Source organism: Microchirus variegatus (genome assembly GCF_963457635.1).
Source record: "Microchirus variegatus genome assembly, chromosome: 21".
Classification (NCBI taxonomy): Eukaryota; Metazoa; Chordata; class Actinopteri; order Pleuronectiformes; family Soleidae; genus Microchirus; species Microchirus variegatus.
In genome coordinates this window covers 4,866,993-5,011,171 of record NC_139822.1, presented here as the reverse complement: position 1 = coordinate 5,011,171, position 144,179 = coordinate 4,866,993, and the positions used below count along the sequence as shown (strand labels likewise).

The 144,179-nt window shown below is 41.1% G+C and overlaps 3 protein-coding genes across 5 annotated transcripts; 1 reads left to right on the top strand and 2 right to left on the bottom strand.

Annotated features, from left to right (window-relative positions):
* Positions 1–24,442: 24,442 nt before the first annotated feature.
* gabrg1 (gamma-aminobutyric acid type A receptor subunit gamma1) lies at positions 24,443–55,063 on the bottom strand (the record flags this gene model as incomplete). Its single annotated transcript, XM_083907794.1, has 10 exons — positions 24,443–24,718; positions 24,803–25,014; positions 26,167–26,319; positions 26,728–26,865; positions 38,487–38,569; positions 38,861–39,081; positions 42,664–42,731; positions 46,777–46,937; positions 54,238–54,364; positions 55,060–55,063. The coding sequence occupies 10 exons, from the start codon at positions 55,061–55,063 to the stop codon at positions 24,443–24,445; spliced, it is 1,443 nt and encodes a 480-aa protein (XP_083763920.1).
* Positions 55,064–57,893: 2,830 nt separating this feature from the next.
* On the bottom strand, positions 57,894–65,013 carry commd8 (COMM domain containing 8). 3 transcript variants are annotated; one of them, XM_083907855.1, is made up of 5 exons: positions 64,951–65,013; positions 62,606–62,761; positions 60,767–60,919; positions 60,410–60,565; positions 57,894–60,096 (listed from the first exon to the last, which is right to left on the bottom strand). In XM_083907855.1, exons 1-5 carry the CDS (start codon positions 64,993–64,995, stop codon positions 60,037–60,039), a joined length of 570 nt encoding a protein of 189 aa, XP_083763981.1. In that variant the 5' UTR covers positions 64,996–65,013; the 3' UTR covers positions 57,894–60,036. The 3 variants fall into 3 exon arrangements, with proteins under 3 accessions (XP_083763981.1, XP_083763982.1, XP_083763983.1); XM_083907856.1 differs by having other exon boundaries at positions 57,894–60,072; XM_083907857.1 differs by having other exon boundaries at positions 57,894–58,824.
* A 19,837-nt stretch (positions 65,014–84,850) lies between these two features.
* atp10d (ATPase phospholipid transporting 10D) lies at positions 84,851–135,034 on the top strand (the record flags this gene model as incomplete). Its single annotated transcript, XM_083907793.1, has 21 exons — positions 84,851–85,098; positions 93,259–93,463; positions 94,607–94,692; positions 100,347–100,453; positions 103,756–103,887; positions 104,102–104,214; positions 105,740–105,992; positions 106,962–107,146; positions 107,319–107,510; positions 117,541–118,207; positions 118,311–118,417; positions 118,863–118,989; positions 120,550–120,734; positions 122,203–122,494; positions 123,433–123,509; positions 125,650–125,775; positions 126,773–126,973; positions 127,826–127,906; positions 128,071–128,175; positions 129,404–129,591; positions 130,836–135,034. Coding segments are annotated over 21 exons (3,870 nt in total), but the record flags the coding sequence as incomplete, so codon positions are not given.
* Between the last annotated feature and the right edge of the window lie 9,145 nt (positions 135,035–144,179).

Here is a 144,179-nt window from a genome sequence, read left to right as displayed (position 1 = left end):
AAGCAAGAATTTGCCGTGCTCACTCCATATCAGTTAACGTTACGTTAATTTTTGGCATCAGGTAACAAGCTAACATGAATGAAGTAATTATTACTATGCATAACAATGTTAAAAAACAATGTTTGAGAGCAACAGCGTAATTAAACTAAAGTCCAACTAAATTAACACACATTTAGATTTTAATAACCTTGCACGTCATTGGATATTTAAAAAGTGGCTTGCTGTTTTATCTCATTTTAAAAAGACAGAGTTTTGGCTGGTTTATACAAATAAAGGCATTGTTTTTAAAAGTTAGTTGGGACAAAACACAAAGGCAAATGAACCAGTTGGACTTTAATGTAGCATATAAATTCTGTATACCAATCATGACCGTGATGTGACATGGTCTGACAATGCCAGACCCTGTATATAAATGTGCTGTGTTGAAATGGGGTTCTTTACTGTGAACACAAGCTGAGGTATTGCATATTGCATCATTCAAACACTTGCAGTCATATTCATGGCCTGTTAACGTGAAGTCTTCAGAAAGCTCTGACTCCAGGATTTAATGTACAGGATGTGAGTTCCATTTGAACACAGCAGCAGAGACAGTGAGTAACATGCCAGTCAGTAGTGGCAAAAAGAAGTAGAATGCATCAGTGGAAGGTCACTCTGGATTTACTTCCAAAAAAAGCTGTCTGGTTAAACATACTTGGAACAAGCAGTGAGATAAGACCACTGGCATTTTCAAGATAGAGAACCTTTCAAAAGCCCAAAATGACTCAGAGTTAGCTCTTCCCCTTGTAGTAATTTGTAGTATTATGTTGCGTTATGAGTGACCAGCTTGAATAGGCATGATAGGTTAGGTCTTGTTTCCATGACAACCATTGCTGTTCAAGTATTGCATATTGGACCTTTAAACTTCACCATTTGACACATTTTTATTTTTTATTGAGATGTTCATTTTTGCATAGATTGATATGGTTTTCCAGACATTTCCTGTATAAAACTATGATCAAATGAAACATCAGTCAATGGGGAACATGGCTTTATTAATAGCTGTCAGTGAATATATATATTTTTTTAAATATATAGTTTTATAGGTTGTCTTTGGTGTTAGTAAACCATTCTTGTCTGCAGTTATATCATTGGCCCATTTTAGTGTTTCCTTCTCTTCTCAGTATCTGTGTTGTATGATATGATAAACTGTAGATGCTAATGATTTATAGAATTTTTTTTAAATCTATATACTAAAAAGTAAGCAATGATAGATATGAAATATACTTTTATTCAATACATTTTATGATATATATATATATATATATATAATGTTCGTTTGCTAAAGCACAAATACCCACTGTATGATGTCATAGACTGTATGAAATGCACTCAACAAAAAATATAAACGCACAAAGAAAAGTTAGTTATTGTTAATAACTACAACTTAATAAAAAAATCTTAATAACTACAACTTTAAATAACAATACAGTGGCTTTGATTTGCGAGCGTTAGGTTAAATTTCAAAACAAATGTCCTGTAGTAAGAAGAACACAATGGGGTTCAATGATCCAAATTCACAAACTTCAATAATGTGTGTGTCCACCTTTAGCCTCACGCAGAGCGGTACACCGGTGACGCATGGACATCACCAGGTTGTCGATCATGGCCTGGAGGATGTTGTCCCATTCCTCCTGCAGAGCTTCTTGAAGTTGGCGGCCGTTCTGGGGAACTGGAACCCGGTTCGCTGTCGTTCCAGTCTGTCTGAAACGAGTCCACAGGCAGCTGACAGTGGAATGATGCATATTCAGTTGTGTTGCCACAGCTGTAACGCTCAACCCAGCACTCAGCATGCCAATGGCACGCTCCCTCATGATTTGTGACATCTGTGGCATATTGACGTGACAAAAGTCCACATTTTGGTGTGCCCTTTTATTGACCAGACCATCAGGAGTGTCTGTGTACTGGTCACACATATTGACCACCACTCTACTGCCATGCTTCATGACTCTCTTGAGTTGAAATACTCAATCTGAGATTGTAGTCAATAGGAGTGGCCAAGTGACACTGGACCACTGGGTTTGAGCAAAACAAATCATTCCATAAACAAATGCATGACATTCTATTTTTGTTCACCATTTCAAGTTTGTGCGTTTATATTTTTGTTGAGTATACTTCATTACTTCAATGGAATTATATTCCCTGTAGTGCACAGAGGAGGCAATAAGTATAATGTATGTATTAATTAATTAACTAATTACCTCAGTTAATTCTGTGTTCCAGTTACACCGGAACTCGTGAGTCGGAACTTGAGTTCACCGTTTTCAAGATGAGTTGCAAACGTACTGTAACAGTGCTATGTATACTATGGAAGCCCATTTCCGCCAGTGTAAAAAAAAAAACGATCCCTCTATCTGAAAATAATGAGATAGTTTCTCAGAATAATGAGATAGTATCTCAATATATTGACTTAGTATCTCAAAATAACGAGATACTATCTCAAAATAATGACAGTATCTCAATATATTGATTTAGTACCTCGAAAATAATGAGATAGTATCTCAAAATATTGACTTGCACCCTAGCATCACAAAGTCCTACATACTAGCTAGCTGTTGCTAACCAGGCAAGCCGAACGTAGATGTAGATAAGGGTATTGTATATTAGTATACAAGTACAAGTAGTAAGTATGCATTCTCAACAGGTAGATAGCCTACAATTAATTACGTTATACATACGAATACTGTATGGAATTTGTTTGGTGAAGCCGTTTATATATTTATGTCGGACCGATGCTATGTTAGCATTAAGCTATCTGACGTGTGTCTGCATGTTGTCGTTTTGCGGCAATGAATGAAAGAAACACAGTGAACAGCCGTACTGTGTGCATACTGTGCTCTGACACTCTTGTTATTTATTATTCCTATTTAGCCGTGATTCCTTCTCTCGCGACCGGAGTTTGCAAGTACGAGTGCCTGTCTGACTCATAAAGCTTTTACTGAAAACAAACGATATGCTGCATCTACTTACTACTGTTTACAACTTTTTACAGCTGTTTTCCAGCATATTATGTTTTGAATGGTCCATTATTATTATTATTATTGTTATTATAATTATTATTATTATAAGAGTCGGACTGTGTCAACAACAAACTACATATCTAAACCCCATCAATGTTAGATTAATAGACTCAAAACGTCAGCCTAAATGTTAACTTGCTAGAATTAAGTGGCGAGCGATATAAAAATAAAATGTGCATTGAAAAGATGTTATACCAGTGCACTTAGCACTACACAACAGGTGTGCTTGTCTTCCTTTACTACTGCGCAGTGCTCACTTGAGCAGATAACTCCATCTTGTGACTACTCCATTTTGAAGGTTCTTAATAATATGGATATATAATTTCAATGATTAAAGTACAAAGTAAAAATAAATAGATGTGTTATGTGAATATAGGTGATAGTAAATATGATGAAGCAAAATTTGAATTCTACCAAGGGAGAAAATGTGTTAATTTTTCATTGATAGCTCAATAGAAAAGAACTATTTCTATCAAAGCATTTTTAGCCCAATGTATACTTCTGCGTAAAGTGCTCTATGTAGGTTACGGAGACCCCTCTACGTCTCCGGATGCACAAAATATTTTTTAGGTGTCTGTCACTTCGTGAAGGGACAACAGAGACGGCAAGGGCTGCAATTGGTCCTCAGGACAGGCCGAGATAACGCTGCTCTGTGCCAGCCACTGTGTGCACCGACAACGTTGCTACCAAACTATAAATAGTTCATAGCACTAAGCAAGTGCTTAGCAAATTAAGTATTTTCTTTGTTAATAGAGATATAAAAATTATGAAAACCATTGGATTATCTTAGTTTAGGCCCATATCATGGATTACTGACGTCACTGTTGCGTAACATTTATTTTCATTTTACGATCTTTTGTAAATAGCCAGCCAGCGCGCCATTGCCAGATTGTCTAGCTTCAAAACTAGTAGTCCAGCATTATTTTCTATCTGCCTGATTATTGCCTGAAACCTGCCTTCAACCTGAGACCTTCCCGTTTGCCTGCTCCTTGCCTGATTTGTTTGCCACGCTGACAGTCTTCCTGGTTTTTGATCCCTCCCTGCCTGCTCCCTGCCTGATTTGTTTGCCACGTGGACTGACTTCCTGGTTTGAAACCTTGTTTAATAAACTCGACGCATTACATCTGACGTGCTCTGTCTCCTTCGTTTCTGTCATGCTATTGGGATTCACGCCTGCCAGTTTTGTTAAAGCCTGACAGTTTCTTTGTGTGTATGAAGCTGTAATTTAAAAAAAGGATGAAAAATGTTTTAAAATCGAAGCTCTAAGGCTTTCATAGAAATGCCTCTATTTCATACTAACTCTATGCGTTTCAAAGCTGCCATTCAAACTCCATAACTCGAAATATATGTATACAGGAATTCCAAGATATTGCTGCTCCTGTTGTGTATTTTCTGATTGCAAATCACCTTTTCAAAGAGTAAGAGTCATTAACATGCAACACATAAGGATGGAATCCATGTCATTTATGCACCATAGTAAAGGACAACATTTTTATAAAATCTGTCCAGAAATGAAATATGCTGCTGGTAAAATCATTGTTCATTAAAATTCACCATTTTACAATTTTTCAAATTCTTTCCATGCAGTAAAATCTGAGCAGAGCCTCACCTCACTTGCAAGAAAACTGCGAGATTGTTGCCTCGAAAAATGAATCCTTGTGAACAAATGAGCCATAGAGTGATAAAATCCCCTAGAACCAACTGTTGATCTTTTAAATCCATTTGCACACCAAAGAAAATATGAATAAGCAGCACAAACTGTTAAAAGATTCAGAGGTGAAGTGACATGTACCCTCACTATTCACATCAACGTGTCAAGGACCAGAACAATAAAAAAAAATGCTTGATGGAGTGAAAAGAAATACCTGAGTCCAGAAACACTGAAGAAAATAGGAGACCTTGGTTGGTTCAGGACCACTTCAGGATGGAATTTCACATTTCACATACAGTCCGTAATTTTAGTTTTTTAATTTTAACAATGACACAATTATAATGTGATTCGATGGTTAGATGTCTAACTCTGGTTACCTGACTAGAAGCAAAACGAAACAGCCAAAAAAATCAAGCTGCAAAATCTCTCGGCTGATTTTCCTGCTTCCATACAGGTTTACAAGGAAAAATCCCAGGAATTTTTCCCAGGAAAACAAATGTGTTTGGTGTGCAAAGTAATTTTTGAAATTCATTAGAGCTATTGGACTCTTCAAGAAAATCAGGCAAGGGAACATAACACTCCACTTGATATTTCAGCTACAAATTCGAATAAACCTTATTTTTTGCATCGCAAAATGATAACTAGGAGGTTAGCAAAGAGAAGCATTTGCAATATCTCATCTGCATAGCCTGGAGTTTGACTTGTGCAAACAATTCTTGGTTCAGAACTGCTATGGTTATAGTTGCTTAACCTGAATCCACATTCAAAGCACAATCTGTTTGTCACAAAGCAATCTGTTGTCACATAGATTTTGCTTTGTGACAAACAGCTTGTGAACCAAGTGCAGCTATATTTATTAGTTACTGGTTGGTCCAGCTTCATTGCTCACTTTCTGCCCTGCATTGTCTATTGGTTCCTCCTAGGGATGGGAATTGAGAAGATTTTAAGATTCCGATTCCATTTTCGGTTCTCAAAGAATCAAATGATTCTTTATCGATTCTCTTATCGATTCTCATTTGGAAAAAAGGACAACAAACAGGTTGTTTAGCATCTACTTTGTTTTATATCTTATCTTTGAACAAAAGATACAAGTGTAGAAGTAACATAACCTAACAAACCCAACAGTGAGGTCTATAGCCTAGGTCTCCTCAATGGGGTGCCAGGGGGTCCCCAGAAAAAAAAAATATATATAAACTAATAATAATAATAATAAATATTCTTCTGTAGAAATTAAAATACTTAAACATTATTCTGTCTCCAGCTGTGGAGAACACCCTCTCAGATGGGGTGGAGGACGCCTGCATACACACAGACTCTGTCTCCCGTCATGGTCATCTAAATGTAATGAAAGAGCAGGTATTCACTTAATGTTAACAGTTAGTAATAGCAGGTTTTACAATAAGGCAAATGGCACTAACATAATAGGTAGTGTTACCCCGGATTTCCACTGGGCGCGTTACAGCGAGGTGCCTTGGGAGCCAGCGGTATTCACGGAAGATCGCGAGATAATCTCGAACAGACGCGAGTTCGCGCGATAGACTGTGTGTATAAAGGAAACGACGACAACAACAACACAGCTTCTTTCATTCTCCGATGTGGAAGAACTGTTGATCTGGTCTCCACTTCAACAATCAGTCTCTCATCATACATTATGACTCTCAGAGACGCTCTGATTAATTGACTGTTGACCTGGTAGCACCGGTCACAATGTAATGTTGATGTGAAGTTGTGATAGGCTATATGATCTGCGTATTGTGTTTTACTTTGAAAGGGGGGCGGAAATATTTTACTTTGAGTCTATGTTGCACTTCCTGTCTGGTGCGATCTGCTCTGTTGAAATTTACGTGGTTCAGCAGCGGCAACGGCAAAAATAGAACTGCTATCTATCGATAGCGCTGCCGTCCACTTCTGGGACGCTACTGAGACGTTCCGCAGCGCGTCTGGTGGAAATGCTCTCATTGATTAGAATGGAAGCGATTTTGCAACGGCTACCGCGCCGCTGACGTGCCACGGCTGTAACGCGTCCAGTGGTAATCCAGGGTTAGTTTGTTGGTTACCTGCAGTATTATCAGGAGAGGACGCGCTAACGTTGCCGCTGCTGATGGGTCTGATGGGAGCAGATCAAAAATGCGACATTCAAGTCAAGTCAAGTTATCGCATGCTGTTGTGACGGTTTCCGTGTGAGAATTTGTGGGGAGTGCTTGGGGGTGCCAGTCAGATTTCTCTCCTGACACATAATATTTTTTGTTTTTTGTTTTTAAAACACCCACATTTAGTGAACCCACATCAAAAAAACCTTCTCCGGGAGGAGATCGACCCGGAAGTGAATCCAGGAACAGCGCAGACACACAGAGAGAGGAGTGGAGTGGAGTAGAGTGCCTTTGGAGTCCGGTTCAACAGAGGAGCGGGAGGGCGAGTGGTGGTAACGAGCAGGACGCTTTACTACTAGCGAGGACTATGCGGCTCACTGTCATTAGCACGAGCATGAGAGCTCCGACACTGTTGTTGTGCACTGCGAACACGGAGGGAAAGGAGTGGAGTGGCGTCGCTCAGCGGTCCAGTAAAAAGAGAGGAGCTAGAGGGTGGGTCGAGACGAACAATACGTTTTTTTTTTTTTACTGGCGAGGGCTATGCGGCTCACAGCAGTTATCAGAAGCATGAGCGCTCCGACGCTGCCGTTGCACATTCTCCTCTCCGAATGCCAGGTGAGGCAGATATATTTGTAGTAGACGCCATTGACACCAGGGCACACCAACAAATCAGCGCCGGACAGCGCGCCGCGAGGGCGGCTATAAGGTCGTGGACTGGCTGGCTGTCACACTGTGTGCAAATTATTTTGCATATTGGTACTGTTTCCTCCCTTTTATGAAATATGCACTTTACAAGTATTGCAAGTTACCCTGTTGTCATCATTTCTCGTAAAATGTATTCAAACTTTCGTGCTGCTTAGGCGCCATGTTTCCTGCTGGCTGCACTGGTAAATGACATTGCCACGCAAGCTACGCAACATGCATGGCGCCGTCATTCGCGCCGACTGGAATCGATAAGGGAATCATTTGCAAAAATGGCAAATGATCAAGCTGACAATCTGTATGTTTAGCACAGAGTTTTTCTGAATTAACTGTTTAAAGCTCTGCTCGTGACCACTATTTTGCTTTCACTGTTTACCTGATCGACCGCTGCCCCGCATGGAGCGTGATCGCAGGGGGAGAATAGAAGATTGTGTTCGATCTGCAAAACTACAGGTCCACTGGACTCCCTCCTGGTTTTGGTGGTTTCCTGCTCAGTTCTGAATATCTTTTCCTTGAAGCAAACAGCGGACACGGGCCTTAGCACGGCTGTACATCACAAACTCGACCCCCTGGTGGGTCAAGATTTTCCTTTGTCCTCAACATGTGGTACCTAAAGTAGTGTATTCTCTGTCTACATAGAAATGTAACGTTTTGAGATTTTCGCACTCTGGGAGGCATTTGTGACAACGGCCAAAACCTGGCATATACCGTATGTGTGCTCCCTCATACCAGTGTTGTTTTTGACAACCATCTTAAATGGGATGTGGGACATATCCTACCTGAATTGTACTAGCTCCTACTTCAAAACGTTCCAGCAATTGAAGTCGAATGTTAGAAAACGATGTTTGGACGACCGCGGCGCTTCAGATTTATGTTTGAAGAGGCATTTTGACTGTCAGCAATTCAGTCTACTTACATACACAAGCAAGCCATATATGTAATGTTATTAGTTTTAGTCACTTTTATATGTGGTAGAATTAGTCCAGTTTTAGTCGACGTAAACTCAAAAGGGTTTTAGTCTAATTTTAGTCGAAAAAAGAAGTATAGTCTTTTAAAAAATTTATTAAGTATATATAAGTATAAGTATTGGAGATTGTTGTTGGGCAGTGTCACATATAAGTTGTGAAAATAGCAGCAGATCTATAAGTTCAACACACTGCAACACATTGTGAGCTTGCAGATTGGCTATTATAACACACAAAGAGATGACCTCACGTCACTGAATGTAAACATTAACATGCTGCTAAAGAAACACACACATAATGAATTGACGTTAGCGTAACAAAGGCTAACTTTAGACACTACTACTAACTACTGTGTCAGGTTTAGTCCTGCTTTCTTTCTGCCGCTAATTATTCATCTGTTTGTTGTTTGCTAACACGTTAGCATAAAGATCGCTAGCTTAAAATGCTAACGAGTCCACTTACCGAGCAGAAGTGTCTGTGTCTGTCTCTGTCTTTGTTAAAAAGTACAGCCACTTTTCAGTCCTTCTGTGGGTTTCTTAATCCATCTTCATTCAACGGTGAACACACGCATGCATGCACACACACACACACACTGTAGAAACAGCAGCGGGGTACGTTCATATTAAGTAGCCATGTGCTTTCTCCGTGACTGTCAGGTGATTGGCCGAAAAAACAACAAAAGCTCTGGAATGTGAGATCACCACACCCTAACTAGGAAAAATTTACACGCACAATAAGCAGAAATGTCATGCGATTTAAACGTCTGACAGACCACCCACTAACATTTTCGTCCATTTTTCTCTTGTCAACGAAAACTCACACAAGTCTCGTCATGTTTTAGTCATCAAAGAGCCACGTTTATCTCGTCACCGTCTCGTTAGCGTCATGAAAAAAAGTGGCGTCAACGAAAAGATTTCGTCATTGTTGACGAAAACAACACTGCCTCATACAACCCCACTTCACAAATCCCAAACCATACCTTCAACTCGAAATAAGTTTTACAATACATGACTCGTGCAAAAATATGAGTTAAATGTTAAAAATTACTGATTAGTAGTGCAATTAGGAAGTGCAATGTCAGTGTTAATGTTTTCTGCAATTTCAGTTGCACTTGTTTTAATAAATAAATAAAGATTTTAAAATCATACATGATCTGTGTAAATATAGTGTCCCTCTGTGGTTAAAAGGACTTTTAAACTCAAACTGCAGGACTTGGGACTTGACTTGAGACTTGCAGTTTGAGTTTAAAAATCAGTCATACGGCCTATTTAAATAAAAAAGCCTTGCTTACTCATCTATCTTAATATTGCTACTGCCACAGGGAAAGTTTTGTCACCACCAGACCACCTTTTTACATCATAGTAACAGGCTCAAAAGTTTAAAATGTCATTCATTGTCTTACTTGGGCTCTCTTGTATCGGGTTTGCTGCATTGTCCTCCCTGTTTGATGCTGCTTGGCCAATCCAGGTAGCAAGAGTGGAGCCCTCAGTGCCAAGTCTGAATGTATTTCCATTAGGGCTGTCAAAATTAACGCAGGATGATTAATTTGTGGAATTAACGCGTTAATTTTTTTAACGCATTAACGCACTTTCTCACTTTCATCGCGCTACGGGTAGACGTTTAGTTTATGAACAGGCAAGGCGGCGGGCAACTGCTTGGGGCCCCGAGCCGATAGGGGGGCTCCCGACACTCGGAGCCTAAATGCATCAGTGAGCAGCCGCATCCCTGTCTCCCTTAAACAACAAGGGTTGATTTGCAATGACATCTCAGTAGGAAACCTCCCTAAAGAGGCCCCACGTCTCCTCACATTAACCTGTGTGAAGCTGAAGGAAAATGAAGAGGAGTTATCAATCAGGAAGTTAGAAGAGGAAGAAAAAAAGAGGATGAAGAAAAAAGAAAGAAAGACACACAGTTTTAAGGGGCGCTGCTGGCGCAGATAATGCTATAATCATAACATTAACAGTCACTGTCTAACTAACGGGGACACAGACAGCAGCTAACATTAGCGTCAGAATGCTAGCTGACGCTAACGCTAACAAGGAGAAGCAGTGCTTCAAAGTGCTGATGAGGAATTTCCTGCTGTGGGTTTAGTAAGAAAACTATTAAACTTTATATACTATTAACTTTTTATACTTTATATTTTGTTTATAATGTGAGTTATTTACAGTGCAATGTATAGTTTTTTTAAAAAGTTATTAACAGCTATTCTATTTATTTATATTGTCTTATAATGTGTTTTTTTTTACAATGTAATGTTTATTTTATTTTTTTTTAAGTTTGTATAGTTTTTTACAAGTTATTTACAGTATTTTATTGTTCTTTACATTTATATTTTCACATACTTAATTTATCTCTCCGTTCCTACAACAATATAAAGATAAAATTAGAATTGTTTTGGCATATTTACGAATGGTTAATCGTGATTAATCCACAGCTACCCTGTGATTAATCTGATTAAAAATGTTAATCTTTTGACAGCCCTAATTTCCATTTGTTGTAATGAATGGTCTAATTCTGATGGGTCTACCTGAAAAATTATTTCAGCCAAACAAATATAATATTGATGGGTTACCTGCAGTCATAGTCTTTAATGTCAGTATTCCTGTTTTGAATGAATGAAGTACATTGGGCTGTATTGTAATGTTACAGTTGCAAACATTGAAAGTGCATTAGCAGGGATTAGATAGGTAGATGGACAGATGGTGCTATGTACTGGAGTATGTTTACTTGGAATTGGGATCATAAATGTATGTGCACAATTGCTTTGTTTCCTGCTCTGAAGAAAAAATCTCAAGAAGCACAAAAATTTAGGAATGCCACCTTGTTGGACAACAAAGTCCTAAGTGTCAATTGCCTGCTTCCTATATAGAGTATGAATTGATTGATCGCCAGGCAGCATGTCCACTTGGGCCCCATAAGGATTACTGTACATCTGAGCTGACAATATGGATCCTTTGCCCACTTCAAAGCCATGTCCATTTAGTACAATTTCCAGGCTACCTGGGTACTAAATGGGAACTAAGTGGGCATTGGCTTGAAGTGGGAAACTTATCCAGGTCCCATGTGGTTTCAGTAGCACATGCTTCCCATGTGGCCAAACACAAGTGGATGGGGCCACCATGGAAATCACAGACAAACTGTCACACAGCGGCGTCTTTGTTTGTTAAGTTTAGGTTTTTTGATTTTATAACATCACTTCCTGTTTTATTTTGGAAAGGGTTTCCGCTGTTTGTGCTCACTGTTTCTGTCTTCACTGCATCTCTGTTGATTCGTTATCACTTGCACCTAGTGTTCATTACCACTGGCCCTTTAAAGTGTTCACCTCTTCTCTCATCTCATCTGTTGTCAGTGCGTCGTTCATGTTTCCTCAGAGTCTTCCTAATTGATCTGCTCCCAGGGGCACCTATTCCTAAGGGACACATGTATTCCTTGAAACAGACTGAGACAAGAGCTATGGAAGAATATATGGACCAGTCATTGAAGTCTTAAGTCATTAGTCGTAATGATGGCGGCGCGTGAGGTCGCAGTGGCCCCTTCAGGGATCAGCGAGTATGGAAGTTTTGTCGTGCCCAGACGTTCAGCTGGCAAAAGTTACAACCGAGAGACTTGAATAAACATCAAGGAAAAGAACGCTGCAAGAATTGAGGCATTTGGTTGCGATTTTGACACATTGCGCCAGCACTGAATATTATCGGAGACTACGCCAGCAGCCACCCGAGAGAGGAGGAAGCGTAAGCGGTGCGAGCGTAAACAAAAGAGGGGTAAGCGAGCCGGAATCCATGCTAGGCTAAAAGCTAACCCCTTCAGACCAGCAGTACCGTCGCTCCTTCTCTCCAATGTCCGCTCCCTCGACAACAAGTTGGATGAGCTACGTCTACTGAGAGAAACCAACAGAGAGTGGAGAGACTGCTGTGTGTTTGCTTTCACGGAGACATGGCTACAGAACACCCCAGCTACGGCCATTCAGCTGGAGGGGATGACATTGTTCTGGGCCGACAGAGAGGCAGCGAGCTCCTCGTAAGAGTCGAGGGGGGCTTATGCATCTACATCAACAAAGACTGGTGTGTTAATGCCACGTTAGCCACAAAACACTGCTCTCCGCTGGCGGAGTTCCTCATTGTGAAATGTCGGCCATTCTACCTGCCGAGGGAATTCACTAACGTGATCATAGCAGTTGTTTACATAGCTCCGGGCGCAAATGCTAAAGCTAACGCTAATGAGGCACTCTCGGAGCTACACGACGCCATCAGTGAGCTTTTGACCAAACACCCAGACAGCTTTGTTGTGTTCGCAGGGGATTTTATTCACACAAGTTTAAAGAAGGTGCTCCCAAAGTTTAAGCAAATTGTGGACTTTAAAACCAGAGGAGAGAACATTCTGGACTTGGTGTATACAAATACCCCAGACGCATACAAGGCCACACCACGCTCTCACCTCGGCCGTTCTGACCACCTTTCTGTGATGCTGGTGCCCACCTACAAACCCCTACTGAAGCGCAGCAGACCAGTGAAAATACAAACCAGGAATTGGCCAGAGGGTGCAGTTTCGGCACTTAAGGACTGCTTTGCACGTACGCACTGGGGGGTCTTCGGACAGGAGCCTCCCAGGGAGTCCAGATTGACATTCATGAGTATGCTGAGGCGGTAACCGGCTACTTTGCTAAGTGCACAGAGGATGTTACTGTACCGAAGACCTTCACTGCACGTGGCAACCACAAACCATGGATGACTTCAGAGGTGCGCTCGCTACTGACAGCCCGTGATGCAGCCTTCAGGACGGGGGACAAGACTGCTCTCCGTTCAGCTTGGTCTGCGCTCTCCAAAGGGATCAAGGCAGCGAAACGTACCTACGATGAAGAAATCCAGGGTCACCTCTGTGACACAGAGAACACCAGTCGGATGTGACAGGGGCTCCAAGCGCTGACGGATTACAAGTCCAAGCAGGCGGTCGACGACGACGACGCTTCTCTTCCAGACAGGCTCAACAACTTCTTTGCACATTTCGAAGCACCACACTCTACAACCAGAGGGAAGCACGGCCCTTCTCCAACCGCTGCGGGGCCAGCGCTCATCATCAGCACAGCAGACACACAGGAAACCCTCATGAGGGTCAACCCACGGAAAGCGGCAGGCCCAGATAACATCCCGGGACGTGTGCTCAGAGACTGCGCTAAAGAGCTGGCAGAGGTACTGACTGACATTTTCAACATCTCCCTCAGCCAGGCCATCGTCCCCAGGTGCTTCAAAACATCCACCATTGTACCTGTTGCGAAGAAAACAGTTGTATCCTGTCTGTCGCACTGACATCTACTGTGATGAAGTGCTTTGAACGGCTCGTCAAATCACACATCACAGCCAGCCTCCCTGCAACACTTGATCCATACCAGTTTGCCTTTCATCCAAACCGCTCTACAGAGGATGCAATCTCCACCACCTTGCACTCCTTAACACCGCCACATGTATCTGGATCCTGGACTTTCTGACTGAGAGACCACAGACGGTCCGTGTTGGAAAAAATATCTCCAGTTCCATCACACTGAGCACTGGATCCCCCAAGGATGTGTGCTCAGCCAACTGCTGTTCACACTGCTGACACATGACTGTGCACCCAGACACGAGGGGAACCAGATCATCAAGTTTGCGGACGACACCACCGTGTAAAAGAAACGTTTAGTGTGCACACAAGATCATTTCGCGTGCGCACGAGATACTTTCGCGTGCTCACGTGATACTTTTGCGTGTGCACAAAATCATTTTGCATGCTCACAAGATACTTTTGTGTGCGCACGAGATCGTTTCGCGTGCTCACCAGATACTGTAAGAGGCTAAGCTAACTAACTGTGTGTGTGTGTGTGTGTGATCTCAGTGAGTGAAACAGGAAGTGTGTGTGCCATGTTGTTGTTTATGTTGGAGAGGCGCAGCGAGAGACTGTCACGCTTCATACTGTTGCTTGGTTATGTTCTCCCCCTTTACGAGAGAGTCTCAATGTACCCAGAGAGGCTGTGCATCACCCTGCAATACTGAAATAAAGTGCTGTGTTCAACGCAGACGGAGTCCCGCAGTTGTTGTGTTGTTGCCGAACGAGCTAACCCAAGACAAGGAGTTAGCGGTCCCTTTACTACGGTTTGGGGAACTGCCGGATTTGCGTTGTTAACAATACTTCCTCGTGCTCATCAGAAAGTAATTGCATGTGGGCATGAGATCGTCCACTGCAGTCATTTCAGTTTGTGTTTCTGTAGCTACAGGAGTTAGTTTGGTTATATTTTAACCTGGGACTCTACTTGCTCTCTACATTACAGTCAGGTTGTGTCTGAAAGACATTTAAAACTTATTTTGAAGTCCTGTAGTCGCAAGGGATACTTTGGATCGTGTTGTTAATTTTATTCATGAACAGTTGGCCAACTCTACTGCTGTCAAACATCTGGCCAACTCTACTGCGGTTACGCCAGCCGCTCCAACATTTCAAGTGCGCCTTTTCTGCCACCACTATGGCAAATACTTTGAGGCAACTGGGAAAGTGAGCGCGTTAGCTAGCTTACTGCAGGGTGTAGAAACTTCCAGTTTTCAAAATAAAACCGTGCGCACACGAAACGATCTTGTGAGCATGCAAAATGTTTCTTTTTTTTTTTTTCTCCATGTCCCTTTAGGAGCTCCATAGAAATGCCTATCACTTGGTTCGTATACGCGAGGGGGATGAATGGAAGACTGGTTGCAACACTCCATTGGGGCCTGTTTCACAAAGCAGGTTCAACAAACTCTGAGTCTTACCCTGAACTCTGAGTTAATCTACTCTGAGATAGGAAACTCTGAATTTTCGGTTTCAGAACAGCTGATTTGAGTTAGTTTGTTCAATTCAGGGTAGTTTCACCTCGAGTTAAGTGCATGCACCACAAGTCTAAAAAGACAGCTTCAATGGAGTCGAGTTGGAGTTGGAAATATTAATGTGCTGAGAATGTTTTTGGAAGGAAGTGTAATACCACTGCAGCAGCAAAAGAGAGGGAGAACATTGTTGCTCGGGTCAATGCGTAAGTTTATTAATATTACTTGAGTGGTAGACTATTAATTTATTTAATTTAGGTGTAATCCAGCAGGGGAGAAGCGCACTTGGCAGCAGTTTAAGATCAAATAAAAAAACATTGTTCAAACAGGTAAGACCTCAGTATAATCTCATGAGGGTACCTCATTTTGATCATGTTTTACATTGTAAAGTAAATATGAAGTGGCTCTTTGACTGTACAGTTGTTTTATCCCCATCTACTTCTACATCAACTCAACTCATCTATATCACGTTCAAGTGCTCTGCATCTCCGACATTGTATAAAAAAAAACTCCCATTTGCAAAAAAACGCAGCGCAACACACAATTTCTGCTGTGATGTGAGAGCATGACTTTAGTTGGTAATGTTCGAAATGTAAGGACGGATTAGGTTGTGAATGCAAATGATGGACTGTGACGTGAAACAATACCGCTCAAAAAGATAAGTGTCTGGAAATCTATTCGCGGTCTGATAATTATCTCCCGACGAATATTTAATTCTCTGCGCAGTAATTCTCAACTCAACTCAACTCAACTTTATTTATAGAGTGCTTTAGGCAGCTATAGCTGGTACAAAGTGCTTAACAGTACAATAAATAAAACATGGCACATAAAACATAGGAGACAAAATAAAAACAATAAAACAAAAAAAATATATATATACTGTATATAAACAATAAAACAATAACAATGTTTAAACAATAAAAAACTATAAAACTATAAAAAAAAATAACAATGTTTAAACAAATAAAAAACAATACAACTATAAAACAATAAAAATGTTTAAACAATGAAAATAATAAAACACTAAAACAAGAGCAGAGTCTCATGCTGAGCTGAACGCAGAAGAATAAAAATGTGTTTTAAGATGAGTTTTAAAAATGGACAGTGAGGGGGCCTGTCTAATATGGAGCGGGAGGGCGTTCAAAAGTTTGGGACCGGCAATGGAGAAAGCTCTTTCCCCTCTGAGCTTCCGTTTAGACCTCGGTACCTCCAGGAGCAGCTGGTCAGCTGACCTGAGGCACCGAGCAGGAGTGTAAGGATGGAGAAGCTCAGAGAGGTAAGGCGGGGCAAGACTATTTAAAGATTTAAAAACAAAATGGACTCTAAAATGCACAGGCAGCCAGTGAAGGGAGGCCAAAATGGGAGTAATGTGCTCCCTCTTACATGCTCCAGTTAAGAGGCGAGCAGCAGCGTTCTGGACTAACTGGAGACGTGAGAGGGAGGACTGGCTGACTCCAAGATAAAGAGCGTTACAGTAATCCAGCCGAGATGTAACAAAGGCATGGATTACTGTTTCAAAGTGTTTTTGAGACAGAAATGGCCTCACCTTTGCCAGCTGCCTGAGGTGGAAGAAGCTGGACTTTACTGTTGCCCCAATTTGCCGGTCCAATTTAAAATCACTGTCCATAATAAAACCTAAGTATGTGACTAAAGGCTTCACATACGGTGCCAAAGGGCCCAAATCAGCAGGGGGTTCACTAGAGCCGCTAGGACCAAACCTTATAACTTCCGTCTTCTTTTCATTAAAATTTAAAAAGTTCAGTGACATCCATGCTTTTATGTCATCAAGACATAATAGAAGTGGTTGCAGACAGTCATTTTTCTTTCTCAGTGGGACATAAATCTGACTGTCGTCTGCATAAAAATGAAATGAGATGCCATGTTTTCTTAGGATGGAACCCAGGGGAAGCAGATACAAGGAGAAGAGCAGGGGCCCTAAAATTGAGCCCTGTGGAACCCCATATGATAGCGGAGCAGATTGGGACTCAGAGCCACCGAGGCGTACACACATAGATCTTCCCTCAAGATACCATCTAAGCCAATTTAGGGCGCTATCACTAATGCACACTAGGTGCTGCAAGCGTGCCACTAAAATATTGTGGTCCACAGTATCAAATGTTGCAGTTAGGTCAAGCAGGACAAGGATCACAGAGTCTCCAGAATCAACCGTCAGGAGGATGTCATTGAACACTCTTATTAAAGCAGACTCTGTACTATGCCTTGTTTTAAAGCCAGACTGGAAAATCTCCAGGATATCATGCTCATCTAGGAACGACTGCAACTGAGCGTGGACAACTTTTTCCAGGATCTTTGAAATAAAAGGCAGCTTGGAGATAGGTCTATAATTGACTAGCATAACACGATCAAGGCCAGGTTTCTTAAGCAGGCGTTGTACCACAGCATGTTTAAAAATTTGGGGGACAACACCAGAAGACAGACTGCTGTTAATAATGGCCAGGACTGACTGCCCTATACAAGGAAATACCTCTTTAAAAAAGTGAGGCGGGACAGTGTCACAGGGAGAGCCTGATGGCTTCATCTGGGCAACCACTTTTTCTAAGGCAATCAGAGACACGGGCTCAAACGAATCAAGCACAGCTGATCAAAGCACACTGTCAGAGGGGTCAGATGCAGGTGTGGTGATGAGAGCCCTTGTGGTAGCAACCTTATCAATGAAGAACTGCAGGAAGCTATTGCACATTTCAGGGGATTCCTCTGTGCACACAGGCTGAGGTGAGCCAAGAACAGACTCTATGGTTTTAAATAACACACGTGGGTTGTGTGAGTTTGATTCAATAATATTTGACAGGTGCTCTCTTCTGGACTCTTTGACAGTGCTCTGGTAGCAGCGCTAGCTGTCTTTTAGGATTTGGCGAGAAACCTGCAGCTTGTCCTTTTTCCAACTGCGTTCAGCTTTGCGGCAATCCTGTCTGGCTGCGCGAGTTCTCGCATTGAACCAGGGCTCAGGTTTAGCTATGGGCTGCACAGTTTTAAATGGAGCCACAGAGTCCAGTATGGTTTGGCAGGAGGCGTGAAACCAAGAACTGAGCACCTCCGTGTTTGGTAATAATTCAGAGGGGACACAGAGCTGGTTAAAGGCAGCAGAAAACTGACCGGCAGTGACAGAGTTAAATATCCTACGACAGCGAGCAGGAGCGGCAGATTTAACTGTAGCACAGGAGACAGCAGCTTCAAACAGTACCGGCAAATGATCGGAAAACACATCATCACATATTTCCACGTTTGACACAGACAGACCATGACAGAGGACGAGGTCTAGTGTGTGTCCACGTTCATGAGTGGGACCAGACACACACTGCTCTAAGTTAAAAGAGTCAATAAGGCTTAAAAAGTCCTTCACCAACTGTTTATCAGGACAGCACACATGAATGTTAAAATCTCCTACAAGGAGAACCGATCATACTCAGAGAAAATCAGAGAAGTCATTTAGGAAGTCTTTGTTGTATTTGGGCGGTCGGTAGATGACGGCACCAAGTCGGAGCGACCCACCTCAAACACATTTGCTTCAAAGCTGGAAAAGGAGGACGAGACAGCACGCTGCCTACAATTAAAGTCATTTTTATAAACAGTCGCCGTTCCTCCTCCACGAACCGATGACCGCGGGGAGTTGAAAAAAGAACAACCAGCCAGTACAAGTTCGATCAGAGGGCTGCACTCACCGGCACCGATCCACGTCTCTGTCACAAAGAGGAAATCCAGGCCACGGAAGTTGAAGAAATCCCTCAGGATGAACGTTTTGTTCACCAGTGATCTGGCGTTCACCAGGCCAAACCTGGCAGGAGCCAGGGGCACCGGTTCGGCTGATCGCAGAGAGGGTGGCAACAACTTCAGGAGCCGGAGGTTCACGCCGCGATGTGAAAGTCGCGGAGGGCAGGTGCGGCGGGGCCGGAGTCTCTCAAACGAGCCGATGACAGGAATAAGGCAGGCATCAATGGGATCCAGGAAACGCCAAGGCACGGCGAACGGATGAGTTAATCCATGGGGGGAACGTTTCCGCCGAGGAGGTGGAGCAGAGGCCCGGCACAGGTATGTCGGGATCCCCGCTAGTAGCGGAGGCACAGTTTTCTGCCCATTATGCTTGAATGCACATACTTCTCTGACATTTCGTCGAAGACTCAAAAGAGCCTGACGATCATACACCAGCAGAGACTCGATCTGGTTAGTGCCAATGGCTATAAACAACACAAACATCAACCATAATAGGAGCAAGAGGCGGCCAGCAAAACACAACGGCGCCATCTTGGATCAAAAGCTATGCTGCACCTTCATCAGGATCCCTGTCAAAAGGACATGGTAGTGAATACAGTCTCCACCTAATATAACTTCTAATGTAGACGGCAAAACAGACTTCAAAACCTGGCTGACTGAATGAATGAGGAAATCAAATACTGTTTGTGTCTGAAAGAGGGCGGAGACAGAGAGAAACTCAAGGTTTGTTGAGAAAAACCTGGTCCCGACCAGGTTAGTTTCATAGAGCATGTTACAATGGTAACTGACCGAGAGCTTAAGTTACCTCTCTCTGTGAAACAGTCTAGAGTTACTCCTCTTTCTCTGGTTTGACTTACCTCCCTTTGTGAAACGGAAAACTGAGTTTCCCTCATTTCAGGGTTAACAGACTCAGAGTTTTCACTAAACCTGCTTTGTGAAACGGACCCCAGGTCATTTTGAGTACCTGGTAATGCCTTTTGCGTTAGCTGATGCTCCGGCTGTCTTTCAAGGAATGCTTAATGATGTATTACGGGATTTCCTGAACTGTTTTGTGTATTGTGTTTTGTTTAACATTTAGATTTTTTCCACGGATTTAGAAACTCAAACAACATGTCCAACATCCAATCCAACATGTCAGCAAGGTCCTCGAACGTTTACTCATGCATCATCCCCAGGATTAAAAGAAATCGACCCCGAAAATTGTTGCAATCGTTTCATTGATGTTCCAAACTGATCTGGGACAGACTCTAAGCGGGTAAAGACAGATGCGTGCTGGCCGCAGTTTTTGCGTGGGTCATCAAAACATCGTTTCCGTGGTTACCGGGGGAAATGGGAGGAAAACATAGGGCGTCTTTAGGGCGTCCTGCGCTTGACGCCTGCGCTTGGCTCCTGTCTTCGCCACATTACAGCAGTCCCACAGACAGTCTTATCCTCGAACTTCCCACTCACAGACCATTGATTCTGTTGAACACCGTGGTTATATCCTGTTTGCAGCGAGTGTTGACTGATATCTTCTCCCTGGCACCTGCGGGTGGAGAGACTGCAGCTCTACAGGTGAGGCGGGCCAGCGCAGCCGCTGATGATGCACAGACGCACGTTTAAGTGAAAACAGAATCACATATAGGCTGCTATAGTAAGTTGACAACAGCTGAGATTGTGATATAGATGTGTGTGTGTGTGTGTGTGTGTGTGTAACTACTGTTTTGAATCAGCAGCTGCTACACTTGCGCCGCTCTTCCTTATCGTCGCTGAGCGCCGCACTTACATTATACTTTGATATCAAGTGGGGGGCCAAAAAATATCGCAGGGCCGCATTTGGCCCGCTTGTCTGAGACTACTGATGTAATACATTATAATTTTCTCAGTAAGTAAAGTGAAACTGTACTGTAAAAGAAAGCCATGCATTTTTTTCTGTTTCTAATTTAAAAAAAAAAATCATTTAGCCTTTAAAAAAAACATTTAAAACACAGTTAAAACACTGATGGATCAAACAGCAGGAGCGGGAAAAAAAACGTCACAGCGCACTCATTCAAAAGCGGCACCGGAGCATCAGCGTGATTATGTAAACAAAACACACTTGTCGACTGAACAGCGGAGAATCCACAGATTCCAACGGTACCATTTTTATCACTCTACGACCAAGATTCACGGATCCAGCCCCAAAATGAGCAAAACAACAACTGGCTTTCAAGAAATACAAACAAATATGTTGTCTTACCTTTGCTGTTTATAAAAACAAGTTATTTCCACCGGAACAAAACCACTTCTAATGAAGAACTACACTTTCCAGCATGCTTTGGGAACAAATCCCGGTCTGATTGATCATTACAGAGCGACATTAGATCGTTCTGATTAGAGAAGGGCGAATGTCCGCACAAATGCATCTTATGCATTTATGTCCTTTTGACTCGCTAATGAAGTGATTCACAGGCTTTTGGAGACCGGGATCTGATTCTACCTAATTGACTAAGGTAAGCCAGAGCTATGGTGCTGCGTAACTGAAGACGCTGCAGAGTCACAGAGTTATTACGCACCGCACAGGGAGCATCGATTTACAACGAGTCATCATACTTTTTTTTTTTTTCAATACAAGTTATTTTTAGATCTGTACACAGTGGTATCTACAGTGAAACTTACACCTCTGGTGGAATCTCGCAAGTGTTATCTTCATTTTGATACCAAGATAATCCACATAGAGCTGTAACTGCAGAGATTTACTCTATTTAGTTTGGGCATGTCATTTTCGAGCAGGGACTCCAGAAAGAGGGTCAGGAAAGAAGTGGTTAAACTGAAGATGTAAGCACTAGATAAAAATATACTGAGTTTGTTTTTGTTTCTTCTTTTTAAAGAAATGGCTGAAAAGAAGGGCAACTCTGTGTGGCAGCACTTTACTGAGCCAAAACCAGGCAAGTTTCTATTGTTCTGATTTGTTAAAAAAAATAATTATTTTGGGTTAAATTGAGACTTTTGTAACATCTGTTACCATTGTGTCATTTTCAGTGTTGGGCAAGTTACTCTAAAGTAACTAGTTACTTTTAGAATTTTGAGTAACTACTTTAGTTACTAGAAGTAACTAAAGTAAGTTACTCCACTTACATATTCATCATGTAAGTGGAGAGAACACTAGAAATGATGATAAAGGAAACAAAGAACTGATGGCAGTCAAAGCAGCTGTGGAGGAGTGTTGCAATTGGCTAGAGGGGGCCGGGCTCCCATTCATAGTTTAGACGAAATCACAAACACTGTCCAAAGTAGTAAGACTCCATGGTATACCTAGAGATATTGTGTAAAACCCAGCCTCCTGCAACACTGCCTACCTCTACTACTGGTCTGTCCCCATTCCATTGTGTGCACATGGTTTTCATCCACCTTTCTTTCCCAGTGCAGAAAAGGAGGTTGTGGAGCCCTCTGCACACGTCCTGGTGATGAGATGCCGCAGGGTGTGGGCCATTGCCCGCAAGGTGCTACTCCGCAATGCCACCCGGCTGAAAGCTGCGGTTGATCGCCGGTGGCGCACGGCACCAGGTTTGGCTCTCCACCCAGGACCTCCCACTCCAAGTGGAGTCCAGGAAGCTTGCTCCCAAGTTTGTGGGTTCATTCCTAGTGTCTAAAATTAATAATCAAGTATCTGTGCGTATCCGTCTGTCTAGGTCATTCTGGGTACACCCCACCTTTCACGTAAATTGGCTCAAACCTGTTGTCCAGAGTCCTCTGGTTCCCCCCATCATGCCTCCCCCTCCACCTCGGATTATTACATTAGATTACATTACATGGAATTTAGCAGACGCTTTCATCCAAAGTGACTTACTATTGTGTACAACCAGCCTAGGATGGAGTTGAAGTTGGAGTCTACCATGAGTTCTCTGCACATGGGAGTACCGGTCTTAACTTCTGAGCTACTTCACCCCATTGGTGGTGGCCTGGTGTATACATTCTGAAACTCCTGGCGGTCAGGAAGAGAGAAGGATGTCACCAGTATTTGGTGGACTGGGAGGGCCCTGTAGAAAGTGGGTCGTGGGTCCCTTCCAGTTACATCATCAACAAACAACTGATCGAAGAGTTCGATCTAAGTGGGGGTGTGGTACGGTCACGCAGCGGCGTCTTAGTTAAGTTGGGGTTTTTTAGTTAGGTTTTTGGTTTCGTTACGTCACTTTCTGTTTTATTTTGGTGAGGGGTTTCCGCTGTCTGTGCTCACTGTTTCTGTCTTCAATGTGTCTCTGTTGTTTCAATATCACTTGCACTGGTGGTCATTACCACTGGCCCTTTAAAGTGTTCCCCACGTCTCTTGTCTGTTGTCAGTGCGTCGTTCACGTTTCCTCAGAGTCAAACCCATGCTTATAGTTTTTCGTACCTCATTTTCTCTCGTTTATGAGATTTGCACAGCAAGGCTGTTGTTTGTTTTCTGTTTTTTTAGATATGTAATTGAGCCCGTTTTTTGCTCCCTCCCTGAGTTTTGTTATTCATTTTTGTATGCTACTTTGACCTGCTGATCGACGCGAATAAACTTTTGAAACCTGCTTATGTTCTCATGCATTTGAGTCCAAGAGTGAGAGTCATGTCGTAACACAAACCCGCTTGGCACCTATAAGCAGCTCAAATATAACCCTTTTGGGGCCCATATGGACATGCTGTCTAGGATATATTTTGAAAATACCTCAATTAATTTGTGTACAGGCGTGTTTTATCGTTCATAAAATATTGTCATGTTGAGGGATTTTAAATTTGGTGTTTGATAAAAATGAACAAAAACCTAAAAATGTCTTTCCACAGTGCTGGTAGAAAAAAACAAGGCACTGCCATTATTAGTTTGTTAGCTGTTATTTGTTTTAAGTAATCTTTCTGCCATTAATCTTTGCTGTGAAGCTGTTGAAGTGTCTTGATGTGTGAACACATTAACAAAGCAACGTTCTATTTTTACTATGTTTAAGATGTGCATTGCTTTGCATTGAGGAGTCTGAGTCCACATACACTATATGTTTACAATGGACGTCTGCAGGCCGTAAGTGAACATTGCCCTGTTTGGGCATCGGTTGACCCGATAATGGATGCCTAGGGTTAGGGTTAGTCCTTGTTTATTCAGTAAAGGGGCCCCTATGGGAGACTGAAGGGAGAAGACCTAATATGGGCAGGATGCGAAGTATAGCAGTGTGGTCTTGCTCACAAGGTTTTAGAGCTTTTGGAGATTTTGGCTGAAGCTCTCCCAAGCGAACTGCAGCCCTCGGAATTAACACTTGACTTGATTTTTTGTGGTGAAAAGTCTCAGAGTGTCATAGATTCTCATTCTGCATCATCATCTCATCACCTGTTGTTCTCAAGAAGAAGGAAGCCTGACTAAACAACACTGTCATTTCTGGTACAAGAGCACTCCTGCTTTTGTGAAATGTTTGCACGTGTAAAACTTCAGATACCCTTCTTAAAAGACAACAGTCTTTTATAAATACAGATAACCTATCCAATAAACCAGATTAAAAAGGCCAAATGCAGTAGGGAAAAATATTCTTGAGTAAGAATCAATTTTGGAAACCCGTACGTGCATCCTATTTTCACGCCAGGCACCTGAGCGGCAGTCATCGAAGCAGCAGAAGAAGCTGGCACAGTCTTTTCCATCCAAACACTCATAAGCATAGTCATCTTCATGATATGGCACAATGTTGTTCATCTGCAGCAGGGACGTTCCAGGTTGGATATTCACCATGCTGGATGCTCTCTGCTGTGGAGGAAAACACAATAGTTGGACATTCATTGAGGTAAGAAGAAAACAAGACTTTACAAATAAAGAAAAGACAGGTACCTGTGGTAGCTGTGTGTTATTGTTGGTTTTAGCCTTCTTGGTCTGTCTGTTACTGGTGAAGTAGTGCAGCGTGCCATACTCCATGAGGGCAGCAAAGGTGAAGATGAAGCAAACAGAGACAAACAGGTCCATGGCAGTGACATAAGAAACCTTGGGTAGGGATTTTCTGGAGATAGTACTGAGTGTCGTCATGGTGAGCACTGTGGTGATACCTGAATGGGGTTGTCACAAACAACAAATGAATAAAACTGTTGGTTAAAGCTTTACATTTTATGTATATTCAAAGTGAAAAAAGTAAAAACAAGCCATGCAACCAATGTGTTTTTACGACGTTACTGCATTATTATTTAGTTTTTTGAAATTGAAAAGACAAATATGACATTGTGGCATATGCAAATTTTGAGACCCCTCCCTACTTGTGACATACTTGGCATTAGTAATGGACAGGTTAGGGCTTGATGATTTTGATTAAAGTGTAACTAACTCTGTTGAAGTTTACGTTAATGTGTGAATTTGTTTGCACTAACTTCAGACATCAATCTGTCTCAATGTATGCTTGAAAAAAGGAATTGTATATTCATAAGACATGTACTTGGTTGAAACTGCAGAGGAAACACAGGAGTGCAGACAGATAAACAAGCACTTTTCCTGCAGTTCAGGAGAGACAAAATTAAGTGATAATCTATTAGAAACTGATCATACAACTTGCTTAACTATTTGTTTCAGATGAGCATCTTACCAGGACCATATTGCATAGGCCCATGTTTGCTTGTGTGAGAAATCAGCAGATACTGAAATGGAAAGACTAGAATTGTTGCCTCACAACAAGAAAGTCCCGGTTGAACCAATGGTCTTTATGTGTGGAGTTTGCATTTTACTCCTGGTTACTCCTGGGTACTCCAGGTTCACTGGTTTCCTACCATAGTTTAAAACATGTAGAGGAAGAATTGGACACTCTAAATTGACCATAGGTGTGAATGTAAGAGTGAACGGTGGTTCGTCTCTGTGTATTGCCCTATGTCAGGTGGGATTGGCTCCAGCCTCCAAATAACAGGCTGATAAGCTACAGGCTTGAGTAAAGCACAAAATATTCAACTTGTGCTGCCGGATAAACGTCCGCTGCCTAGCAACAGTAGTAAACAACAATTTTCCGCATATCGCTTACATTGGTCTCAAAATTACTGTCAGCATATGACGTCATGCCCAGCACAACTACGGCAACTATAAACCTAGCTTAACATGACGCAGTCGCTGTTTACAACACACTCTCAAACATTTGTACATTTCTCCCTTTAATTCCCAAGTTAACATAAACCACAGTGTATTCTGATTGTTATTGTGTACAACACTAGAATATATCACACCCAAAGACGTGCGTGCTGGGACAGCATCCTTGTTGATCCAGAAGGAGACCCAGGATAAAACCACGATCATACTGCAGGGGATGTACGTCTGGATGGTGAAGTAGCCCATTCTTCGGCTCAGGTCAAAAAAGATGGTCATGATGACATATTCTCCTGCAAGTTTAATGATAAGTTAGATCTAGATACTTTAAGTATTAGATCAGGTGTTTGAAGTGTGGTTGTCTCAGGTGATTAAGTGTTAGCAATCTAGTTAATAACCTAGTGATAAACAAGTTGTATTATTTATTTATATAATATTTTAACATGAAATTCACATTGCCTTCAGTGTGAACAGTTTGGACCATTTTGATAATGCACTTTTTAGACTTAATGAGGCTATCCAGGTTGAATAAATACATATGGTAGGAGGCAAGTTAAAAAAAAAAAACATTCTGATGATTCTGTGAATTACTGTGACAATAAGTTGAAATTGTATTCTGAAATATGAATTCTTGAAATACCAGTAAAACATACTGTATAAAATGAAATATTTGCAAAGTGTAACAAGACTTTATCCCTCACCTGACTGGGTGTGTGCCACATCTGAGGTGTTCCTCAACCCTACGAAGGCAAACTGGTAGAGTCTCCAGTAGCGCTGGTCTGCTACCTCTACTGCCCGCCTCTGCCACCGGTACAGGATTTCATTTTTGGGATAACCATCTACAGAAACCCCCCGACACAAAAAAATAGATTAACCAGAAGCCTTGGAGAAGTCTGCCATTGACTGCACTGCACACCACAAGGAAACACTGTGCCATAGCAAAGCAAAGGAAGCATTGAAGATGGATCTGACCTTTCCAGTCTCGTGAAATTTCTTCAAATGAGCAATATGTTTTGAAATGTGAATATCAGTCTGTGTACTTCAGAATATAAACTGTAAAAATTTGCTCTAACTGGCAGTTCTGCAGTAGTCTGTGGTCGGAAAGTTGAGCTTTTGGACAACACAGTGTGGAAGTAATTGTTCCACCTGAACTGATTCAGGTGGAATCAGTTCAGGAGTAATTTGAGTTTGATTTTACTCCAATTATTGGTTTTGATATAACAATTTTAATTTCACAATATCTGATTTAATAGTTATATACACCATGCTGCTATACTTTCTTTTTTATTGCAACAATATTAATTAAATAGACATATTTCAGATATAGTAGACTATTTCCTCTTTTTTGTACATATACTGTAAATGGGTGGATGAGGATCCTCTGTGTATACAATTGTGAAAGCAATTGGGTCCATCAGGAATAAGGTTGGAAACCACACATTTTGGCCACATTCAGAGGTGGTCTGGTACAAACCCTAGAAAGGTCCACAGTGAAAGAATGCCCACTTAGCTAATGTAATTTGAAAGAGGATGTACTGACTCGTTTACATTCAAAACTAGCCTCCTGTGAACAGATGCACCAAAAACAATTGAATTACTCATTGAATGAGTACCAAATGGACCTGTAGTTTTCTTGGAGATGTTTCACCTTTCATTAAAGGGGCTTCAGTTCTTTAGAACTCTCTCATCCAAGAGGCTTCTTTAGTTATTCAGAACACTCTTATCCAAGGAAGTTCTTCAGAACTCTCTCAACCAAGGGGCTTCTTCAGTTCTTCTCTCTGAAATGGCTTACAAAAAACTACATGTCCATTTGCGACTTATTCAATGACAGAGACCCAGTCAAATGTTTCTATGGATTTTCAGCCAAGTGACTGTGGGAAGTGCTTTGTTTCCTTCCATTAAAACAGCATTGCATTTGGTATTTGAAAGTAGAAAGGCTGTATGTGTTTGTATACCAAGAGGTGAGATCTCATCACTAAGGCATCATATTGCCATGTGGGAACTGGTAATATGATGCACTTGCTCATGACATGTGCTCATTTGATGACAATTATGGCACTGTTCCACTATACAGTTCTAGCATGGCTCAGCTCAGCTCAACATTTGTTTTGGCTTCTCCATTAGGGTACCTGGTAGGTTTTTAGTACATGCTCTGGCAAGGTTCCAAGCGAACAAAGCCGATACTAAAATGTGATGTAGAGAGACTGCCGGCCACTGATTAATCAGAAAGTGTTGTCCCTGGAAGAGAACATTTGCATAAAATGCAACATTTTTGTGTTTAAAGGGACAATATGTAGTATTTATGGGTTTATATAACCCAAAATCCACTTTTTTATACATATTATGTGCTCCTGCATTGTCTAGTCGCTGTATAATATTCTTTGTTTCATTTTCGTAGTGTTTCAAAAAGTCATTTAAGATAACATGGTCGCGGGCCGCGGTCGCATAGCCACTGTTAGCAGCGAGACGCCATGTTTCTACCGGAGTCTGTAAGGACAAACGCGAGAGAACAAATCAAGCGTCTCTTTACTTGTAACGGAAGTCCCGCCTCCACTCTCTCCGCTTCGTCTGCTACGGCCGCGGTAGCTCGCCCTCTCCCTCGCCTCACGAACCTCATCTGCTGACACGGAGAAAGATAACGAGGACGGCATTTGACCAGCTGCGGATACCGTAGCGCTCAGGAAAGGGAGGGGGTGAGCAGAGCAGCAGGTCTTTGTTGTAAATTTCAGCCTCTCCTCTAGATGGCACTATAAACTACTTATTTCCCCTTTAAGTCAGACATAGTTGTTCCAATTTTAACCAAACTTGGTACACACATTGCTCTCATGATTACAAACAAATTTCTAATGTACTTCCATTAGCTCCACCCACGCAGAAGTTGGCAATTTTGGAAAAACAAAAATGACTAGGATTTACTTTTCAACGAACTAGTCCTAGCACATTTGAGCTAACACCGCCAAACTTTCTACATATGTTCTAGACAAGTTAATGATTAAAAATCTTTAAAAGATTTTCTCTACCTCAAAAGGTGTGGCCTCAGTGGTCCAACAAATTTGACCTTAAATTTCACCTTAAATGTTTGATTGAAGACACACATATTTTTTCCAATTTGAACCAAACTTGGCCCAGTTGTTGCTCTAATGATTCCATATAAATTTCTAATGTACTTCATTTAGCTCTGCCCACCCAGAAGTCGGCCATGTTGGAAAAACTAAAAATTACCAGTCTATGCATTTGAAGTTACTCCTCCTAGCATGTTTGAGCTAGCCCTGCCAGACTTAGCACACATATTCTAGACAAGTTAATGATTTAAATTTTTAAAAATATTTTCTCTAACTCAAAAGGCGTGGCCTTAGTGGTCCAACAAAGTTTACCTTTAAATGCCCTTCAAGCCCAAAGGCTCAACCAAACACGTTCGAATCCCGGTGGGAGCAGCTTTCTGAGTTATCTGTCCAATCAAGTGCAATGTGGGGACCAGGCGTGTTGGAGAATCTTATCTCATTTTGAACAAATATAGGACACACTGATGCGAGCGTGACATTGAATGCAAGTTTTTTCTCTCTCTGTGTCACTGTGATGGACTGAAAAGTCACATTTACCCAAAACTTGACAATTCATGGAATTTGGCAAAAAGAGTGTATGTAGGAAAGTCTACTGTTTTTTGTAGTATTATTTACTAGCCCATTTAAACCTTTGAGTTTCGTTTTAGCTTGTCCTAGAATGCTTACCATACCCACGTTACGTCATATCTTCTTAACAGTGAGGTACGTAAATTCTGAGGTGTGGTGAAACTATGGTGGATACCAGCCTTGTGCGTTCATGCAGAAATGTGGGTTTACCTGCCCCGTTGGACAGTGAAGTCAATGGTCTTCTTTTCTTGCTGTTTGGCTGTTGTATGTTCGCTAGTTTAACAATGTTGATACAGAAATACATGTTTTGTTTTACTCGCGGTTAAATGCCTTCTGGTAGTCTCGAGTACTGCAGTGATTTATTTTGTTTTCCGCTAGATGGCGTGCTGTTAAAGCAAGTTAAGATAAGATACGATAAGATAAGATACACTTTATTGTCCTTGAAAGGAAACTTGTCTTGGACTCCAATGCTGTCATATAAAGCTGCTTTACAGTAGTAACAGTACAGGTATAGACAATACATACATATAGGCCACAGGCCACATATAACATATACACAGTATACAAGAAGCAGTGCGATGCGCACACACACACACACACACACACACACACACACACACCCTCCCTCCCCCACTGTGTAATACCATGGGTCAATAGTACAATTGACCCATGGTAACTATTGTTTGTTTGGTCCTGGGGGCATTTAGGATCTTAATTGAGGTGGGCACAAATGAATTCCTAAAACAGTTCAGCCTACAAGTGGGCACTCTGAAGCATCTACCTGATGGTAGAAGCTGGTATTCTGTGTGCGAAATGTGTGTCTGGTCAGACAAGATTTTCTCAGCTTTTCTGAGCACAGATTACTCGTAGATGGACTGCATGGGGAGCTTTTCGGACCTCCCCATCACCTTCATAGCGGATTGAATCAGGCGCCCAATTTTTGATTTCAGCTGGACAGAAAGATTACCGTACCAAGCAGACAGCAGACATCCCATACCTCAGAATACTCTCTAACACCGCCTGATAAAATAAGAACATAACTCTCTGGTTGACACCAAACACCCTGAGTCTACGCAGGAAGTACAGTCTTTGTTGGAGATGAGCACACAGGTAATCAACATGAACCTGTCAGCTGAAACAGTTATCCAGATGTACACCAAATACCTATAAGAGCTGACGGTTGATTTTTGCCCCATAGATGCACAGTGGAGTATGGTCCCCTATGGCTTTAGGGTCCAGCACCATCTCCTCTGTCTTTTTGGTGTTTATGGTGAAGTGGTTCTCATCACACCACCGAACAAAGCTCTGTACCTCTGTAAAATATGATGAGGGGGCAGTGTGCTGGTGCTGCAGGCTCAGGATGACGGTGTCGTCTGAGAATTGAAAAATAATGTTTTCTGAATGGCTGCGGATGCAGTCATTTGTGTACAGCGTAAAAAGCACTGGTGAACTGACACAGCCATGGGGTGCACCTGTGCTGATGACTTTAGAGTCAGAGAGGGTGTTATTAACTCTGACATTCTGAGTTATCTGAGTTAAAAACGAGTGGAACATTTAAATGGTTCCACTCGTTTTTTAACCAGATGAGTGTAAGCCCCTCCATCATTAAATTTTAATGATGGAGGGGCTTACACTCATCTGGTTAATTTTTTGAATTAATAGATATGGTTGAAGTGAATTAAAAGCGGAACTAAAACCAATGAACAGAAGGGGCGCATAGGCCCCAGGGGCTTCAAGATGCTTAAGGGTAAGGTGGGTGATGCCAGTGATTGCATCATCGGTGCCTCTCCCTTGCCTGTAAGCAAATTGTTGTGGGTCTAATTTAGGGCCTATCTCTGCTTTTAGTTTTGTCACCATGTATTTTTCAAAGCATTTTATGACCATTGGGGTTAATGCCACCGGTCTGTAATCATTATTTTCCATGGGGAAGGATTTTTTTGGTATGGGAATAATGGTAGACTTTTTCCAGATGGCAGGGACTTTATGTAAATCTATAGATGATTGAAAAATGGGTGGGAACTCACCTACACCACGTGAAAGTGTTTGGCATGTTCCCAGCAGCAGCAACACCCCGATAATCAACAGAAATATAAGTCCCTTTGCTCGTCCTTTTGCACGCCATGGTGAGCACAACACACACGGTAATCACACGTAACCAATAAAACGACCGACATACATTAAATAAAAATGAGACAAAAGCAGCAGTGGCAGCACGAGTCCGGGTCGCAACAGAGCAGCGCCACCAGAAGCAAAAAAAAGTCATGTTCCCCTCAGTAACACAAATTCACCACACGAGGCAGCAGTACTGTTAAAGCAAGTTACACTGGTCATCAACCCAGGATGTTTAAGTCTAACTTAATTTGTATATTTTTGGTGATTATTTCAGATTAATAATCATATGCTGTTAGTGTTATACTAATTACTATATAATTCCTTTTCATTTTCATTTACTTTAGGACCACACATACACCTATACATGTCCACTGACCCACCTGTAACTCTCTCTGTGTCCTGCTCTCTGAAGCCAGCACATTCCAGAGTACCCACTCTATCACAGTGTCCCTGAATGAAAATAAAGAGAGATGACCGATGAGTGAGGGAGACGGCGAGGTCAGGGAACTGCTGCGCTCCCCGAGTTGCACGGGGCGAGGGCCCTTTCATGACTGCGAGTCCACGAGCGGTCCTAGTTTGAGCACGACTGCAAGAAAACTATTGAAACTGAAAGAGTTATTATTTTTATTATTATTATTGGTATTATTATTATTATTATTATTATTATTATTATTATTATTATTAATAATAATAATATTATTACATTTCCCATGAGGAAATCGCGTTTTTCAGGGCCTGAACATATCCCAAAACTTGCGGTGCTAGTTATTAGGGTTCGAACATGACTGTGCAAGAACCCTCTTGAAACTGTAGGGATTATTATTATTAGTATTATTATTATTCCGCCTTTCGCATTTTGAGGCCTTTCCCATGCCCAAAACTCATGGATTTTTGCGACTGCATCAATCCTGGGGCCTGTTTCACAAAGCAGGTTTAGTGAAAACTCTGAGTCTGTTAACCCTGAAATGAGGAAAATTCTGAGTAAGTCAAACCAGAGAAAGAGGAGTAACTCTACCCTGTTTCACAGAGAGAGGTAACTTAAGCTCTCGGTCAGTTACCACGGTAACATGCTCTATGAACCTAACCTAATTGTGTGTTGCGCTGCGTTTTTTTTTTTTTTTTTTTACAAATGGGAGTTTTTTATAGCACATCGGCGATGCAGAGCACTTGAACATGATATATCTGAGAAGTCATTTATGTGTGAAAACATCATTATGTTGGGGATAAAACAACTGTACAATCAAACAGCCACTTAATATTTACTTTACAATGTAAAACATGATCAAAACTAGACTACGCTGTCAGGGGCCGACAGCAATGGGGTATATCCGCGAACTTGTCCAATCCTCAACTTTCCAATATACCCAAAGTTTATGCACTCGCACCTGCCACTAACTGTTTTAATTAATTATTCATAAATTCAACAAAAAAACTGTTAAATATTATGATATAATGCTGACTACACTTTATACATGTTCAAAGTATCCATATAAACTCGATATTGAACACAGAATACCTGAACTCATAAATTTCTCTCTAGTTTTTAATGAAACTAGTTAACCTATTATACCTTGTTAAATATTATGAATATTAAAATGCTAACCACACCTGCCATATCTTCAAAGTGTCCAAATGTCATGAAAAAGCATACACTATGTTTATTAAATTTCATGAAAAAGCATACAATATGTTCAAACTTTCCATTCAATGCATTAATAAAGAAATGGAGGCTTAACTATTTTTTATATGATAATTAATAAATGTATATTATAATGTAATAAATATTATGAATAAGTGCTAAATAAACCCATGATATCCTCAATGTGTCCAAATGAGCTCAATAATAAAGAAAAAATGCCTTAACTATTTTTTCTGTGTTCACTAATAAGTTAACCAGTTAACTTATTATGTAACTATTACCAATCATAGCCAAAGTAATAATGATTGTACTTGTAGGTAGTTGTTACAGTCATCATTGTCAAAATTTGAAGGCAATATCTCCATCAGTCTGGAAGATAAAGCCGAAAATGTGTTTTTAGCATAATAAATTAATTAATTTGCTAATTAATAATAAATCTACAAAGATAGGGATAATTTTTCAAAATAGTTTTTATGTCATTAATTAATTATGTGACCCATAAAAAAAATAAGAAAATTTAATCTCAAACGCCTTTCCAGTTATCGCGTTAACGGCTAAAATCTGCGGACACGGACGACGACGCGGACGCACAAGATCGATTCCATAATATCCGCGCGCGTTTCTCGCGGATATAATGAGGTAATCCCATGAGATTATACAGAGGTCTTACCTGTTTTTATGTTTCATCTTAAACTGCTGCCAACTGCGCTTCTCCCCGCGGGATTACACCTAAATGAAATAAATTAATAGTCTACAACTCAAGCAGTTTCCCCCTGTAATATTATTGTGATTGTGCAAAGGACGACATTTAAACTTCCGCATCAGCCGCAGTGTTCTCCCACGCTGTCTCCCTCTCTTTTGCTGCTGCAGTGGTGATTACAATTCCTTCTAGAAACTTGCTCAAACTCACCGTATGAGCGCATTAAGATTTTCAACTCCAGTGGGTGAAAAACGTCGCCCTCCGCTTCCCCGTTGCCATGGTGACTCGTCGAAACGGGGCTCCATTCATGCTGTCTTTTTAGACTTGGTGCACGCGCTTAACTCGAGGTGAAACTACTCTGAGTTGAAGAAACTAACTCCAATCAGCTGTTGTGGAACTGAAAACTCAGAGTTTATTATCTCAGAGTAGATCAACTCAGAGTTCAGGGTTAGACTCAGAGTTTGTTGAACCTGCTTTGTGAAACGGAGCCCTGGTGAAAATTTATGTATATAAAAGGTTCGGTGAAAAAGTGTGGGAGGGGCTAAAGTGTGACGCAAAAAAGTGCTAGTAGGTCATCTCCTGTCGGGTTTAACGTACATGAACGAAACTTGGTCCACATGTTCATTAGGTTGTGCTGTAAATAAAAGTCGGTGACAAGTTTTCTGTGAATCCTACAGGAAGGCCGCCATTTTGGATTGAACTCGAAAACGGAGGCATTTTTGGCGAATTTACACTAGCGCTACAAAATCTATCTAGTCCTACAGTTTTTGAGCGATCACTTTCAAACTTGGTGAGACCACTGTGGACCAGTTGAGGAATGGAATAAGTTGGAAGGTTTTTTTTTAATATCGCATGGCGCAAGAGATAGGGAGCGACAAAGTTGGCGAAAATGTGCTTTTTTCCGCCACAGATAACGAAACTCTTATAACTTTAAGACGGAAGGTCCGATCAGAACGAAACTTGCCATGAGTGATGATAGGTATTTGCTGAGGAAGACTATGAAGAAATGGTCAATTTTAAAAACAGTGCCTCCTGGTGGTGGCAGAAAACATACCAAAAAAAAGTTTCTTTAAGATTTTGGGAATAAGTTTTACAGATTCATCACACTCAAAATTACTGACAGAACTCAAAACACATGGTAGATGATGCATGTACAATATGACGACGAATCGTTAAACTGCGTTGCCATGGCAACGATGGAAAGTCTGATTTTTGCTAAAAAAAGCAAACTGTTATAACTTTGCGAATCCTGGTCCAATCTGAACCAAACTTGCTCAGATTGATGACAGGCCGGCCCTATAGACATCTATATGAAAATATTCAATTTTCAGCGACCCCTCGTAACAGCAGACAGAATTACATTTACAGTTTTTCATTCTGCTCCAACAGGGATTGCTGTATCCACCTGAAACTTAATATGTAAGACCAGAGACCCATCCTGAACATGTCCTGTATCCACCTGAAACTTAATATGTGAGAATTAGTGGGAAGGTTTTTTAAAATATCGCATCGAGCACGAGATACGGGGCGACAAAGTTAGCGAAAATTTAAATTTTTCGCCGCAGACAAAGAAAGTCTTATAACTTTACAATGGAAGGTCCGATCTGAACCAAACGTGCTATGAGTGATTATGGGTAGTTGCTGAAGACGACTATGAAAAAACGGTGAGTTTTTAAAACAACGCCTCCTGTAGGTGACAGAAGACATACAAAAAAATTTTCTTCAAGAATTTAGGAATAACTTTTACAGAGATCATCGTATCACACTAATTAAAAAATGACTGACAACACTCAAAACAAATGGTAGATGATGCATATACAATATGATAACAAATCGTTTAACTGCGTTGCCATGGCAACAAAGCAAATTCTGATTTTTGCGACAAAAATACAAACTGTTACAACTTGCAAATCCTCCTCTGATCTGAACCAAACTTGCCAGGATTGATGACAGGCCAGCCCTGAAGATGTCTATATGAAAATATTCCATTTCGAAAAAACAACACCCCCCTGTTGACAAAATAATTACAATAATTACATTAAAAATTGTTCATGCTGCTTTAACAGGGATTGCTGTATCCACCTCAAACTTACTATGTGAGACCAGAGACCTGTCCTGAACATGTCTGTAAAAGATGACCTCCCAACAGGAAGTGGAACACCCGCAACAGGAAGTAAAGTCTAACATTGTCCGATCTGCACGAAAATTGATATGTGAGACAAGGGAACGTCCCTAAACACGTTTATGGAAACACCTTTGACCCAACAGGAAGTCTGCCATTTTAAACAGGAAGTGCCCTCTAATTTTGCTGGTCATTGATCAATCTGCAAGAAACTTAATAAGTGAGACCAGGGACCTCTCCTGAACATGTCTGCAAAAGATGATCTACGTACAGGAAGAGGAATGGCCAAAACAGGAAGTAAAGTCTAACATTGTCCGATCTGCACGAAAATTGTGAGACAAGGGAACCTACCTGAACATGTTTATGGACACGCCTTTGACCAACAGGAAGTCGGCCATTTCAAACAGAAGCGGAACGCACTAAACAGGAAGTAAAACATTGCTCTGCTTCCACAGCCCAAAATGCGCAGAGACAGTGCTGATAATAACGAGTACATTGACAGTGGATGAACAGGAGACGAGCTCATGGCGCACGTGTCGAGGTGGGCACACAACGACTCGCACGCTTTCAACTTCGAACGCGTTAATACCGCTTGCGTTGCTAGTTGTTATTATTATTATGCAGAATAAATCGCATTTTTGAGGCCTTTCCTTTACATGTTTTTTCGAACTGTTGCCAAAGATGCCTATGAAAAAACGGTTAACTTCAAAAACAGCTCCTCCTGCTGGTGAGAGAATTCCCCCCCCAAAAAATGTATTTACATTCATAATTCCTGATCTGAACCAAACTTCCATGGATTAATGAGAGTCCAGCCCCGACGACGTCTTTATGCAATTTTTCCATGTTCCTCTAACATTGATTGGTGTATCCACCTAAAATGTGATATGTGACACCACAGACCTGCCCTGAACATGTCCCAACAGGAAGTGGAACGCACTAAACAGGAAGTCAAACATTACTCTGCCTCCACAGCCCAACATGCGTAGGGACGGCGCTGATAATAACTAGTACTGTAAATAGTAAATAGATAGTAAGAAAATAGTTTTAAAATATTTCTAAAAAACTGCAGTGGGTTGCTGCAAAGTCTGCGTCTTATCTCGAAATTGTCAGCCAATCACAGTGTGAGGTTGACAGCCAATCACAGCACAATAAATGATCTGCCATCTGCCAATGATCCGTCTCTACTATGCTCCTTCCATTTCTAATATACTTTTTCTCACACATATTCTTCTCTCACAGACATATATTTTATTCACACGTGCATACATTTTCTTCTTATATACACAAATAATTTTAAATATTACTATTACTATTACTAATAATTAATTATTAATTATGACTTCATGTGCATTAGATATAAAAAAAATGAATATGTATGTTAAAATATAGAAATATGAGAGCAAAATAGATTTGTGTGTGTTAGAAATATGAGAGTAAAATGTATAAATGTGTGAGTTAAAATATATGAATATGAAAGGAGAATGTATGTATGTGAGAGTGAAAATATATGACTGTGAAAGGAGAATGTATGCATGTGAGAGTGCCAGAATGAATAATGTCTTATAAGGCCTCTCATAGTTATGTGTGTTGTGCTCTTTTCTTGTTTTGTTTTTTATGCTTTATGAATAGGATTGGATTGGAACTGATTCTAATGATTCAGTACCCCGCAAAGCAGTTATTTCCCATGCACTGACTCATAAGAATCAGTACACCCGAAAAGTGAGTTTGTGTGTTTGTGTCACATACAAAACGACACCACGTGCTATGATGATCCCACCCACATTGAGGAGGTATTACAGTAATGGAAAATGATGTAAACAAACCCAGTAGAGCCGAGCCAAGCAACATCTGCATCGTGGAAAAGCGCCATTAGTGTGACTGTGCTGGTCCTGACATGTGTCCTCAACTCCATGGAATGGTCTTTGCAATTTCCACTCATGTGTGGAAGAATAGGATCATGAGAGTCCAAACCACAATGCGAGAGACAAATGAAAGATGACACAGATAGCATGAATTAGGCTGGGATAGGATGCATAATACGTCTGTCAGAGATAATGGGACTGGGTGACCTGCTCTCTCTGCTGGTGGAGCTGATGATAGATTGCTACAGGCTTATAGAGGGCAGCTTCAAGCAGATGAGTCTTTTTGCAAATAGAAGAAACAAAGTCTTAGCCACGAGGCTAACCCCACATAGAGGCCCCTGTCTGGTTCAAGATGACTGGTTCAAAAATGGAAGGGAAAAATGTTTGACCACCTACAGCTTGAAAACTCCAGGGGGCATGAGTGTTCATCCATTGGGAAGTTATGCAGCTTAAGGTAACACTCCGCATTAATAGTCAACCTGACAAAAAAAGAATTGTGACAGAGAAAAATTAAGTCTCAGCATTGTTTGGTTCCCACCCAAATGTGACTGAACATAGTAAAATCTGTGATAATTCCAACAGATGCACAAAAACACATGACCATCAGACAGTGTTTTGACAAATTGGGGTCTGCTAAATAAAAAACTACATGAAATAAACACAGATGCACACACTAGAGCTGCACAAACAACACATATTTTGAAGAGTTGTTATAGTGTTGAAAAATGTTTGGCACAAAAGTCAGCAAACCGGCTGCATAACCATCCTACCTTAGTGTGTACATGACTCGTCCATTGTTCCACAACCGTAGGAGGCGATTGGGAGTGGTGATCCAGTGGGCATCTGATTTGCGTGAATTCCTGAAGAATGTGTCTGGAATCCAGATTTTGCCTACCATGTTACTGTTGAGCATGAGCAGCTTCATCGAGCCGTTGAACTTCAGTCGGCTGTCATACCATGTCTGGGCAAAGAAGATGTCAATGGTGTATTCCTGTAACAGAGTTACAAAAATCATAGAAACAAGTTACATGGTGCAACTTGAAGACATGCTCCTTTTTGAGCATTCACCAAAAAACCCATAGTGACTGTGCCACTAAATTATCCATCCATCCATTTTCTACTGCTTTATCCTCTACAGGAGGGTGGTGTGGGATGCTGTGCCAAGCTCTTAAATAGGGTTCACCAGTCCATCGCAGGGCCACATACAAACAACCACTGAACTATTCACTCTCACTCTCACACCAATGGTCAATTTAGAGTGTCTTATTAACTTAATCCCCATATTACATGTTCTCTGTCTCTGGCCCAGCCCGTGAGAGCTGACGGGTTGGGATCTGAGCACGGAAGCCATCTTGCGCGTGGTAACAGCAGGCACCGGCGTAACACGTAACACAGCGGCCATTTTGATTTGGTCCGGAAGGGGACAGAGCAACATTCACGCGACAGACCCTCTCCCACTTCATCTTCCCCTCCTTCTTGTTTACTTTTGGTTTTATTTGTTTACTTCCTGTTTCCAATGCCGTCAACAGCTGACAGGGAGGGACACGCCCCTCTTTCTTTTATACACACACACATAGCTAGTCCCCTGCACACACCTTTTAGTTAGTTTAGATAAAGGATTAAACGTTTATTGATGTGTTGTAAACACTATAATACTTTAATAAATGTTTGATCTTGTTAATCTAAAGTATTGTTCTCTGTCTTTTGTGTTTGTATGACTGTGACAAGGGTAATTGCAAGAAGCTAGTGTACGATCTCACACCTTCCCTTCCAAATTTATAGAATTAATATTTTGCCATATTCATTTATAATTTTGTCTGATAAACGAGACTCATCTAAAGGTTGTGAAGTGAAAGGACAATCTGGACCTGTCGTTCTCTGTTAAAGAGGAGTGGTGCCCCGTTTTTAATTTAAGGAAATTAATGAATAATTAATTATTACAAAATTACTAATTATTCATATTAAACATTTCCTCACCAAATGTATGGATAATCCCAAAAGATATGTCAACTTGTTTCTAGCATAATATTCAGATAATACCAATGTGTATTTTTGTAATATGGAACATTACAGTAATCTCATGTTCCAAATTAATATCCAGAAAAGCTAGAAATTAGAATTAAAATCAGCTACCATCAGTGTAATATCTTCATGTATGATTTTTTTGCTGTGACGACAGTGTGTCAATGGGTATGAAAGATGTGCAATAGAAAATTTGTAAGAATAAATTAGAATAGAAATACTTGATTTGTATTTGCAACTATGTTGCTCATAGATGTGCTGTATAAATGTGTGAGTGAATGGGTGTGAATGTGTAAAGCAGCTTTGAGTGGTTATCAAGACTAGGAAAGTGCTATATAAGTACAGACTGTTTGCCATTTGCTTGCTATATTTATTTTAGGACCTGTTATCTGAAATTCCAACAGCATCGTTGTTTCGTATTGTTTGATTAACTGTTAACTATCAACTATTCTTTCGCAGTATAACAATCAACACGAATGAGTAGATTTTACATCCAAAAATAAAGTGATATGATATATATGAATAAAACAACATTAAAACTAAAATCATGGCAAGAAAAAGGGATAAGACACCCAGAACAAATGATCCAAGATGACAAATTCTTACCATTTCAGAATTTAGTGGAACATGGCATCAACAGCAACACGTCTTTTGAATATATACAAATTAAATCTGTACTCCAGGCGAGGTTTAAATCTAGTAAATTAGACCTACCTCCAATGATCAAACAATTTTTAAAACTTATGATTTGGTGTCTAAAATATATACTATTAACAGAAAACGATAGCACAATTTCTCTACCAACCACAAAATGGGAGGCAGACCTATCTATCAGCCCAGACAACATTTTTTGGCTACAAATATCATCTAATACGTTCAAAATTATAAAAAAAAAAATCCAGTATCTGAATACACTACACAGGACAAATGATGTTCAGAATGAGGGTCTCAAAATCAAATACCTGTTCAAACTGCAACGAGAACACAGCAGATAGCTACATGCATGCTATATGGCTATGCACACCTATGTATAACTTCTGGTGTAGGGTATGTGAGGACCTCTCAGCATGTTTTGGTTGCACCATACCACCTTCACCAGCACTATGCATATTGGGGGATTTAAAAGCATCCTAAGCATCGCCGAGAAAACTATCCTCCTGAGTTGGATAAATAAGAAACACTTAAGTTTAAGCCAATTCATAAATCTAACATCAGACCACATCTCCATGGAGAGAATGTCTGCCTCTATAAAAAATCTTGCCCACCTCTATGTCCCTCCAGGATGCATACACCTCCCCACATACATTTAGGGCACTGGGAGGAGGTATGGCGGGCCTGATGGGAGTTGGAACCACCACATGGTGGGGCCACTCTCCACGGCCCCTGACGATCTGCTGCTCTCCCCGCAATTTTATCGCATTATAGACAGCAGGGTTTGGTGGGTGAGGGAGCACGTTGACGTCCACTGTCTGCCAGCAGTGGTGCATCTGTGCCACACTTTCCCCCTCCATTTTAATCCCACACTAGTTTCCAACATACCTCATATCTCATACCCCATATCACACACACACCACCAAGTCATCCCCTGGTGGGCGGGGGTTGGGGGGTTGGCATGAGTACTCTCCCGGTTACCCGACCCCTGCTCACTCCTCGGCCGAGTTGGGGGCTGGCTGTTTGGGTGGGGGCGGCTACGGTGGCTTGGGGGTATCACTGGATGTGGGGGGATCGGGTCGCCTTCGCTCGGCTAGGGGGGACTGGGGGGCATTGCTGCTGTCCATTACGGCGTACCTCCCTGAAGGTGCGGTGGTGGGCGGCTGACTACTTACCCGGTCGGGGGGCCGGCGCTGGGCATAGGCACTCCTGGATGTTTGGTGGGGACCCTGGCGGAGGCGCCACGGGGTCGGCATGGTGGTTCCTCTGACCTCTATTCCTGCCTATGCTTGGGAGCTCTGCCCTGGACTGGCTTGGGGGTCTTCCATCTTCAATTTCGGGGGCCCCCTGGCTCGGGGTCCTACGTGGGCCTCTACCTGCCCCTCCTGGGGATGGGGGGCATGCGGTTGGTCTCTGATGTGTGGCGGGGGTAGTTGTGGCGGGTTCTGGGTGCGGGAGGCCTGGGCCTCTTCGATCTGCCTGGATGTGGGCTGGCTTGGCCTCTGTCTGCAGCTTTGCCGCCGTCTGCCGCCGCGGGCTGACCCTGTGTGGGGGGGCTTCCGGCCCCCACCCCTCCGGCTGGTCTTCTGCAGGGTGGATTTCCCCAAGATAGCACGCATACTGTTGTAAACCTGGATACCCTCTCTTGATATGGTCATTAACAATTACTAGAAACCATACCTATTATACAAATTGATGTCAGTCAAATTGTTTATGTTCTGTTCTGTGAAGAATATTCTGTTTTGTATAACTTTAATTATTTAATGCGACACACCTAGAGACTGTCACTGTTAATATTGTCTGCGCATCTCTCTCTCCTGGTACTGGGCAGGACAGTACCTGGGACATGTAATAAATAAAATAAAAATAAAGTGAAGGAAACCAGATGAGGCAGACTCACCATGTTTATGGGGTCCACCGGTCCAATGCTGTTGACATATACGGCTGTTTCAATCACTGTTGGCCTCACTGAAATATAACAAAAGACAAACATCCCTCACATAGACAGCAACAACTTACAAATCATTGTACATAACGATCCATTCATCAATTATTAATCAACTGCTGAATGAATTAACTATTAACTATTTATACAATCCACCAGTTTTTTATTATAAGTTCTGTAATTTCAACTTCTTAAAGGTACAGTGTGTAAAACTTATTGGTAAAGTTGTTTCAAAAAAAAAAAAAAAAAAAAATGTTTCAAATTGTTATGGAAATGTTCTGCCACTGGTGAAGAATGAAATAGAGAACACGTTTTTATTTTCATTGCAAGGAAATGGTCATTCTTCACAGGAGTGATCCAAGCTGGAGAAAGACCCTGAGCAAAGTGTGCTCCACATTTATACCCTTGCAGCTCCCCTTTTACATTCCTCCAACAGGCAAGAAATCTACCTTTTCAGGGCGTAGCTATTCAACTCCCCTTTTTCATTCCTCCAGTAGACAAAGAGTCTGCCATTGAAGCCGGTGCTTTCACTACGCTTTGTCTACTGGAGATATCGGGGAGCTGACTCCCTGTGGATGTTGTAAGAAGGTGTCAGTTCAGGCTAGACACAATACACAATATACAATACACTATACACAAAGGACCTGGTATTCTGTACTGGGCAGGTATAGGGTGATGGGCAGTTTTAGCTCTGAGTCAATTCAATTCTTTTGCTCCCTTTGTCTCTGTGTTGTATGGTGGTGGAGCTGAAGGATGAATAGGTGGGTTGCCGTCGAGGTTTGGATCCAGCTTCAAAACCGCCAATTGTGAAAACTAAGAAGAAATCTGCAAGTCTGGTGTTCTTTTATTTCCTTCATATTTTAAAATTTTCTAACAGAAAACCTTATTTTTTACTTCTCATTTCTATATTTGTCTTCTAATATAGATATATTTCTTAAACTCAGCTGTCCAAACATTTTAAACTTTTACCCCCATAATTCCTTCTCATAACATTCACAATCCCCTCCGTGAGTCCAACCTCAACGGAAACTCCATTCCAAATTGAGGTTGTGCACAACTATTACAAGACGTCTCTGTAAGGGCCTCTTTGTTTTTAAGGGACAAGAGCCAAAGACCTAGTTTCTGTATTATCGGACAAAATAACAAAAACCTTTATCGCTTTGTCTGTGCTACAAGCGAACAAAAAAGCAAAATCACTTATTTTTAAGTGATTAAAAAAAAACCAGGTTGCGTCAATAAATGCTACAAGCAACAAAAAACCAGTCAAGCTATTTCATTTTAAAATAACAAGACTTGATCTTGTCTATGCTACAAGCGAAGGAAAAAGCAAAATCACTTATTTTAAGGCTTTTAAAGTGATTAAAAAAAAAAAAAAAACAGGCTGCTTCGATTAATGTGCCGGCCCAGATGATCACTCGAGGGATCCCAGCTCCTGACACCAAATTGTTGTGGAAATTTTCTGCTGCTCGTGAAGAATGAAATAGAGAACTTCTGCCGGCTGACAAGTTTTTATTTTCGTTGCAAGGAAAAGGTCAAGGTCGCCTCCTTAGTGTGTTGGAGAATATCTAGCCACAACTATATGATTGTATATTTGTTGGTACTCACAAAGAAATAAATACAAGTAGAAACACACATCTGCTGCACTTGTCAATGCAGTGTCCTGTCACACAACACAGTATCACATGTTATGTTGCATGGATTGGTTGTGGGTCTGTTCTCTCATAACACCAGTAGAAGCTAAAAATCTGAATCTTCCTTATGTCAGGACACAAGTTCTTTTGCACTGATTCTTTATCTCAGGACATTACCCACAGTCTTGGATCCTTGAGTTGACCTGTGTAACTATATGTAAAAATAAAGATTATGTGTGAGAAATAAGGTTGACTTGTGTTGGGACCTAAGCCATGTAGCTGTAATCCATTGTTCTTTGTCTAAGGCCACCTTGCTTGTTCGCTGGCGCAGAGGACCAACAGCTGTCCACTGTGAGCCAACCAATGGCCCGTCTACACTCCTTGACTCCAACGAACTGGACCGGACTCAAGGACAGAACACACACCTTGGTATTGGCTCACAGTAAGAGGCAAAACTGTTCTGCGCAGAGTTAGATTAACATTCTGTGTTTGTTAACTTTTCTCTATGTTTTACGTGTTGGATTGCGCACCCACATGTTCATATTTGTGTTTTCTTTAATTGTGCTGTTTTACTGCTTAAAACATATCTCCGCTACTGCAGCCGCATCTTGCATCGAACACGCTTCTACAGCCATGCCGACATGTGTTCGGTCTGAGATCTGCGGCCTGATGTTAATGTGTTTTTGGCACCATCTTAGGTGGAGGCGTGCATTTACAGTCACTGCTATTGTGCATGCCTCCACTACTTTGGTTTCAGAAAGGGAGTGGCTTAGCTTGGCCACCAACCGCGTCACTCTCTTCTCTTATCTTACAAACACACGCTGGTGTTTATGTTGTATATTGTGTGATTTTAGCTCTAGCGAGTAAGGTTTATTGATTCAAATTACTAAATTCTCATTATGCATTAATGTGATCATCCAATTAACTTTGGATATTTAATTTCAGTGAATCAAATTGTTTATTGATCTTTGTTATTTGATTAATAATTACTCTTTTTCACTTCAAGGGACAGTCTGTATTTTTAGTACATGAATATTGTGACAAACAGGGGTTGAGAGGGTCAGTGCTCAAATTGTCTTTTCCCTGATTTCAGGATGGTTACCCGATCGAAAGTTAAATAATATTTAATAATGTTTTTCCATAATATTTAATTCAAAAAAATATATATATATTCAAACAGGGTCTCTGCAGGTTTCAACAAGTCAAAATTAAGACTTTTTTAAGACCATAATGAATACAATTTAAGACCCATTTCAAATCCATACAGGCACAGTACAAAAGACATGAAGGAAAATTGGAGCCACAAAGCGTTGAACTTGCAATTCGGTTTACTGTGGGCTTTCATTAAGTTTTCTCCGCTGCTATGCTGAGCTGTAACACACCACGACGCGCACACAGCACTCTAGCTAGTGGTGCTCACCGGGCAGCACAGGTGGCCTACTTTAGTTCCATGTTGTAGTTATGTTATCGCATCCTCAAAAATAGAAACATTTCAAAGCGAGACTTTTTTATGCATATTTTAAATAAAGGTAATGTTTATAGTTTTTTAAGACCTTTCAAAATTGTATTTAAAGTGGAATTAGACCGGAAGTTCCTATTATCGCAGTTTTTTTTGGTGTGTATCAGCGTCATTACCTTGTTTATGAAGCCTGAGGGTTTGAAACAAACAGTTCAGCCATTGCTGAGAACGTTGTGTTTTATTGTAATCTCGGGGCTCAACGAGATCACTGAAAATCCCGTTATAGTTACGTAAGCAGCGGTTCTCCTGAACAACCGATCGTCCTGCTCCGGGCGGTAGTCCGGGCACATCCGGTTGCGTACATTGAACCGCAGAAGAAGAATAACGTCCGTTGTGGAGGTGTTTCACGAGCAACAGTGTCATCTGACTCTGGGTCTGACTCCGGTTTAAAGTCATAAAGGGACTGCGGCGGGGAGTCGTGACGAAGCTATTTTTAAACACTGTTAAAACAATGTTTTGATAATGAGTAGCAATGCATCCACCGCTCCAGAGAGGGAGCTGCGCTTCTGAGAGCTGACGTGATAGATTACGTCACTTCCAGATACCTGGCCAATCACAACACAGGTGGGAAGGCTCTACGCTGGCTGGCCAATCACAACACACTCTGTCTTCTCGGGCGAGATTTATGGCTGAAATAGCGCGACTGACAAGCGCTTCGAAAAGGACAGATTTCAATCGGCTCGTTTACATCAACTAGGAGGATTTTGACCATAAAAACAACTTAATATATGTAAGTAGACCTCCATAACTCACATATATGTGCAACAGGACCACTCTATGTGACCTTTAAGACCTTTTAGGAGATTTTAGGAGAATTTAAGACATTTTAAGACCCCGCAGATACCCTGTCAAATTATTTTTTTAAATTTTAACTTATCAATCAAATTATTGCCACCATTGTTGATCCCCGACACTTGCCTCCGATGTCAGGTCGCAGTTTGTTGTCATAGCCCTGCAGCAGTTTATTCAGGATCAAAGTCACATCACTCTCATAAACCTTCGGTGACAGGACCCAGGTCTTATTTATGGGCACATCTTCATAGTCCTCCTCTTCCTGTTTACTGGGCCCAAATGCTGTGCTGTGAAGTAAATAAGAAAAAAAGAGTTACAAACAGAGATGTATAATGTTTGCATAATAATTGTCATATTACTGACAATTATTATATGAAAATCATATAATGAGTGTTAATACAAGTATGGAGTTAGTTTTGGCATCACACAGGTGATACTGAGACTGTAGGACAAAAATAAATATACTATACATAAAAATAATATAACATTAAATCATGAAAAAGAGACAGAGTCGAAGGTTTTTTAAATTGCAATATGTGCACAGAAATCTTCTCTTTGTCCACTTGTCAAAACTTAAAACATATGCTCTGATGAATGGTTTCAGTTGTTTCAGTGGCAACCACCCCCACATTATTCTTCAACTGATGTTTTGATAATGGCTTTCTTGATGACGCTGTTGCTATACAGCACTGGCATAACATCATAGGCCATAGAGCAAATATATTTTGTGCCCCCCACCTTAAACACAAGCGCACGATTGTGCGCACTGCACGCACACACACTTGCGTCAAATATGTGCACACAATTTTGAAGCAAAATTAAAACTTCAGCTACAAGGTATAGGATCCACAAATTATTTTTTGCAACTGTGGTCTTCCTCAAAAGGTTCGCGCGATGATATGATATGTGTGTCTTGCTTCATGTTTTATACAGGAATATATGACAAACGTGCCACAGCACAGGAAGTGGTCTAATCAGGTCAAGACAAAATATATATATTTTTCTGTTTGACTGAGTGAAACTTAAGATCAAGTATATGACAATTTTTTTTTGATAATCATACGCTTACACCTCACAATAAAAGTAGGTAAAATAAGCAAAATATTTAAGTTAATTAGGAATTTGTCACTGCTGAAATTGGACTGTGAGCAGTTTAAGGAAAGTTTAACTTATAACTAACTTACCCCTAACTTTGTCAAATAAAATAAATGTTTTATTGATGTCATATAAAAATACAGTAAGACTTTACAGACGCACTTTAAATATATGTGTAATATACGGCAAGATTTTTACCTTATCAAAAATCCGTCATAATTATTTTACTGTTATATTGACTAGAAACATGATGAATGATCACTCATTCTGACTTTGCTGTCTCTTCAGCCTCTGATCCATGACAGACCTTTGGGTCCAAGTGCGCAACATTCCGCTTTACGGTACACAACATGTAAACAAGGATGCCTTTGGCAGAGTTCGTGCCAGAGCCAATTAAACCCAAATGGATACTTTCAGAAGAATCTAACAAACGACATAGAGAGTCTAATTGAGCACGAGACAAAACAAGTTAACTTTGGAAAGGTTTTCAGTTGATGACGACATGCTCCAAGACAGTCATCGAGTTTGGCTTCTTCCTTATGACTAGCTGGTGTTGCATCAGAACTGATCATAATAATTATGTCTGGTTGATATGGTTTGGTTTCGGCCAGAAAGTTTTGGTAAACACTGATGCCGGCAGACGTAAGTGTCGAAATGCAGACAAGTGTGGCTGCTTCCAACATGGCTCAGAGTGAAAGCACAATATTGTATTTTAGTCTTGTGAGTACTGTAAAATATAATTTTGCTGTTGTTGCTTTTGGTAAAGAATTTGATACTTGAAGTTTAGGTGGTGGGATATTCTGATGGAGACATTTGCTGATATAACACCAGCTTGCTATGTCTTCAGTTGTTGCACTCACTTGAGTTTGGCTGTGTTATCCAGGTTGTTGTTTTTATCATTAATTCCTAATAAATAACTATGTTAGTTGCTGTGTTTTAGTTAGCAAGGGGATGAGATACACATTAAGTAGGTTATAATAGTATAGACTGCACAAAACAAATACTGAATTTCTTCATTAAAAACGTTATTCAAATGTCAGTGAAAAGTACTCCAATAAAAAAATACATATTTCTATTCATGTTACCAAAGTTAGTTCAACAAGAGTTCTGATAGTTATTGTTTCATCATACTGGAACTCACAGTTCCCTGGGTAGAGCGGATTGAGGAAGCCAACAAAAGGAAATGTGCCAAGTATCAGGAACTGGTGGAGGAGTGCAGGGGCAGGGGCTTCGAGGCCATGGAAGTTGGCTGTTTAGGTTGCTCTCTCTGTAAAGTCCTCGGCCAACTGGGTGTGACAGGATCAGCCAAGAAGAGGGCCATTAAATCCCTGAGCGAAACTGAAGAGAAAGCCACGAGGTGGGTGTGGCTGAAAAGGGCAGATATGTGGCTTGCTACTGGGATGCAAGCTAGAACGCCGGGGCGAGGGTGTCTGATGTTGCGAGACAAGAACAGTTTGGCCGAGACAGTTGACAGCTCGGAAAGACAGCCCCCGGGACAGCATGGGTTGGCACCCCATGGCCTGTATCTTTCGTGAGAAAGAACCCGAACAAGCTATGGAAAGCCCTACAGAGAAATACCCCCAGGAGATCCCGAGAGGGGGGAAAGATGAGATCTCCATTCAGACAGACCCAAGGTTAACGACCCCCACAAATGGACTGACTACGAATATTATGACATGCATCTGCAGCAAGACATGCAAAAACCAGCGTGGCCTAAAAATCCACTAGGCCAGAATGAAATGTTTGGAGCGGGAGACCGAGGTGCAACACACAGGTCCTCTTGGACCTGGTGAGACGCAGGAGGAGCCCGGACGGGAGGCAACCCATAGAGTCCAGTCCCTCCACATACCTGAGTCTCCCAATCCTAGCAGAAAAGTTCCACTGCAGCGGATTACATGGCCCCCAGCAAGCAGACGGAGTGAGTGGCTGAATCCAAGCCACAGCCAAAAGAGAGGCTGACAGCACACTGCAAGCAATGACCACCATCATCGTCAGCTATGGCCGGGAAAGATTTTGATGGATTGAGAAGAGTGTCACTGAGCACACCCCCTACACCATGAACCATAGGGCCGCTAAGATACATCAACTGCATTAGGAGCTTCAAACACTCAAAAACATTTAAAGAGAGCTACTGAGGAGGAGAGGCAACCATCAGTAGAGCTGCAGAACATTCAGCGGAAGAAGGTGATAACCCTCCACAGAGCAGAGTGGCATAAGAGGCGTTTGTCTAAAAAGCTGCTCGGGGACAAGTGCAGCAGCCGGCTTGAGTGCTCAAGAGAGGAAATTAATCGCTTCCTCCAGAACACCATGAGCGACCCACTGAGGAGACAAGACCTAGGGCCCAACAAAGTGCTAATCAGCCCTGCCCCACCAGCCCGCTCAGCATCTTCCCCAGGCCCCAGTGGCATACCTTACCTTGTTGCCCATAGCTTGAAAGACCTTGAAAGTGATCTGGCGAAGGGGGAGAGTGGCCGACCAGTGGAGGTGTGCAGACGGAGTTTGGATTCCCAATGTGGCAGAATTAAGATGTCATAATTGATGTCCAGTGTGTACCTTTAATTGCGACACTTACTTGTCGACCAGTCACATCTGATCGTAGTCTATATGGGTGGCTGTCTCTTGACTTCTCCCTGATGCCGAATGCACGCCCTGCTTCCTGTCCGTCCCGCTTCCGCATCGCAGGTATGAGCGGTGTGAAATGTTTGTGTCGGTGCGTGTTCATTCATGCAGTAAATGACAATCGCTATTTTACTCAGGTTGCCTAAATGCAGGTCCCCCACTTCTAGACGTGGATCTTTTACAGATAGTGCTTGGTAGGTCTTTTGTTATCTTTTTGAACGTAATCACATGATGCGCAATTTATGAATGGGTGTTTAATTATAGGGTGCCTCGGATAGTGGCTGCGTGCGCACAGAGGGTTCACTCCCCATGCGCTTCGGTGAATATAATTGCACTGAGATTGGTATGTAGACTTGTGCCTTTTTCACATGTTGTTTAACCATTGAAATTTATATTTTTAACACAGGTCCTTCATGTTGACCAAGGAACAACAGGCCTGGTTTGGCGCTCTGGCAGCTCCAGGCACATTCCCGTTTGCTGCGCTCTTCCTCACGCTGCGCTCTTCCTCACCCTGCACTGTCTTCCACAGTACAGGAACGCTGTTTCTTTGCCTTCAGCCGGAACTGCTTTGCCGGCAGTAGAAACTTTGTCCACAGGAGGCAACCTGTATCGCTCAAAAGCATCAACAATTTTACTGGGTTTAATTCATTAGGTCTTATGCCGTTTGAGTAGATAGAATTTAGCCACATTTACCTTAATTAGTTTGTTTATTTGTTGAATTATTTGAGTAATGACGTGTCTTTTTGTTAATTGTGTTATTTCTCTCATTTCCATGCACCACAATTTTGTTTATTTATTTTATTTTGGGCAATTAATTTAGGTTGGACATTATTTTTGATTGAATATTAACTGGTATTGTTTACTGATTATTTTATTTTTGATATTTTGTTTATTGATTATCTTATTTTTGGTATTTTGTTTATTGATTATCTTATTTTTGGTATTTTGTTTATTTTCCTGGTCGGTGACTAAATCCTATTCCTCCTCGTGTCCTTAGGTGCTGAGAGCCGAAGATGGTTGAGGCTGCTTTTGGGTGGTGGTGTTTCCGTGTGCTGTGTGATCTGCTCCCTCCTTAGCCTTCCTCACCACTGGTAAGCCTCAGCCCTACATTTTCCCCATCCCCTATTTTAGCTTTTATATGTTGTTTTAACCTCCTGTTAAAATGATTATAATAAAGATTATTGTTGGATGGAACCACGTCTCAAGTTCCTTCGTATGATGAACCTGCGTGTCCTTATTGGGGTATTGTGATCTTAGTTCAATTTTTGAATTAAATATTTTCCCTGGATTAACATTTCCAGGGTGGCGTTGTCATACTTTTATATTGAATGATAGAGCAGTGTATTCCTTATTCTTTAAAGACCTTATCACCCTCGTGCTGCCACACCAAGGAGGATGACTCATCAAATTTCGAACAATCTCACTACTGAGTGTGGAAGGGAAGGTGTTTTTCAGCATCGTCTCCCGAAGACTGACTGAGTTTCTCCTCAAGAACAACTACTTTGACACTTAAGTGCAGAAGGGAGGGCTTTCTGGAGCCCCTGACTGTCTAGAGTACACTGGTGTAGTCACACAGCTCTTCAGAGAGGTCCAAGAGAACAGAGGCGACGTAGCTGTGTTGTGGTTGGACCTCACCAACGCTTCCGGGTCCATCCAACACAAACTAGTTGAGCTTGCGCTACACCTCCACCATGTTCTCAGCAAGATCAAGGACCTGATCCTGGATTATTATGGAAATTTCAGGCTCAGGGTCAATTCTGGGTCAGTAACGTCACACTGGCATCACCTTGAGAAGGGAATAATAACAGGTTGTACCATCTCCATTACCCTTTTCGAATTAGCGATGAACATGGTGGTTGAACATAAAGGCTGCTGAGGTAGAATGTAGAGGGCCCCTATCCAGATCACCCCCAGCTGGGTCGCCTGGGCGAGGGTGTCTGATGTTGCGAGACCAGAAACACCCATTAAACCCAGGATAAATCACTGATGATGCATCCATGAGACCTTTTAAGTTTAAGTGTCACAGAGGTGGAGGAGAACATATCCAGAACAGAGGTCCATTGTTGCTGTGAGGCTGCACAGTGGAAAAGGAGTTCCAAGTAGAGGGTGGTCTCTGAAGTGAATGCTACATTTTAGGCTTGACTTCAAACTATTCACATTTTCTATTTTCCATCCATCCATCCATCCATTATCTACCACTTTATCCTCCACCGGAGGGTCGTGGGGGGTGCTGTGCCCATCTCAGCTGACATAGGGCGATAGGCTGGGTACACCCTGGACAGTTCGCCAGTCCTTTTTCTATTTTGTTTGTAAGTATTTATATATTTTATCAATATTGGGTACATTTATTATTATGACTGAATTTAGTTTTGGGTTAGATGTTCTCTTTCTCGAATTTCATACTGTAACTACTGTTGCCAATAAATTATCCTATAACCTGTAGTAATAGTACATGCCTCTAATTTTATTTTAATCATTCTCAGATGAGGAGTTCCTAACTTTTTCGATGGGATAGAAGCAAAGACTCTGAATGTTCTTTCATTTATTTCAGACTGTATACCACTATGTACTAAACTCACTTTCCAAGTACCATTTCCTAGGTGTTTTGGGTGAGTTACAGTGTGTCACTAGCAAAAGAGGGATCATTTATTTTGAACTACTGAATAATTCCACCCATTATACAAACTTGTGTCACTTTAGTGGTTGTTGACTTTATACAGTATACATTTATATTAGAGTTTAGATTCTCTGCCCGAGCCCGACCCGGCCGGCCCTTGATCGAGCATTTGTGTTTTTTCTCCATCATCGTGTTTGCGTGGTATGTTATAGCATGTCGTATTGTGTGAACTAGTAAAAACCTGCAGCCATGAACGCATCATTTAAAAACCAGGAAGTGTATCATCATTAGCAACATATGCGTTCATGGAAGCGGATCTCAGCGGCTCTGTTGTTGTTGTAAATTAGACTGTGGCAGCAGGTACAAGCTCCTGCTGTGGGGAGGACATGGATGACGGGTACATTTACGTCTCACATATTAAAAAAAATGTCGGGTTTAAATGGGGCTCGGGCTCGTAATTACAGTTAATGTGTCGGGTCGGGCTCAGACACAACGGGCTCGGGTCAGGCTTGATTTTTTGGGCCCGATCTAAGCTCTAATTTATATTACATTCATTTAATTTACCATTTAACCCTAACCCTGCAAACTTTTATTTTTCTTTGCCACTTCTGTTCAATGCTAGACTCTATTCATAAAGGCAAATTCTGAATTGATAAGAAATTCACATCCACAGATGTTTTATTTTTTAAAGCTCCAAAATCAACTGTATTAGCTTACACTATAAAATATAATTTATTAAAACATGTAATTTAATGTAGAATTACTGGCTATAATAGTTTTTTTTTTGTACGTTGGTATATAGCTGCTAGTCTACATGCTGATGTGTCCTTGGCCAAAACACGGCAGCGTGTGAATGTGTATGAAATATGAGCAATAGAAAATGCATGTATGAATGTGCAAGTGAATGGGTGTGAATTGGTGAATGGAAAAACTGTAGCGTAAATCAGCTTTGAGTGGTTATCAATATAAGAAAAGTGCTCCAGACCATTTTCTCATGTCTGACCACCTGACACAGAGTTAACACTCCCAACACACATGCCAAATGCACACATGCTGTTCTGTTGGCTCATTTTCATACACAACGAGAAAAGGATCATGGATTAATTCCTGTTCCCCCAAGGCTGCAGCACATACACAGGTAGTAAACAACACGTTTGAATGCAGCAAAGTCAACGTATGTCATCAAAATCTGCAGCCACAAACAACAAACGCCTCCTCTCATCAGCTCATCCTCCCAATCCAGACTACACTCTTACCAAATTCCGAGCAGGGCGAAGAGCAGCCAGGGGCTCATTGCTTTTTTCTCCACAGCTCTGACAAAGAGCCGCTTCATCCTCTGCTCCACAGCTGAAAAGGAGTTGGCAGAGGGAGCCGAGCTTGAAGCTGTATCCGTGGGAGACGCGAGGCAATAGAATGTTTTTTAGTGATGTTGTCTCCTCGTGTCTGTATGCAGCCGGGACGGGTTGGACGCAGCAGTGGAGGTTAGGTGCAGGACATACGTAAATGGTGTGTGTGTGTGTGTGTATGAGAAAGATGAGAGAGAGAAGGGGGAGGAGGATGCTGATGGTGGAGCGCTGACTCAACTCTAGTCCATCTGCAATGCCGCTAACCAGCTTCGCTGACACATGCTGCTGCTCTCACGCAAAACAAACAACCCATGTTTCTCCACAAACACAGATGGATTCTTCTTCTTCTTATTATTATTATTATTATTTATTGATATCTAATATCCACTGTGATGTTGACTAGAAGCAGCCTAACAGGAAGTACTTGTGTAACAGCAACTGCTGTGTCACAGTGACGGATTATTGGTGCAGGACGCACCCCAGCACCTCAACAGTGTATTGCTCAAGGGCACCTTTACAGAGGCACGAAGAGTAGAAAGTGTTAGATTAACTCTCAAACGAACAGTAGTACGGCTTGGTCAAGAAAATCAGGTGTAATCTATCCTGGTCGTGACCGCGGTGAAATCAGTTTCAGGTTGGACATTGAACGGAAATTCGTTCCAGAGCCAACGGCACCCTCCTCCTTCTCTAACCAGAGATAGGTGCACGATCACGGCTTGTTCAAAGTCCGACCCATCGCTCTTGACTTCCGAGGTCTCATTCAGGGACCGTCAACAAATTACAGTTTAAATGACAATATTTTACAATATTTTAACATTTTATTTTAATTTACAATAAAAATGTATTTAAACAATATGGGAGTTACTAAAATAGAATTAAAACAGGTGTGTCGAAGTCTAGTACTATGGTCCTGTACTGATTTGAAGCCTTTAGGTCACATGACCTGGAAGCTATTGAACTAAAATGCTATTATTTACATTAAAACATATATATATATAAATACAGTGAAGTATTTAAATGGAAAAAAGAAAGGTGTGTCTTGATTAGGCAGTCTAGTGCTATGTTGCTGCACTCATTTGGTGTATTTAGGTCACATGGCCTGGAAGCTATTGAGCTAAAATGCCAATATTTACATAACAAAAATATATAAAACATATTGGAGGTATTAAAATGGAATAACAAGAGGTGTGTCTTGACGAGGCAGTCGAGTACTATGTTTTTTTCACTCATTTCAGGTCATTACGTCACATGACCTGGAAGAAAAATTGTTAACTTAACGAAAGCATTAAAATGTGTTAAAAAGAGGTATGTCTCATACAGCAAGTGTAGCTCTAGTGCCCTACACTAATCTTCAGTCAATAAGAAGCTCAGGAGGTAATATTGACTTTAATATTTAATTGAAATTAATTAATAATAAATCATAAAGCACAATACAGTACATTTGAGCATTAAAGCTCAATAGCTTTAAGGTCATGTGACCAAGGGGATCAAAATCAGTGTAGGACAGTATAGCTACACTTTGCTGTATGAGACGCACCTTTTCTTTCCACATTTTAATGCTTTTCATATTTCTTATGAATTTTTAATACACAAAACAGTACATTTAAAGGGACACTGTGTAGTATTTATGGATTTATATTACCCAAAATCCACTTTTGTATACATATTATGTGCTCCTGCATTGTCTAGTCGCTGTATAATATTCTTTGTTTTATTTTCGTAGTGTTTCAAAAAGTCATGTAAAATAACTTGGTCGCGGGCCGCTACTGCATTGCCACGACACCATGTTTCTACGGGAGCCTGTAAGGACAAACCCGAGAGAACAAATCGAGCGTCACTTTACTTGTAGCGGAAGTCCCGCTTCCACTGATGGACCAGGAAGTCTGAGGTATAAACAACGTACGTGGAAAGGTACTGGTCAGCTGGAGAGAGCGCCGAGACGAGGCTGAGAGCTGATCTTTTTACGCGTTTAGAATGGACCACACGTATTTTACAGCGGATAAAGGAACACCAGTACCTGACCGTACGCCCGCAAAGAAAAGGAAAAGCGACGCTGGAAAACGTGACCGCGACAAAAGACGGCAGAAATCACGAGTGAACATCGGTGTTGCTTTCCCGAAGTGGAGAGCACTGATGAGGGACAGAGGGTTACGCACTGATGCCGACCTCGCTTGTTTTCTGCTGGACAGGTCATTTTACATACTTATCTAAACGTTACTTTTTGCGCGATAGCAGTCACTAAACACAGGTTAGTGTGTGTGTGTTGTATTACTGTTCGCCCTCAGTGGCACCGAACGTATCTTGGCTCTGCAAATGTAAGTACGTTCCCTGCTAAGCCCATTTAGAAACGGCTATGTGAAATAACTATCATTACCAGTTATTGCGGTGACAGTTTGTGTGAACATGCACCTAGCTCGCTATTAGCCATTAGAACGCTAACACAGTATGAAAAAAAAAATCTATTAATTTCGCTATCTTACATGTCTTAGATCAGTGCGAATACGATATACAAAAGACACACTTATACAGCTGAATAAATACTAGAACCTCATCTGCTGACACGGAGAAAGACGACGAGGACGTTTGACCTGCTGAGGATACCGTAGCGCTCAAGGAAGGGAGGGGGTGAGCAGAGGAGCAGCTTGTTGTTGTAAATTTCAGCCTCTCCTCTAGATGTCACTATAAATTACTTACTTCACCTTTAAGCATTAAAGCTCAAGTCATGTGACCTAAAGATTCCAAATCACTGCACAAACATAGTACTAGACTGCCTCAAGACACACATCGTTTTATTTCAATTTTTTATATATATTTTTAACGTAAATATTATTAAAGTATTAGTAGAGTATTAAATTGAAATAGGCTGTTCATCGGTTGATCAAAAGTTTAAGACCACATCTCAAAAAAAAAAAAAACTCTAAAATGGAAATAAAATCTTGTTAATCACCTCAAAAATTTGTTTCGGCATGCTTGATGCTAGTGTTTCCAGGATGCTGGGGCGGATGTTGCTCCGAGTGGTGAAGATGGCTTCACGGAGGGCATCCACTGTCTGGAACTGGTGTCCATTTTTGTAAAATTCCCTTGCTATCCAACCCCAAATGTTCTCAAATGGATTTAGATCAGGGGAACACGCAGGATGGTTCAAAAGAATGATGTTACTTCTCTGGAAGAAGTCCTTTGTCAGGCAGGCATTGTAAACTTGTAAATTGTAAAGCTTTGTCCAGTTGAAAAACACAGTCATTATCACACAGATGATGATCATGAGGGATGCCCAATGCAACATCTCCACATAGCCAGCTGCAGTTTGACACCTCTACACAACCTGAAGCTCCGTTGTTCCATTGAAGGAAAAAGCCCCCCAGATCATGATGGCGCCCCCTCGATAGCTTCCAGGCCATGTGACCTAAATACACCAAATAGTGCAGAAACATACTGCCTAGTCAAAACACACCTCTTTTTATTCCAATTAAACACTTTTAACAACAAAAAATTATAATTTTTTTTATAGTTTTTTTTTTAATGTAAATATTAGAATTTTAGTTCAATAGCTTCCAGGTCATGTGACCTGAAGACTTCAAATCACTACAGGACCATAGTACTGGACTGCTTAGTCAAGATGCACCTCTTTTTATTCCATTTTAGTACCTCTCTCATTTTTTGAATCAATTCTCAATGTAAATATTGTCATTTAAACTGTAATTTGTTGACAGTCCCTAAATGAGACCTCGGAATAAGACCTGGAGGACGTTTGATGTGGATCTGTGTTCAGTCACTTCAGTGTTATTGGTGACTTCACTTCACTTTCTAGGATTCGGCCTTAACTCTGTCCGCACCTGCAGGGTCCGAACTGATACTGGTTTTCAACAATAAAATTAATTTCCGATTAATATTGATGCAAACACCAAGCTGGCAGACTGGCAGAATACGTTCGGGGGTCTGACAGCTTTTTTAATAAATACATATTTATAAGCATAAACATAAATGTATGTTCAAAAGGAAAAAAGAGCATGAGAACATCAGCCTAGGATGTGAAGACTGGGAGTGACAGATAACCTATATGAAATCGATGATGTTTAAAATGCGTGGTTTGGGGAAAATGGGCAGAGTTTTCTAGGATTCAACTTTAACTCTGTCGGACACCTGCAGGGTCCGAATTGATACTGGTTTTCAACAATAACGTTATCTTTGTTCTATACAAGCCTTGCGTCAGCAGAGTCTCTTACTGCATCCATCATTTCACCACCTGTTATTTAAAGAAGGAAGGCCGGGTAAACAACATGTGTTTCATGGATTCACTTCAACTTGTTAATGAAACATTTCACTGTAAAAATGTGTCCAGCTGCTGATGTGCACAAATGTCGTTGAAGACTGTCACTGTGTCTTCAACACAAAACACCATGAATAAAAGTCTCTTGTTGACAACATGACATCCAGTGGAGTTCCGAGCCAATGCAGCAGTGGTCCACAACATCTCCATCATTTTAACTGCAGCACCACCTGCAGAAGACAGAAATGCATGGACATCATTGTCATATAATGGTTTGAGAGGTCACATTGACTATGAAGATTAAAATCTATTCTGTTCATCTTTGACAGAATGTTTGTAACACATTTTAAAGGATTTCCATGAGGTACTATAAACATTATCACTTAACAAGAAGAAGAGAAATCTATTAATTTCATCCTTTACTACGAGAATGGAACAAACAGATGGACCTGGCAGAGAGGACAGAGTTAATGATATTGCTTTTCTACCAGCATGATTACATAACGCTAACACTTTAACACTTTCACTATAGTTTTAGTGTCAACGCTGAATTTGAATACATGACTTTTACGTTTTTAAATCAGATAAATCATGAAAGCCAGCTTATTTGGGAACTAGTGCTGGCCAAGTTAACAGCATTAACGTCTTCAACGTGGCGTGACACGCTTCTTTTTCCTTTCAGTCGTCATGTAAACACGTCATGCGTTAAGGGCCCAGCATTATTGGGAACATTATCCAACTCAAAAGGTATGCTTTTAATGTTTCTGCAATTGAACGACTCTCATCTCTTAATTCTTCACAGATTTTAAATGCATATAGGATTGTTTATTATCCTTCCCATTCACAGCTTTCCCAGACAATGGAGATATTAATATTGATTCTGTTTACAAAGCAACCACGTTATAAATGATGCAACATCTCTATTTTTTGATACTGACCCCGCCCCTTGAAGATGTCAACCCTACTACTGCTAGTTGTTTTATTTAAAGCGGAACTAGACCGGAAGTTCCTATTATCGCTGTTTTATTTGGTGTGTATCTGCGTCATTACCTTGTTTATGAAGCCTGACGGTTCGAAACAAACAGTTCAGCCATTGCTGAGAACGTTGTGTTTTATTGTAATCTCGGGGCTCAACGAGATCACTGAAAATCCCGTAATAGTTACGTAAGCAGCTGTTCTCCTGAACAACCGATCGTCCTGCTCCGGGCGGTAGTCCGGGCACATCCGGTTACGTACATTGAACCGCAGAAGAAGAATAACGTCCGTTGTGGAGGTGTTTCACAAGCAACAGTGTCTTCTGACTCTGGGTCTGACTCCGGTTTAAAGTCATAAAAGGGACTGAAGCTATTTTTAACAATGTTTTGATAATGAGCAGTGCATCCGCCGTTCCAGAGGGGGGCGCTGCGCTTCTGAGAACGGATGTGCTGGATAGTACTGGCCAATCACAAGACTCTGTCTTCTGGGGGTGAACGTTCACTCTGAAATCTCGCAGCAGACAAACACTGTCAGCAAAGAGGATTTCAATCGGCTCGTTTACATCAACTAGGATGATTTTGACCATAAAAACAAGTTAATATATGTAAGTAGACCTCCATAACTAACATATATGTGCAACAGGACCACTCTATGTGACCTTTAATGAAATTTTAAATGTCAAATGAAAGTGTTGCTTGGCACTTTCCTGTCATGTTGCCCACATGTAGTATCTTCTTGTATCATGCAATGTGATTGGTATTCTCCATCTCCATATATTGGCTTCAACACATAACAAAATACTTCAGACACCAATTAACTACAATATAAGTTTGTGTCTACCTTATTAGCGGCCTCAAGTGAACTGATGAGTGTGTTTAACTCATCTCTGTTCATTTCCACAGTGACACGCTGGAGGTGTCCATTCTTTCTCACATCCAGATTGAGACCAAGTAGAGGAGTGTGGAGAGACGAGATCTTATCACTGGAAAGAGCCAACTGGAGGAAGCGGACAGGAGAAACAGATAGCAGGGGAAATGCGAGGCGACATTAGGGCATAGCAGGAACAACATGCAGGCATCAACTGTGTTTGCTGACATCATTCAGACTTGTATATAAACTGAGTTCAACATGAATGGTTGTCCAATAGTTTGTCAAGTAAAATTAAACAGAACATTAGCAAATAAAGCATTGATTCACCTTCAGCTGCCAGTCAAAATCCTGCAAAGTGGCACAGGAGATGGAGTTGGTTCTGTCCAGTAGAGCATGATGAATCTCCTCCTCTCTGGCTCTGAGCACACTCAGCAAAGCCTGAGCATGACCACTGTCCACATCTGCAAGCCCAGCCAACACCTGTCCACAGCCAGCAGGAGACTGAAAAATCTGACCTGAGAGCAGTCTCTTAATGGACGTCATTAATTCACGTCTTACTGTTTTTAACAGGTTTGTTCAGAAGGGGTCAACATGGCACTGTTTTGAGGGGCTGTATTGAGATTCTTCTTATTATTATTCTTATTATTGTTATTGTTATTGTTATTGTTATTATTATTATTATTAATAATATTTTACAACTCACAGTGAGTAGTTGTTACTGGTGAATTAATTCAAGTTGATGCTAACAGCCACGTTTTACACAACTCAACTCAGTTACTTCTCAGCACTCAGTTTTAGATGCTAACATAGTATGAAGCCCTCCTTCATACTGTTAGCATCTAAAACCACAATCTGATACTACAGTCAAGATCTGAACACAAGATAAATTAGGTTTAACTGTAACTTTCCTTTGACAGGGTTCCAGACTTTCTGCATTGGTTGCACTGGTGCGCCTAAGCAGAAAATTTAGGTGCACCCACATTTTTCATTGCCTCGCCTTTAACGCCAGAAGGAAGGAGGTGTCAGAGAGGGCGTTTTAGAGTAATTTGTATATAAATGTATGGATGGAACGAGGGCGTAGTGTGTTACTCATTCACCTGCGCACAGTTTCATGTTTGATGGGATGTATAAAGAGAATAATTTATACATTTATAATTCTGAGAATTTCTTTGCGTACATACTTTTCAAATTTTGTGAGTACGCCATCTTTCAGTATGAAAGCTGCGCACTCTTTTATACATGAGGCCCCTGGTGCACACAGACAGCTCTTTTATTTCTGCGCAGTGCTGTCCCTCTCCTGCGCCGTGCTGCACGGCTCTCAGGGCTCAACTTATTCAACGTAGACTGGATAGTTTCTCTACACACACAGTTTTTCTCACAGTTTTATCCTTACATAAAAATAATGATCTTTATGACGAGGATCGAGTAGTCATGATGAAGTGCAGGTGCAGTGACTTGGGTTTCAATCGGCACCTGGACAAGGGGACGCTCGCTGGTTACATGGGGGCGCAGCACCTGTTCTCTATTTATTTGTTATTTAGATGTTCATATCATACAACCTAATCTTATTTGCACCTGGTCCCTTACCTTGATCAATATCTCATTAGCTGATCAATCTTAGAACTCTACATAACTCATCTTGCTATGAAATTATACATCCATCTACCTACCCTTGTTCATATGTTAAAATTGTAAGGGTTTGACAATTCAAAAAAAGGTTATTGATGAATAACTAAACTATTTTAAAGACTATTCTATAGTGTTGTATTTTATATCATGTTGCTCATGGCCAAGTGGAAAGGGAACTTGGCTTGTGACAGGGGTTCTGCACATGACCAAACATTCTCAACCTTGACTCTCTTACTTAATCTCCAAACCAAACCTGAGCAGTCCCTCAAATATACTAATTTCTAATCATGTCCATCATCATCACCATCAACATGGTCACTCCCAATGAAAATCTCAGGATGTTCAGCTTTGCAACCTCCAGCTCCACCTCCTATCTTTCACACAGTGACACTGTCTCCAAGCCATAGTGAACTATATGACAATAAAATAAATCTTGAATTTTGTTAAAATTACATTACATCAGAGATGATTTATAAATAACACTTATTCGTCCAAGATCTGTGGGAGATTTTTAGATTTTTCTTGTCCCAGTCTCACCTCTTCGTCTGAGCTGTTGTTCCCTACTACCACGTGGAAGAGGGCAGTCAGGGAGTTGAGAAGCTCCAGCCACTCCTCCAGGTGCCAGGTGGCACTGTAATCCTCCCTGTGAGGAGGCTCCCGGCCGCACAGTCCATCCACCACCCTGTGACAAAGCTGTAAGGATACTTCTGTTAGGATTAGTGTTTGGCAATTGGTGGCATGAAAAAAAGAAAATTTAGTCGAACCATGGTAATTTTAATTTTCAATTCAATCTTTATGTGAGACTCTCTCAATGTCCATAAAATAAATAAAAAAACAACTTTAATAATAACTAATAATGGTTTACTTAAAGGGACAATGTGTAGTATTTCTGGGTTTATAAAACCCAAAATCCACTTTTTTATACATATTATGTGCTCCTGCATTGTCTAGTCGCTGTATAATAGTTGTTGTTTCATTTTCGTAGTGTTTCAAAAAGTCATGTAAAATAAAATGGTCGCGGTTGCATTGCCACTGTTAGCAGCGAGACGCCATGTTTCTACCGGAGACTGTAAGGACAAACGCGAGAGAACAAATCAACCGTCGCTTTACATGTAGCGGAAGTCCCGTCTCCACTCTCTCCGCTTCGTCTGCTACGGCCGCAGTAGCTTGCCCTCTCCCTCGCCTCACAGACCTCATCTGCTGACACGGAGAAAGACAACGAGGACGACATTTGACCAGCTGCGGATACTGTAGCGCTCAGGGACAGGAGGGGGTGAGCAGAGCAGCAGTTCTTTGTTGTAAATTTCAGCCTCTCCTCTAGATGGCACTATAAACTTCTTACTTCACCTTTAAGCACTTAAAGGAGACATTTCTCCAAGTTAACCTAGTTCCCTGTTGAAAATACCTTAAGGATGAAGCACCATAGCAGTTCACCCTGCCAAAACAGCCCTGTTCAGAACGGTTTTGAGTGCCTGTTTTAAAGGCAAATGAGACACAGGAAACTATGTCAGCGTCACTAAGGCTCCAGCAGCTAACAGCAGTTAGCATTTGGAAAAGCTATCATTTGCCAACTCTAGCCGGCACACTGCCGTCATATATAAAATGTATCCACTGGACATGTATATCCTCTGATGGTGGAAGTTTGTGTAGAACTCTGTGCTGCACTGTGCAGCCAAGAACAGAACACTTCTGCTCTTCCGGATACTATTGCCCTCGCGCCCCATGTTTTAGGGACACTTTGCCAACTCATAGGGTCTCCAGAGTCCCAAATATAAATTAAAATGATTAAAAAGTTGATTTTGCATAATATATCCCCTTTAATAATGATGTTGAATAATAGTACACAGGTTCCCATGCCCCGAGGTGGGAAAACTTGTTCAAAAACCTATTGTGCCTGCCACTCATACACAAAGGACCATCTTGTCTCCAGAAAGCAGGCTTAGCAGGGCTCACAGTGATGGCCAGTCTTTAGATATGTGTGTTTCAATGAACACCGTTTACTATTGAATTATGCTTTTTCTATGCTTAATACATCTTGACATTACATTAGTAATAAATTCCTATCAATTCTGCAGCCAATCGTGTCAGTCATCTGTCAGAGTGATGTGAGGCAATAAACAGCAACATTAGAGGTTGGTTTTTTTTGTCTCGACTGCCAGCCACAACCATCCCATTTGTTTTCCTAAATACTTTGAAATCACTTTCTGTTCATAACGTTTTATTAATAATAATAATAATAATAATAATGCATTATATTTAAGGCGCCTTTCAAGACACTCAAGGTCGCCGTACAACAACAAAATAAAAATAACAAAAGGTTTTATTATATTAAAGGTATTAATATGTATACTGTGCAAAATATCCTTTAAACAAACATTTCCCTCTTATACATGTAAAATTAATGGGAATATTTTCGCATTAATACATTTGTCCAGTGTTGCCTTCCCGGATGCCTGTCTGTCTGTCTGTTACTCGCATATCTCTCCCATTGACGCACGCAGTGCTCGACTGGCAACTAACTGTGGTGTTCACAGTAAACAGTAGTTGCACTGCCTTTTCAACAGGATAGCTCATGTAGGCTCAACAAGTCAAACAGCTTTATCTTAGCTTTATCTCAGTACCCCAAGCACAGACTATTCACCCACCTAAATTTTGCACGGGCACTGCACTAGGTTTCTAAATTTAACCTAGTGCTACTGTAATGTCCATTGTTGTAATGACATAACTCACGGTTGGCAGGACATGTTCACAGGACGAACTCATCACAACTGAAACTTCTGCTCTGTCAATGAGCTACTTCACGTTTCACAGCTGTAACATCTAGTCATTTTAATAAAATAATTTCCCCGTATTCTTCCTTGAAGCGCCGCTTATTTACTTACTTTCAGACAGTCCATTACAGGAATTCTGCTCAGAGAAGCCGCCATGTTTTCATGCACTTCCGCCTGGTCGGCAGCTTGATAAGCGTCACGTGGTACTAGAGCTGCGTTCACGTACCTTTGGAATAAACATCCTCGCCATCTGTGCTGGTTGTTGTTGTTTTTTTTTTTGGTTTGTTTTTAAACCAAGAGAATGTTATTAGTATTATTGTCTTGGACGGAGAAAGAACAACATTACGAGCATTTAATGTTACATTGGATATTTGCAAATGAAGCAGCTCTGAACTGACTGAAACGAAAACAACTTTACATATAAAAGCGATGTTCTGAATCGTTTGAATGCGCAATATATCGCAAATTTCGGCAATGCATACATTTTTTAGCTAAAATTAATGTACGCATATATCATTGCTGATACTGAGAAGAAAGTGTAAAATATGCTAATTTGACTGGAATTCTGTTGGAGAATGATGCACCGTGAAGCAGAACGCCTCACCGCTATAATGTTTCACATCCTGGTTTGTGCTGCAGGCTGGTTGTTTGTGAGCGAGGAGATCCTGTGATTCGTGCCTACGGCGACTGTGTCCGACGCGATACACGGGTACTGCTGCTGTTCTGACTCTTCTTCAAGCACAACTCATCAACTCATCGTTTGCAGGGTAAGTGTGATATAATGAGAGTGACTGCTGTTACTGCGTGTGAGTATCGGAGCGGCTATCCGTTTAAGTAAAACTGTAAAGGAAGGTGGGAGACAATAACAACCCTTTGCACAAGCCTGTGTCAACTGACTCTCCTGTAAACTGCTGAACTACACTACATTATGTAATCTGAGATCCTTATTGCAGTGTCTAACTCGTTCTCTCGCTTATCATACGGAAGTGATATGCAACAAGCTTACTGCAAAAACAATGTGGTATCGTGTGTAGTATTACAACAAAGAGAGGAAAACTGCCTTAGTTTTCACATTTCACGTTTTTCATGTTCGTGTTATTAATGCACAGAGACAAAATTCTAAGATGAGATTTGTTGTTTTTGAAATGCCATAATGACCAACAGTGTAATTCATTCTCAATAACTATTGCAACACATCCAGAAAATGTTGACATCATTAATCATTAAATGTATATATATATATATATATATATATATATATATGTGTGTGTGTGTGTGTGTGTGTGTGTGTGTAATAGTAAGTAATAAGTAATATCACAGCAAATCCGTCACTATTCCACCTCCTTCCATAAGCCTTTTCTCTTTAACTGTGGTGAATACATGAATTTTTTATAATTAAAAAAAAAAGTATTATTCACAACGGAAAATGTTTTGCCATCATAATTAAGAGTACACATCAAAATAAACAAGACAGAGGTGGAAAGAGTACTAAAATATTCTACTCAAGTAAAGGTACCACTATTTTGATAAATAATAATCCCGGTCCCCAAGAAACCAGCAATCTCAGGACTAAATGACTACAGACCCATGGCGTCGGTGGTCATGAAGTCTTTGAGAGACTGGTGTTGAGCCACCTGAAGGACATCACAGGCCCCCTGTTGGACCCCCTGCAGTTTGCATATTGGGAAAACATGTCAGTGGATGATGCAATCAACATGGGACTGCAGTATATCAAGGTGATCCTTTTTGTGGACTACAGCTCGGCGTTCAACACAATCATCCTGCACTCTAAACTCACCCAGCTCACTGTCCCAGCCTCCACCTGGATAGCACCCTGGTAATCAGCACTGGCGCCCGCAAGGGATGTGTGCTCTCCCTACTGCTCTTCTCCCTTTACACCAACGACTGCACCTTGAGTGACCCATCTGTCAAACTCCTGAAGTTTGCAGATGACACAACGGTCATCAGCCTCATCAGAGATGGTGACGAGTCTGCATACAGACAGGAAGTGGAACAGCTGGCCATCTGGAGTGGTCAGAACAACCTGGAGCTGAACTCGCTCAAAACTGTGGAGATAACAATGGACCTCAGGAGTAGCCCCCCGCTCTGCACCAGCACCATTCTCAATAACTCTGTGTCTGCTGTGGAAACCTTCAGGTTTCTGGGTTCTACCATGTCCCAGGACCTAAGGTGGACACTGACTTGACTCAATAATCAAAAAGGCCCAGCAGTATGGAGGTAGATTTGTGTCTTTATTATTTAATTTAAAAAAAGTTTGCTTCAATCTAAATATATATTTTCACTCAAAAAGACCTTCACTTCAATAAAAAAACCTTTTCAATCAAAGAAAAAAAGTGCTTGAATGCAAACAAAATATTTGAGACTCAAAATATTGCATTTGAACACTGTTTTTCTTTGATTGAAAATGTTTTCTTTGATTGAAGTGAAGGTTTTTTAGTGTGAAGCAACTTTTTTGATTGAAGTAATGTTGTTACGTTCCTTAGTTCTTTTTCCAGGGGAACAGGAACAGCAACACGACAAACCCAGGAGTCAGACAAGACAAAGTTGATGGGTATTGAAAAATGGTTTTATTTTTGATCTTAAACTTCAACTTAAACTCACAGCTTAGTTTACAAAATGTGGTGGAGGAAAGGAAGGAGATGGAGTGCCAAAGAAATGAAATCAATAAAACAAAACATGGCCTATTCTAACTCTTAGTCTCCAAACAAAAGAAAACCCTGTCCTCTCTAAAAAAAAAAGTGATTTTTTTTAAATCCATGTTGTTGCTTGGTTATGCTCTCCCCCTTCACAAAAAAGTCTCATTATAACCAGAGAGGCTGTGCATCACCACGCAGCACTGGAAATAAAGTGCCGTGTTCAGTGCAGACGGAGTTGCATTGTAGTTGTAGTGCTGTTGCCGAACGAGATAATCCAAACTAAGGCGTTAGCGGTCCCTTTACTACTACTACTACTGGGTTTATTTAGGGTCTACTGGTTAGCAGATTGGAGGCTGACAAACTCTCATCTCATCTCTCATCTCATTGCTAAGTTAACATTAGGCTATGTTACCTTAGCTGAATCAGCTGGATAGATCGGAGTTTGTCAGCCTCTCATCTGCTACCCAAGCAACAACATGCAGCGTAACACACTCTCACCACGACTTTCTAACATAACAACAACAAGGCACACACACTTCTTGTGTCACTCACTGTCGTTATCATGACACAACAGTGCTTAAAAAAGCTCCACTCCACCACTGATCCCTGGCTTGCTGGCGACCATGACTTGCTTGTCAGAAAGACGACGTTGGTGTAGACACTTGTCACTCAAACAAGTCTGACCAATGGGGAAGCACCCTCCCACTGCGGGATATTTGTGTCAAAATGATTAAAGGCACCATCTGTAACAATGTGGCCAAAAAAACGTTACTACACTCAAAATCAAAACACTGTGGCGAGTCGTCAGAATCAGGTAATCAGTCGGCTACACAAGCACGTTCATAACCTGGTTCTGATCGCTTGCAGTGAGCTGGGTCCAGACACAGTTCGTTTGGGAAGGACGGAGAGACAGTGTTGTTTGTGTAAAGAGTTTGTTTATTTGTTATTGTCAGCAAAGGGAAAACAAATGAAAACAACTGTTCCTGCTGTGTCTGCGCTCCACTCTCTCTCTCTCTTCGTGCCACTCTCTGTGAGTCTCTCCCTCCGTTTATGTCTCTCTCTCTCTGTCTGGATCCAGCCTACTGCGATCATCAAAACCAGGTTACAAACGTGCTTATATAGCTGACTGTTTACCTGATTCTGTTCAGCTGTCTGATCACGGTACCTTCACCACACCCCACTTGTTTGCAGAACAGTTAGGCCCAATTTTTAATTATATTTTTAATCAATCTATGTGCCAACATAAGGTCCCTGACTTATGGAAACAGTCAACTATAGTCCCCGTTGCAAAGAATAGCCACCCAAAGATTTTAAATGACTACAGACCCATAGCCCTCACATCACTTGTTATGAAGTCCTTTGAAAAACTGATTAAAAGAGAACTGACGCTTATGACGAACCGCCTCCTCGACCCACTACAGTTTGCATATAGACTCAACAGAGGGGTCCAGGATGCAAATGTAACAGTACTCAACCTCATCCTTAAACACCTTGACGGAAATAAAAAACCATGCCAGACTACTGTTTGTGGACTTCTCGTTAGCTTTTAACACCATTCAGCCCCAGCTGTTGGTTGAGAAGCTCTTGCATCAGTTCCAACTGGAGGCAAACCTTGTGGGCTGGATATTAGACTTTCTCACAAATAGATGACGAGTTGTGTTTTGAGCCAAATACTAGTCTGCTTTGCAAGAAAGGCCAGCAGCGCCTGCATTGCCTTAGGAAGCTGGCCAAGTTTAACATGGACAAGATGTTGATGACCCTTTTCTATAGGTCCTTTGTTGAGTCTGTTGTCACCTTCTCCTTAATTTGCTGGTATGGGTCCATCACTGTAAAACAAAAAAACTCCCTTTCCAAGCTTATTAAGATGAGCAGCCATATCACAGGTTCTAAGCAGAAAGGCCTGGAGGAACTCTATCAGAAGGAGGTGCTAAGAAGGGTTGAATCTATCCTGTCAGGTAGTTCTCATCCCTTATATGCTGAATTTCAGATGTTGCCATCTGGATCACGCTTTAAACTCTCTTTAGAACCAACCCAACTTTAGAACCAACAGATATAAACATTCTTTTGTTCGGTCTGCCATTTTACTTCTTAACTCTACAAAGTACCATAGATAAGAAGATAAATCTAAGAAGAAGTAGCCAATTCTGCATCCATTTTGAAATTCCTCTCTCCACCATTCAAAAGCATTTGTCCTATTTAGACCCTCGCTTTGCCGCAAACTTTGCGAATCTGCAAAATATTTTTTTTAATTCAAATATTTTTGTTGTACTAGTTTTGTTGGTGAGTTCAGTTTGTTATATGAACATTATTCCTGGTCCTCTTTGACATATTAGGAGGATTTTATGGCCAGTTGCTTTAGATTTATTACATAATGCACCTTTAAATAAATAATAAAAAAAATTCAATTGGAAACAGTGTTCAAATACAAGTCTCACACTTTATCATGACAATAACTTTGCTGAGAAGAGGAGGGAGAGGGAGAAGATGTTGCCCATGTTTGCTATGGGCCTCAAGTAAGCCACTCAAATCAACCAAGAACTAACCAGATCAATTTGAGAAAGGATATTCAGAATATGGAGTACATTTAATTTTAAATTTGGCCCAGATCTGATGCAGAATACATATCCATTCCCTGCCCACATACCTCATAGAAAGATTACTCTTGATCAATTGCCTCTTGTTTGCCAGATCTGTCGATGAGGACAGATGAAATTGAGGACTCGTTGGACTTGGTGATATATCACCGTCCTTCCTTGTGCAATATGACAATCAATTTGCCAGGGCAAATATCAATATTTTAATTAACAAATTTAGGTGCTCTGAAATAAACAGTCCCGGCCAGTTTCACTCCCAAATTCAACTCGGGTTGAAGTCAAACTACCGTAGCTTAGAAGCTAATGTACTCTGGTTGTTTTGCTAGTTGTGTAGAACTTTCCATCAGGTATGGAGCATGTATAGTTTCCTGTTTTTCATCTGTAACTGATCATCAGAAGCCGTTTGCTTTGTCGGTTTACAACCTATTGGTTGTGCGTAGAATAAAACCTCTTAAAGACACTCACGTTGTCCGCCGTACTTGTTCTGCTCACCCTTCCCAGGGTAGTTTAGTGAGCTGTAGGAAGTAGCCGGTAAAAATCTGGACAAGTTGTTGCTAATACTGTAACTGTTCACTTTCGTAAGTATCCAGAGTCATGTACTTTAAGTTCTCCTTGGAATAAAGACTCAGAGTGTCGATCAGGTACGAGTGGATATCAGGCCACTGCAGACAGGGCCACATTGTCTCGTCATTAATCCACTCACGGGCGCCTAAAGTATCTGTGTAACTTGCTTTATCACAAGGCGACAAGCTGTCGTAATACGAGGAAAACATCTCCTTTTGTGTAGCCGTCTGAATTCATACATGAGAGTAACTTCACGACAACACCGCTACTTAAACGCTGAGTGGTGCCCTTCTGCAACCACGCTGCGCACGCATCAGCAATGTTTGTAAACAACCAAGAGCCCTATACAGTGGGATAATGGCAAAGAACGCTATATTAAATCCACCTTCAATACACAGACTTTATGCACGTTGTGAATAAATAGAGAAATCCTGCACTTTTAACTTTTCACAGACGTTTTGTTTTCTTCATTCAGAGAAATGTGTTGATGTATTGCTCTGTGATTGTCTTGCAATATATAGATTATTACATAATTATTGTATTGTGATATTATTGGTATCATGGACCAGTATCACGCATCGTATCGTGATGTAGACTGTGATTCCCACCCCTATTGAACAAGTTCAAATAATCTAATTTACTAAAGAAAAAAAATCAGGCAGAGGTATTTAAAAGTATAAGGCAAACTCTACAGTAAGTCAAAGGGCAGATAAAGTTATAAGTAAACACTAGGGGAAAAATACATAAGGAAATATGTTGGAGTGCAGCATATAGATGTGACACTCTGACTGAGAACAAAGGGAAAAGGGTGAGTGTGTATGCACTGTACACAAACGTAAAAGGGAGAGCACATTTGGGTGGGGCAGGTAAGAAAACAGGCGGCAGAGTAGACAAAGACTTGGGAGCAGTGAAGCAACCTGAAACATGCATATAAGGTGCATATCAAAAATGCAAAATGCAGTTTGTAAGTACGGCGGACAACTCGAGTGTCTTTAAGAAGTTTTATTCTACATACAACTTAATACACTACTTAATAGGTTGTTAACCAACAAAGAGTACAGGTTCTGATGATCAGTTACAGATGAAGACAGGAAAATAAAGATTAGCTATATACAAAAAAGTGCTTTGGTGACAAAGCTTGGATGACAACCGCTTTGATTTCACACTGCACACACTCCATACCTGCTAGAAAGTTCTACAATGTTTGTTTGTGATATGTTTTGTGAGAGTAAGAGTGGCCAAGTTATTGAGCCAATGGTTTTTTTTTTTTTTTTTTGACATTAAGACACATAATATTTAACATACTATTTAACATACAAACTGTCAAGACGGATGTGGGAAATAACCAGTTTTCTTTTTCTTTTCTGTAGTGGTTTTAGTTTAAGGTGTGAAAGGCTTTGGTTTCTGTATGTTTTAAGATAACAACTGATAACTAACAGTCGAGCTGTAAATAAATGCTGATGGTATTGTAAGGTGGGGAGGGGTCAACATGAGGTTGCACAGGGTGACATCTGTTGGTCATAAACATTGGGTATTGTGTTGGTTCTTGTTAAGGGTTAGGGTTAACTTTGATGTTTTGTTGTAAGGTACTTTGATGTAACTGTACAGTGGTATGCAAAATTTTGGGCAACCCTGTTAATTTTCATGATTTTCCTTTATAGATCGTTGGTTGTTTGGATAGGAAATTTCAGTTAAATATATCATATAGGAGACAATCACAGTGATAATTGAGACGTGAAATAAAGTTTATATGATTTGAAGAAAGCGTGCAATAATCATTTAAACAAAATTAGGCATGTGCATACATTTAGGCACCCTTGTCATTTTATTTATTTCAATACATTTAGCACTAATTATTGGAACTCAAATTTGGTTTGTTAACCTCAGTGACCCTTGACCTCCATACACAGGTGAATCCCATCATGAGAAAGGGTATTTAAGGAGGCCAATTGTAAATGTTTCTCCTCTTTGCATCTTCTCTGAAAAGTGGCAACATGGGAGCCTCAAAACAACTCTCAAATTACCTGAAAACAATGATTGTTCAACATCATGGTTTTGGGGAAGGATACAGAAAGCTATCTTAGAGATTTAAGCTCTCAGTTTCAACTGTGAGGAACATTGTGAGGAATTGGAAGACCACAGGCACAGTTCTAGTTAAGGCCCGAAGTGGCAGACCAAGAAAAATGTCAGATAAGCAGAGGCGATGGATGGTGAGAACAGTCACAGTCAACCCACAGACCAGCTCCAAAGATAGATTGGAACACAGCATTCCAAGAAAAACACTTGCTACCTACAGTAAAATTTGGTGGCGGTTCCATCATGCTGTGGGGCTGTGTGGCCAGTGCAGGGACTCGGAATCTTGTTAAAGTTGAGGGTCACATTGATTCCACTCAATATCAGCAGATTCTGGAGAACAATGTCCAGGAATCAGTGACAAAGTTGAAGTTGTGCAGCGGCTGGATCTTTCAACAAGACAACGACCCTAAACACTGCTCAAAATCTACTAAGGCATTCATGCAGAGGAACAAATACAACATTCTGGAATGGCCATTTCATTCCCCAGACCTGAATATTTAAAGCAGACTGTCCATCCTCGGAAGCCATCAAACCTGACTGAACTGGAAATGTTTTGTAAAGAAGAATGGTCCAAAATACCTTCCGCCAGAATCCAGACTCTAATTGGAAGCTATAGGAAGCGTTTAGAGGCTGTTATTTCTGCAAAAGGAGGATGCACTAAATGTTTATTTTGTGGTGCCTAAACTTATACACATGCCTAATTTTGTTTAAATAATTAGTGTACACTTTCTGTAAATCATATAAACTTTATTTTACTTCTCAGATATCACTGTGCTTGTCTCCTATATGATACATTTATTTGAAATTTCCTACTCAAACAACCAATGATTAAGGAAAATCATGAAAATTTACAGGGGTGCCCAAAATTTTGCATACCACTGTAAGTGCTATTTTTGCCTCAGGATGTTTTCTTTTCACAAGTGTTTGTTTAAAACAAGAATAACCTAGTTTATTTCATTTTTGAGCAAAATTTAAATTGATCATGCTAATTGTTGAAATCAACTGATTTTAAACTTTTCAGAATTATAACATTTTTAGTCATAATGCCAAGCCGCAGCTGTTCTTTAATCAGTTATCTGCCTCCAGGTCTCTTTGTCGGAAGAATTGAAAATGTGAATCAAGCTGAGCTTTACTCTTCATGTCTCGCATTAAACTTACATTGGGAATCTGGTGGACTGTTCGATATCTTTTGTAAACCAACAAGAATGCTGGATTTCCAAACATTTCATCCATTTGCAGTACAAAAACTAGAGGGACAAATTATGATCTAGTGTGTGTCATCTTCTTTCTGCAGAACATTTAGAAAATCCATTGTGGAGCAAAGAGGAGCCTACCAAAGAGGAGACCCAGTCACTCTCACAGCTCAGCCACATAGATGGAGCGGCTCCACTGGGTATGGCATCGCTGTCAGACACTGATGGGACGTGAATCAGGGCAAGGCTGTTACACCTCGGGTGATGGCCTACCCAACAAATGCTCGCTTGATACCCAGTGCTCGCCACATAGAGTCAGTGGGAAGCGGAGAACAGTATTTGCCCACCAAGGGCCCCACCAACATGAGCATGAAGTGGTGTCCAAAAACTACAAGGGCAATGGCATCCGCACTACCAAATACAGACTTTTGACTTTCATTCCCATGAACCTTTTCCAGCAGTTCCGCAGGTCAGTTTATTAGTTTATTACAAGTAGCTCAAAGTAATCAATGGAATGATTTCTGAGCGTGTGTTTATCATCTCTACATTGCTTATGGCATGATACCCTGCTTGTTGTGGAGACTTGTTAGTATAGTTGTAAGTGCACATTTTGGTTATTTAAATAGCTATGGAGTTTATTTCTTATCAATATTCAAGAGCGTTGTATTTCGGTTTGAGAACAGGATTTATTGATTTCACATTCAGATTTTGTGACGCTTTCCCTCAAACCCTCTGCTTGTGCTCAAACCATTTGCCTTGACACAAATGTGGTGCTCGAGGATAAAATGAGTATGAGTGTGGCTGATCTCTGGAGTTTCAGAGTCAAGGACCTTAAGTAAGTTTTTTTTTTTTTTTTTCATTTTAATAGAGCTGTTTTCTTCAAATTGGATTGATATTGCACAAGAATATACCAATGGTAATGTAACTTAATTGGCTCTCAAGTGTTAATTTTATGGAAACACAGTTACTGGGCAAACATAACAAAATACAAGACACCATGGGAACCCAAGGGCCATACGATTTTGCATGGTCAGTTTTGATTTCATGCATCTTTTTGTTTTTGTCCCACAGAGCCCCAGTGGAAGCATTAAGATGCCACATTAAGATTTTAACTCATCCATGGTGGTGTAAATACCATATTATGGAAGAAGTGTGCCTATAATTTGAGTAGGCAGTTAGATATCTTTCTGTGTAAGTGTACAGAGCAGCTTTTTCAGACGTATCTACTTCCAAGTAAAGGAAATAAGCCAAATACACCTTGGGGTTCAACATAACACACCGATAGGCTTTGTCACTGCAAACATTGCACATTGCTTCAAAACTACATCAGTCACAGTTTTTTTCATGGCGCATTCCCCACTTCCTGAGGGACCTGGTAGAATGCCTTCTCTAAGTCCTCAAAGCACAGTTAGAAGTGCGAACTCCCATGCACCCTCCCAGACCCTGCTGAGAGTGTAGACCTGGTGCTCGTTCCATGACCAAGACGAAAACCACACTGCTCCTCCTGAATCTGAGGTTCGACTATCCGTCGACCCTCCTCTCCAGGATCCCTGAAAAGAACTTACCATAGAGACTGAGGAGTGTGGTTCCCTGTAGTTGGAACACATCTGCTGATTCCCCTTATTAAAGAGGGGGACCACCACCCGGTCTGCTAATCCAGTCCCCAGACCATGCTTCCTCATTGAAAGGCGTGTTGATGGGATTGAGGAGGTCTTGCCACGGACCCTCAACATCCTCAGTCAAGGTCAACAGCACCCCATCTCCACTGTATGCATTGTTGACGGTGCACTGCTTCCCCCTCCTGACCCGCCGGATGGTTGACTGGTTTTTGCCTTAGTGACCGCTGCAGTCATATTCCGCTTGGCCTGCCGCTACCTATCAGCTGCCTCTGGAGTCCCACAGGCCAAAATCACCCAATAGGACTCCTTCAGCTTGACGACATCCTTTACCACCAGAGTTCACCAACAGGTTTGTGGGTTACATTACATTATATTACATGTAATTTAGCAGACGCTTTTATCCAAAGTGCATTTCAACATTTGGGTACAAACAAGAGAAGAAGTAGAGAGAGAGAACAAGTAAGTGCATTTTTTTTTTTCTCGTCATTGTTTTAGTCGAAGGAGATGTGTTTTTAGTTGGCGGCGGATGATGTGGAGGCTTTCTGCTGTACAGATGTCGATGAGCCACCATTTGGGAGCCAGGACAGAGAACGGTCGTGAGTTGGACTGTGATCCTCTCAGTGAGGGGGCAGCAAGCCGGTTTGTTGATGCAGAGCGGAGTGGACGGGCTGGGGTGTAGCACTGGAGTCTTGAAGCAGATGCAAGCAGCTACAGAAAGCCAGTGAAGGGAGTGGAGAAGCGGTGTAGTGTGAGAGAACTTCTGTAGGTTGACGACCAGTCGAGCTGCTGCATTATGGATGAGCTGCAGAGATCGAATAGCGAATCACTGCACATGAGAGATGACAAGAGCCTGGACCAGAATTTGCACCGTCTTCTGGGTTAGAAGCATGTCCTCCTGATGTTGTGCAACATGTATATGCAAGATCGTGTGGTTTCAGCAATGTTGGCGGTGAGGGAGAGATGGTCGTCCAGTTTCACGCCCAGATTCCTTGCAGTATGAGAGGGAGCTACCACCGAGTTGTCGAGGGTGATGGTCAGGTCTGTGGTGGGAGCCCCCTTTCCTGGAAGAAAAAGAAACTCAGGTCAGGTCAAGATTGAGTTTCAAGTGATGGTCAGACATCCATTTAGAGATGTCAGTCAGACAAGCAGAGATCCGTTCTGCTACATGTGTTTCAGACTGGGGAAAAGAGAGAATGAGTTGGGTGTCATCAGCGTAGCTGTGATAGGAAAAACCATGGGAGTGAATAACAGAATCAAGAGAGTTAGTGTAAAGAAAGAAGAGGAGAGAGGATGAGAGTAGGGCCAGTGCAGAGCCTGAGACACCTAGTTCCTGAAGAGAGGAAGCAAGGATCTGGTGGCTAACTGTGTCAAATGCTTCAGAAAGGTCCAAGAGGATGAGTACAGAGGAAAGTTACTGGTTACTGCCACAACATGCACCGACCACCTTATGGCCACAGCTCTGGTCAGCCGCCTCAACAATAGAGGCACGAAACATGGCCCATTCGGGCTCAATGTCTCCCGCCTCTCTCCAGGTGTGTTCGAAGCTCTGCCGGAGGTGGGCATTCCTCCCAGTCACACCCCTCCAGGTCTCACTGTCATTTCCCACATGAGCATTGATGTCCCCCAGCAGAACGAGAGAATGCCCAGCAGGAGCACTTACTAGCAGTTCGGTGCATAAGCACAAACAACAGTCAGGACTCGTCCCCCCACTTGAAGCTGAAGGGAGGCTACCTTCACATCCACCGAGGGCCAATAGGTATGCCTACACTTGCTTGGTTCCTCTGACCAGGAGCAACTCCAGAGTGGAAGAGGAGACTGGTTCTAGAGCCCAGGCTATGTGTCAAGGCAAGCTCATTTGTGCTCATAAAGTTCTCATTATTTTGTAGACAGTAATATCACCTAACAGCTTACCCTCACTTTGTGGAGTGGATCCAGCGAGACTAGGGAAAGGCAATCTTCTTGTTTTACATGCCTGTGTTGTTCAGGACATCAGAAGAAGATACTCAGCTCCTGAAAAGCAGTACTCTGTCTATGATGAGCTATAATAAGTTATACACATATATACTATATATATATATATATTAGGGATGCAACGGTAAAGTTTTCCCACGGTTTGGTATGTATCATGGTTTTGGGGCCACGGTATTGGTACGGTTTCGATATCTATAAACTACTCAGACTACCAAAGGCAATATTACATTGTAAAAGTAATTAAAAGCACAGATATAATCACACCACAAACTTTATTTAAACAATAGTGCATTTGATCTGCACATCAGATCAAATGAAACAGCAAACATAAAGCCACACAAATTAAAAATATATAAAGTTTCGTACTATCCAATAAAAATAAACACAATTTTAACCCACTCACAGAAACTACAACTACAAATACACCATGCTGCTCCAAGTGAAAGAGACGGTGGTGACGATGTAAATGAGAGGCTTGATCTGGGTGGCACTGTAGAGCGAGTGTCTGTGCAATATCCAACCTCAAACCAACTTCACTGCACTGCATAACAGATGCTTGCACACCGTGGTTTGTTTCTTGACATTCTTTATGTCTAAAACAGTTCCAATAAGATGTGAGTACATGGTGGGAAAGCACTTATTACTGCTCTTTGCACAAAATCGGAACTTAGCTGCATACAGCGCAGATTATGAACTCCCTTCGACATTCACTTCACACCAGTGACATTCTCTCTTGCCCCCTTTGGGCAGTTAAAGAGATCAGTTCATCTGATGCGTCTGTGGCAGACATATTTATTCCCTTAATTGCAGCACTCAAGTGTCTTCTACACAAAGAGGTTGAGACAGATCATGGAGTGAAAATAAAAAAAAGCTCACACTCAAGTGTCTTTCGACACGTTTTACTAAGGTCTACTCGGATCCCGCACTTCATCATGACTGTACTCGATCCTCATCATAAAGATCATTACTTGGATTGGGGATAAAGCAGCACATAGAGAAATTATCCAGACTGCGTTGGATATGGAAAGCATGCTAGGAAATGGAAAAGCACACGGTGCAGAAGTCGTGCTCAGGAAAAAAGGCTTGTCTAGTGGAGTCTTTGCGGGAGTTCATCTACATGAGCCAAAAATAATATTATATCCCTTTCTTGGCCAAGAAGACACTTGCTTCAAATATTGTTTCACATTTCTACTTCATAGATGGCCCAGTTTTAATTAACATTAATCTTTCCAGCAGTGAATTATTCCTTTAACTCCCAATCACAAATTTACAGTCTATCATTTTACTTACATCCCTTCATTATTTGTTATTCAGTTTTCACCTTGAATGAAAACCCACAAATCTGCATCTGTCATTGTTGATGATCCTAGTGGATTTGTGGTCTGCACTGTCCCACCGATTGCACATCAGCTCTCAATGTAAATTATCCCGTTCCTCCACCTTGACATAGATCCCCATGTCTCTGACATGTCACCATATCTCCCAGTTTGCAAGAGTTGTGAAAGTCTTTATGCTGGATTCTAGATGAATACCCATAGAGCTGGGAACGGTGATTGAGCTTTCACTTTCTTCTCCCGAAGTTGTTTTATCACTTCATACACCTGCTTGTATTACTTCTGTATCTCCGACATGTCGTCCTGGTTAAAATAAATCTGCTGGCATGATGTGTTATCTCTCGGAGTTTCCAGCAACATGTCCATAACTCCATAATGGGACAACCGGACGATGACTTTTGCGGGTTTTGTGCTCGTTCTATACACAGATTTGTCTCATCTGGCAGACGGCCAATCACGTGGCCACAGTCAACCATATTATCTTTTTCTTCTCCTTCTTTTACCCTGTATATGTGTAGCAGCTTTAGTCTGGTTGCTTTCGAATTGAAGAACACCACTCAGACCAGGGATCAGGATCTGCAGATTTATTCCATTGTAACACACCTATGAAAGTAGTGAGGTCAGTACACACAAACAGGCTGTCGGGCTCTCTCTCAGTCTCCAGTGTAAGAGCAGGTGTGAGGACCAAGAGGCCGAGAGAAGGGACGCCACACAACGCAGCGAGGATTCCAAATCTTTGTTTGCCCACTCTGTCTGGCCGTTGGACTGTAGGTGATATCTGGACAAGAGACTGACTGAGGCCCCCAATGCTTGGCAGAAGGCTGTACATACTTAGGAGGTGAACTGGGGACCTCGGTCTGACACAATGTCCAGGGGAATGCCATGTAGATGGAAAACATGCTGTACCAGCAGGTTGGCAGTTTCTAAGGGACAAAATGCACTGCCTTGGAAAAACAGTCGACAATGGTGAGAATGATGTTGTTACCTTCTGAAGGAGGGATTCCAGTGACAAAGTCGACAGCGATGTGTGACCAGGGGCAAGGAGGAATGGGCAGTGATGAATTCCCTGGTGTCTGCAGCCATTGAGGGCCACCAGAAATGCCGTTTGATGAGGGAGAGGGTCCGGTGAACACCAGGGTGACAGGCCAACTTGGCTCAGTGCCCCCACTGGAGTACTGTGGGGACTTAGCAGATGGTGGAACGAAACAGTCAGAGTCCATTCAGAGTCCACCTCCCCTCCTTACCGCTCCTACCACACTGGCTTCTGATTTTTAGGGCATGGATGATAGGTGAGTACGAAGTTGAACCTCCCTAGGAAGAGGGTCCACCGAGCCTGACGGGAGTTAAGCCTGCCAGCCGAGCGAAAGGTAAGACAGGTTTTTGTGAACTGTCCACACGATGAATGTGTAAACCGCTGAAGGAGCGGCGGAAGTGAAAGAGCACGGTCTTTGCTGAACACTTCCTGTAAGTCATGATATTCACGGGGAACGTTAGTCAAGTCTATTTCTTCCGGTGGATCTGGAGCGCTGTGGGTTTTCTCTGGAATAGATGGCAAGTCGAGCTTGTCCCAGCTGCATGGGCTCCTCTTGAGGGTCTGGAATCGATGTTCCTGATAGAGCCTTGGGTGTGGTTGAACGAGGAGGGGGTGGCAGAGGAGCCACTACAATGTTGTTGCAAGGTGAGGAGGGAAAGGGACGGGGTCTGTTCTCTCCCTGCGTGTCTCTCTCATTCTGTTATTAAAGCGAATGGCCAAATCCATGAGCTCATTCAATGAGGCGGTTTCACCTCTTACAGCCAATTCATCTTTAATCTCACCTGATAAACCGTTTAGAAAAATCGCTTGGAGGGCAATGTCGTCCGTGGTGACGCAGTCGGAGAAGTATAATGTGGCCTTTACGCAGTCGGAGAAGTATAATGTGGCCTTAAGTTAGATCGACACTCCCCTGGAAGCAGTGGATGTGTGTTTACCTGGGTCCCATTCACATGTAAATGACCAGGCACAAAACCGAGCATTCTGAAAAAGGCTGTTTTGGCAGAGTTATTGAACTGCTATTGTGCTTCATCCTTATGATATTTTGACTAAAGCCTTGACTAGGGCACCAGGACCTACTTTAACTTGGGTTAATAGGGTATAATATGGGACCTTTAAAAGTTCTCCAGTCATAAAACCACATAGTTTACAAAATTTGTTAAACTCAAATCAGGCTTTTTGTCTGCATACAGGCCTTAGTCAAAAAAACAATAGATCACAACCACCTGGCTTAGGTCCCAACAACTCTTGTGTTAAATTATAATATAAAGGATGACATACTACCAGAATTGTGCCTAAGCCTCAAAATTCGATTCTAGGGTTAGAGTTTTAGGGGCGCTGAGCACCCAATGAGCCACACCACCAACACCCACCCTTATTATAAGCAAAAGTAGGGTTGAACTATTTTGAATAAATATCTAATTAAGATTATTTTGAAATTTTGATTGTGATGTGATTTGCGAAATCAGAGGGAATGGTAGTTTTTACATTATTCTCATTTTCATTCAAAAAACATATTTAAAAGCATTAATGTGTGATATTTGCACTGTGAGAAACAAAGATGTTCTCTTCACTCTGTAGAATAAAACGTGTAATAATAATTAATCTAAAATTATATTTTCACACACATTTTGGCTTGAACAAATATTGCACCTCCTGCGATTGGAAAATTGTAAGCTGTATTGTGATTTCGATTTAAATTTAAATTAATTGTTCAGCCCTAATCAAAAGGCAAAATAAATTAAAAATAAATAACATTTTAAATATCTTCATCATCATTTTTGTTAATGGGCTGACAAACACAATATTTGTTTAGCCGGCTAGCTGGTTTATATTACTTGCTACGTTAGGTCATTATGGACTGTCCCTAGTCTCTTACCTGCGGAGTCTTTTTTCTTTTAAAGAATTGTCAAATGTCCATCATTGGTCACTGGCAGGACACCCACACACGTGCACACACACATGTACACGCTCAGAGAGAGATATGCTAGGAGTTATGTTTCAGACATCTCATACCATATTTAACGCAGCTAATGCTAACTGGTAAACGGTGCATGGACCCCAGTACTTGCCGACTCGGTATCGGAATAACTCTAGGTAAAATGAAAGAAGTGTGAGACAGCTTTTGAGCAACTTACTTGATTTACAACACGGATTCTCACTTGTGTGTGACGAGGGGCTGTGGAGCGGTGCAGCCGTGCCGGTACAGAGAAAGCAATGATGAGAAGAGGCTGATACCATACCATTTTTTATAATTTTTTTAAATATACATTTTAAACCATAAACTACAGAATATGTTTTGCACATTATCTAAGCCTATCGAAAACATTTTAGAATAACAAAATGTATTACCCCAAGTTTTAGGGGTGCTGAGTCTCAATTTGGGCGCTAGCGTCGCCCATGTAAGGGCTTGATCCCGGGCTGCTTGCTCTGTCATGGCACCACCCCCCACCTCTAAATTGACTGATTGTAAACCTGTTCAACTACCGATTAAATGAAATGCACAGTATTTGCAACTTTGCCTGGAGAGATACAGGATTAGCCATGTCGCACCTGAAAATGAATCTCTTGGAAGGATCACCTAGCATGTTAGCGAGCTAGACAGCATTTTCAAGTGACCCACAAGAAATGTTTTCTAGGGGTTTAACTGATGTTGTGGTGGATATTGATACCAGTTATTACTAGTTTAATAGAGAGATAGACAACTGTAATTTGGAAGCAATATGTATTTACAGTAAACATGTAAATCTCAAAACTCAAACACAAAATGTTGTTCAAATGCCTTTAATTTTTATTAATACTACTTAAATTCTAAAGAGGTAAAATAAAAGTCTATAAAACAAGGCATAAACTGGAACTGCCTGTGCAAGAAGAAATAATGAAATAATGGCACAGCCTTTCATTCACTTTTCTCTTTTCATTTATATGGACATTTTATTCAGATTCTAATAAGCAATTAGAGACCAGCCACAGTAGCACACTTTATAATTACTTAAAGGAATACTTCACTGATTAGCATGTGGCTTTGTATTGCTAGAATGGCATTAATATGTTTTAGAAAGTGTGCTTCCCTCCCTAATTTTTCCCCTGATTTCTAAAATTGTTATTTTTGCTCCCCTCCAATGACGCGTAACGCTTCGTATTGCGTCATCGGAGGGAACGCACAACGTCAAGATTAGAACTACAACACTAGTTCTGCACTTTTTGGACTCACCCACAGGGGGACGAGACTTTCCAGAATGGACGAGACTTCATTCCCAGAATGTAAACACAGTGTCCGCCATCTTTGCTAAAAGTTACCACCGGCTCTCGCTCTCTTTAATTTGCCCTTAAAACTGAGAAGACAATGACAGAATGTAGTTTTCAAACTGATATGGCTACGTTGCCCACGGCTGGAACCAGGTACCTGGAGAACTTTTTGTGGGCACTTGAATGTGCCGCCACAGGCTCTGGCTGCCGCAGCGGAGCGGAGCTGCACACACTTCGGCCTGGCACTGGCCGGATCTGGAGCAGCTCGCTCCAACTTTATTTTCTAGCCCTTAGTGTTGATGCAAGGGTTGATAAACACTTCAGAATTAGAGCTGCTTTGTTTACTGATGACAACTGCATAATTTTTATTGTGTAAATCTAACTTTTCTAGTATAATAATATAATAAAATCAGTAACTATTCCACCTCCTTCCTCAAGTCTTTACTTTACACAAGTGTACAAATGCATGCAGGGTGTGAAGGTGAAAAAAATTACTTTATTATTCACAAAGGAAAATGTTTTACCATCATATTCAAGAGTACAAATTAAAATCAACAACGATCCAAATCTAAAAGCATGTCTAACACAATATGCAAACAAAAAATAAATAATGAAACATGTAGAGCGGTGTAAGAATCTGATGTGGGACAGCTGGAGGAGTCATAGTGGTGAAGAGGAGCAGAGCTAGATGCTATGAAGAGTTTCTCCAAGACTTGATTAATCCATGCTTCAACTGTAAAGGACAAGTAATACAATTACACATAAAATATGAAGCAAGATTTTTTTTTCAGGAAAACAAACCTTTCAGCAAAATATATCAACTGGGTGAACTGTGAACATTATACGGTTGTCTATATAGGCGTCTTGAACAAACATGAATAACAATAAAACATTTGAATAACAATGACATTATTGTCCAGCGAAAGCAGGGTGACTTTACTTTGCTAACAGATTACGTGTATATAACGTGTGTAATTGTCAAACATTACTTTTATAACGTTGTCGCTTCACTGCCGACAACTATATAACATCGTATACTATGAGCAGAAATAGAGTGGCATAATATCGTCAGTCTTACCTCTCAGTGACGTCTTCCTGCTGGAAATGGAGACTCTGAACCCCGCTAGTTTCCATGTTGTCTTCCATATCTTCTACAACACTCCAAACAAGCTTAGCATAGCTTAGCTTTCAAGCTTCAGCACTGCTCTGAATCTCTGACTGGCAAATAATGGGAACTTACTGCTTGTCCTTTCGTTGTTTTTACTGCACATCCCGGTACAATTTAGCACCATAGAAAACAAACCTGTGTAATTTGCAGGTCCGTAATGTATTCGCCAACTAATTCATCAAGATGTGAGTTGATTCCGCTTCACTGTGATACTGGAGGCGAGCAGCGGCCGGAGCGCTGCCTGCGAGATTTACAGCCGGAAGTGAGCGTGGCGCGCCGATCATTCTGGGAGTTGTTGTCATTTGTGTACATGAGCGATAAATAAATGTTTCTGCCTTTCTTGGCCAAGAAGGCACTTTCTTCAAATATTATTTCACATTTCTACTCCATAGATGACCCATTTTTAACAGACATTCAACTTCCCAGCGGTGAAATATCTGTCATCGCAATAATCCGTGAAATAATTGGCGATAATAGGTCGACCCCTAACAATTTCCTCATTCATGGTTATCCCAGGAATGGAAATTAGTATCAACCCTAACCCTTATATTTTTATTGTCCCATCGCTATTGTACATGCTAATGTGTTGCTTTGGTCTTTACTTCACAGAGCTGCTAACCTGTACTTCCTCTTCCTGGCACTGTTGAATTGGGTGCCAGTTGTAGAAGCCTTTCAAAAGGAAATCACCATGATTCCTTTGCTGGTGGTTCTGACTGCAATTGCCATCAAAGATGCGCTTGAAGACTACCGACGCTATTTGTACGACAAAAAGGTCAACAACAATGATGTGCGAGTTTTCTGTGGGTGAGTGAATCTCTAAATTATGCTGTTAATCAACTTCCTGTGTGCCTTCAGCATACAAAAAAATGCATTACTAATTTTTGTGAACCAGCAGAAGTTGCTGCTGTCTGAACAATTGGAAGAAGATTTCAGTTCCAATTATTAAATAAATATAAATTATAAATTATTTGAACTGCTAGGCTCATTTTGTTGCTTCGATGTGTCCCAGCTGCTGTGCCAGACTCACTGCTCTGATGAATAAAAGGTCCCAATCCCTGCCTGGAGTGGCCTGGTAAATGCTAGAAAACGCCATCTTCATATCATCTTAAATCTCAGTTTGTTTTTTGTTTTTTTGTTTTGAGGGCGGGCCGTAGGAAGCTGCCTGCTGATTGGCTACTGAATTTTTGAGTTGCTGTCCGTCTAGAAAGTCGTTCCCCCGTCAACATCTGACAAAATAATTCTAAATATCTAACGTTTGTCAGATTATGAACATTAGATACTTACAATTATTTTATCAGATGTTGATGGGGAACGAGTTCCAGATGGACAGCGACTCAGAGGTCTTCACAGAGCCTGTGGCAACTTCCGGTCCATTGAGTGGTCACTCCAAAACTCAGTAGCCAGGGTTACTTCCGGGTTGTGCGGCCCACAGAGCATGCGCAGTAGTGTTACTCCCATAATGCCTCTCGGCTATGTGAGCGAGCTGTCCATGTTCTTGACTTGCTCGATGTGTCCCTGAGTGTTAGGCATGATGGGAGTACTACTAACGTGCGCTAGCAAATTTCATGAAGACTGATGGAACATTTGCTTTGGCTTCAAACAATGAATTTGTAATAAATGGCAAAACCAACAATACTACAATACTACATCATAGAGCTTACCGTTCCCTGGGAGAGGCTGCTTTGGAAGGGGGCATTCGAACGCAAGAGCCTTAAGTACCATAGTATCATAGTATCATAGCTGGCAGCCGATGCTGAACATCACACATGAAAAGCCAAGGCCTGCCCAGTGGAAGTCAGCTGCAGAGGCTTCATTGGCAAATCAAATCAGGCTACTTAAGGAGTTGGAAATTGAGGCCAAAGCCTACGGCAAACAATCAAAGCCCTATCAGATGCAGCAGAAGAAGCAACTTGGTGGCTGTGGATGAAGAGGCGAGACACTACCTGGACCACTGCTAACACCTGCGGCACATAAGGGAGGTGTCGTGTCAAACCGATGAGCCCTCTGGATGTGTCCTGGGCCTATCATCAAGACACCAGAGAAGGAGGGTGCCCACCCGTCACCAGCACCGATACCTCAGGATTGTTGTTTTAAATGGGATTGTTTCACCTAGTCCTAAAAACTAGGGCTGTCAAAATTAACGCATTATGATTAATTTGTGGAATTAACGTGTTCATTTCTTTTAACGCATTAACGCACTTTCTCACTTTTATCACGCTACAGGTAGACGTGTAGTTTATGAATAGGCAAGGCAGGCAACTGCTAGGGTCCCGAGCTGATAGGGGGGCACCCGACACTCGGAGCCTGAGTGCTGTTGCCTAAATGCATCAGTGAGCAGCCACATCCCCGCCCCCCTTAAACAACAATGGTTGATTTGCAATGACATCTCAGTAGGAAACCTCCCTAAAGGGGCCCCACATCACCTCACGTTAACCTGTGTGAAGCTGAAGGAAAATGAAGAGGAGTTATCAATCAGGTACTTAGAAGAGGAAGAAAAAAAAGAAGATGAAGAAAAAAGAAAGACACAGTTGTAAGTGGCGCTACTGGCGCAGATAAATGATATAATCATAACATTAACAGTCACTGTCTAACTAATCAACCAATCAATCAATCAATCTTTATTTGTATAGCCCACAGTTTACAAAACATAGTTTGTCTCACGGGACTTCACAGGGTTGGTAACATCCTCTGTCCTTAGACCTTTGACCAGGGTAAGGAAAAACTACCAGGGAAAAAAACCCTTGTAACCGGGAAAAGGGTAGAAACCTTAGGGAGAACCACAGGTGAGGGATCCACTCCCTGGACGGACAGACGTGCAGTAGATGTGACCCAAAACAAGTAGTGGAAGAAGTACTGAATATCAGTACTTAAGTAAAAGTACAAATAACCAGAGAAATATTTACTTAAGTGAAAGTAGAAGTACCAATATGACAACCCTATTTAAGTAAAAGTAAAAAGTACCTGATTTTAAATGTACTTTAAGTATTAAAAGTAAAAGTACTTGCATAATGATTAATTCTCTTAATAAGTTAAATATCAACAATAGCAAAACCAACAAAGAAGTCTGGTTATATATCTTTAAAAGATTTATTTAACTGCAACACAAATATTTCATGTCAATTGCAGTACATTAACTATTTTAACATTGTAACAATAACACTGTTAATTACCATATGTCAAAGGCTGTAAACATTTTTGATTCAGTGCATGAGTTTTAATCTGACAGTAACGGGCGCGGGTCATAAGCTCGCGTTGAACCTTGTTTATACTCGTGCGTGTGATGTGGCGCAGACGACGCGCGCGCACACGGAGGCGTTTTATACTCGCGTGTTGTTCGTTGCAGTATTTGCCGCAACAGCAGGGGGCGTACAACCAAAAATATTCAACTTGTGCTGCCGGATAAACGTCCGCTGCCTAGCAACAGTAGTAAACTACAACTTTCCGCATATCGCTTACATTGGTCTCAAAATGACTGTCCGTCTCTCTCCGGTGTTTCACCCTTTGTTTTTTCATGTCCTATGGTTAAAATCATCGTCTTTCTGTAACTTTGTAACAATCTCCTTCCGTGAATATAAAGCTATGTGACTGTCTCGGACAGAAGAGTCATACAAATGCGGAGGTGGGTGGAAGAGGAGGCTCCTCGCGGGTCTCCTCCGCACTCCCGCTTCCCATCGCCCTGGCGGCGCTCTCTCCCCCACTACGTCCGCACACGGAGTGCTTCCCCAGGCCCCTCTCTGCCCGTCCGCAGCACAGCGCCCCCTTCGTACCCGCTCCCAGGGCTGATGGACATGACGGTGGGGCGCTGTGCGAGGGTGGAGAAAGACCGGGTCCGGGGTCCAGAACTTATCAGAAAATGTAACGAAACGTATTGTGAAAATGTAGCGGAGTAGAATTATAGATATTGCTGCAAAATGTAACGAAGTAAAAGTAAAAAGTATGCACTATTTATTCTACTTAAGTAAAGTACAGATAAATGTAGAAAAATTTACTTAAGTACAGTAACGAAGTATTTGTACTTCGTTACATTCAACCACTCCCCAAAACATACAAAACATAATGACAGAGAATAAAAAGTGAAAAGCCTTTAAATGCCAGGATCCATCTGGATCACTGGGTTTGTCACAGCCTGTAGCGAAGGCTGTTGTGGTCAGAGACTTTGGGGATAATGGAGTCCTCTTTCCTGTCCTGACCTCATGTCGTTCACTGGTGTCAGCAGAACTGTAAGAGATTAAAAATCAGTTAGAGATGAGCTACATTTGGATTTATGTGCTACATCTCATGGGGGGACATCGGGTAAGTGGTGAGGGTTGAGAAATCGAGGACGGGGTAGAGAAAGTGCGGCTCGTGCAAAGTCTGTGTGCTCATTCCAAGTGCATGATGGGAAATTCCCCCAGCAGTCTAAGCCTATGGCAGCATAAGATAGACTATTCTAATCAGGACATACCTGACCTAGCTTCGACTATAGGCTATGTTAAAAAGGTAGGTTTTCAGTCTCACCTTAAAGGCGGAGACCGAGCCAGACTGTCTGACTGAAAGCGGAAGTTGGTTCCACAGCAGAGGAGCCTGGTAGCTAAATGTTCTACCACCGATTCTACTTCTATTTATTTTAGGAATAACCAGTAGACCTGAGTTCAGGGAGCGTAGTGGTCTATTCGGTTGATATAAAGTGATTAAGTCACAAATATAAGAAGGTGCCTGATTATTCAGGGCCTTGTATGTAAGTAGAAGTATTTTAAAATCTATTCTACTTTTCACTGGGAGCCAGTGAAGAGAAGCCAAGACAGGAGTTATATGATCACGTGTTCTGGTTCCAGTCAGTATCCGTGCTGCTGCATTCTGGAAAAGTTGAAGGCTTCTCAGGGACTTACTAGGACATCCAGACAGTAAGGAGTTACAGTAATCCAACCTAGAGGTTATAAAGGCGTGGATTAGTTTCTCAGAGTCTTGTCGCGATATAATATTTCTAATTGTCTTAATGTTGCGAAGGTGAAAGAAGGCTGTTCTACATATTTGCTTAATGTGTTCATCAGTGATAAATCCTGGTCAAACAGGACTCCTAGGTTCCTTACTGTAGTGCAAGGGACTGGAGTATTACTGCCTAGGTTTAAAGCTCCACTTAAAAGTGCTGCTCTTATATATTTTGGCCCAAGGATCATGACCTCAGTTTTTTGTGTGTTAAGCATTGGAAATTTCTGATTCATCCACGTCTGTATGTCTATGAGACAATCCTGGAGTTTAATAGATGGGTTTGGGTCGTCCGGCCGTACAGATACATATAGCTGGGTGTCGTCTGCATAACAATGGAAATGTATGTTGTGTTTCCTGATAATGTTGCCTAATGGCAGCATGTGCAGGGTAAAAAGAATAGGTCCGAGCACAGAACCCTGAGGAACTCTGTAGTTAACCTTAGTGAATATGGAGGATTCCTCGTTTACACTAACAAACTGAAATCTGTCCGATAAATAGGACTTGAACCAGACAAGTGCCGATCCTTTAATCCCAACATCTGGTTCTAGTCTATGTAGCAGGATCTCATGATCTATAGTATCAAATGCCGCACTGAGATCCAGCAGGACCAGTATAGAAGCCAGTCCTTTTTCAGAGGCCATAAGAATGTCATCTTTTACTCTAAGTAGTGCAATCTCTGTGCTATGGTGGGTTCTAAACTAGGGCTGCAACTAACGATTATTTTAGTAATCGATTAATCGGTCGATTATTTTTTCGATTAAACGATGAATCGGTTAAAAAAAAGAGACATTTGTAATTGCCACATCTTTATTCAAAAACGGAACATTTCAAATTCACAATGCAGACTAAAGTCTAAAAACAACTGGTTATTGCTCCAACGTCTCTGAGCTATCAAAAGTAATATTAAATGATGATGAAAAAATCAAAACTTACTAGAATAACACAAAAAAACATACAATGTATGATATACATACATTTACAGGTTAAAGTAAACATGTATTTTTTTTATACTAATTTAAGTGTATTTAATATGTTGATTTTGACCCTGACAGCCTAAGCTGTAAGTGCTTATACACACACACACACACACACACACACACACACACACACACACACACACACACACACACACACACACTTTAACCAGCTTTCGTTAGTTTAATAAACTGTTCATGTTTGTAAAGCTGAATAATAATAAATTAACCCACTAAACGGGAAACATGAGAGACTAATGCTACATGTCCTTACTTCCTTACTCCCTTCCTTGTCACGGAGGACTCCGACGTGTTTTCTATTTAGGAGCTGGCTAATCACCGTGGTTCTCCCGTGCCACGCCATTTCGCTCTTGCAAAGATTGCAGCTAACACACTTTTTAGGTTCATGAATGGTAAAGTGTTCCCACATTTTAGAAGATTTCGGCGGAACGGTTTTCTCCGCCTCCGCCATGTTTCAAGTCTAAAATATAAGTTGTCGCTCACTCTAAAACTTTCCCGCACCGCTTATACGCTCGACTATTCGCGCGCACACAAAGCTCGCTGTGGGCGTGCATGAACCGGCATGAAACAGTTCATTTTCCTTCAGCTTTGTTTTCAACTTGCAGAACGATACGATAGATAGATACTTAATTCATCTCACAGAGAAATTCACAGTTTAACTTCACACAGGTTAACGTGAGGTGACGTGGGGCCCCGTTAGGGGGGTTTCAGACTGCGATGTCATTGTTGTTTAAGGGAGACGGGGATGCGACTGCTCACTGTTCTCGCTCACTGGGTAAATTTAGGCTCCGAGTGTCGGGAGCCCCCCTATCGGCTCGGGGCCCCATGCAGATGCCCAGGCCCGCCGCCTTGCCTGTTCATAAACTGCACGTCTACCCGTAGCGCGATGAAAGTGAGAAAGTGTGTTAATGCGTTAAAAAAATTAACGCGTTAATTCCACAAATGAATCATCCTGGGTTAACGCTTTAATTTTGACAGCCCTAATCTTATCGTTAAAAAATGTTATAAAGTCATTACTACTCAGCGATCGAGGGTCGATGGATTTGTTGCATCGTGGCTCTCCGTCAGCCTGGCTACAGTGCTGAAGAGGAACCTGGGGTTGCTCCTATTTTTCTCTTTTAACTCTGAGTAATAAGAGGTTCTTGCATGTCTCAGAGCATTTTTATATATATCAAAACTGTTCTTCCACAAAACATCATTATGTGTGGAACACCACTTTCTAACCTCCGCGTACTGAGCTTTAATGCTCGAGTTTGGGCAGTGTACCATGGGGCAGACTTATGCCGGGTGATAACCTTTCTCTTAAGAGGAGCAACAGTGTTTAGAACTGTTTGCAGTGTTAAATTTGTGTTGTCCACTATTCCATTAAGTTCCGTGGGAGAGATGTTTCCATAGTCTTCCTCTGTGATAGAACATGACTGGAGGGCAGACGAGAGCTGTTCAGTGAATTTTTCAACTGAACTGTCAGATAAACAGCGACTGTAATTTTTTGGGTCAGTAGCATTAGTAAGTACAACTTCAAATGAGATCAGACAGTGGTCCGATATCAAAGGATTCTCATTAAATACTACCAAGTTATGTATGTCAATACCATATGTCAAGATAAGGTCAAATTTGTGTCTATGACGAAGTGTTGGTTTGTTAACCTGCTGCTTGAAGCCAAATGAGTCAAGCAGAACTTTTAAAGATGAGCCAAGACTATTATTGGCTACATCTACATGAATATTAAAATCACCTACTATGATGATTTTGTCTGAACAGAGAACTAAATCAGATAAAAAATCTGCAAAATCACTTAGAAATTCAGAGTAGGAGTTCGGTGGTCGGTATACCACAATAAACTGGAGTCTGTCATTCTGTTTAATACTTGAGTCTAACAGACTTAGAGTAAGGTGCTCAAATGATTCATCAGTACCCGTGGGTCGAGCTGTGAGCGAAAGTATACAGTCAAATATGGCTGCGACCCCTCCACCTCTGCCATTCCCTCTAGGGGTATGGACATTGGTGTGGGAAGGAGGCGTTGCTTCGTTTATAGATACATAATCATTAACTTGAAGCCATGTTTCTGTTAAGCAGAGCAAGTCAAAATCCTGTTCGTTTATCAATTCATTCACAAGCAATGCTTTTGAGCGGAGAGAACGAATATTTAACAAACCACACTTAAAACTGTCTATCTCGGCTCGGAGAATGTCCTCGTGTTTATTTTAACGAGGTTACTATGAATGACTCCTCTCCTGTTTCGCCGTGACTGTCTAATGTATGGAGCCCTACAGGCAGACACTGTGTTAATCCTAAATCTATATATAGCTTTATCTTTATATATAGCATAATCTTTATCTATAGGGGGCGACTGAACGAGTGGAAGCACAGAGAAGCGTGTTAAACTGCAGCTCTGTTTCCTGGTCCCGACTGCTTGTTGTCACGTTTTGGTTCTAATAAACTTTGTCATATTTCTGGAAAGGAGGGAAGCTCCATCCAGAGTGGGATGAACACCATCCCTTCTAATAAGACCAGGTTTTCTCCAAAAACTTTGCCAATTCTGTGTGAAGCCCACGTTATTGTTAGGGCACCACCTTGACAACCAGCTGTTGAATGATAACATGCGACTATACATGTCATCACTCGTTCTGTTAGGTAGAGGTCCAGAGAAACATACAGTGTCCGACATTGTCTTGGCATATGTACACACCGACTCCACATTAATTTTAGTGACCTCCGACTGACGAAGCCGAATATCGTTGCATATTTACAAATGGAAATTAATTGTGATAAATCGTGATTAATCCACAGCTACCCTGTGATTAATCTGATTAAAAATGTTAATCTTTTGACAGCCCTACTAACACCATAATTAAAAATTCTACTTCAGAATAGTCATTGAGTAAAACATTTACTCCAACTCTGTCCAATTAAGTCTGTTATCAACTTTCTTCTGTTCACAGACATTTCATGAGTATAATTTTAATCCTTTCTCTCTTCTCCATTTGCTTTCATTCCACAGCAAGCAGAAACTGTATGTTGAGCAATGTTGGAAGGACGTGCGAGTGGGAGACTTCATCTCTCTGTCGTGTAATGAAATAATTCCTGCTGACATGCTGCTGCTCTATTCCTCTGACCCCCATGGGGTTTGTTACATTGAGACTGCCAACCTGGATGGAGAGACCAACCTGAAACAAAGACAGGTAGTTCCAGGGCTTCCTCTGCAGGTAATGAATGCATGAAGAATTATGAAGTGTGCTGTGTAGTTAACTTGTTTCTATTTCCCAGGGGTATAAGGTTTTGAATGTTACCATCATTAGCTTTAGAAAAATTACAAAGCTTGTTCAAATACAGATCATGTAGCTAGTATGAGGAGTCTTTTCAGTCATCCTATTAGTAGTAAAACAAATAAGAGATGAGATGAAGTTTCATGGACAATTCATAGATGATATTAGATGGAGAATCTCAAAGCTGATGTTTTTTGCGAATGGAGCGATTGACACAAAAATACCCATCATGTGTAAACATGCAGCCACTCGCTCCACCTGGCCCGACCAATGCAAAATTCACTATCACTTAATGTGTGTGCACAAAAAATTACTAATTCTAATGGACGCATTCTTGGTGAATTTAATATTCAAGCCGGTCCGAGCTGAGTCGTGCTGGCACTGTGTAGTGGAAAGCGCCATAATGGTGGGAACATGGGCAGTGTAGATTCCAGGGGCCTGTTGCACGAAACTAGGATAAGGTATTAAGCCTGGCTTTGGTACTTATCCTGGCTGAACTCAGCCTCAAGTCTGTTGCAGGAAAGCAATGGTACATAAGTACCATGGCAATTTATTATTTTGCAGTCAACAGGTTATCAATAATCCTTCTGCTCAACTTGTCCGGTCAGTTGTCACTCTGATCAGAAATTAACATGTTTTAAATATAGTAATAATAATAATAAAAAAAATATATAGTAATAATAACTATAACAATAATAATGTTGATAATAATAATAATAATAATAATAATAATAAGAAGAAATACATTTCTTGGTACCAGTTGGACACCATATCTTATTTGACTCGAGTGCCAGGCCCACTGGTAGGTCAGTCATCTCAAGCCAGCAGGGAGGGTGGCCCCATAAAGATGAATGGATTTCCCACCGCAGACAAACCACCACATGTATGCACAACTTCATCCTGTCATTGTTTGTGTATATACCACTTTTTTTTTATTTAATTAGTGTGGCTTGGATGTTGTTATTGTACATTAAAGGAGGGTGGGTAATAAGGAAGGCCAGATTAATTCATTACTTTTTTTGTGTGTGTTATATTTGTTATATGTGATCTGTGAGTTAGATCGAATGTTGTGTGTTATTTCAGGGAGGAGAGTTCACCCCTGAAAACTTCCACAGTCATATTGTGTGCGAGAATCCGAACAATGACTTTAGCAGGTTCAGAGGCTACATGTGAGTTTGTTGTCTGTTGTTTGACACAGTACATTTTTGGTTCCAAAATATGTATATAATAACAAGTGAGTTATTGTTATGTTTACTGTTATATTCCTGTAATAGTATAGTTGTGACAGTTGTGTAGATTACTGAGCATACTTTCCATGTTTTGTGACTGCAATATCACACACCTTCTGCTCATGTATACACACCTGTGAATCCTTAATTTGCTCATTCATACTACATTTAGGGTCCATCTACCTGATCCCACATTCCATGACAGTACATTCTTCTGCCTTGAGCATGTGCCACTGACGTCAATGATAGAGGCTCAATGCATACTGTAGCAGATGAGACAGCAGCAGACTATTTAAAGGTGTATGGAGGCAACTTCATTTACCAACTGGTTGGAAAATGACGGAAAATTCAAAGCCAATTAAAACGTTCAAAGGTGAATCCTCCTGCTCAAAATACCACAGTCATTCAGCAGTTTGACGTGAGAAACTCTTGCCCCAGTTTTCAGATGGACACAGCATACACATATAATGTTACATCGACTCTGTTCACAAAGATCAAATATCTTGTGACATCAAAGGTGTCCCATCCATAGATATAATACAAGGGTAGATTTCTTGTCCACGCTGCCGGCCAATGGAGACGAACGTCAGCACTGGCGGCCATCTTGTCACAGTCAGCTCGCTCACCCGTAACGTGTTGTAGTGGTACATTAAATAACCATAACTTGCTAAATTTTCTACCGACTTTCAAATGGTTTGGTTTGTTCTAAACGTCAGAGATGTAGTTATTATGACACTGCATATAAGTGAATTATTATAACTATAGGCTTTAAATAACATTAAACAGAACAGAAAGGTGCAATGAATGTACACATGCAACGTATTTATTTTCAATGTGATTAATCGCAACTAATCACACATTTTTATCTATTGTTAATGTCCCTTGATTTATTGTACCATTATTTTTCCTCATTTTAATACTCTTATCAAAAAAGAAAAGTGCTTGCTTTGTGTAAATTTGGATATTTTGGCATTTACTGTAGTGTAGGGCTGAACAATTAATCAAAATGTATCTAAATCGCAATACAGCTTACTACAATTTCAAGACGCAATATTTGTTCAAGCCAAAATATATTTTAGATTTATTTAGATTAATTATTATTACACATCTTATTCTACAGACTGAACCACCCTGACAGACAAACTAATCCTAGTCTCTTCTATGTTACAGGGTAAACCTGGTGTGTGTGAGGAGTAGGGCTGTAACGATATGCGTATTGAAATCGAAATCACGATACTCAGAGCCACGAACCTGTCTCGTGGCGTGAGAAAACAGAATCGCGAAACGCCCTTTCTAACTCCCAGTTATTTTTCCAGTCAGCCGCATGATATGAGCTGCAAACGTATTTTTATTAGTGGTGTCAAATGATCGCGTTAATTGTGATGAATAAATTACAGTCATCATTAACGCGTTGTGTTTTTTAATCACGTTAATCTCTTCTTTACTGATGTCCCCGCTACCGGGGGCAGGGTCAGATGCAGCGACAAAAGCGTCATAAAACCATGTCTAACTTTAACAAACACAGACATGCTGCATACCCACAGAAAGGTAAGAAACTCAGCTAAAAGCTCATATAAACCATTCTTATGTTCACCAAACACAGTTAAAACACGGATGGATCAAACCAGCAGGAGCGAAAAAAAAACGCTAGAGCACACACAAAAGTGGCACCGGAGCATTAGCGTGATTATGTAAACAGCAGAGAATTCACAGATTCTACCATTTTTATGACTCTACGACCGATTCACGGATCCAGCCCCAAAATAAGAGCAAAACAACAATTGACTATCAAGAAATACAAGCGGAAATGTTGTCTTACCTTTGCTGTTTATCAAAACAAGTTATTTTCACTGGAACAAAACTGCTTCTCATGAAGAACTACACTTCCCAGCATGCTTTGGGGACAAATCCCAGTCTGATCGATCATTTACTTTGTATTTTTCAGCAGTATTATTTTGTTACAGAAAAGAGAGAAATCTTTGGTTATTTATTTATTTATGTTCAAATCGGTTCACAGTGTTCCAAAATATGTGTTACTAAATGTTACATTAAGTTGCTATATAAGTAAATGTTTAAATAACATTTAAAAAAAACAAAAAAAACGTGTAATGTATCGAATCGTGGATCAAAAATCGTGATACAAATCAAATCGTGAGTTTGTATATCGTTACAGCCCTAGTGAGGAGCTATGTGTGTATGGCAAGCCGTTAGTGTACTGTTTGTCGTGTGTTGTTTCAGAGAGGTGCGTAGGTGAAGTAGGAAGTAATGTGTTCTATATGTTTACATTAGCGAGCCACAGGTGAATATCTCCGTCACCCTGCATATTTTGAGTTATTCCTCTTATTGTGATAGAGCCGGGTTCTAGCCCCCCCCAGACCCCCCTATATTTTGCACATTGCATGTATCAATCAATCAATCAATCAATCTTTATTTGTATAGCCCACAGTTTGCAAAACATAGTTTGTCTCACGGGACTTCACAGGGTTGGTAACGTCCTCTGTCCTTAGACCTTCAACCAGGGTAAGGAAAAACTACCAGGGAAAAAACCCTTGTAACAGGGAAAAGGGTAGAAACCTTAGGGAGAACCACAGGTGAGGGATCCACTCCCTGGACGGACAGACGTGCAGTAGATGTTACCCAAAACATACAATACACAATGACAAAGAATAAAAAGTAAAAAGTCTTTAAATGCCAGGATCCATCTGGATCGCTGGGTTTGTCACAGCCTGTAGCGAAGACTGTTAGTCAGAGATTTGGGGATAACGGAGTCCTTTTTCCTGTCCTGACCTCATGTTGTTCACTGGTGTCAGCAGAACTGTAAGAGATTAAAATCAGTTATAGATGAGCTACATGTGGATTTATGGGATCCATCTCATGGGGGGACATCGGGTAAGTGGTGAGGGTTGAGAAATCGAGGACGGGGTAGAGAAAGTGCGGCTCGTGCAAAGTCTGTGTGCTCATTCCAAGTGCATGATGGGAAATTCCCCCAGCAGTCTAAGCCTATGGCAGCATAAGATAAACTATTCTAATCAGGACATACCTGATCTAGCTTCGACTATAGGCTATGTTAAAAAGGTAGGTTTACAGTCTCTCAATAAAAGCCTTTGAGGCTTTCAGGGGGTCTCAAATGTTAATTAGGGGGGTCTAGCCCCTGTGTCGTCTGCATAACAATCTAAATTTATGTTGTGTTTTCTGATAATGTTGCCTAATGGCAGCATGTACAGGGTAAAAAGAATTGGGCTGAGCACGGAACCCTGAGGAACTCCGTAGTTAACCTTAGTGAGTATGGAGGATTCCTTGTTTACCCCCCACTTCAAAAATAAAAGGGAGGTTTGAGATCGGTCTATAGTTAGAGTGCTAGTGTCCAGAGAAGGCTTTTTAAGTAATGGCTTAATTACTGCCATCTTAAAGGCCTTTGGGACGCAGCCCCTCAGTTAAGACATATTTATTTGATCTAGTAAGAAATCACCAACTTGTGGTAGAGCCTCTCTAAGGAGTCTAGCTGGTATAAAAAAAATTGTTATAAAGTCATTACTACTCAGCGATAGAGGGATCGATGGATTTGTTGCATCGTGGCTCTCCGTCAGCCTGCCTACAGTGCTGAAGAGGAACCTGGGGTTGCTCTTATTTTTCTCTATTAACTCTGAGTAATAAGAGGTTCTTGCATGTCTCAGAGCTTTTTTTTATATATCAAAACTGTTCTTCCACAAGACATAGTGACTGTCATTATGTGTGGAACGCCACGTTCTTTCTAACCTCCGCGTATTGAGCTTTAACGCTTGAGTTTGGGCAGTGTACCACGGGGCAGACTTATCCCGGGTGATAACCTTTCTCTTAAGATGAGCAACAGTGTTTAGAACTGTTTGCAGTGTTAAATTTGTGTTGTCCACTATTCCATTAATTTCCGTGGGAGAGATGTTTCTATAGTCTTCCTCTGTGATAGAACATGACTGGAGGGCAGACGAGAGCTGTTCAGTGAATTTTTCAACTGAACTGTCAAATAAACAGCGACTGTAATAATGCTGCTGTTTAGGATCAGTAGCATTAGTAAGTACAACTTCAAATGAGATCAGACAGTGGTCCGATATCAAAGGATTCTCATTAAATACTACCAAGTTATGTATGTCAATACTATATGTTAAGATAAGGTCAAGTGTGTGTCTATGACGAAGTGTTGGTTTGTTAACCTGCTGCTTGAAGCCAAATGAGTCAAGCAGAACTTTAAAAGATGAGCCAAGACTATTATTGGCTACATCTATGTGAATATTAAAATCACCTACTATGATGATTTTGTCTGAACAGAGGACTAAATCAGATAAAGAATCTGCAAATTCACTTAGAAATTCAGAGTAGGAGTTTGGTGGTCGGTATACAACAATAAACTGGAGTCTGTTATTCTGTTTAATACTTGAGTCTAACAGACTTAGAGTAAGGTGCTCAAATGATTCATAAGTACCCGTAGGTCGAGTGGTGAGCGAAAGTGTACAGTTAAATATTGCTTCGACCCCTCCACCTCTGCCATTCCCTCTAGGGGTATGAACATTGGTGTGGGAAGGGGGCGTTGCTTCGTTTATAGATATGTAATGGTTAACTTGAAGCCATGTTTCTGTTGAACAGAGTAAGTTAAAATCCTCATTTATTCATTTATAAGTAATATTTTTGAGCGGAGAGAACGAATATTTAATAAACCACACTTCATTTTTCTGTTCGTTCTCGGCTCGGAGAATGTCCTCGTGTTTATTTTAACAAGGTTACTATGAATAACTCCTCTCCTGTTTCTCCGTGACTGTCTAATGTATGGAGCCCTAGAGGCAGACACTGTGTTAATCCTAGATCTATGTTCATATATAGCTTTATCTTTATATATAGCATAATCTTTATCTATAGTGGAACTAGTGGAACTAGTGGAAGCACAGAGAATCGATTAAACTGCAGCTCTGTTTCCTGGTCCTGACTGCTTGTTGTCACGTTTTGGTTCTAATAAACTTTGTCATATTTCTGGAAAGGAGGGAAGCTCCATCCAGAGTGGGATGAACACCATCCCTTCTAATAAAACAATTCTGTGTGAAGCCCACGTTATCTAGTAATGTCATTTGTTGAGCCAGGTGCAAATCTTCACAGTTTAGTGTAAAGTATTGAAATAAAACATGTTTTGTTATAAATCAGTATTTACTGTCTACTGTATTCAAATTTAGCTGTTGGCTATTTTACTCCATGCTTGCATCACTGGTTCACTCTTTCATCACTCTTTTCTAATCAGTGCGAAGCTCATTGACTCATTCCCTTTTTTTTAAATGTAGGTGCTGTGGCTCTGTTGCATTTGTTGTGCCACCATGTGAAGTGTGGTGAGAGCCGCACCTTGACAGCTGCAAGTCAGTGTCAGATTCCACTATCAGACCATGCCCCCTCACAGATTTAATGAAGATTAAAGCACTTTTTATTAATTCTCTCCTCCTTCATTTATTGATGATGGTCTTGTGATGCACTTACATCTTTATGTTATCCATATTAACTCTGCATTTTTTCATGAAAGTTGAGGCATTTTGTGTTGTTGAGTTGTAGTGGTTTGTGTGTTTGTGTGTGTTGTCCCAAAGGGAGCATTCCAGTGGGGTTCGTGTTGGCCTGCACAACAACAACCTCTTGTTAAGGAGCTGCACTATCCGCAACACTGAGACTGTGATAGGCATCGTAATCTATGCTGGTAAGAGAAAAGCATCACTCATACGGCCACCAGTGTAACCAACAGCTGTGACAATGGCATTGCTCATCATGCACTAAGATACACATAATTATCTTTTTTCAAAAAGAGTTTATGTGTATTTACATCTGAAATTATGCAGATATTCTCTATAAGCTAGAGCCTTCAAGTGTGGTAAGGCTTGCAAATAGTATGTTGCATTTTTACACTTTTACCATTGTTATTAACAATTTGGAAATCACATTACAAATAAAACAGTATTATTGTAATATCACCTTCCTCCAAATTATTACCATACTATTGCCATTTTGTTTGTTTGTGTAATGTACGGTGGCCCTGAGGTGCAAAACACAAACGCAAATCACAAAATCCGGAAATCAAATCACACAGTGCAAACACAAAAGCAGAAAACACGAAAAACATTAACTCAAAATGGAAAAGCATTTTACAAATTTTAGCTCACTTAGTAGAGCTGCCGTCCTCTGAAGTACACACTATAGGTAGCCCCAGTTCGAATCCAACCTCAAGCTAAAAGCACAAACATTAAAGCAGACAACATAAAAACATTATCTCTCAACGAAAACGCAAATCAAAAAATGCAAACACGAAAGCAGAGAACACAAAAACATTAAATGACAATGGAAATGCATGTCAAAACGGAAAAGCAAATCAAAAAACACAAAAATAAAAGCACAAAACATTAACGAAAAAACGTTGTTTCCTGTGATCGATCAGGGTCCACGCTCATTTAACCTCCATATGTGTATGCTTGGTGAATCTTATTTTGCATAACATGTTGTAGTACTTCTGGTTCAGGGTTACTGTTGAATATGGAGCTGTTTTCGGTCAAGGAGCCACTGACGGTAACCGATGTCTGTCAAATATGCAGGCTGACATCTAAAACTCCTGCGTCCAAAATGGATAAGAGGTTTACGATTCACGCTTCCTCATACATATGCGACAACAGGCCGGTGAAATCAGTTTCCAGCGGCACCCTCCTCCGCCTCTATATGTACATATATACAGTTTGACACAGTTCTCTTTATTTTGGCTCTATGCACCACTACAATGGATTTGAAATGAAATGAACAAGATGTGCTCTAACTGCACACTTTCAGCTTTAATTTGAGGGTATTTACATCCAAATCAAGTTTGCATTTGGAATCTGTTGCTGTTATCTTTCTATATGAGATCCAAGGAGCTGTCACTGTCAGTGAAGCAAGCCATCATTAGGCTGAAAAATCAAAACAAACCCATCAGAGAAATAACAAATACATAAGGTGTGGCCAAATCAACTGTTTGGAACATTCTTAAAAAGAAAGAACGCACCGGTGAGCTCAGCAACACCAAAGGACCTGGAAGACCACAGAAAACCACTGTGGTGGACGACAGAAGAAGAAAAAGCCCTTCACAACAGTTGGCCAGATCAAAAACACTCTCCAGGAGGTAGGTGTTTGTGTTTTAAAGTCAACAATCAAAAGAAGACTTCACCAGAGTGAATACAGAGGGTTCACCACAAGATGCGAACCATTGGTGAGCCTCAAAAACAGGAAGACAAGATTAGAATTTGCCAAACGACACCGAAAAAAGCCGTTATAATTCTGGAAGAACATCCTATGAACACAGGAGACCAAGATCAACTTGTACCACAGTGATGGGAAGAGAAGAGTGTGGAGAAGGAAAGGAAACTGCCCATGATCCACAACATACCACCTCATCAGTGAAGCATGGTGGTGGTAGTGTCATGGTGTGGGCATGTATGGCTGCTAATGGAACTGGTTCCCTTGTGTTTATTGATGATGTAACTGCTGACAAAAGCAGCAGGATGAATTCTGAAGTGTTTCCAACAATATTATCTGCTCATATTCAGCCAAATGCTTCAGAACTCATTGGACGGTGCTTCACAGTGCAGATGGACAATGACCCAAAGCATACTGCAAAAGCAACCAAAGAGTTTTTTAAGGCAAATATGGAATGTTATCAGTCAATCACCTGACCTGAATCTGATTGAGCATGCATTTCACTTGCTGGAGACCAAACTGAAGGGAAAATGCCCAAAGAACAAGCAGGAACTGAAGAGCGTGTCAGTAGAGGCCTCACAAAGCATCACCAGGGATGAAACCCAGTGTCTGATCATGTCTATGCCTTCCAGACTTCAGGCTGTAATTGACTGCAAAGGATTTGTAACCAAGTATTAAACAATGAAAATTTGATTTATGATTGTTTAGTTTGTCCAGTTACTTTTGGTCCCCTAAAAAGTGGGAGGCACATATAGAAAGTGTTGTAATTCCTACACCGTTCACTTGATTTGGATGTAAATGCCCTCAAATTAAAGCTGAAAGTGTGCAGTTAGAGCACATCTTGTTCGTTTCATTCCAAATCCATTGCAGTGGTGAATAGAGCCAAAATAAAGAGAACTGTGCCGATGTCCAAATATTTATGGACCTAACTATACGTATATATATATACATACATATATGTATATACACACACATATATATGTATATATATATACATACATATATATATGTATGTATATATATATACATACATCCATTATCTACCGCTTTATCCTCGCGGGAGTGCTGTGCCTATCTCAGCTGACGTAGGGCGATAGGCGGGGTACACCCTGGACAGTTTGAAGTGTAATGTAAGTGTATGCCCCCCTTAGGATGAAGAAAACATTTCATGCCACCACTTTACTATCTCCCCGCGGGGGAGAATGGAGTGGTGGCGTATAGTATAATTTGTGTATAAAATTGTTATAAGTACACCTCTGCACAACATTGTATGCTTATTAACGCCCCCACAGGGGGGGCCCGCCCCACTATTTGAAAAGGACTGTCGTAATCTGACTTGCTGGAATGAGTGAAATCACACGACAAATGGCACAACAGTATATTTCAAAATTAGTACAAATTTAGATGGAGGGACAAGATACTCAGGGTTATTTAAATTATGTCTCCAAATGAATGTCTCTGAAACACACTGTGCCACATTAACACAGGGATCTATCAAATATAATTGTAGTGGGAGGATTCTTGTGATTCTGAACAGAATAATTAAAATAAATAAACAGACCTTGTTAAATAAAATTAATAAAAATTAGTAATAAATACTTTTCTTAAATTTGTATCTGATTTTGATTATCTGATATCTACAGGGAGGGAGTTCCATATACAGAAAGTGATGACACTTTAAGCCAGAGTGAATCCTTTAAATGTTAGATAAACATACAAATTAAATTTCACTGATGTAGTTACTATAATTTCATGATCATGGTCTTTTTTTATTGTGTGATTTAGGCCACGAGACTAAAGCCATGATGAATAACAGTGGGCCGAGGTACAAGCGCAGCCAGCTGGAGAAGCGTCTGAACACAGATGTTCTGTGGTGTGTGGCTCTGCTTATCATCATGTGTCTGACTGCTGCTGTAGGTGTGTACCAACACAGATGCACAGAGCTGTCAACAGCAACACTCTACTGTAATAGTAATGTACTGTTATGCAAAGTATGTCAATGACAGCCCAACAAATGTTGTTCACCCAACAGATTCAAAGAGCCAGTAATTGCTCCAGAGACTGAAGTATTGAACTTTGTCTTTTATCTTCAGCTGTTATGTTCAGCGCTCTGTGTTTATGTGCATTTCAGGTCACGGGCTTTGGCTGAAGAACTTAAAAGACCCTGTGTTTGTGATTGGTGTGGTGACACCTCCTGCCTTGGGTGGATTCTACGTCTTCTGGACCATGATCATTGTGTTGCAGGTACAATGTTAAATGTTTAACTAAAAAAAAAAGCTCTTTTATTATAGCTGCAACGAGTGATTATCATACCTTCTCTATACAGCATAGCAGAGACTGCCACTCTGGGTGGGCTGGGTGATGGCAAAAATATACAAGATATATACTGTATGGATATAATGCTGGGCCCACGGTTGGTGTAGTGGTTAGCACTCTTGCCTTTGCAGCAAGAAGACCCGGGTTCCTGGGTTCGAGCCCCGTTTGGAACAACTTCGGAACAAGGGCCTTTCTGCAAGGAGTTTGCATCTTCTCCCTGTGTGTGCGTGGGTTTTCTTCGGGTTCTCCGGCTTCCTCCCACAGTCCAAAAACGTGCGATATGGGGATTAGGTGAATTGGTCACTCTAAATTGACCGTAGGTGTGAGAGTGTGAGTGAATGGTTGTTTGTCTCTATATGTGGCCCTGCGATGGACTGGCGAACTGTCCAGGGTGTACCCCGCCTATCGCCCAATGTCTGCTGAGATAGGCACAGCACCCCCCGTGACCCTCTGGTGGAGGAAAAAGCGGTAGATAATGGATGGATGGATGGATGGATATAATGCTGGCTGCTCACAGGTTTCTCTGACTCATGAAAATATTTCTCTTGAGATGTTTGTGCTTCTCAAAGGAGAGTGACAAAACACTGTAAATACACTCTAAATCTCAACTGTTTATGATCTACATTACATGCTTAAAATACAGTTATTACCTTTACTTCTAGATAATATCACCTGATTTATTTCATTGGGTTTTTAATGTTAAAAGAAGGATACTTGTGTGTGTTACAAACAATGAAAATTATTATAAATATGGTCAAATTCTGCTAAAACACAAATAATTGACTGAAAATTAAAGAAGTGTTATTGACTTTTTAAAAATACATTTTCTTTTGATTCCATGTATTTTTTTTAATCAAGATACATATTTTTTTAATTTATATTGAGTGTATTTCAGAAATGTAATACTTATGATGATTTTCATTGCCCCGCCTTTAAAACCAGGACAAGTCATCACAGATGCTTTATCACGATATGATTAAATCCAAAATATCCTAAGACCAAATCTTGTTTCATGTAACAATATATTCCCCAGCCCTATTTGCATACATTTCCTCCTTGGAGTTTCAGAATAAATGCTAGCTTTTTTTTTTTTTTTTTTTTAGCTTGGAGCCAAAATGAGTAGCTGCATTTTGACAAAAAATACATGGAACTTTTGGTCCCAGTGACATTTTTAAGAAACTGAAAGGCAGTTTGATTTAGAACTGAAGAAGAACTTCATTTAGACCTTGGTCCCTGCAAGTGCACATTGTACAAAACCTAAAAGAGAGTTCAAGATCAAGAAACCATTGTCCAATTGTATAACATTTTGTTAACATGAGAGATTTGTTGAATTCACTTATACCTCATGTATTTTCAGGGAGCTTTTGTCTGTCACGTCAATCAGAGTTGATTGGTTTGTCTATATCCATTTTACTCATAATGCAGAAGATATAATCTTCTTCTGGTATTTCAGGTGCTCATTCCCATCTCTCTGTACGTGTCCATTGAAATCGTGAAACTGGGTCAGATCTATTTCATCCACAATGACATAGACTTGTACAATGAGCTGCTGTACTCCAGGATTCAGTGTCGAGCCCTCAACATCACAGAGGACCTGGGTCAAATCCAGTACCTGTTCTCTGATAAGACAGGAACTCTGACAGAAAACAATATGGTGTTCCGCCGCTGCAGTATCTATGGGGTTGAATATCCTCATGAGGAAAATGGTAAGAAGTGATAACATGACTGTCAGAATGCTATTGGAGATGTATTGTCAAAGGAGTGAAATATTACATTTGTTTTAATGCAAAAAAAAAAAATCAGAAATGATGTTTCAAGTTGTCGTTTGTCATAGTAGTTATCGGCATATCCAGGCACATTTTATTCAGTTGACATTTGGTCAAATAAACCCAATCAAATGCTGGTTCCTCATTTTAATCCACCATATATTAAATTCATAGTTCAGGTATTTTAAAGTGTGCTTGTTTGCAGTACTGACACATTGTCACACTGACATGCAACCAGTAGGGCTGAATGGTTTTTAATTAATATCAAATTCTGATTATTTTGGCTGAAATTGCAATTGGGATATAATTTGGGATATAATTTACGATATTAGAGGGAATGTTAGTTTTTAGATAATTATTCTCATTGTATTGAAAAACATTTAAAATGATTACTGATATTTATGCAGATCTATGCAACACAATGTGTTCAATTAATTGTTCAGCCCTACCTGCCAGCACACCATTGTCAGCCTGACACATGAACAGTCACTCTCACTGATACCATCAGGGACATAAAGAAGGACAGATTTTGTAAATATTCACATTGGGTTACTTATACATTCAGTCGATCCGCAATCCAGTCAGACTTATTGTCTGATCTTTCTCTGTATCATATTTTTTTTACATATCAAGTGTAAAAATAAGTTTCCATTATCAGCTGTTTTTCACTTGGTGACACACGTCTTCTTAAATTGATGATCTGGTCATCAGTTTAAACTCTGTGAGGTGATTTTCTAACCCTTTACACTGTGCAAATCAACAACTGCTGATCACCAGTCTCTTGTTTGTATATGATAGTTAACAATCCTTTATAATCCATCTCTGTTACACACCTGGTGGCACTCTTCAGACTGTTTTTGTTATAACAGGGCTGTGTTGTTGTGTGTTATTGTGTATATGTGTGTGCAGCGCGGAGGCTGGAGGTGTATGAGGTGGAGAACAAGGCTGCAGGTCAATCAGTGACTCTGAGGTCGGACTGCAGTGGAAAATCTCTGAGCTGTCGCTCCCTCAGCTGCAACCGCAGCTCTGTGTCTCTGCATACACTCACTGCTGAGTCAGAAGGAGAGGAGGACCCACTGTCTAATCACATTCAGGCTACAACAAGAACCAGTGCCTTCTACAGCCACATGGAAAGAGCCACACTGTTTAAGCATCACTATAGGCTTTGAACACCCCCCCCCCCACACCCCCCAATCCACAATATTCATTATCTTATGCCATAGTTAAGCTGCTGGCTAACTTGTAATTTCCTGTCTGTCTTTTCAGGAGAAGGAGGTTGTGCCAGACCCTGAGCTTGTGAAGAAGTTGAACTGGTTTTGCTCTCCCTTGCTGCCTCTGGAAGAGGGCTCCTCTGGAACCTCATCTAGCCTTGAGCTCACCTACATCACTGACTTCTTCTTGGCACTGACCATCTGTAACAGTGTGGTGGTCTCCTCGCCCAGTCAGCCACGGCATGTGGTAAGTACAATATCTGCTTCACAGTTTGGCAGGTGTGTTCAGAGATGATCTTCTTAGTTGTAACCACTTGTTCCCCTCATTTTCCTCTGGCATCAACAATTGCATTTTCTCCCAGAGAACTGTTGCTCAATGGATTACAATCTCTGATACCATATGATTGTCTGAGACCATTTATCTAGTTCTACATTGATTTTGTTTATTTACCAAATGCAGTATGCTGAGAAATGAATTTTTAAAAAAAAATGCTACAACAAGTAGCTATCATCTTGGCTTTTTAAAATGTTTTAAATCAGACATAAGCTAAATGTTAGTAGGGTTATTTAACACCATAAGTTATGTCTATACATTCCATCCCATTAAATTATTTTATATTTACCTTAATATTATTAAAACACTGTCCAGGGTTTCCCCAAGAAAACCTGCTGAGCCTGGTGGTAGGGCCGCTAGGGCAGCCCACCCTCGGCCCACCATGTTTTTGTAAAAAAATATTTTAAAAGTTGACAGGAAATTTGAAATTATGACTCTTATGTGTTATTGTAAGACATTTATTAACAATAATTAAACACAAACTATAGAGTCTTACAAAAAGGTAAAAGTATGGTTTTATCGAACACAAAAAATGCAATTAAAATAAATCATATCAATTGTTTTCACTTAAGTTTAAGCCAAATGGGGCTTATTTCCCATCTTAATTCAAGAGCATATTATATTGATTTGAGAGCATTATTTATTGATTTCCCACTCAGATTTTGTGACATTGTCTCTCAAAACTGCTCTCACTCAAATTTTCTATGCTTGTTCAGTTTTATTGCTGCTTGCGCAGATTTCCTGCAGTCAAGCTCAAGATCTTCTTCTTGCATTCACGAGGTAACGAAAAATACACCTGACCTCACACCCCCAATGTGTTCACATATTGACCATAAGATGTCACCTTTGAATAGCTCTATATACTGTCTTTAGAATCACTGTTTCGGCTGTATATAAAAAAAACATATTTAGAAATAAATAAACAAGCAACACTTTGGTATCACTGTTTCTGGTATATAAAAACATCTATTCAAAATATTAATTGGCAGGCCGCTAGGCCTATGATGCACTGGGGGAAATCCCGACTGTCAGATGATAATGAGTCAGTCATTAAAACCTGTCTCTATATGATAAGGTATTGAAGTTTGTCCACAATAGTTTACATTCTGATATATCTACAGTCTGATGTAACTACTGATATAATGCATCAAAGCTCTTTTACCAAGCAGTCTTAACCAAATAAATTGCATACTGTTGTGTTTACTTGCAACAGGCCATCTATGATGAAGGATGAGGGAGATTATCAGACCAAGATGTCACAGTGGAAGCAGAAATGTCAGGAAACAGAGTCATGTTCAGTGAAAGCTACAGAAACAACGCAATTAAATCTATAGAGCACAATTTCGATGTCTTATATTATTTTGCGGAGCGCATTTGCTGTCACAAGATGCGCAACGACACATGTACATGCGCGGCCCCAAGCCGATCTTGCAGGGCGAGCATGCCTGTGCATCATTGTTTTTAACAAATGAGGGGAGGAAAATAAATACATTCATGCATACTTTTTGCAATCAAATTCTACAGGGTGATTGACAGCTCGTTTTAAACATCTAAACCGGTAGAATCAGACCCCGGTCTCCAAATGCGTGTCAATCACTTCATTAGCGAGTCAAAAGGACATAAATGCAGAAAGATGCATTTGTGCGGACATTCGCCCTTCTCTAATCAGAACGATCTAATGTCGCTCTGTAATGATCAATCAGACCGGGATTTGTTCCCAAAGCATGATGGAAAGTGTAGTTCTTTATTAGAAGTGATTTTGTTCCGGTGGAAATAATTTGTTTTTATAAACAGCAAAGGTAAGACAATATTTCTGGTTGTATTTCTTGAAAGTCAGTTGTTGTTTTGCTCTTATTTTGGGGCTGGATCCGTGAATCGTGGTCGTAGAGTGATAAAAAGGGTACCGTTAGAATCTGTGGTCACATGTTTTTTTTGTTTATATATTTTTTTGTTACATAATCACGCTGACGCTCCGGTGCCGCTTTTCAATGTGTGCGCTGTGACGGTTTTTTTCCGCTCCTTCTGTTTGATCCATCTGTGTTTTAACTGTGTTTCTTGAACATAAGAATGGTTTATATGAGCTTTTAGCCGAGTTTCTGACCTTTCTGTGAGTATGCAGCATGTCTGTGTTTGTTAAAGTTAGGTTTTATGACGCTTTTGTCACTGCGTCTGACGCTGCCCACGATCAGGGGGGCAACCGTGGAGACTTTCCAAAATATAGTTACAAACTAATTTGTTATAAGAAAATGGGACTTGAATGTTGAGTAGAACATTTCCTTATCCCATTTTAATCCATACGATAACAAAATAACTGCAAAAAAGTTATTGATGATGATGACGCGTGACACTGACAGATTTATAGATTGTTGAAATGATCTGTAAATTCAGCTCACATGGATAAGTCATGTCTCAACATACATGTTACATCAGAAAAACCACACCCCCAGGATCAACTATCAATGCACAGCCAGTTTTTTTAAAACGTTAATATGAGAGCAGCCGCAGTGACCCTCACATTTAGTTCCTTCGTGTTTATATCTAATTCCAAATAAACAAACAAACAAAAATTATTAATATATGTTTTTCAAATTTATACATCCTAAAATGATGCGTTGATCGCACACATCTTTTATTTTCCTCCTTTGCTGCCGCATTTGTCATTGTTCTTCAGGAAGGAGGCGTCAGAGAGTCATTTCTATATTAATTTGTGGGTGGAACGAGGAGAAGGTGCGCCGGACTCAGCGTACGCACGGTTTTATAAATCTGAGAATTTCTTTACGTACTTTTCAAATTTTGTGAGTATGCCATCTTTCAGTATGAAAGCTGTACACTCTTTTATACATGAGGCCCCTGGTGAACTGTGGCTGTGGACGTGAATCATGCGAACGAACTGACACACAGAGCTGGTGAACTGTGGCTGTGGACCCTAACAAGTGTATTTATATATGTAAATGAATGTTGTATATGATACATTTAATAATGGGATAATTATGACAAAAAATCCTATAGTCTGGAATGATTTTAATATGGTATCAGATTAAGAAATATTTAGGTGAATCCTCCTCTCTGTCACGCTTCAGCCCAATATGGGCTAATCATTTTTTCCTTTCAGGCAGAGCAGACCCTGGTTTTAGGAAGTGGGTCAAAAAAGGTTTAAAGACAATAGGAGATCTCATGGGATCCAAACAAACGATCACTTTAAATATCTACAGGTGAGAAACTTTATTAGATCATCTCAAAACCAGTGTGTGCCCATTCTCCCTTGTCTGGAAACGGAAATGGAAAAATGGAAAGGGAATTACCTCTCTTCTGACATGTTAGTAGAGGGATCCTCTGATTCTTCTTTACTGAAAAACTGAACGCCTGGAGGGAAGATTTACAGGAGGGCTTGCCCTCCAGGACTGGGATGAAGGGTGTAGTGATGCACAAACACAAGCTACTCTCTACACTCAACTTAAAGTTCTGCAATTGGCTATTGAGGACATACGTGACGCCAGAAAAGCTTAATACGTATAATGATGCCATCCCAGACCTGTCAGGTGTAGAGAGGAGAAGGGGACATTCTTCCACTGTGTCTGGGAATGTAATAAAGTCTAACAGTTCTGGTGGGAGATTAAACAAGCTTTAGAAACTATTTTAGGTATAAAATTAGTTCATGACCCTAAAACTATTCATCCTAGATTTATATCCTGATAAACATCATATGTCTAGAAAAATAATCACTGCGCTGGATTTATGTTTACTGCTTGCAAAAAGAGTCATAGCACTCTCATGGAGGAGTACCAGTAAACCGAAATTCATTATTTGGATTAAGGAAATATCCGTAACATTACCTATGGAGAAGATTACTAGAGAGTCCTTTTATGGAATATGTGGAGAGTGTGGATTTAAATAATGTGGGGAACAAGTAGTTATCAGTAGTCTGCTAAATCCTCTCTGAAAACTGCCATTTCTGTCCAAAATTTTTGAAAAAGTGTTTTTTATTGAGATCCAATTGTACCTGGTTGCAAACGATATATATGAAAACTTTCAGTCTGGTTTTAAACCATGCCATAGCACTGAGACAGCACTGCTGAGAGTTTTTAATGATTTAATGGTAACTGTTGACTCAGGAAACCATGCTATACTAGTTCTCCTCGATTTGACTTCTGCTCGACACTGTGGATCATGGGATCCTCCTGGCACGATTGGAGCAGTGGGTGGGCATTACATGCTCTGCTCTTTCATGGTTCTAGTCCTACCTGTCTGATTGCAGTTTTTCCATGCAGCTCGGTGAATTCACCTCATCCTCAGCCCTTCTCACCTCTGGGGTCCCCCAAGGCTCCAACCTCGGGCCGATTCTTTTCCTGCTTTATATATTACCACTAGGGTCCATTTTTAAGAATCACAATCTTTCTTTTCATTGTTATGCTGACGATGTTCAGATCTACCTGCCTTTAACATCAAAAACCAATGATTTTTTTATTTTATTTTATTTATAAATTATTTTTAAATAATCATACTACACCTGCATGACTGTGATATAGGTTAAACCCTAAAAACATGAATGAATACAGCAAATGCAAGCCATTTATGTGTGTATGTTTTTTTCTTTAATAGAACAGTATAAAAAAGTAGTGCAACAGAAACTTTACTAAACAAATCTAGGAATAATAATACTTTAAAAAAAATACAAATAAATATAACAAAATGAAGTGCAGCCACAATATTGTAAAATAAAAGGCATTTCAATCTTTAAATAGTGCAGTGTTCAAAAACATACAAATCAAAGAGCAGCAGCTACACAATAAACATAAAATACTTGTGACTAACAAGTGAGTCACACATTGCAGTAGCATTTTAGCAATGTAGTATTGCTCATAGTTTCAAGAGCAAAGGCAGATTCTTCTTCAAGAAGATGAGCATTTCTGCTCTCGCTCCTCCTAGCCTGTTCCTTCTTGCATCAACAATGTTGGATGCTGCACTGAACAGTCTCTCACTGTCAACACTGGTACAAGGAGCACAGATAAACTTTGCAGCAGTGGCAGCCAGGGTAGGAAACAGAATTTGGGTGACACCCCAGTACTGGAATGGGCTGTCTGAGCGTGGGACCATTTGCTCTGTCAAATATGTCTGTATTTCAACCTGTGTGCTTGTGCTACTTGCACCATGTTCCTCATCATGCTCTAAGGATTTCCTGAAACAGGCCTTTCAAGCTGCTCTTTCTGCTGCTGCTGCTGCTGCAGTCTGGCTGTGCTTCCATACGTCGCACTTTATCAGGGTTTTAGAAGGGTTGTTTTCATGTTTTTTATACCCGTGTCCCCCTCGTTCTCCCAAGCAAGCAGCTGTTTCAACACTGTGACTGAGGGGATGATTCAGCTGCAGATGGGGTGGAGGAGCTAATCTGTCTGGTCAGTTCTTCAAACGGTGCCAGAACAATTAGTATTTTCTCCAGTAAAGCCCATTGGTTAGCCGTAAAGGTCACTGGCAGGTCGTGGTGAGCACCATAACGCTTCTGCTCCAGTAAACTCTTGACCATATAGTAGGTACTGTTCCACCTTGTTGCTACGTCCTGGTGCAAAAGTTTGGTGGGCATTTGGAGCATTGGCCAGTGCATCGCTCACAATTCTCTGTGACAGTAGTCCTTCATGTACCACCAACTGGAGAGTGTGAGCGAAGCATCCCAAACTAGATACAGCCATCTCATCCATGGCTTTCATCATGTTGCTAGCGTTGTCGCGCAAAACAACATGAACTTTGGCCCTCAGGATATTACACTTTACTAGCATCCCCTCAATTGTTCGGCAATTAATATGCCAGTATGTGACCCTCGGAACTCGTTCACGTGCAGCACCGCACTTCGAGATGTAAATTTTGACTCTCTGTCCACCCAGTGTGAAGTTAAGCTAAGCATAGACATGGGGTACACATCAGAGCTCCAAATGTCTGTGGTAAAACTGATTGCCTGTAGGTCTTTTAGCATGAACAAAATGTGTTCCCATACTGTCGAGTATGTTTAGGCAGCGCAGTTTCAGAGATATATTTGCGACCGGGAAAACAGTACCTTGTCTCCAAATGCTTCATTAAGATGCAGGTTGTCCTTCTCTTCCCCTTTTGTAAATTCACCGTGCTCTTTAGCGTGACGCGTCTTCAGGTGTTTAATTAAGTTGCTGTTGTTAAAATTTGCAACTCTCGTGCCACCCCTAGAAATGTGTGCTTTGCATATGTTGCATGTCGCAGTTTTACTGGTGGGACCATCCAGTGTAAAATATTGCCAGACCGCCGACATGATGCGTGTGTTAGCTCCTTGTCGACAGGTGTCAGATGATCAACTCTTCTTCATGCCTCTAAAACAGCAGCTGTCCGTGGCAGCACAGCGCAACTGTTTTAAGAGCGGGGAAGAAGAACTGTGTCAGAGCTTACGGAGCTAATCAGTAAACGGATACCTATTTCTAATGGATTATGTGATATCGGATCGGTGCCTGGACTCCAGGACTCCAGGACTCACTGATACCGATGCCAGCATTTTCGTCAGTATCGGAGGCCGTTCCCATAATGGTATCGGAATCGGAAAAACTCCAGTTGTGACATCCAATTTTGTATGGAAGCAAATTTGTGCCATTATCCAAATTAAAATGTTTTCATTTAATTTTTTCATTCAAATTTTTCATTTTCAAAATGGAGCTGCATTGTGTTACTCATAAATAAAATTTATAATATTTCAAAATGCATTTTCATTTTAAAATTCAAGACTGCTTATTCTGTGACTTAATTAAAAGACAAAGCAAACAGAGAAATGCTTTTTCGTTTTCATGTTCGCCGCAAAAAGTGTCTCATAGTTCAAATGAGTTCGCAATACGGAGCGGCGCAGGATAGTGACGTCACTGACCACTCCCCTTTTTCTGGCTCTGCTACACACTCACACAAACGAGTGGAGGACCATCGCGAACCAGACTTCTGGGTTAAATATTGAAATGTCAGACATTTCCCTGGTAATTGACGGAGATTAACCCACGTTTTTAGGATTGTTAAAGTACTTTTAACCGATCTACAGTTCAGCATTATTGTTTGGCTCGATCTTTGTGTCGGAGTTCTCAGGAGTACAGACTCCGTGTGACACAAACACACACAGCTGCAGCGTCTATGCAGCCGGTCACAGTCAGCGGTGCTGTCCCTAAACACCAGACTCCTTATTGAGATTTTTGACGTTTCCCCCGGTAATTGTTGGAGATTAACCCACGTTTTTGGGATTGTTACGTTAGTTTTAACTGATTTACAGTTGTGTAAGACTTCTCTTCCTGTGACGGCACTCTGGTCAGTCAGTCAGTCTCAGTCTGGCGATGTCACGCATAGTACCTGCTCACCCCCATAGATATTTAAATAGTAGATGTGTCGTCCGCGCTGCTGGCCAATACTGTTGTTTGACACTCCGCCATAGACATCTATACTTTACATAGCTATGCTCAGCACGATTGAGGAACAAGGGGCGTGGCTAGTGACGTCACTATCCTGCGCCGCTCCGTATTGCGAACTCATTTGAATTATGAAACACTTTTTGCGGCGAACATGAAAATTAATTAAGGCACAGAATAAGCAGTCTAGAAGTTGAAAATTAAAATTCATTTTGGAATATTGATTATTAATTTTATTTATGAGTCAAAAAATGCAGCTGTATTTTGAGAATGAAAAAGCATTTCTGTTAATGCATTTGAATTTTCAAATTTGACATTTCAAATTGAATTTTGTTACCTTTTTGCTGGAGGATGTTTTGAAAATTAAATCTTAAATGTCATTTTCTTTATCATTTTAATTAAGTCACAGAATGAGCAGTCTTGAATTTTAAAATGAAAATGCATTTTGAAATATTGATTATTCATTTTATTTGAAAATGAAAAAGCATTTCTGTTAATGCATTTTAATTTGGATAATGGCACAAATTTAATTCCATAGTTTTCACGGCCTCTTTCAGCCATCACTTTTCCTTTATCTTTAGAAACACTTAAAAAATATATATATATATATTTTATTTTTTTTAAACATCCTTTCAATTCCACTCTCTGGACCTGCTGCATGTTGCTGCCTAACATGCCTAACAGGTGTACCTGAAGTTGTGTGAGTGTGTATGTAATATAGATATGCTAGATAGGGAGAGGGAGGGAGCTTATTTCAGATCTGTTATATTTGCAGAAGTCACTCTGGAATGTCTCCTCATGTGAGACACATTATTATCGTTAAAAGCGTTATAAAAACGGAGTTAGTAACAACGTTACTTTTTCCAGTAACGAGTAATCAAATTGATTACTCTTCTCATTATTATAACGCTGTTATTGTTTTAAAAAATGTGTTGCGTTACTATATTGAAGGCAGTTGTTTTACATCAGACATCTGAGCCGAGCGACAGAGAAATGTCTTGTTGCTAGGGGGGGCGGATGGATCCAAAATATCGATAGTAGTATCGGATCGATACTTGCGTGATGAGATCGATATTTTTGTTGTAGTTTCTCTTCTATAAGTTCAGCAAATGACTCAGATTTCTTCACAGAGTTTGTGTGAGTGCAGCGTCTCTCTCAGTCCTCATGCGCAGCGCTCCTCTCCACCTCTCAATCCGCTCACCCATTAGGCCCTTTGCCTCCTCTCCCCTCACCTCCTCTCCCATCGCCTCCTCTCCCCTCGCCTCCTCTCCCCTCGCCTCCTCTCCCCCTCCCCTGCTGCCTGCCAGTCAGCGCAGAGACGGACTGGTGAGATGGCGGAGAGGAAGAGGAGTGCTGTGTGGAGCTATTTTACAGTGTCAGACAGAGAAACAGCGCGATGTGACATATGTAGTACAGCTATACGATCTTGTGGTAACACTACAAACCTGTACAGGCACTTAAAATCTGTACACCCAAACGTAAATGCTGAGCTGCAAAGGGGGAGGAGGAGGGAGCTCCCCAAACCCAAACCAGACCCCTGGCACAGAGACAGACGTCACTGACAGAGGCCTTTCAAAAACCTCAACAATATCCAGGTAGCTATTTCTAGAAGTTAAAGTTATTTCCAGCATTAATTCATGTTGTTTTTCAAAGTGTAATTTATGGTCAGAGTAATCCAAAAGCAACTTTCTTGAAATGGAAATATAACCACTATTTTTAGGATGAAAGTACTTACATTTCGTAAAATCATACGTACAGTATGTCGACTGTTTTTTCTTTCTAATTTACACTAAAGAGTAAATCTATGTATTATTTATTTTTGGTACATTGCTTAACAAGCATACTTTAATTTTGCTTAGTTGTGGCCTGTTGAGTTGCAATAAATTTCCAGTTCCAAAACATATATTGTTATATTTATCAATCCACTCTATAAGCATAGTAATTAGAATATCTACCATAATCCATCACATTTTTTTGGATGCTAGTCTCACTTTCCCACAACAACGATGAAATAGTTTAGATTTGTGCACTGTGGATTTCTGCTTGTATTGTATTGAGTGTCCATTTCATTATAGTATTCAGATTTATCATAAATATTTGAACACGCACACAAGGGGGTGGAGATGTGGTCCAATATATTTGACACATATGACTACTTGAAATTAACGCAATAGTTTCTTTCCAGTAAGTAACTACTTACTTTTAGAATGTGTAACTCAGTAACTACTTTAGTTACTTTCTGGGAGAAGTAACTAGTACTGTAACTAGTTACTTGTTTAGAGTAACTTGCCCAACACTGGTTTTAAGCCAGACTCAACCCCTTCTGCCTCCGATTCTCCTGTGATTTTCATGATGTTGTGAAAGTTTCTTACCCAGACAATATCTCATTATGTCTCTCATATATGGATGGAAAATGTCTGGACCAGTCCTTCAGACATACATTTCTGAAAATTTCCGAAATGTAATTTAATTGGCTCTTGAGAGAGAGCAGTTCAGCAAAGAGTACAAAAACTGATCATGTGACCTGTGACCGTTTTTCTTCTTCCCTGTAGGTACCTGAAGCAAGAATGCCTCTAAAGTCACTGGAGGAAATCAAGCTGATGTTCCAGCACTACAGCTTCTCTCCGTTCGCAGCCTTGTCCACCCTTTCCCCCCACCAGGTCAAAGGCAGTCCTCGCAGCTTCACCAGCAGGCTATTCACTCGAGGGAAGACTGAATCCCTCACCGCTTCCACACGACCTAACAGTTCTACAAGTGAAACAGATCCAGGGATAGAGAACAACCTGGCATCCTCCATTCTGAGGGATAAAGTGGACTTACCTTCACAAGAGAAGGGAGAAAATTCTGGACCTGTGGAGGATATTATCAAGGATACAAAGACCACAGACAGTTATTGTGGGGCTGGACAGGATTTGAAAACAGACTATGATAGTAATGAGGATGACGACCTGCTGTATGAAGCAGAGAGTCCAGATGAGGCAGCTCTGGTGCATGCAGCGCGGGCATACCGCTGCACTCTGAGGGGACGCTCTGCAGAAAGCCTGCTGGTGGATCTGCCTGGAATTGGCTCCCTGTCTGTACAGCTGCTTCATATCCTGCCCTTTGATTCCAATAGGAGGAGGATGTCAGTGATGGTCAGACACCCAGTCACAGGACAGGTGGTAGTTTACACCAAGGGAGCTGACTCTGTCATCATGGACTTGGCTGAGACACCTAAAGGTAATTCACAGAGGGAATATTAATATTTGCCATCTGATTATAACATGGTCAGCTGTTTTGGTCTGTGTTACTGTTACCCTGCATTACCCTCAAATGTGCTCAGGTGATGAGCAAGCACAAGAGATCAACAGTCACATCAGAGAACAAACTCAAAAACATCTAGACAGCTATGCCAGAGAAGGCCTCCGCACACTCTGCATTGCTAAGAAGGTAACAAATTATTGAGAATTTAAATCACTCTTCCACCGTTTGTCATATATCATATTCTGTAATCGCAAGATTGTCTGAAAAACAGTTGATTGTCTTTTTTCATCCACAGCTTATTAAAATACAACAGATGACTTGAGTCAATATCTCCATCTCTGAAACGCTCTGTTGATGTTGACATGTGTTTTATTATGTTTATTGTCTCACTCTCTTTAAGACTCTCTCCTTTGTATTCCCTGTTTCGAAACAAAACACATGTTGGCCAATTAAACATTGCATTTCTTTTAGAACAGGTTGATGTGGGCAGCCCATGGCCAAGCAGAAAGGAAACTTCATTTGTAACCAAGTTTTTTTTTTTTGCTAAGAAAAGCTCTACAAATATGGTTTAGTAAACAGACACGTGTGAGCTGTGCCCAATCCAATCATGTGTGTTCTGTTTGTGATGCAGGTTTTGGAGGAGGAGGAGTATGAAGTGTGGCTGAGGAGACATCTGCTGGCAGAAAGTAGTATTGACTACAGACAGGAGCTGCTGCTGGAGTCAGCTGAGAGACTGGAGACAAACCTTACCTTGCTGGGTAGGAGAAAGCCACTCAGTGCAACCTGACACATGCACCACAAACACATGTGACTGAAGCAATGCTTTGTTGTTGTGGAAAAGTGTTGAAACTGAATAATTTTAGCATGTCTTTCCATGAGCATGTGTTTTTCCATAGACTAGAAGTATTCAATTCTTGTTAACTCTTTAAAACATTATTTGAACAGCATCAATGATAACACTCCTTTTACAAACAACACCTCTTCCTTTTGAGGAACCACTCTATGATGGCTGCTTAGACCACAGAGGCTGAAACTAAATTAGATCACATGTCTAATTAAGCGCCACATGTTTTTGGACTCTACATCTCCCGCACGTCTGTCCGTCCAGGGAGTGGATCCCTCACTTGTGGTTCTCCCTAAGGTTTCTACCCTTTTTTCCTGTTATAAGGGTTTTTTCCCTGGTAGTTTTTCCTTACCCTGGTCAAAGGTCTAAGGACAGAGGATGTTACCAACCCTGTGAAGTCCCGTGAGACAAACTATGTTTTGTAAACTGTGGGCTATACAAAAAATATTGATAGATTGACTCTGAGAGGAAACCGGAGAACCCAGAGAAAACTCACGCACACACGCAGAGAACATGAAAACTCCATTCTTAAAGACCCTCGGTCAGACCGGGTCGGGTACATGGGTCATTTTGCTGTAAATTAACAGTACTAGCAAATGCTCCGCTGTGTGGCCGACACATTGTCATTATCTCCTTTCTCCACAGCACAGTGAGTTGGGCAGCTGGTGTAGCTCAGTGGTATAGTCCACAGACCTTGGTGTGGAGGGCTGGGGTTCAAATCCAAATCAGGGCAGGTCATGTAATACCCAGTGTGGGCCCTTAATGCTACTTGTGTGCTAATCGTGGGATAGCTTGGGCTATGAAGGATCCACCTGTTGAATTCTTGTTTGCTTGGGGTTAGAGCAGGGGTGTCTTTTTTTTTTTTAACGAGAAGCGCACTTGGCAGCAGTTTAAGATGAAACATAAAAACATTGTTCAAACAGGTAAGACCTCGGTATAATCTCATGGGATTAACCTCATTTTGATTATGTTTTACATAAAGTAAATATGAAGTGGCTGTTTGACTGTACAGTTGTTTTATCACCAACATAATGATGTTTTCACACATAAATGATTTCTCAGATATATCATGTTCAAGTGCTCTGCATCACTGACTTTGTATAAAAAACTCCCACTGCAAAAAAACGCAAAAAGGTAGTTGCCCCTCTTTCTCTGGTTTGACTTACCTCCCTTTGTGAAACGGAAAACTCAGTTTCTCTCATTTAACAGACTCAGAGTTTTCACTAAACCTGCCTTGTGAAACGGACCCTAGGTGGGTATCAAACCCAGGACTCCAGTTTCAGAGCACAACACAAGTCTGTCCCTGGTCATAAATAATACATTATAAAACTGAAGTTTGATAGAATAGAAAATAGAAAAACAACTGAAGGAGCTGATTCTTATTTTAAGTGAGACCAACTCTTTCCATCATGGCAACATATCAGTTCTGGGAGGAGTTGTACTGATTGTGTCTATTCTTTGTCTGCATATTTAGGTACCACAGGCATTGTGGACAGATTGCAAGAGGACGTCCCAGAGACCATTGAAGCTCTTCAGAGGGCTGGGATCAAAGTCTGGATCCTCACTGGAGACAAACAGGAGACAGCCATTAACATTGCTTATTCCTGCAAACTCCTAGGACCCAATGACCAACTGCTGAGAGCCAACTGCGGAAGCAAGGTCAGTCTAAGGCGTAACAGCCCTGAGATTTTTTTGAGCTACTTACCTTTTTTTACACTTTTCTTTTGCAATCTTAAATTGCCCCTAATAAGCGTATTGCCCTCTAAAACATAAGATAAACCCTCCAGGTTTTGAAACTCATCATTATTTAATTCTCATATTATTGGCCGAGCTACCTGTCGCACGCCTCGCCTCTGTCATCTGTCGGGCGCCTTGCCGATCGCTGTCACAGCTTGCAAGTCATGCACATCTCTGACAGAGCAGTGTTGCCAACATGGCGACTTTGTCTCTAAATCTGACTTGTTGTGGTGTTTGGAGACTTTCACGTGAAAGCACTTATCTCTCTGCAGTTACTGTGCTCAACAAGCACTGTGTGTTGCCGGGATCACCTCCCAAAGCGCAGTAACCTCCGCAGTCCCAGCCTACAGTCAGAGCAGAGAAAACCTCAGCAGTCTGTTTTCCAGGCTGCTAATGAAACGCGCATGCGCATAGCCGCAGCCTTTCCGGCCTGGAAGGTGGGACTTTGAGGGAGGCGGAGGTGTTCATGTTCAAATGTTTTACTGAGTGCTGTACAACATGCAAGAAAGGTTATTATAGCTTTAATCCTTGCAGCAGCTATTTTTGTTCTACTGTCCTTGTTGTGCTTAAATGGATTTGTAGGTTTCCAGTATGGTTGTCTTTCAGTTCAAGCTATGTAGGCTGCTGGCCATTCTGCTCTGACAGATACAGTAAAAAAGATATATGTCTTCTATCAAAACACATAACTACTGGTGATGGAATGTACAGTGGTATGCAAAAGTGTTGGCACCCGTGTAAATGGTTGGTTGTTTGGATAAGAAATTTCAGTTAATATATCATATAGGAGACAAACACAGTGATATTTGAGAAGTGAAATAAAGTTTATATGATTTACAGAAAGTGTGCAAGAATTATTTAAACAAAATGAGGCATGTGCATAAGTTTAGGCACCACAAAAGAAACATTCTGTGCATTGCAGAAATAACAGCCTCTAAACACTTGCTATAGATTCCAATTACTGTCTGGATTCTGGCGGAAGGTATTTTGGACCATTCTTCTTTATGAAACATCTCCAGTTCAGTCAGGTTTGATGGTTTTTTTCGAGATGCAAAGAGGAGAAACATTTACAATTGGCCTCATTAAATACCCTTTCTCATGATTGGATTCACCTGTGTATTGAGGTCAAGGGTCACTGAGGTTACCAAACCAATTTTGAGTTCCAATAATTAGTGCTAAAGATATTGAAATCAATAAAATGACAAGGGTGCCTACCTTGAATTCACTTCTTCAATAGTCATAGCTGTTTCTGAATCTGAAATTGCCAGCCTTCGAGCTCTCTAGCGTCTGTCAGATGGTAGTGGTGCAAACAGTTCATGACAAGGGTGGGAGCTGTCCAGTCTGTTACATATGTTATGTGTTATGTATATATACTGTATATCTCTTCCACCAGGAAGCATGTTCAGCTTTTCTTCACAAGCTCAAACTAGACGTGCAGCATGGTAAAGAGGGTTTGACTGATGTGGTTGAAGCAGAAGATCATGGGGAATCCTCCTCACACAACTTTATTCTGGTTATTGATGGCAAGACGCTGGACTGGGCTCTTCAGGAAGAACTACAAAGTGACTTTGTGGAGCTGAGCAGCAAATGCAAGGCAGTCATCTGTTGCAGGTCCACTCCACTGCAGAAGAGCCAGGTGGTTCGGCTGATTCGGGACCAGCTTCAAGTCATGACCCTGGCAGTGGGTAAGCTCACATTTCCCTATAAGGAAGGTTTTCCATATGTTGCTGGTAATGGAAAATGGAGAGATAATTATAAGTGTACATTTTAGTTGATTAATGGCTACTTTCTGTGTGGAGCTTCCCCGTGTGCTCGTCGGTTTTGCCGGTTTCCTCCCACAGCCAAAAAACACTCAGAGGTTAATTCAACACTCTAAATTGACATGTAGGTATGAATGTGAATTGTTGTTTGTCTCTATATGTATGTGGTTGGGCAACGGTAGCTCAGTGGTACCACAAGTCATCTTCAACAACAGATTGGTGGGTTCAATTCCCTGCTCAGCTAGTCTAAATGCTGATATGTCCTTGGGCAAGAGACTGAATCCCATGTGAATGGGTATGAAAGATGTGTGATAGAAAATGTGCAGCACATCGGCATCGAGATTAGAAAAGCAATGTGTAGCATGTAAATGCAGACTAATAACCATGTTTGCCGGGGATGGACTGGCAACCTGTCCAGAGAGTACCCCGCCATTTGTTCTATGTTAGGATTGGCTTCAGATCCCCTCATGGAGGATAAAGTGGTAGACAATAAGTGATAGATTATTGTTATTATTATTGTTATCATTATTATTATTATTATTATTATTATTATTATTATTATAATACCAGTTGTCTTTATCACCTTGAGCACATGCAGTAACTTTGCTTTATGGTCAGTATTCATGAAGATTATGAATATTCACACCGATATTTGTATTTGTATCATCACCTGTCTGATCTTTTTTTTTTACACTGAGTGAAGTTTTTATCATGATGAAGAGCAGATTATGCAAAGGGGAGTACACATTAAAACACAGAACAACCTACTGTAGGTTTTGAGCCCCTTTGAATGCTTTTAACACAATACTCAACAACATAGAGGACATTGAAGATTTGTTGATTTTTTTTGTCTGGTTATTCAGGTGATGGAGCCAATGATGTGAGCATGATTCAAATGGCTGATGTGGGCATTGGGATATCTGGTCAGGAGGGACTGCAGGTAATGACCACTACATGTATGCTGACAGAACACCTTTTAAAAAACTCACAGCTCTTATATACGTAAAGAGCATGAAGGTAGATGTTTCATTTTGTTTTATTTAGCTGCCACTGTTGAGACAGTCACAGTGTGGACTAGAAGCTATCAAAAAGTGACACTTGTGTTACTTCTAAAACAAAAAAGCTAACAATTCAGCTGACAGTCTGTGGTCATATTATCATGGTACATGAGTAATTTAATATCGAATATTTTCTGGCAACGAGAATAGTGCAGTAAACTTGAGCTTTATATTGGACCAGTATCAATACTGTATGTATGTTGTTTTGTTCAGTCATAGTGATACTTTACATACACTATAAAAAAGAAAAAGTTGAGAAAACTCAAAATTTCAAGGCAACTTACTGCAGTAAATTTTTCAGTTTACAGCCCAACAAAAGATCTTGAGTTTTTAAAAAGTTCCATCAACTAATATTATTTTGTTAGACAAACTTGTAAGTTAGAGTTGTACCAACTCAAAATTCAAAATGTATTTTTCAATTGAATTTTTAAATTATCTGAACAAGATTAGTTAGCCAAACTGTTTGAAATGAGAATTGTGAGTTGGCACTGTCTGACAAATAATATTAGTTGATGGAACTTTTTTTTAAAAACTTTTTTTTTTCGAAAATACAAAAATTCAAAAAATTGATTGCAGTAAGTTGCCTTGAAATGTTGAGTTTTCTCAAGTTTTTGTTTCTACAGTACACTTTTTAACATCATAATGGCAAGTTTAAGGTTGCGTTGTCATATGCATTTACAGATGTCAAATGATTCCGATGAACCGCCTATGTTAGCAGCCTAAGATGTGGCAAAAATGAACGGGAGTGGTGATGGATTCGACCTGTCAGAGTTCACCGCACGCTTTAAATCTACGGAGATTGGCCGATATATTGCAAAACTTGACAGACTGAAATATTATTTGATCCTTATATTTTGCTTTTTACAAGCTTTTTTGTAAACAGCAGGAGAGGACATTATTCCAAACCTGCAGTAACTTGACATATTCAACTTCCTGATTAACTTCCATTCACCTTAGACCATTGGTTCTCAAAGTGCGGCCCACGAGCCAATGGTGGCCCGCAGAAACATTTCTGGCGGCCTGCAATGAATTACAGTTGATAGTTTTAATCCAGGAGCTCCTAAGCTTGTTAAATGTTTATTGGACATTACTGGATACAGACCAATAAGTGTAAACTGTAGAACTGCAATCTGGTCATTACAATTATTACTATTTATTAAAATAAATAAATTATTATTAACAGGATTTCTTTCTATTTGTTTTCCTTTTTTTTTTCCTTTGGCAGCCCTCAGTCCAATGTTGGGTTCCTAAATTGGCCCTCAGGTATCAAAACTTTGAGAACCCCTGCCTTAGACAGTCTCTGAAAGTTTACAAGAGCCTGGAGGGAAACAAGTGGACACAATCTGGCTTTGTGAAAAGTATTCACCTCTGAAGTATAACAGCTAGAAATAGCTGACAAGACCAGTGACATGAGTGAGACTCAGGCACAGAGAAGACAGCTGTCACAGTTGAGAAAAACTCAAAACTCAATTTCAAAGGATCAAAAACACAGAGCAAACCATCCAAAATTCCAGGCAACCAATACAAACAAGGACAAGGCAATAAAATTGGTAAAACACGAAGCCCAGTGCACAAGAAAAAGGCAATAGAACAATGGTTGTGGGAGAGAAGCTTACATTCAGAGAGTTAAATCAGTGTGTTAGAATTTTTGTGAGGATAATAGCTTAACAGGAAATGATGAATCTGCACAGGAATGAATACTGGTTTCAAAACAGTATGTGAACAACAGACAGAGTCCGAACAATAGTTTTGTTTTCACTAGAAGGGTAAAGTGTTTCATTAGCATAACGTTAGTGTTAGCAACAGACAGTGTTAACATGGTTGTTTGACGTCAAAGTCCGGAGCTCTATAGGTGAACAGTGTTGTTTCCTGCCAGTGCATACTGTATGTTACCTTGGTTATGTGACATCAGCCACTGGAGTAACTATTAACCAGTGTCATTGTCATATCAATTCTCGACTCATCTTTTCTGTGTGAGGCAGCCAGAACATGTCATGTCATCAGTTGTGTATTGGTCCCCAGGCTGTGATGTCCAGTGACTTTGCTGTCTCCAGATTTAAACACCTCAGCAAGCTGCTGCTAGTTCATGGTCACTGGTGTTACTCTCGTCTTGCAAACATGATCCTCTACTTCATCTACAAAAATGTGGTGAGAATTATCTTACCTGTTCTTTTCAAGTATTTGATTTTCTTAAGTGTGGTTAATATAAGACACCAACACATAGTCTGTGTCTTAGAGAGAGTAAGCTCTCAGCAAAAACATGACTGCTAGAACATAAGGAACATATGAAAAAAACGGTCACACAAGGGAATTAAGGAGAGAATTGTGTTCCTGTATTATTCAATCAGTGGCAATCACACTTTCTTTTGCGATCGAAACAGATCAGGTTGCAATTGAAAGAAAAAGTACGAGAGATCATATTTCTTCAACTTCAATCAAAACTAATGTTTGCAAGTAAAATGTTTGATTGCCACTTACTCTTTTTTGCTCTCAAATCTCTTTTTTGGTTTCAAATCTATTCTGTTTGATTGAATAATACTGGAACACAATTCTCTCCATAGGGAATCGTCTAACAAAATCTTCATCCACAAAATCTTAAGAATATTTGTCACTTTATCTTGACATTAGACGTTTCCATAAGGAAGCTGAAATTTGGGTCACTTTTTAAATTGCTTGCTCCCCATACCAAAGTCCATAAAAAAAATCAGCAGTTTTACATCATAGTAAACAGGTGTTGTGAATCCATCAGTAAGCTGAAAGGTGATATTTTGTGACTTTGATGTTTGAAGTCTTTAACTCAGATTAACCTCAGTGACACACAGTGGCACATTTACTTACCAAACAAGGCAGCAGAAGACCAGCAGCTCCTGTGTCCCTGTGAGCTAAAAACACAGATTTTCCTCGATGGACTTTGGTGTAGGAGAGTGTGAGGCTCAGACACTTCAGTTTCGCACCCTTTCAGTTTGGCATATCATGGCAAACATATTAGGTGAGCCTTTTATCAAGTGACTAAAATCTGTTTTCCTTCCACTGGCAGCCATGTTTTTCTATGTATGAGTATGTGACTATCCCTACCTCATGACAGCTATCCCTTTTCAGGTGTTAGTTTTGGCACACTGCTGACTTACTCTATGTGTGTCTGCAGATGTATGTGAATCTGCTGTTCTGGTATCAGTTCTTCTGTGGCTTTTCTGGGAGTGTGATGACCAATGCCTGGGTGCTGATCTTCTTCAACCTGCTCTTCACCTCCATTCCTCCTCTCATCTATGGCATTCTAGACAGAGACTTGCCTGCAGACACTCTGATGGCAGTTCCTGAGCTCTACCAGGATTCACACACCTCTGAGGTGACCACACACAAACACACAGCTGGAGTCAATCCCAGCTGACGTGGTAGACAGACAGATTAATCTGTGTATCATTCTGTTCTGTTAATACAGTTTACTAATGTTTTATTTAATATCATTATTTTTGACATCATTTAAACATGGGGTAGAACAGAAACTCAAATTTGCTTTGCTTTCCCCATCTATGAATCACTAGAATTTCACAAAACACTTCAGCCCCTGCTGAGAACTACTTACTTACTACTAGTGGGCAAAATGTTAGATACTTTTTCAGTACTTCTGTGCAGCAGATGTTCCTCACCTCTGTGTGCAATGATATGCAGTTACATCAGAAGAGACAGAGATAACGTGGTGCAATAAAGTTCTGTTACACATTTCATGGCTTCAAGATTTTTATGTAATTTCCTCAAAGGCAAATTAAATTACTTTCCTCGCAGTCCCACCAACTAGCTATGAAGATGTGTAAAAAGAACAACAAATGGACAAAAATTTTACAGTAATTTACAGGTACAATTAGTCACATTGTAAGGTCCAGGTGGAGGAAGAGGAGAGCAGCTACAAGTGTCTCATTACAGTCCAGGATTCTAACAAAATAGAGAAAATACAGACAGAAAAAAAAATATTACCATTGTGAAACGTCAGAATACTTTATTAATCCCCAGGGGGGAATTGTTTAAGCCTTGGCAGTACAGGTGTTTCAGTTGTCTGTTTTTTGTGACTCTTTTAACCTTCCTAAATATTACACATTAGACCATCATCTGTTTGAGCAACTAAGGAGTAAGTGTGAAGTCAGTGGCACTAACATGTGACTGCAGCCATGGTCACTGATGCATTATTCCTATTTGTCTGCAGCTCCATCTTCCCTACATGTTCTGGATCACAGTCCTGGATGCGTTTTACCAAAGCCTTATCTGCTTTTTTATACCTTACTTTGTAAGTAAACTGTATCCAATCACTCAACACTGCTAATAGTTTCTTTATTGCTGGTATGTTCACTCAACTGGTATATATTTTCTCAAATGGCTCTGGTTTAAATCATAATAATTATTAGATGCTGTACTTGTCTGACTGTGAGATTGTTGTAATGTTTGTTCCAGGCACTGACAGGATCAGATGTTGGAGTCCTGTCATTTGGATCTCCTATCAATACCTCAGCTCTGCTCATCACCCTGCTGCACCAAGTCCTGGAGAGTCACACTCTGGTCAGACACTCAAAACATTTAAAGCTATACTTACCTTTCTTGCATGTCTCATTGCACTTAGAAAAAATTTGAACATGAACACCTCCGCCTCCCTCAAAGTCCCACCATCCAGGGCGGAATGGCAGCGGCTATAGGCATGTGCGATTCATTAGCAGCCTGGACACAGAGTGCTGAGGTTGTCCGCACTGCTCTGACTGTAGCCTGGGACTACAGAAGTTACTGTGCTTTGGGATCCCAGTAACACACGCTGCTTGAGCACAGCAACTGCACGTGAGAGTCTCCAAACACCACAAAAAGTTGGCAGATTTAGATTTGCCACGTTTCCAACACTGCTCTGTCAGTGATACAGAGATGACAGACAGGTAGCTCGGCGAATTATTTTATTCGGTCCGAATATTTTAATTGGTAATTTTTTATCATAATAATATGAGAATTAAATAATCATGAGTTTCAAAACCTGGTGGGTTTATCTTATCTTCATTTAGAGTGTCATATGCTTATAAAGAACAATTTATGCCAGAATTGTATATGCAGCACTGTGCCTTGAATCCACATTATTGTTTTTTAAAGCTCTTAATGGTCTTGGGCTTTCATATTTATGACTTGCTTTTACCTTGCCTTCTAGAAAACACAAATTCTCTGGTTCTCGTCCTAATGAACCATCAATATCTATCTAATAAGATACCCTGCTGACATAATGCCTGCAAGGACAAGTATCTGGTCAAGTATGATGGCACTAAGATCATATGTGACCAGATCCAGACAGACAAACTGGTGCTGGCTAATCAATCAGACATATTAGTTGTCAATAAGCAGCAAAAGAGAGCACTAGTGATAGATATGACAATCCCAAGCAACATCAAAAAGAAAGAACACGAGAATCTTGAGAAATACCAAGGGCAGAGAGAGGAGATAGAGGTTGTGGGGAGTAAAGACAACTGTGGTCCCAGTGATAGGAGCACTTTATATATATATATGTATATGTATGTATGTATGTATGTATATATATACACATATATATATATATATATATACACATATATAAATATAATGGAAAAATTGGTGTGTTCTAAAACTTTTACCGGTAGTATGCATATAGATAGATATATAGTGACCACCTAATAATGAGGAGAGTGAGAAGAAAAGACTTGAGCACAGAGGCATGCCATTTCCAATACGTATATACTGTATTGTGTGTGTCATGTAGTAAAAAGATATTGTTTTGCAGACGTGGATTCATGTCTTGGTGCTGTTGCTCAGCGGTGGCTCCTACTTTGGCTTTGTGCTGCTCTTCAGTGGGTACTGTGTGACCTGCAGCCCCCCCACCAACCCTGTTGGAGTAGAAACTCTCCAAATGTCCCAGCCTCTCTTCTTCATCATATGTGCAATCACTACTGTGACAGCACTGTTACCCAGGTACACACAAATACAAACAAACACACACTGCCTGTTCATATTCACAAGTAGGGCCGTTTATATGCAGCATCTAAAATGCTTGAAAAACACAGCAAGATCAGGTGTTTTTCACCAAAGAGTTAGTGGGGATGTGTTTCTGTTACGTCCGCTGAGATGACCCCAGCTTTGCTCTTCGATAATTGTGTGACAAAAAAAAAAATCACTGTGCCTGAGTTCATCCCATATTTCACCAAGTAATCACATAGCGATGTATTGGCTTAGCACTGTTTCACAGCAGGAAGTTTGTCTCCCCATGTGTGCATGGGTTTCCTCCAGGTCCCTCCCAGTCCAAAACATACAGAGGTTAAGGGATGTTTTGGGATGTTGAGAGGTTCAAATATTATTCCAGGGTGGACACAAGATTCACAAAGGTTGCCAGCTACGGCTCTTTTTAAGCTTAGGACACAGATGTAATAACTTAGTGATGTAATGAAGTCCTTCAGTATCAAAAAACCTAATGTTTTTCCCCTCTGTCCGCACATGCTTGTTGGGGTAACAGTAATATGTATAATAATATATTTTTTTGTTGTAACAAAGTAATATAAAGCCTTACAAAAGTTTTGTAATATTACATTTAAAGCGGACTGTAGCGCACATCACATCACATCCTGCTGAAATGGAAGTAAATGTGCCATCAGAGCTTTGGTTGTGTGTTGCCGCAGATATTAAGCCAGATATGTCCAAAGTCTGGCTCACGGGCCAATCATGGCCCTCCATTGATTTTACAGTAAAAGGCCCCCAGTAATCCTCACAGTATTAAATCGGGCCCTCCTCAAAAAAAGTTTGCTCAACCCTGCTCTTATGGCTTCGATCACAGATGGATGCAGAATGTGTTGATCCGTGTGCCATTCACATCTGTGACAAATTCAGTCAGCAATGTCTTCTCACATCTAATTACCGTATATTCTGGACTAAATGTAGCTCCGGAGTATTAGTCGTGAACCAAACCTCAGCCTCCCCTGGTGTTCCCACGTGCCATCAAACAGAGAAGTAACATAACAGATTACTTTACAAAGAAAGTCATATTGTAACATAATTTATTACTTTGAAACACAAGTAATGAGTATTATGTAATATTTTAAAGTAACTTTCCCAACACTGATGCATATGGAGACATACATTCAGAGATGAGCGAGTGACACAGGAATTCAGATTAATGGCAAAGCCTTTTTTATACTCTTTGTGATGTGTGTTCATCTCTGCAGGATGTTGTTTCAAGCTGTACACAACACTGTTCACTGCTCTGTCGCCCTGAATTCCTCTCACTTGGACAAGGTGTCAGAGGAGCACCAGCAGAGAATGCAGCACTGGAACCGGAGCCACTACAAAGACAACAGGCAGTCTGTGTGTGTTGACAACCCTGGTCTGGAGGCCAGTGCGGCCTCAGTTGTGTCCTGACCTCCCTCCACATACACTCAAATGACTGGCAGGGATTAGCTCATCCACATTAATCTACTGTATGTCTGCCAAGTTGGCACCTTTTTTGGAGTATTAGATCACAGATACAGGATCTGCAATCTTGACTTATTATGACCCTATGACGAACTGACAACAACAACACAGACATGTTTACAGTGTGTTTACAGTATCCTGAGCTGTGCACAGAGTGAGGACGTGAACATATTTATGTGGTGTCTACTGGGAGTGAAAAAGCTTGCAACAGTGTAAATTAAGTCAGACAGTATGAGCGTTTCAGGGATAGGGATTCCTTGGTTCATCTGTTTGCACATAAAATGTTTGTGTCTGTCTGAGCTCAGGGGCCTGTTTCACAAAGCAGGTTTAGTGAAAACTCTGAGTCTGTTAACCCTGAAATGAGGGAAACTCTGGTTTTTCGGTTTCAAAAAGCCAGTTCAGCTTAACTCTGAGTGAGTTACCCTGGCAACATACGCTGTGAACCTAACCTGCTCGCTGGCAGGTTTTCTTCAACAACCCTTGAGTTTCTCTGTCTCCGCCCTCTTTCAGACACACACGGTATTTGATTTCCTCATTCATTCAGTCAGCAGGCGAGTTTTGGCGTAGTATAGTTCTGCAACATTAGAAGTTATATTAGGTGAAGACTATTTTCACGTCACAGTTCATCATTTACATACACAACCTAATCCGTCCTTACATTTCCAACATTACCAACTAAAGTCATGCTCTCACATCACAGCAGAAATTGTGTTGCGCTGCGTTTTTTTTTTTTTTTTTTTACAAAGGGGAGTTTTTTATAGAACATCGGAGATGCAGAGCACTTGACCATGATATAAATGAGAAGTCATTTATGTGTGAAAACATCATTATGTTGGGGATAAAACAACTGTACAGTCAAACAGCCACTTAATATTTACTTATTAACACAATGTAAAACATGATCAAAATGAGGTAATCCCATGAGATTATACCGAGGTTTTACCTGTTTGAACAATGTTTTATGTTTCATCTTAAACTGCTGCCAACTGTGCTTCTCCCCCACGGGATTACACCTAAATGAAATAAATGAATAGTCTACAACTCAAGCAGTTTTCCCCTGTAATATTATTGTGATCGTGCAAAGGACGACATTTAAACGACGCCGTCTCCCTCTCTTTTGCTGCGGTTACATTTCCTTCTAAGAAGTTTCTCAAATTCACCGTATGAGCGCATTAATATTTCCAACTCCAGTGGGTGAAGAACGTCACCCTCCGCTTCCCCGTTGTCATGGTGACTCGTCGAAACGGGGCCCCATTCATGCTGTCTTTTTATACTTGTGGTGCACGTGCTTAACTCGAGGTGAAACTACTCCGAGTTGAACAAACTAACTCAAATGAGCTGTTCTGAAACCGAAAACTCAGAGTTTTCTATCTCAGAGTAGATCAACTCAGAGTTCAGGGTTAGACTCAGAGTTTGTTGAACCTGCTTTGTGAAACAGGCCCCAGGACAGAGAGTTGTGAACCCAAACTGAGGCTGAAACTCAACAATCAACTCTTGCAGTAGGTGCGTTGCTGCCTACTGCAAGAGTTGATGAATTAACTGGCTAATCTTATTTTGTCTATTTATGTCATCATTACAGTAACACAAGATCAGCTGTAATGATGATTCTCCATATTGAAACCTATTGAGCCATCACCAAAGACTGCAGTTTACATGTGTAACATACATGACATGACAATACTCATCGCAGAGCAAAAAAGCAAACCTGAGCTGTTTTTGTATTGTTAATATTTGGTCCTCTGATTAAGAGGAAATAAAAAATTAAATAAAACTTAAGTGTTTTTAGCTGTGCTGCAGGTTAAAGTTAAGTGCTCTAGTGGCATGGTCACACAACTGAAATCCTGATTTTTTTTGCTTTTCCATTACCTATGGTACCTGGTACTTTTTTAGTACCTGCTGTTGTGAGGTTCCAAGCGAGCTGAGCCGATACTATACGTGACGCCAACAGACTGCCGTCCACTGAGTATCGTCACGAAAGAGTCATGGGCGTGACGTCCAACACAAGAATCAAACCAAACGACTGTAGATCAGTTTAAAAGACTTGAAAATCCTGATAAAATGCATTCATTTCCAACATTTCGTCAGGAAATGTCTAAACTCTCAACACTGTAAAGAGGAGTCTGCTGAATTTAGCGACAGCACAGCCGAAAGTTACAATCACTAGCGGCAAGTCGTATCACAACCCTTTCTGCCATATTTCATTTCAGTGACTGTGACTGAGTCTGGCACAGCAAACCATGTAGAGTCGAGCCATGCCGTGCCGTGCCGAGGCAAGGTGTGCCGGGAAAAGTAGTGGAAAAGTGCCATTTGTTAGCTCTTGCTTTAACACTGGTGTAAGTATCGTTAAGTATCTGGGGGTTGTGCAACACGGGCAAACACAAATGATCCAGTGACATGAAAATAATATAAATAAATAAATATAATAATATAATATATAAAAATATAATAATATATAAAATAAATAGAAAATGTTGAGACTATGACCCTCTCATCCAAGTTCCTGCCCCCAGAACAATGGAAGCTATAGTCTTGCAATGCAAATGTGGATTTTCTATGACTCACTCATAAACAGTGCAGGTGGGATAGTGATAGACAGGGATGCCAACAAATTATTCCATGGGGTCTGAAGGAAAATTATTGTTTATTACAGACTCAAGTTTTTATAAAATATATATACCTAATGATATATCAGCATGTGGGATTTGAACAAATAAGAGAAAAAGTGTTTCAAAAACCAACAATACAGACCTTGGCAATGATGCTGTGTTTTGTAAGATTTACCTCCAAAGGTACATGTTTCTTTAACATTTTACAGATTTCAAATGCATGAGGTATCTGTGTGTGCCGTCATTGTTTTCCATTCATTTCAGTTCACCAAGCAAATGCTAGAGTCAATTGAAATGTGCATTGGGTTACACTTTAGTATTTTTTTCATGATAATATAGCAAAAGCATGGACTGTCGATCTGGTGTACCAGGCAATGCCTGGTGGGCCGACGCCGGCCCGGGGCTGTCATAATTTAATCAGAAAAATTATATTATAAATTATTTTTATTTGCAACAGTATTTGAGACACGAAACACTGCCCATTGGTTGATTTTCTTGAAGGACAGCCCTCTCAGCCCTCCCCTCCCAAATCGGCCCACCACTCCCCACCCCAGGTTATCAAATTTGGCCATTTTCCAGGACCACTGGTATGTGGCAGATCGCTCAATGGGGTAAAGTAATACTAAAGGTTTAATTGTAGTGGTATGAGGTACTGTGCTGTGTGCACCAAGATCCAGCCTCAAACACAGACATTTACACTCACTGAAAACATGACTGCCAGTTTGAACAAAAGACTGACCTGTATTGCTGTCTCCTGCTGCTTTGTTCTGGTAAGTTTGCATCACTAAATGCTATGTTAGAGACAGCAGTGGATCAACAAATCCTGTGTTCTATGGTGTAAACTGAGTGGTTTACAAACGACAAAACCCACTGATTCCAATTGGAAATGCCTGTCTAATAGAGGTACAGTGGTACATATAACATATTCTTAAAATATTGAAGACTGATGCAGGTGTAGATTTTATTAGCTCAGCCTTTCTTAAGTGGCTTTTAATTGTTTTTTTTGTTTTTGTTTGTATCTGTGCTGGCAGCCATGCTTTTACTTATAATGAGGTCACTATGTTTCAGTACCTCATACAAAGACATGTGCAGTTAAGATGGCCTCACTGTGCATAATAATAACATTAAGTGACTCTTCTGTCCTTGGCGTCTTTAATATTTCTCTTGACAGTTTGACCTGTGACAGGTCGAATGCTGATTTTCGACTTATAACAGCTCTAATTTATTGACCAGATTATATGAGGTGTCAGAAACACACATTTCAATAAACTGCAGTGACTTTACCATCACTAGGTGCACTTGAGACTGTTGTCTGTTGACTGTGGTGTAAATTACCAGCTATGACTGTACAGAGTTGTTTCAAATATTGCAATAATAATAATAAAACAATGTTCAGGCACTGTGCAGTCTGTCTCACTTTATATGTGTCAGTGTCATGTAATGAAAATTGTTCCAACAGCAGTGCTTGTTAGAATCTGTTTTTTTCTTGCCTGGTGACTGTCCTGCAGGAAGCATGAAGATTGCACTGACATCACGGAGATACAGAGCTTTCATTATAAGCAGAAATGCAGAGAGAGAGAGCACAGCTGTTGATTAGTAAGGCATATTTCCTCTTTCAGAACTTTCACTTGTGCAGTGCTTCAATCATCATGTTTGTTTAAGACATGAGCTTCTACAGTCAAGCGTACTCCGACACAAGCGATGAGCTTACGACTTTGGGGTAAGAAAGAGCCCTGACCCTCACTGCTACATTTTACTGTTTAGTGCACCACCTGTGACCTGAAACAATGATTGGTCAACATCATGGTGTTAGGATCTAACGTTGTAATTGGTGAGAAAATGTGAATATGAATGATTAACTAATTTTGATAATTAATTATGTTATTAATTTTCTTAAAGCCTCACATGGGGCACCAATTACATTGGGGATCAACAATAGTGGCAATAATTTGATTGATAAAAATAAAAGTACAAATTCACTGATATTTAATTGAAAAAAATTTAGGGGCACCACCCTGTAATCAGGGAAAAGGTTCCAGGTACTAAAGTATAATCCGTTTTTTTCACAATACCAACAAAAGAGAGCATGGAAATTTCCTTGTTTCGTATTGAACCAAAATATGAAAAAACGGAAACAGCGCCCCTATTTCCTTGTTTCGTATTCAACCAAAATACGGAAAAACGAAAGAAACAAAACAAAATAACGGCCCAAATTATATTAATGTTAATTTGCAAATTCCTTTTTTTTGTTTTTCGTTCCTTAATTCTCGAGACGGCGGCTGACAGACCGGAAGCGGAAGTTAAGTGTAAAAACTTCAAAATAAAAGCGTGCTGATTTATTCAGCGTCGATGTTTAGCCACAAGGTGGCGCCCGCAGCCACCCAGGGATTTATTATGTTTTGTCTTATAGCCTATAACCCTGTATGATTTGGAATACAAATATGTTGAGAAATGGATCTATAGTATGTAAACTGGCTCATGACAGGTCATCTGATGCACATCTATGGAAGTAACGTAATAATATATATCTTTAGATGCATAGTAATTATTGAATGTTTTTATTATTTAATTAAGGGTTTTCTTATTCACGCTCAAGTTCAGTTTTGTTCCCTCTGTTATAAACTCTTCCAATTGGTAATATTGTGTTGTGATCAGTTCAGTAATTAAGTAAGTCATTTTCATTTGACAAATGCACTTTTAGACAGAAGTCAAGTGGAAAAGGTCACCTTGTGTCACTGGAGTGTGACACAAGGTGAGAGGGAACCCAACAATCTTCAGTGTTGCTTTGATTACACCCTGAAGCCTCTTCCTGTTGGTCTCAGGTCCCAAACCATACTGTGATACAGAATGCCAAGGGGCTCTCAACACATGATGGTATTGAGAGCCTGTTACAGTAAATTACACCTGACATACAGTTAAGAGTGAACATGTCAGAGCCTGTAATGTGACCGTACATTTTGCTCATTTGAAAACAGCTTAAAGGTTTCAGGTGTACCGTCAAAGTGGAGTATCATTTCAATGGTTTTGAGGCAATTATTGTTATTACCATACAAATCATCACCATTATTATTATTATTATTATTATTATTCTATAAGTCGATATCTGTATAATTTTTATCAACAGTATATGCTCCTGCTTGTATAAATTACTGTAGTTCAATGAACATCACTGACGCTGTGTTACGTTTCCGTTAAAGGAAACGTAGGGATTATAATAGGAGGACCCGAATGCAGACAGGACAGAGGCAGGTAAGTAAAAGTATTCTTTTATTAACTACCAGATGTTTACAAGCGACATAGGAAATGACCACACGAAGGTAAGTTAAAGTGAACGAATACAACTGAGCCAGGATCCACTACAGCTCTCTCGTGGCAACACAGTCTGTCTTGTGTTCCAAGTCCAAGAGAGTCTGTGGCGAAGCGGCTGCTTCGTGTGGGAATGGAGATGACGAGCAAGCTGGAGACACAACAGGTGGAAGCGATCCCGGAAGAATGGAATCCGCAGGAAAGTCGGTGTTGTTCTCAGCAGCAGGAGACGTGGAGACCTGAGAGGAAGGTTCAGGTAAGTAACCAGGTTGCAGTCACGGTTTCTACAAGCTTGGTAAGTGTACGTCTTTACCAGCGGCGTGAAAACATGGATCTAACACCAGAGATGTGCGCAGCCCCGCCTTACAAGTCCGCTTGATCGCTGATCAGGAACAGCTGGGCAGGAGCTGCGCAGGTGGAGTCATCTCTGGTGTCATCTGAAGAACTGGGTCAACCACGCCCCCTGCTGAGAGAGAAAACAGACACCAGGGAGCAGCAAAGGACAAAACAAACTAAAAGCAGAAATGTGGAAAGTGGAATGGATCGTGACACTCTGACTGCCTTGTATTAACTTATACCTATATATTAGGGGCTGGGCGGTATGTCCAAAAGTATAATATCACGGTATATGACGGTATTTTTTTTTCATGCATAATCAGGTGTTCACAGTATTTTCTACTGGTTGAGAACATAATTACTGCAGTAGATTAATGGTCTATTTTACTGTCATGAATACTGTAGAATAACTCAACACTAGTACAGGTTCACATGGCCCCAGAAACTGATGCTGTTTACAAAGAAGAGCTATGATTCTAATGAAGTGAGGAATCGGAATGCAAAGACAATTACAGTCAAAATACAGAACTTTGACTGTGCAAATCAACATCTTTTATAAAAATTCCCTGTGTTACCTGCTGATGTGAAGGGTGCTGACCTTTACTTAATGCATTCTTGATATTCTCAGACATGTTTACTTGGGCTGTCAAAATTGCTCAAAAATTATATTTGAATATTCCCTCTAAAAAACACAGCTATTCGAATATATTCTCATAGTATTTGCATCCGCTGCATCTGAGGGCTTTCAATCAGCCAGACTGTCAGGTGATGACAGCATGATGTCAATAACAGGACAAACTAATACAACGAGACATAACTACCTGTAGATGTAGTTTATTTAAGTTTATACATATTTCACAACATATTACCTACACAAAAATAACTAAATGAACTAATGTCCAAGAGCGCAGACTTCACTCTCTCGCACTCGCTCGCTCTCCCGCCCCGTGCCAACAATGCCTCGCGATCTCTGCTCACACTGGTTTAAATGACAAACTGATTAAAAGTGATTTAAGGTCCTGACTCTTCCCTTAAATATGACAGGCTTCATTCAGTGATTGAAACAAATATATAAACATTAATGCAACATTTACATGTGTAACCGGGTTGAAATAATATCTTTATTTTCATGTTTGAAATGTCACCAAATCCTGATGAATATAGATAAATATTTGTTCAAGATGTGTTTTATTGTTATTTGTATACCTGGGTATTGTATTCAGACCATAGTGTTAATACCTGTACTGTCGCTTTATGAGGTCGCAGGTCTTGTGACGTCATTTCAGTGCTTCTCTCAGTTCGCGCCCTGAGAGGAGGTAATGTATTGTTTTGCTCGTCACATTTCAACATTTATTTAGGGTTTTAGATCATGCAAGTTGTGTTTTAAGCATGTATAAATGTTAGTTTTAGGTTGTGAATATGTAGTTAATGTGTCACTCATGTATAAACTTTGTTAGCAGAGTTTTTACATGATTTAAAGTAGACACGTTTCCATGTGCTAGTCTACAGGAGCAACCAGTAACTAGTCGTGGTCCGGGTCCTTTCTTCATTCAGCACAACAGAACACAACGCAGAATATACAAGAGGTTAACGGATGCGCATTCAATCTGATGAGAAACTTTAAAAGACGATGCACACCCGTTACAATGGTGCCGTGACCTTTCAAGGATTGGTCTGAAGATCGACGTCAGTTCGTTCACCGTGGGACGCTGCATTCACTCACCTGTTACTGGAGTCAGGTATTTCCTTGGACTTTATAACGATATAACAGTGTCTTGGAGGGTGTTTAATTTGAAAATGACAATTGATTGCTGTTTGGTGTGATTACCTGGGTCTGTTGTTGGTGTACTTCTTGTTTATCTACTCAGATTTAATTACACAATTGGCTGAAAAGCTAGGTGAATCCATTACAGCTAAGATGCAGTCTGACTGGAGTGCACACAACATCACTACTCCTGTGCAGCCCTTAGAGATGACGTTGCCTAACGTCAAGGTTGTCATGCAGTCAGATGCAAAGGAACCTACCATATTCAGGGGTGATAGCTCAGACAAATTCACAGTTCATGAGTGGGAGAGTCTTATGACTCTGTACTTAAGAAAGCGAGCTATTCCAGTTCATGAGCAGTCACAAGAAATTCTGGCAAGGCTTATGTGCAAAGCAGGGGATGTGGTGAGAATAAAGCTGCGTAACAACACATCTATTAACCATACTGCAAATCCCCATGTAATTTTTGATATCCTGAAACAGCACTTTAGTAAATTGACATACTCAAGCATGCCACTGGCAGACTTTTACAATACTCTGCCCATGCCAGGTGAAGATGCTATGGGATATTGGATAAGGCTAAACAAAACAGTCGATGTAGCAGATGAATGTCTGAAAAGACAAGGCCGAAGCATTGATGACCCTGGCCATGAGGTCAGTATGATGTTCATCAAACACTGCCCAGACCAGTCTCTTGCAAGTGTTTTCAAGTTCAAGTCTGCAGAGAAATGGTCGGCATGTGAGATCCAAGAGAGGCTCGATGAGCACATGCAGGAAAAGAAAACTCGAGCTGCAGCTGTTAGCCCACTTCAGCCGAGCACAGTCGAGCACAGAGTCCATTCCCAGCGTTATGAGCCTATAGCTGACAATGCACCAGCCTCGAGCACCACGGTGTCGTTGGCGGCATCTCCGGTACCCGTGACTGCTGCGAGTATTGACAATGACTGCATGAGGAGTTTAGTGAGTTTGTTAGACCGACTGGTTACACAGAATATACAAGTGCCAGCTAACCTCGGGGCTCAGGGCACGGTGCTTCGCTCCTTTCAAAAGATGTGCAGGGTCTGTGGGGCTTCTGATCATTCCACGTTGTCTCACTGCAAGCGAGAGAATAGATGTTTAAAGTCCTTATCGCCTGGTCACTGGAAGAAGGACTGCCTTGCTCAGACCGATCAGCGCCGCTCTCAGCCTGCCAACAACGCTGGTGGACAGAATCAACATTTAAACTAGAGAACCCACACCAGAGGGGGGACGGTGTGGGTATTGTGAATGAGTCCCTCTCTGATGCACATGACCTAGCTCATTTATATGAGGACTGTTGCGCCAAAGCACCTAAGGGGACCCAAGTAATCATTCAGGCCGCTCAGAAGATTGAAGCCTTCAGTGAGTTGTTTTATGCTCCTGTCATGTCAATCAGTGTGCAACTTAGAGGCATGTTAGACTCTGGCTCTATGGCGTGTAGCATCAGCGAATATGCGGTGGACAAACTCAGTGCTGCTGGAGTTTTGCCTGAGAAGCAACACCCTGAAGAAAATATCGTTTTGATTGGCTGTGGTGGTCTGCAGACTAGACCTGAGGGTTTTTATGAATTAGAAATGCAGTTATACGGTGTTCGCTGAGTTGTACCTGGCCAACGTGACGATCTCATCTTGGGCTCAAATATCATCAAACATGTGATTCGTGTTCTGAAGGGTGATATCGACTATTGGGACGTAGCATCCAGATCTGGGCATCAGTCTGACCCTGACGTTGAGCTTTTTTTATCGATGTTCACCAATGTCGAGCGCTGGAAAGGGAGTGAGGTTCCTGACAAAATAGGCACTGTTAAGCTCACCCAAGCAGTGACACTCCTGCCCAGACATGAACACTTAGTTTGGGGCAGACTCCCTGCTAATGTGCCGATGTCGCCTGGAAGCACAGTTGTCGTAGAACCAACCAACTCCAGAGTCATGCCACGAGGTGTTCTAGTGGGTCGTCTTGTCACGCCTCTGTGGGGTGATAGATGGGTGCCGATGACAGTTGTGAACCCATCTGACAAAGCTATCACACTGCGGAGAAATTGCAAATTGGCTGATGTGTTCCCAAGCTTGGCAATTGATGATCTAGATGCTTTTCAGGGTCTACATGTATCTTCTGTAAAACAACCAGTCACGGACAACGTACAACCTGACATTGAGGTACAGCAATCTCGAATGGAGAAACAAACACCTGGCACACTAAAACAGCAAATCAATACCTCACCCAGTGCTTATCTTGGTGAACAATCTGCTGAAAGCCTGTCAGAGTTGGGTCTAAGTGACATCGACATAGACTTATGTCAGCTCAGTGAAGACTGTAAGTCTCGGCTCACACAGCTACTAAATGAATATGAAGACATTTTCTCCAAGCACTCACTGGACTGTGGTGAGGTCAAGGGCTACACACACCGTATTCATCTCACTGATGAACACCCTTTTCGCTTGCCATACAGGCGAGTCCCTCCTGCCCACTATCAGAAGTTAAGACAGGCTCTTACTGATATGGAGGAAAAAGGAATCATTAGGAAGTCCTCAAGTGAGTATGCCTCGCCACTGGTGATTGTGTGGAAGAAAGATGGTGGGTTGAGGATTTGCACTGATTTCAGGTGGCTGAATGCCCGAACTTTGAAGGATGCCCATCCCTTGCCACACCAGTCTGACTGTTTGGCTGCGCTTGGTGGCAATTGCCTCTTTAACACAATGGATCTTACTTCTGGCTTCTTCAACATCCCGATGCATGAAGACGACAAGAAGTACACAGCTTTCACAACCCCCATTGGGCTGCATGTATATAATCGCATGCCACAGGGACTGTGTAACAGTCCAGCGTCATTCATGAGGATGATGATTGGGATCTTTGGGGACATGAACTTCACAAAACTTCTGTGTTATCTTGACGATCTTTTTGTTTTTGCGCCATCAGAGGATGAGGCCTTGTCCAGACTCCGCACAGTGTTCCAGAGATTGCGAGAGAACAACTTGAAATTGGCCCCTAAAAAGTGCCATCTGCTTCAAAAACAAGTCGCGTTCCTTGGCCATGTCATTAACGGTGAGGGTGTAGCTGTCGATCCTGCCAAAGTGGAGGTCATCACCAAAATGACAGCACGAGATCTCATGGGAGACGATGAGTGTACACCTTCTCTCCGGAGAATCAAATCATTCCTTGGCATGGTGTTTTATTACCAGCATTTCATCCCGAACTGTTCTTCCATCCCAAAGCCTTTGTTCGCACTTACAGCTGGACAGAAGAGACGCGGGCGGTCAGCAAAGGATAGGAAGCCTCTAGGTGCCTATCGTAAGCTTACCCCTGCAGACTGGTCAACGGAATGTGGAACTGCTTTTGACCAGTTTAAGACCATGCTGTTGGAATGTGTTGTGCTGGCCCACCCGGATTTTGATCAACCATTTATCCTGTCGGTTGATGCGTCTTTGGGTGGCCTTGGAGCGGTGCTGTCTCAAGTGCCACGGGGAGAGTCCAAAGCCAGACCTGTTGCTTTTGCGAGCAAGACTCTCAGTGCGTCACAACGGAAATATCCAGCTCACAGACTGGAGTTCATGGCTTTGAAGTGGAGCGTATGTGAAAAGTTCAGTCACTGGCTGAAAGGCCATAGCTTCACACTCTGGACGGATAATAATCCATTGACCTACCTTCTAACAAAGCCAAAGCTTGATGCATGTGAAGTCCGCTGGGTTTCGAAGCTTGCGTCTTACTCCTTTGATCTCAAACACCTGCCTGGGAAAAGAAATGTGGTGGCTGATGCTTTGAGTCGCGACCTTTTCGCAAAACCCGTCTGTCAGAGGCTGCTAATGGAAGGAAGCTAATGGGACAGAAGAGGGTTCTGTCCAGGATGTTTTCAGGGTCAGCTGCCAGTCTCAAAGCCGCAGATCGGGGGAACATCCAACACCCAAGTTGGCGTATGATTCAGCCAAGATCAGAGCTCTTTGTCAGGCACACTGTGACTGGATTGACGCGGCAGAGTCTAGAGCATTCTGTCTGGCCCAACATGTCCAACAGCTGTTGAGTGGTCAGGATGTTTTGACTATGCTCTCTGCTCAGGAGTTACAGCTGGGTCAAGAGCAAGACGCTACCATCGCTAAGGTGTTGCCCTTCGTCGCAGCCAGGAAGCGTCCATCCAGGCGTGAAAGGCATGGCGCTGATTCGAAAGTTCTCAGATTGTTCAAGCAGTGGGACAAGTTGGAAGTCCATGACGGAGTGTTGTATCGAGTGACAAGAGATCCTATGTCCAAGCAGAGGCGATCTCAATATGTGCTGCCTCTGAGTTTAAAACACAAGGCGCTGTTGGGCATTCACGACCTGGCGGGTCATCAGGGTTAGGACCGTACTCTTTCACTCGCAAGGCAGTGATTTTACTGGCCTGATATGGAGAGGGATGTGAGGGCACATGTCAAATGCTGTCAGAGATGTGTATGTGGGAAATCGCCGGAACCTGCTGCTCGTGCTCCCCTAGAAAGCATCAAGAGTTCTGCTCCAATGGAGTTAGTATGCATGGATTTTTGGTCAGCGGAGGACAGCAAGCAGCGGTCTGTGGATGTCCTAGTGGTCACCGACCATTTCACCAAACTTGCTCATGCATTCCCTTGTGCCAATCAGACGGCAAAGCAGGTAGCCAAAAAGCTCTGGGATAATGTGTTCTGCGTTTACGGTTTCCCTGAGAGAATGCATTCCGATCAGGGCACCAATTTCGAGAGCAACTTGATTGCAGAGCTCCTTCGTCTGGCTGGTGTCGCGAAATCTCACACGACAGCCTACCATCCCATGGGCAATGGAGGGACAGAGCGCTTCAATCGCACATTGGGCAGCATGCTCCGTACCCTCCCCCTTAAGGAAAAACACTGGTGGCCATAACAAATCGAGACTCTCACGTTTGCCTATAACGCCACTGTTCATGAGACTACGGGTTATGCGCCTTTCTTCTTGATGTATGGGCGTGTACCTAGATTGCCGGTGGATATTCTGTTCAAGCAGGTTTTGAATGACCCAGGAGTTGTTGACTACTACTCGTATGCTAAGTCCCTGCTCCTCTGCCTCAAAAGTGCTATGGACATCGC

Excerpts from the sequence above, each read along its gene's own strand:
- commd8 (XM_083907855.1), bottom strand. The coding sequence starts at position 64,995 with ATGGCGGCTTCTCTGAGCAGAATTCCTGTAATGGACTGTCTGAAA. Across the intron at positions 62,762-64,950 it reads CTGTAATGGACTGTCTGAAA|CTTTGTCACAGGGTGGTGGA; the intron begins GTAAGTAAATAA and ends GTATCCTTACAG. Across the intron at positions 60,920-62,605 it reads ACAACAGCTCAGACGAAGAG|GTGTTGGCTGGGCTTGCAGA; the intron begins GTGAGACTGGGA and ends GGCTGTGGACAG.